This window comes from Astyanax mexicanus, chromosome 12 (genome assembly GCF_023375975.1).
Source record: "Astyanax mexicanus isolate ESR-SI-001 chromosome 12, AstMex3_surface, whole genome shotgun sequence".
Classification (NCBI taxonomy): Eukaryota; Metazoa; Chordata; class Actinopteri; order Characiformes; family Acestrorhamphidae; genus Astyanax; species Astyanax mexicanus.
Window position 1 is genome coordinate 41099903 of NC_064419.1, and position 123742 is coordinate 41223644.

At 36.2% G+C, this 123742-nt stretch overlaps 6 protein-coding genes and 1 pseudogene across 9 annotated transcripts; 5 read left to right on the forward strand and 2 right to left on the reverse strand.

The window, feature by feature from the left end:
* Positions 1–9500: 9500 nt before the first annotated feature.
* On the forward strand, positions 9501–18735 carry mmp9 (matrix metallopeptidase 9). Its single transcript, XM_007231931.3, has 13 exons — positions 9501–9812; positions 10952–11190; positions 11691–11839; positions 12749–12877; positions 12994–13167; positions 14682–14855; positions 14965–15138; positions 15248–15403; positions 15729–15945; positions 16471–16610; positions 16728–16878; positions 17641–17744; positions 18197–18735. The coding sequence occupies exons 1-13, from the start codon at positions 9678–9680 to the stop codon at positions 18304–18306; spliced, it is 2052 nt and encodes a 683-aa protein (XP_007231993.3). The 5' UTR covers positions 9501–9677; the 3' UTR covers positions 18307–18735.
* A 2193-nt stretch (positions 18736–20928) lies between these two features.
* Positions 20929–31918, forward strand: LOC111192753 (matrix metalloproteinase-9-like; annotated as a pseudogene).
* Positions 31919–33137: 1219 nt separating this feature from the next.
* LOC103024463 (zinc finger protein 335) lies at positions 33138–60943 on the forward strand. Of its 3 annotated transcripts, none has more exons than XM_007231932.4 (28): positions 33138–33444; positions 35706–35944; positions 36903–37173; positions 37272–37349; positions 38105–39049; positions 40094–40237; positions 40326–40496; positions 40655–40916; positions 41032–41209; positions 42382–42494; positions 42982–43000; positions 43724–43861; positions 44661–44737; positions 44850–45010; positions 46759–46976; positions 48136–48235; positions 48335–48423; positions 49746–50038; positions 50179–50314; positions 50858–51064; positions 51219–51361; positions 53340–53479; positions 53704–53804; positions 56197–56274; positions 57457–57540; positions 57749–57814; positions 57940–58045; positions 60157–60943. In XM_007231932.4, the coding sequence occupies exons 2-28, from the start codon at positions 35753–35755 to the stop codon at positions 60279–60281; spliced, it is 4635 nt and encodes a 1544-aa protein (XP_007231994.3). In that variant the 5' UTR covers positions 33138–33444; positions 35706–35752; the 3' UTR covers positions 60282–60943. The 3 variants fall into 3 exon arrangements, with proteins under 3 accessions (XP_007231994.3, XP_007231995.3, XP_022526775.2); XM_007231933.4 differs by having other exon boundaries at positions 53340–53404; XM_022671054.2 differs by having other exon boundaries at positions 43745–43861.
* Positions 60944–62844: 1901 nt separating this feature from the next.
* Positions 62845–69045, forward strand: LOC103025311 (uncharacterized). Of its 2 annotated transcripts, none has more exons than XM_007231936.3 (6): positions 62845–63019; positions 63104–63415; positions 64155–64260; positions 66467–66588; positions 66696–66772; positions 68383–69045. In XM_007231936.3, exons 1-6 carry the CDS (start codon positions 62980–62982, stop codon positions 68563–68565), a joined length of 840 nt encoding a protein of 279 aa, XP_007231998.3. In that variant the 5' UTR covers positions 62845–62979; the 3' UTR covers positions 68566–69045. The 2 variants fall into 2 exon arrangements, with proteins under 2 accessions (XP_007231998.3, XP_007231997.3); XM_007231935.3 differs by having other exon boundaries at positions 62850–63019; positions 68380–69045.
* Positions 69046–69909: 864 nt separating this feature from the next.
* On the reverse strand, positions 69910–93296 carry LOC103025805 (uncharacterized). Its single transcript, XM_049485567.1, has 18 exons — positions 93188–93296; positions 90980–91124; positions 90151–90268; positions 87340–87458; positions 87010–87209; positions 85629–85742; positions 84510–84654; positions 83504–83602; positions 82865–82997; positions 75831–75942; positions 75267–75408; positions 74971–75088; positions 74741–74859; positions 73596–73795; positions 72525–72638; positions 71666–71810; positions 71463–71561; positions 69910–70136 (listed from the first exon to the last, which is right to left on the reverse strand). The coding sequence occupies exons 1-18, from the start codon at positions 93238–93240 to the stop codon at positions 69993–69995; spliced, it is 2319 nt and encodes a 772-aa protein (XP_049341524.1). The 5' UTR covers positions 93241–93296; the 3' UTR covers positions 69910–69992.
* Positions 93297–98778: 5482 nt separating this feature from the next.
* On the reverse strand, positions 98779–108679 carry prok1 (prokineticin 1). Its single transcript, XM_007231938.3, has 3 exons — positions 108188–108679; positions 102756–102881; positions 98779–99263 (listed from the first exon to the last, which is right to left on the reverse strand). Exons 1-3 carry the CDS (start codon positions 108260–108262, stop codon positions 99144–99146), a joined length of 321 nt encoding a protein of 106 aa, XP_007232000.1. The 5' UTR covers positions 108263–108679; the 3' UTR covers positions 98779–99143.
* Positions 108680–117652: 8973 nt separating this feature from the next.
* Positions 117653–121442, forward strand: lamtor5 (late endosomal/lysosomal adaptor, MAPK and MTOR activator 5). Its single transcript, XM_007231939.3, has 4 exons — positions 117653–117811; positions 119158–119219; positions 119423–119540; positions 121124–121442. Exons 1-4 carry the CDS (start codon positions 117777–117779, stop codon positions 121182–121184), a joined length of 276 nt encoding a protein of 91 aa, XP_007232001.1. The 5' UTR covers positions 117653–117776; the 3' UTR covers positions 121185–121442.
* The last annotated feature ends 2300 nt before the right edge of the window (positions 121443–123742 follow it).

A 123742-nucleotide genomic window follows, 5' to 3' on the forward strand; every position in this document is an offset into this window, starting at 1 on the left:
GAGGCAAGTGCACTCTGACTTTAGCGCGTTGGTATCTTAACAGCACAGTGCTTTTGCACGTCTCTGTAGAGGATACTTACCTGCGCTTTTACACTGTGTTTTGGGAACAGCAATGTTATTTTATTCTTGATTTTGTATATTGTTAATCTAAAAACTGGATTTGTGCATTGTAACGCATCCGTGTGTGTATGTGTATGTGTGTGTGTGTGTGTGTGTGTGTGAGGAGCAGGAATGTATGCGTACAGCACACCTGCATAGCTAATATAGGTATGGACGACTGACTGCTGACTGTTAACTCTTGTCAGGGTTTAAACCAGTCAGTGGTGCACCTGTATTTTCCGCCACCAACATAATAACACGTCAGATATTTACCTTAACACACCTCAATCTCCGACGCACATTTGAAGAACAAATGGGATAAAATAAAGTTGAGCAGAAAGAACATTAAGTATCTTTGGTCCATAATTAAAAAAAAAGAAATATAAGTAACACTGCATTTTTTATTGACTTTTTTTTTGCATTTTTTATACTTTCCAACTTTTTTTGATTTGGACTTGTAGTTTGTGAACAGAAAAGGACACTTGCTTGCCAGTTAGCCTGCTATTCTGTAGCAAAAGAAACAAAACCAGAGTGCAGAGTGGCATCGCGGCATAGTGGAATTGCGGAATTGGACGCAGCCCTGGAGCCGTATTCATTAAACGTTTGACGCCAGGCTTAAACAGTGGCAGATGTTTTCTGTGTTTTCTTTGGGTCTTTTGGAAATGTGAAATGTAAAAATAGACAGAAAGAAGAAAACATATACAGCTGTATATAAATGTCGTAAAAAACAAAAAGGTCACACTGAAATAGCTTTATTATTGTTGTAGTATGGTTTGAGCTAAATCCCCCAATCTCTAATTCATAATAACTTAACTTTTTCCCAACAATAAAAGCCTTATAAGAACGTTATATAATATGTCAAGGCCTTGTTTACAAATAGGCTATGTGAGTTATTATCTGACCTAGTATTCCTGCCACAAAAACAATGCAAAACCAACCCTGACCAAACCACGAGCACACTGGTGACTCATAAAACCAATGATTTAATCATTTTTGTTAGTTGTCTGGATGTGGCCTATGAAAGGGGCGTGCACATTGTTGTTACGCTTGTTAAAACCACAGTGTCTTGCTGTTGTTAAATCAAACCTTCGACATGGTCTTGAATGGGGTGTTGTCTGAAAAGCGCTCTTATAAAAAGCACACACTGCTGTTGAGGAACAAAGTTTCCACGTCGAAGGCCAAACTTTGCGTTACTGTACGCTTAAAGAGCAAATGCATTCCTCATCTACAAATATGTTACAGACTTACTGCCTCGTGTGTTGTAAAATATAAAATATATGTTTGTTATTGACTGCAGTATTCTATAGTAAGCTCATAAACAATATAGGCCTTCTCACAACTTAAACAGTGTTTAAAACTAAATACAATAAAAACACAAATCACACCATTCACAAGCATTCACATGTGTTTTTTACAAAACAGTAAAAAAAACAGTGCAGCAAAATAACATACAAAGTTAACATATACAGTAACATAAACCAGCAAAGCATATTAGCGATACACAGTTTTTGCTGCCACTTTCACGAAATGATAAATTGTTACAAAGCTTACTTATACTTATCTAAAGCTACTATTATATGTGGTTTTAAGCTAACAATTTCAGCATAAAAAAGGTCCTCCTCAGCCACTTCCCTGAAACTCAAATTACACCCTGACTAATCGAGACAATGCACCAGTGAATAACCAGATGCACCAGATAACACCTCACAACATACAGAGTTGTGGGCCAAACTGTCCACTGTTTTATCAAGTCCAAAAGCAATGCACTGTCTACCAGCGGATTTCATTTTCCAGCAGGACTTGGCACACTGCCCACACTGCCAAAAGTACCAATTGGTCTAACTATATATAATATTCTAATATTCTGAGATACTGATTTTTGTGTTTCCATTGGCTGTAAGCCGTAATCATCAACAATAAAAAAGAATTCCACCCACTACTTTCCTAAGTCCTCCCTCCAGAGCCACTCCCCCAAAACACAAATTACACGCTGACTGTTTGAGACAATGCACCAGAGGGAACAGTGAACTCAAAAGATTCCTAAAGCCAGTTGTACAATCTGGGATATGCATAGAGAACAAAAACACTGAATGCCAAAAGTAACGGGATAGGAAGTATTCCTGGTACACACTTGTATGACACAGATATGAATCTACCGTCAGCTTGGCATTCACTATCAGACCCCACTTTGACCCTGTTAATCAAGCAACAGTTTCGTTATCGCTGTTTATTGAAAGATTTTGAGTTAAAGAGGATGAGAAAATATGATCTGTTTGATTATAAAAACTCTGTGTTTGGCTTGTAAGCGCTGCATCGTTGCTAGGTTACAGTGCATTACTGGCTGAAAACTGTAACGGCACTCATAGAACGCCTCTCAGCCAATCACATTGCAGAGTCAGTCAAGGCTAAGTGTGGTATGATTAACATCACCTTGCCATGAGCTTGTTTTACTCACCAGATAACACCTCACAACTTGCAGAGGTGTGGGCCAAACTGTCTATAGTGTTTTTCCAAAGTCCAAAATTTTACAGCACTTCATGTTTCCCCCTGTTTTCCCACAACTTTTATGAGGATGTGGATTTCATTTTCCAGCAGGAGTTGGTAAACTGCCCACTCTGACAAAAGTATCAATTGGTCTTATATAATATTCTAATTTTCTGAGAAACTGACTTTTGGGTTTTCATTGGCTGTAAGCCATAATCATCAATAATATAAAAATAATAAAAAATTACTGAAATGAAGTAACTTTTCAATGATCTATTTTATTCAAATATTTTGAGCTTGGAGTGTGCATTTTATTGTAATTTGCAAATCTGTAGTTGGCTTAGTAGTCTGATAACACAAACAAGTATTGTGCATTGTGTCACTGTCCAATTTATAACTGGTATAAACCAGATCACCGCTGATGCACGTAATACACCTAATAAATGAAATCCGGATCCAGACAGCCAGCTGATGTAGGCAAACATGTCAACACTGAAAAAAAAGCCCCACCTTGGGCAATTTTTGTCCCTTTCGTGTTTAATTGTGGTGCCAGAACCTTACTCAACATCCCGTTTCACACCACTACTGCATCAACACCCCCACACACACACACACACACACACACTGCATACACACTTACCTCACCATGTTCTGGACACTAATACAGACTGCTTCCTCTGTGTCTGCAGGCCTTTAAACACCTTATATGTGCTGCTACAACGATCTGTAATGGTGCAACAGAAAAAAGTATGACACGTTCTTAAATATAAAGTGACAAAAAGATAAAATTAGACTGATGTCATTAAAAAAAAGAAGCTGCCTTTGTTTAAATATAGATGTGTATCTGACATAAAGTGCTATACTGGAAAGTAAAAACTTATCTTTACTCTAGATAGTATATCTAATATTTCTTATTATAAGACTATAGACAGAAAATGATAAGGTTAACATTAAATTCTTTACTAATGTTTAAATTGGTTATATACACTATATTGCCAAAGATATTCACTCACCCATCCAAATCATTGGATTTAGATGTTCCAAAAACAGGTGCATCTCAAAAAATTAGAATATCATAAAAATTAACCTTATTTCAGGTCATTTAGTTGTGAAACTTACAGCCAAAAAAAACCCCAAAAATCAGTATCTCAGAAAATGTAAATATTATATAAGTCCAATTGGTAATTTTGACAATGTGGGCAGTGTGCCAAGTCCTGCTGGAAAATGAAAACTGACTTTGGATTTGATAAAACACAGTGGATCAACACCAGCAGATGATATGTCTCTCCAAACCATCACTGATCATCAGTAAATTTTATATTTCGTTTGGAAATTAAGGGACCTGAGTTTTATATGGAGATGCAGATTTCGTTTTCCAGCAGGACTTGGCACACTGCCAAAAGTACCAATTGGTCTAATATAATACACTCATTTTCTGAGACACTGATTTTTGGGTTTTCATTGAGAAATAAACGCATAAAATAGATCACTCTGTGTTTTTAATACATCTATGTAATATACAAGTTTCACATTTTGAATTGAATTACTGAAATAAAGTAATTTTTCAATGATATTCTAATTTTCTGAGATGCACCTGTAGTTCCAAGGCCACAACTATACAAAACAAGCACCTACATAAGAAAACTGCTCATACAAACTCCTGTGGTGACTTCATTATGAAGTTCCACTTATTGTTAATAAGGAGAATATCGTCTGTAAGTCTGCTACTCTTGGCTCATCATGGTGCCTGCTGCACTTTGTAGCTTTGATGAATCTGGCAAAACAAAACTTGTGAAAAATGCAAAATGCTGAGTATTGCTTTGTAAAAACCTGTAATAATACTCATACCATCTCAGTCCACATGCTTATTTCACATTGAGTTTGTCCTTTAATGCATGTGTAAAGTGTGTCCTTTAGGATTTTATGGATTACATTTTCCTATTGCAGACACAGCAAAAGAGCTAAAAACACCAGTTCTTACATAATACTGTGTTAACACACAAAAACGTACTGTAAAAAATACTGTATAGGGCTGATTTTCTGGACAGGGAATAAAACTACTATTGAACTTTGCATCAGTTCTACCAAAATACTCCAAAGGCAAGTGTAGTAAAAGGAGACTTTTTGTATAATTTCAGGACTAAAAGTAAAAGATTTTGGTTTAGCCTCTGTTTTCGACCAAAAACACAGAAAATCAGCGTCTGATAAAAGTAAAGTAAACAAAAAAATATATTAAACATAAAATATATGCAAGTAGAGATGTTTTAAGGACAGATGCATGCTGGTAATTAGTTGATGTCTAGGTGACGTAGTGTTATATTCTTCTACTGTAACTTCCTCTGGAGATTTTCCACCAAAAAACATAGAGACTAATCAAGAATATCTAGGAAATCATCTAAAAATCATCCGGTGACAGCATGCTTCAACTTCTTGTAATTGGCCTAAAAGTCCAAACCATTTTAAACATTTTTAAAATCATCTAAAAATGATATAAACAAGAAGATGAAATCAGAACGTACACTTCCTGAAAAAGCGTAATAGGATGTAACAAGGAAAGGAAATGACAAAATGACAGAATTGCTAATGTTAACTTTCATCATCTTCTGCAAATCATGAGAGCAATCACACTATATCTTAGGAATAACGGATAGTGTGTGAATTTAATGCACGCAGTGTTTTTATTTAAATTAGACTGAATGTAATTTATACTTTTTTTTCTGTCAGAAACACAAATTCAACATTTTTACTGAAGCAAAGTGTCAGTTTGAGCAGAACCTGTGGTGTAAATATTGTGAATTTCAGACAGTTGGTTTAAAAGAGGGAGGTTTTAGAACAGAAAAACACAGAACCGCAATTAAAAGCGGAGTATACAGAGACATCCGAATTAACCATGATTGATACTGAGACTGGGTCTAGTCTAAACTGTCCTTGTACTGCAAATCCACAATATCCACACTGCCTCCCACCAGGAACCAATGTCTGCTATGTAAAAACTATATAAACACAGACAAGAGGGCAAACGTCCTACTGCAAACTTATATTAATTCCATATTTAAGTCAAAATAAAAATGTTCTTTTGTGATTTAGGGCATTTTTACATCTAAAACACAGGACCAGAGTCTGAAACGAGGCTCAAATTTCCGTTACATTGGTTATATCTGGTTTTATAATTATTCTACTATTATTAGTATTATTAATCTACAGTTACAGTAGGTACAGGGATCACCCTGTATCTAAATCTGCTGCGCTCGTACTGCAGCATGATGCATGCACACAAAGGGGAGTCGTATTTCGGCACAACCCTGGTTCTTTTTCTTCTTCTATTGTTTAATGACTGGTGATAGTCTGCTTCAACTTGTTATAATTGGTCTGAAAGTCCAAACCATTTTAACTTGTGTTTTTTGTCATGACTGGCAACAAAAATGCTCTTGTCTCTCCTTCACTCAGCTCTATCTGTGATCTCCAGTCTCCGGACTACGGTACCCAGAATGCACATGAAACTGCACAGGGCACTACCGGTAAGCCAATCACCAGAGTATTGATCTCACCTGTACCTCTCAGTATATTTACACCTTCACTCCACAGACTCCTTGACTCCTTGCTGTGTATGTCTCTTTATCTTGGTATGTTTAGCCCCTATCGCTGCTGTTTGGCGTTATTGACCTTGCTCATTCTAACCGCTCTCTGTATTGCCCCCTTTTTTTTTTAAATAAAGTCTGTTTATTGCATCTGCCCCCGTTTGTGCCATGTCCGATTATAGTCTTTTCACACTAAAATGAACCAAATCATCAAGACTTCTTTTAGACAAACACTTTTGTCGTTATTTAATCTAGATGGTATCTTTCACACCTGCTAATTTGGTTTGAATCAAACTAAAAAAAGTGTAAAATCTCTTGTTTTACACCTGAAATTGAAGGTTGATGATTGTTCAATGTTTTTAACTTTCAAATGATTTTTTAGGAGAAGATTCTGAATCATTTCATTGGTTGATTGTTGAATGATGACGAGGATGATGATGTAGGCACCACAGACGGTGACCCAGTAAATACTCATATGGAAATCATGGTCTTTTTACTGTGTATCCAACCTCAAGTCATTAAATCTGAGTACAGGTACACAGTGTAACAAAGCTATGTTCCTCCAGAACCATAGGTGCAATATTGAACAACAACAATGCAATAGACAAAGATAATGTGCGAAACCTCCTCATTAGAAACATGTTGGGGCATGAAAACACCCCTTCAATACATCAGTACTTTAAATAATTTTTTTAGGTTAACCTTATTGCTCATACCACAGATGTGCAAAAAATATATAACTTTTTGACTGATTCATTCTTTCACTAATACTCTTGTTTGATTGCTGAATGCAGTGCTTCAAAATCTAGTAGAACGAATTCCCTAGACCAGGGGTGTCCAAACTTTTTTTGTTGGGGGCCAGAAGGAGAAATATATATTACATACTCTGTAATAAAATAAATAATGAAATATACCACTTTAAATAATACTTATTTCCTGATTACTTTCATTTACACCATTTTACTTGACTTACTATATTTATCTATCTTTGACAGTGTTGTGTAAACTAAGATTTTTCAAATTGATGTTTCATTTCATGATGTCTTCTAAAATTAAACTCTTTAATTATGGCAACATTTAGACACTTTTGCTCTTTTTCTGTGCTACAACTGAGCACTCTCTCCGCTTTCAGACTCTGTTGCTCTTTTTCTGCGCTACAACTGCGCACCCTCTCCGCTTTTAGACTCTTTAGCCCGTTTTTCTGTGCTACAACTGCGCACTCTCTCTGCTTTTAGACTCTTTGGCCCGTTTTTCTGCTCTACAACTGAACACCCTCTCCGCTTTTAGACTCTTTGGCCTGTTTTTCTGCGCTACAACTGCACACCCTCTCCGCTTTTAGACTCTTTAGCCCGTTTTTCTGCACTACAACTGCACACCCTCTCCGCTTTTAGACTCTTTGGTCAGTTTTTCTGCGCTATAACTGCGCACTCTCTCGCTTTTAGACTCTTTGGCCCATTTTTCTGCGCTACAACTCAACAATCTCTCCCCTTTTAGACTCTTTGGCCTGTTTTTTTGCCCTTCAACTGAGCACCCTTTCCGCTTTTAGACTCTTTGGCCCGTTTTTCTGCGCTACAACTGAACACTCTCGTTGCTTTTAGACTCTTTGGCCCGTTTCTAGCTAGCGTTCAAACTTTCCAACTTTCATTCTTTTTATAAAATACCTTGCGGGCCTCTCCAAAAAAGAAAACGGGCCACAAATGGCCCGCGGGCAGTAGTTTGGACACCCCTGCCCTAGACAGACACTTAATGCCAAAAGAAACAATAAATGAATGAATGAGCAGATGTTCCTCAATACTTTTAGGACTATAGAATATATTTGTATATGTAAATATATGACCAAACATGGTCATACACAGTGCATTTCATTTGCCAACATCCTGCAAAACACTGGGAGACAGGGAACCACTGTTTCACAATGTGAACAGGAAAGGGCTTGTGGTGTAACTCTGATGATCAGCAGTGACTAAACTCTTTGATGTCCCAATATTCTGTAAAGTGATGGAGGAAAAAAAATATTTACACTGTGCATTGAAAAGGTATATACTGTATACAGCTCTAAAATTCAGAAAAAACACTGATTTTGCTATTTATAGGTTTATGTTTAAGTAAAATAAACATTGTTGTTTTATTCTATAAACTACTGACAACATTTCTATGTTATAGTAAAATTTTTATAATTTAGAGCATTTATTTTCAGAAAATGAGAAATGGCTGAAATAATAAAAAAAAGGTTGCAGAGTTTTTAGACCTCAAATAATGCAAAAAAAGAAAACAAGCTCATATTCATAAAGTTTTAAGAGTTCAGAAATCAATATTTGGTAGAATAACCCTGTTTTCTAATCACAGTTTTCATGCATGTTCTTGGCATGTTCTCCTCCACCAGTCTTACACACTGCTTTTGGATAACTTTATGCCACTACTGGAAATACTGAGGAAAAAAAAGAGAAGTGTTTGATGTGGTTTACAACTTCGACTTAAATATATTATCATATATTTTTATTAGACTATTGTTTACAAATGCTTTTTCACTTTTTATGTTTGTTGCACTGTTTCACAAATCATCACACAAGATATAAAGAATTTCCAGCTCTTCAATTCAGAAAATAATTCCTTATTTTATTCAATTTATTCATGTTTAATGTTTTTCAGTTGAATCATATAATATTTGTGCTTCATATTATATTACTTTTTTCTCATTTAATGAGGACAACCAAGTAAAATGAATAGAAATGTAACATAATATATTTTTAATATGCTGTACACAACTTTTACACAACATTCAATGTTTAAGTTCATTAGTGACATACTTTTTGTGCTTCATATTTTAATGACTTTTCCTAATTTAATGTGGAAAGCCAAGTAAACATAAAAATGAATTGGATAATATATGTTTAATGCTCTGTACACATTTTGTATGCATTAGTGTTCTCTGAGATTTGAGTTCTAGTTGTAGAAAACAAAAAAGAAACATCAATAAATTATATTAAACACACTTGTGGATCTTATATTAATATTGGATTCACTTTGACATGAAAATTTTATCTTTAATCTTAAACATTTTTATCTTTAAAAATATATATCTTTAATGCTAAAGGCCATAATCTAAGCACACTGTAAATGTAGTAATGCAAGAACCACTGATAGTTTAAAATACATAAACTTCCTGTTGGAATTCCCCGTCTTGGTATATGTGGAGGAGTGCTCAAAAACACACCAAAATAACCCACCCCACAGTTTCTCTAAGTGTGTGTGTGTGTGTGTGTGTGTGGGAGGGTTTAGGCGAGTGACAGACCGGGGCGAGGCTGAGTGACCTAATCCTCATTAGGGCTATAAATGCTGGACCCAGAGCTGCTTCAGGAGCAGACAAAGAGCATCCAGAGCTCAGAGAGGAGATCTGAAGAGCATCTTCATCCAGCAGATCTCTACAGTATCTCTCCAGCACATCTTCAGATCTTCACCTGAGACTTTGGAGACTCTTCTTCTCAGTGTTCAGTGGCTGATTGGAAAGTTCTCACTATGAGACTCAGCGCCGTGGCGTTTATGGTTCTAGGAACCTGCGCTTTAAGCGTGTGGTGCCATCCAATCAAATCCGTCTTCGTGACCTTCCCCGGGGACGTGCTCAAAAATATGACGGACACAGAGCTGGCAGAGGTGAGCATTTCTTATATTATATATTAATCTAATATTTAATACCTCTCACTAATTTATGCACATTTAGGATTAACTTTTTGTCTTTTCCATACAGCATTTTTTAGATTAATTGAAAATATGTTGCACATAATATAGTACTAGTCTAGTCTTGTTTGCCAAGATAATCTGACATATGTGATAATTATATTTAATATATCTCACAAGATTTCACTGGTTTAGTCATATTTAGGATGAATCTGCTCTATTTTACCAGAAACATAGTTAATTAAAACAAGATTTTTGTATTTATTATTTAGAATTAAGCATTCCATTTGTCTTTATCAATTTGATATGACACAGTTGTGTTTGTTACAATGGTCTTATATAAAATATAGTACTACATCTCATTTGCGTATGCAAATTTGCTCTATTTTGCAATCCAAATTTTAGTTTAATCTACTATTTGTTATTATGTTTCTTCTAAATGGACTACTTTAGTCCTGTTTGTCAATCAATCTAATCTGATATAATCTGGCATGATTTAGTCATATTGCTTATATAAGCAACATATAGAGTAACAAGCTCTAGTCTTGTTTGTCACCCTAATCTGATATAATCTGACATAATTTAATCATATAGTGTACTATACCTCACTCTCACAGGTTTATACACACTTAAGATGAATTTGCTCTATTTTCCAAGCACCATATACCATTTAATTTAAATTATTTTGTCCATAACAGAGTGCTATAGTCTTGTTTGTCACTCTAATCTGATAAAATCTGAAATTATTTAGTCATATATCATACTATTTCTTACTCTCACTAGTTTATGCACACTTAGGATGAATCTGCTCTCTTTTCCAAGCAACATATATCATTTAATTCAGATTGTTCTGTCCATAATAGAGTGCTCTCCTCTTGTTTTTGTTTTTTTATCTAATCTGGCAAACGTGCTTTATAACAGTCTTATGTGGAGTGTAGAGTGCTTAGTTAACAGATTTAACATGCTAGACCCTCTGTCACAATTAACATCTATTTAACTGGTCCTAAAATAGAACCCTGTGGGACTCCACTAAGAATAAACTACGAAAACCGCAAGTTGGTAATACACCTGGTAATAATCGGTCTGTTATGTATTCTTTTATTGTTCGTCTACAGACGTACCTGAAGCGATTTGGATATATGGAGATTCAGGATAAGAGCAGGCTGCAGTCATCAGTCTCCACCGCTAAAGCTCTGAAGAGGCTGCAGAGGCAGCTTGGCCTGGAGGAGACTGGAGCACTGGATAAAGCCACCGTCAACGCCATGAAGCAGCCTCGCTGCGGCGTTCCCGACGTCCGCAACTACCAGACCTTCGAAGGAGACCTGAAATGGGATCACACTGACGTTACATACAGGTACATTTATATATATATATATAGATTTTTTTTACATTAATCTTTGTTGTAAGAAATGACATATAGCAGTGATATGTCATGAATTATGAATAAGGTAAGATATGAGTTGTTTAACATACAAAAAATTGTTTCTATGATTTACAATTCTTTTTTTTATATCGTTTATAAGAAATGAATAAGTATGAGCATTGTCTTGATCTTTGATGCTCAATAAAAAACTAAAAAGTACTTCCATTTTTGATGATTTTTAGTACATTTACTACATAATTTGAACAGACAAGCTGTCCCTTACATTGTGCCAAAACTTTTGACACAACAGAATTTTTTTTTTTCCTCTCTATCTTTTTCTCTCTCCTGTAAAGTTGCCGTTTTGTAGATACTAGTTTTTTTATTGGACAGTGATACTATGAACTTTATGAAAAGAATAATCAGCACAATGGATGCTTTAGTTAAACTTGTTTAGTTAAGTATTTACCATTTTACATTGTTGTGCTCTGTAGGGTCTTGAATTACTCCCCCGACATGGAAGAGACTCTTATCGACGATGCCTTCGCCAGAGCCTTCAAGGTGTGGAGTGATGTCACACCTTTGACTTTCACCCGTCTTTATGATGGCACTGCTGACATCATGATCTCCTTCGGAAAAGCAGGTTTGTTATGATCTTTTAAAAAATAGATTTCAAGCAAACCAAGCAAGATTCTATAGCATCAGCAGCCGGAGTCTGAGAGAGAACAATTGAACGTGTCTTTTTTTGGATGGGTAGATGGTAGATGGGTGGTAGATTGGAAAAGCAGGTTTGTTTTGATTAAAAAAAAATAGATTTCAAGAAAACCAAGCTAGATTCTTTAGCATCAGCAGCCGGAGTCCGAGAGAGAACTGAGAGAGACCATGCTCTTTTTGGGTAGGTAGATAGTAGATCGGAAAAGCAGGTTTGTTATGATTTAAAAAAAATAGATTTTAAGCAAACCAAGCAACATTCTATAGCATCAGCAGCCGGAGTCTGAGAGAACAAGTGACCATGCTCTTTTTGGGTGGGTAGATGGTAGATGGATGGTAGATTGGAAAAGCAGGTTTGTTTTGATCTTTAAAAAAATAGATTTCAAGCAAACCAAGCAAGATTCTTTAGCATCAGCAGCCGGAGTCCGAGAGAGAACAATTGAACGTGTCTTTTTTTGGGTGGGTAGGTGGTAGATGGATGGTAGAGCTCCTTGCATCACTCTTATTTTGACTCTGGCTGGCACAGGCATCTGTTGGTTAATTTTTTAGAGCTGTCTAGCTGCATTTTCCTCCAAGAATGTTGATTTGTGATGCTGCATTATTGCTGACAGTTTAAAAAGAGGCAGTGGCTAGTTGCACATGTATTGCAGGAGGCATGCATTTGTCTTGACTGTCCTGGTGTTGGGTACCATTGCAAGTGATAGGGGTCCTAGTCAAAGGGTGGGTTAATTAATGGGCTAAGCTTAATTGGGAAGAAAATACAATACAAACCATACAAATACAAATTTGTATCAATTGCAACATAAATACTAAGGTTTAAACATGCTCTGTTTATTTCCAGATCACGGAGATCCGTACCCATTCGATGGCAAAGACGGCCTGCTGGCACACGCTTATCCTCCAGGTGAGGGGCTCCAGGGAGACGCCCACTTTGACGATGATGAATTCTGGACCCTTGGCACTGGACCAGGTAAAGGACTCCTCTCTTGATTCTGAGCTGTGAAGAAGAAAATGGAGAAATGGCTCCCTCTAGAGTGTTGATAATACATGTACTAAAAAACACATGCTTTTATATTGTTGTTTCAGTTGTTAAGACGCGCTATGGTAATGGAGAAGGCGCTTTGTGCAAGTTTCCTTTCATCTTCGAGGGCACCTCTTACTCCACCTGCATCACCGAGGGCCGTTCTGATGGTCTGCCATGGTGCGCCACCACTGCTAACTACGACAATGACAAGAAATTCGGCTTCTGCCCCAGCGAGCGTAAGTTCTTATCTTTAACATCATTTAGATCAATTGACAGATAAATATCAATGTTAACATTTTCAAGAAATAAAAAAAGCAACATTAATTTTGAGTTATATTCATATAAAGGTAGTTTAAAGAAATGCTATATCAGAAGAAAACTGGGATGTTGCCCATGATCTTGCGATGTACAGCTCTGGAAAAGATTAAAGAGAGCACTTAAAAATCCTCTGGAATATAATCAAGAGAAAGATAAGATGGATGATCACAAGCCATTAAACCAAGCTTAGTTATTCAAAAGCAGTGGGTAAGACTGGTGGAGGAAAACATGATGCCAAGATGCATGAAAACTGTGATTACAAACCAGGGTTATTCCACCAAATATTGATATTCTAAACTCTTAAAGCTTAAAATATGAATATGAACTTGTTTTCTTTGCATTATTTGAGGTCTGAAAGCTCTCCATCTTGGTTGTTACTTCAGCCATTTCTCATTTTCTGCAAATAAATGCTTTAAATGATCATAGTTTTATTTGGAATTTGGGAGAAATGTTGTCTGTAGTTTATAGAATAAAACAACAATGTTCATTTTAAACAGTGTTCAAACATATACCTATAAATCAAAGCAAAGCAAAATCAGAAAAACTGATTCAGAAACTAGAAAGTGGAATCTTATTTTTTTCCAGAGCTGTTTCAGGGTATCTAAAGAAAAAAGTATTAAAGGAGTTAAGTATTTATGGGGGTTGTTTGCCAGTATTGTGCTGAATTCAGCAACCCCGCCATGGAAAGCACCCCCTCTCTTGGAGCTCGCACCCACTGTCTTCTTGGCTTTAACTTTACTTAGAAATATGCGCCAAAAATGAAAAAATACCCAAGATGCTGTTCTAAGCTGCATTGACTCATTAGAGATAATGAAAAAGAAACATGTCACCTCCCAAAAAGGGGGATGCTTTACATGGCGGGGGTGCTAATTTCGGCACAGCTGTTGGTACACTGTCTTACTGACTTCCACAAAAGACAGGTTAGGTTAAAGCATCTAGTTTTGTAGCCTTATTTGAGTTTTATAATTTAGTTTTGATATTTTTATACAGGTAGTTGTCATGTTCCACCTCCACTTTTAAATTAAATTGCTCTTAAATTTACTTTGCGTTCATATGTATGTTGAATTGGGTTTTTGAAAGCTATTTTTTTATATAAATTTGTTTGGATTGTATTCTATAAATGTTGGTCGTGCCTTAATGACCATGAGAAAATGTGGGTCCTGTTGAGAACCCCTTTCTTAGGATGTTTGCAATAAAAATATTAATATTTGATGCCATGTTTTAATAATGTGTCTCAAGTTAAAGCAATATATCGCAATATTGATTTCTTGTCCCACACCTACAGTACATAGAGTATAATTGATTTGCACAATATATTGGTATTAAAATGAGTGCAAGCACAGTGGCATGTAAAGCAAATTCATATAAAATTAACATGTCAAGGGAAAACTCATTTTTTCAAAACTAAAAGTGTCTATTCTTGTCTCCACAGTCCTGTTCACATTCGATGGAAACAGCAATGGGGCCGAGTGCGTCTTCCCGTTTACGTTTCAGGGAGAAACCTACAACGGCTGCACCACAGAAGGACGTAGTGACGGTTACCGCTGGTGCGCAACCACATCTAACTTCGACACTGATAAAAAATACGGGTTCTGTCCAAACAGAGGTGAGACTCTCCTTTATCCTACTGACTATACAACTCCAGCTCCAACGTACAGATATATACTGATGCTCACCTACACCTGATGCATAACTGTACTGAATTTGGCCCACAGACACTGCTGTGATTGGTGGAAACTCTGAGGGTGAACCATGCCAGTTTCCTTTCACCTTCCTTGGAACGAAGTACACTTCCTGCACCAGTGAAGGGCGTGGGGATGGAAAGCTGTGGTGCGCCACAACCAGCAACTATGACGCTGACAAAAAATGGGGATTTTGCCCAGACAAAGGTACTTTTAATGTTTTTTTTTTAGTCAGCACAAAAAAACACACATTTGTGCAGTGTAAGTGTCTAGAATTAAAACCACTGTTGAGACCTGTAACCTTCTGTTTTTACAGGATACAGTCTGTTCCTGGTGGCCGCTCATGAGTTTGGGCACGCTCTTGGTCTGGATCACTCCAACATCCAAGATGCTCTGATGTTCCCCATGTACAAATATGTAGCAGACTTCCATTTGCATGAGGATGACATCGAGGGCATCCAGTATCTCTATGGTAAGACATCACATCAGTCTTTACTTTACTTATAACAGCATTACTCTTACAATTAACATTAGTTTCATTGGACCTAGAATAGTGTGGGACTCCACAAGGTGTGCTAAACTAAATGATTTCTTAATCAGTTTAGCAATAGTTCCTGTATATAAATGAAATAATAGGTAAATAATTTACCTACAGTCCATGGATTACTGTAATCAATTAGTAGTACATTATTAAATATTTAAAGCAGCACTGTAAAAGCACTATATATGTTCTACATATGAGAAGCAGTACATTGACTGACAAACAAAAATAAAATATATAATTTATTTTCCAACAGGATCCAGAACTGGCCCTGACCCCACTCCTCCCCAGCCAAGAACCACCACATCTTCCCCAGTTCCTCCTCCCAAACCTACTGGTAGAACACCAAAGCCTACTCCTCCCATTGTACCCACCACAACCCCGGTTGTGGACCCCTCTAAAGATGCTTGTCAAATGGACGTGTTTGACACCATCACTGAGATCCAGGGCGAGCTTCATTTCTTCAAAGATGGGTAAGAATCAGTACGAATCTGTGTTTTCTGTATTTGGAATGATATCTAAGGGTTGTATGATTAGATATTGATGTGATAACAGACAGACACTCCTCCATATTTCAATACATTCCAATACAAATTTGATCCTGTGATTTTGGTTATATAGTGAGTTTTGGATCAGGACATGGATCCCTAATATGTATGCTACAGTTCTACCAACTGTTCATCATATATGAACTTCTTAAGGTGATTTAAGGAACCTCCAATAAATTAAAGTTCCTTTAAAGGTTCCCCCACAGTTTCAGATTGAAGAACCTTCACAAGTTCTTTAAAGATCTTATCCTTGATAAAAAAAAATGGCGATGGGAGCTCAATTAATACACAGGCAATGAAAATATATGGAAAAATACACTGATTAGAGCACCTTGGGCACAATTCATGCTTATGTATGAATTGTACATAAGCATGCATTTGTTCATTAACAGTTGTTCAAACACTCCCAGGAACTAAAAGTGACTTATTTCTGTTTACATTTCTGTTTAGACACTTCTGGAAGACATCCAACGGAGGCAACGGGAAACACAGGGGACCTTTCCGCGTCTCTGAGACATGGCCTTCCCTGCCTGCCAAGATCAACACTGCGTTTGAGGACCCTCTGACCAAGAAGATCTACTTCTTTGCAGGTAAAAATGTGGATAATATAACGGTTTACATATAGATAATGTGGCATTATAGTAGAATCGCCAAATTCAGAGGACAATATTTATAGCTCAGATTTTCATTTTGTTTCTCTTCCACAGACAATCAGTTCTGGGTCTACTCAGAGGGGCAAGTTCAGGGACCTCGCAGAATTGAGAAACTTGGCCTACCTAACAATCTGCAGAAGGTGGAGGGAGCCTTGCAGAGGGGTAAAGGCAAAGTGCTGCTCTTCAGTGGCGAGAGCTTCTGGAGGTGAGAATCACAAAAAGTACCATATTTGTTTTCCAAGGCAACATTGGCATGTGGGTGAAACATGAGACATGAAACATGTGGAGATATGTACTTAAATGTACAAAAAAAGGTGAAGTAACTAAAAAAAAAAAACATTTTTTATGTTCTAGTTTCTTCAAAATAGCCACCCTTTGCTCTGATTACTGCTTTGCACACTCTTGGCATTCTCTCAATAAGTTTCAAGAGGTGGTCACCTGAAATGGTTTTCCAACACCCAGAAGTGTTTAGCACTTGTTGGCTCTTTGCCTTCTTCACTCTGTGCTCCAGCTCACCCCAAACCATCTGGATTGGGTTCAGGTCCGGTGACTGTGGAGGCCAGGTCATATTTTGTTAAGTACATAAAACTCCACATGTGTTCATTCATAGTTTTGATGCCTTCAGTGAGAATCTACAATTTAAAGAGTCATGAAAATACATTTGCCTTTTAATGGGACCATTTGGCCTTTACAAATGGGCCCCATCTCACATCTCACTTTTCTCTGATCTAACAAACTGGAGAACACTGTTTACATGACTACTTGATTACTACAATCATCAGTTAAATGCAGAACCATTCATAATGAAAATTTTTATTATATTGACATCCACATGCCAACATAAAACCAGTGGACTCAACCTTCTGGTTCCCAGGTTCTGGGCTGTCCATACAAGCCCCACATGGCCATGTTATTCAGGCCTTTCACACTCTTTACACTAAAATATCCTCTCTGTTCATTCCTCCAGGCTGGACTTAAAGACTCAGCAGATTGATAGGGGATATCCTCGTTTCATTGACCAGACCTTCGGAGGCGTGCCTGCAGATTCTCACGATGTGTTCCTTTATAAAGGTGAGACATGATGGTTCGAATACCAGATCACGCTGCTCGGCATCAGTACCCAGAGTCAGAGAGAGCACAATTGGCCAATGCACTCTCTGGGGTGGGTTTATTCCTAGTTACTCCTAGTGTGATGTTGGACATGATGTTTTAGAGCTAGGGATCCGGTGCTTTCCTGTGAGTGCATTGGCGACACAGTGATGCTGAATCAGTGGAATCTGACTTCACATGTATTGGAGGAGGCATGAGCTGGTCTTCAGCCTCCTAGTGTTGGGAAATAGAGGAAATATATGAATTTGGGGAGAAAATTGAATTAAATTATACATAAATAGACATACATTTTATTTTTAGTTATTGTGGGAAGTCATTAAATTAAATTAAATTAAATGTAATTATAGGCCAGTTTGACCTCCAGAAAACACCAGAAAGTGCTTATTCTAATTTTTCCAATTTCTCTCTTTCAGGACACTTCTACTTCTGCAGAGATCGCTTCTACTGGAGGATGAACAGCAGACGGCAGGTCGACAGAGTCGGATACGTGAAGTACGACCTCCTGAAGTGTTCAGACTACTGAATCCATTATACTCAGTATTACTATTACTAGTATTGTGTGATAGGAAAGCACAAACAACTGGGATGGAGTTTCTACTATCCCAAATATTTATATGTTTAAGATAAGAAAGTACAGTGTTGTTGGAAGAACTGAAACTCACTGCAGTGAATTCAGTGTCTGTTTGTACATTAAATTAATTCATATTAAAAGACGAACATGTGGTCATGTAAGATATTAAGAGGTCATTGCCTGGAGCAAATGATCAGTTAAGGTTAAGGATAATTAAGGTTATAATCACTTTATGTATTTCTATTGTTTGTATTTGTTTTTGTTGCCTTTGTAGCCAAATTTTGCACATGTGAACATGTTTCTCTGTTGTTTAATTTATTTTTTTAAAATCAGTAGTATTTTATTATATGGACTGTTCAATAAATTTATAATTTAAACCAACCCCTCTTTTATGTATGACTGTTTATTTAGTGAGATTGCAAGTGTTGACTCCCTGGTTACATTTAATTATTCCATTAAACTGGATTTTATTCATTTTATATATATATATATATATTAAGATGTTTTTTAAATAGATTTTTTTAAAGAACATTTCATCACACTTTCAAAGGATTTCATCACGCTTTTATTGGGTAAGTCGGTCTTGATGGTGACTGACTAAATACTTGGAAGGAAATTATGTCTTTTTCTAGTGAATTACACAATCATTATTATGGTCTGCCATGAGAAATATTAACTTGCTTCTGCTGTTTATTCTTACAATGATACAGCTATCATTTAAGGAATCACTAAAAAATCCTAATATTTAACTGCTGGCTATTATTTATTAAATTCCTTCTTGCCTCAGATACTTAATACGCTTTAGGCATGGTGTGTGGGTGGTTGCAGATTTGTATCTCCTACAACCCTAATTTAAGCCTTCAGGGCAGTAACGTTACATGAGCTGTACCAGGCCTCAGGTGTGAATAGGGGAGCCAGACTGTTAATTCTGGTGTTTTGGGTACTCTCTTCTGCTGAGAGCTGCTCTCACTGCTCAGCCACCATACTCGCTGCTATTGCTACTGTGTTGCCAGATCCCTCTTAAAAAATCCACACTAAACTGTTTTTTTTCCCGCGAGACAGGTTTAAGCTTGACGAGAAATATCGTCACGTCTTACACAACAAGATCTCGTCACACACCTACCCATGACTTTTGCCAAGTCCCAAGTCCCAAACTAAAGAACTCTCAACACTGACCTGCATTGAAAATTGATTGTCTGTTGGCATGGGCAGCTCTAGCCAGATGCCACCAGTCACGATCACCACTGTACTGTCCATTCTGAGCAGTAATGAATATAGCCTGTATGTCACTGGGATGGGATGTACTGAGAATTTATTTTCATTCCTGCACAACTTCAGAAATGGATTGTCTGAAACCCATCTGGTACCCGCTATTAGGCCTGTATCATGTTCAACAGGAAAATGAATGGAAATGGGACTAATAATCTTCTTACCTACTGTTTAGCCTGGTTAGAGTGGTTATGGGCCTACCGTAAATCGTTGAGCATATTGAAGGAATCCCCCTAGACAGGGTGCCCCTCCATCACTGGAAGGTTCATTTTGTAAATACAAATAATTTTGTACACCATTGCATTTGTAAATTCTTGGTCACACTGCTGTAAGCACCTGGTTAATGTATGCTGTGCAACATGAGGGACATCTTGTGTTCATATGCAGAAACTACATCACAGTGTTTTGTGATGGGATGTTTAGGTGCTAACCCGGATTGTATCCAAAAAACATAAAACCACGGCTGATCAAATCACGGCACAATTCAATGTGCACCTCAATAAATTATTGTGCTCTAAAACTAGGTGTTTCAGTTTCATTGTCCAACTCCTGTATCTGTTATTGTGTGAATATAGTTGCAGCATTTAAGGTGGAATAGGTGTAGATGTGTGAATATAGCAGCCTGATGACACGGCCATATTCCAAGATGACAATGTCAGGATTCATGGGGCTGGAATTGTGAAGGAATGATTTAGGGAGAATGAGAATGAGAAGGTTCACCACAGAGTCCAGACCTTAACCTTATTGAGAATCTTTGGGGTGTGCTGGAGAAGTACTGCTTTATACAGCGGTCAGACTCTACCATCATCAATGCAAGAAAAATTAATGCAACACTGGATCGAAATAAATCTTGTGACACTGCAGAAGCTTAAAATGTTTAACATTTTAAATGTTTAACAAATTTAAAATGTTAACATTTTTAAAGGCTGAAATGCACAGTATTTTAATAACAAACCCTTATTATATTATTTCAACAAGTGCCACTACACAATATATATAGTAGAAACATTTCACTGCACAGTACAGTTGATGAACTAATATACCTAAAAAAAGTATCTAAAAAATAACAGCTATTTCCTTTTGGGTGTTTTCTGCCTTTTAGCAGCTCATGATCTGTAGAATTCTCTTTCCTTATAGAAAAAAAGGCAAATTCCAAAAACTTTTGAACTGTGAATGTGAGTGTGGGAGGGGGAATGTAAGTAACAGTTAGAAGGAAAGATTAAGTGACCTTATCCTCATTAGGGCTATAAATGCTGGACCCAGAGCTGCTTCAGGAGCAAAAAAAGAGCATCCAGAGCTCAGAGAGGAGATCTGAAGAGCTCCACAGATCCTCCAGAGCATCTTCATCCAGCAGATCTCTACAGTATCTCTCCAGCACATCTTCAGATCTTCACCTGAGACTTTGGAGACTCTTCTTCTCAGTGTTCAGTGGCTGATTGGAAAGTTCTCACTATGAGACTCAGCGCCGTGGCGTTCTTGGTTCAAGGAACCTGCGCTTTAAGCGTCTGGTGTCATCCAATCAAATCCGTCTTTGTGACCTTCCCAGGGGACGTGATCAAAAATATGACGGACACAGAGCTGGCAGAGGTGAGTACTGCTTATCTAATATCATATTCAATTGGAAACTTAAGTGGGTCCCAGTAACAACACTATGGGCTCTATGTTACACGTCGCCAATAGTCTGTTTTGCACCCACGCCGTTAAAATAGCATAAGAGTTTAGGAATAAATCTACACTGATGGGTGTGGTGGGCTGTAAGTGAGATTCGTTCAGGTAAATTTCGGCGTGTTTCTATTTTGGCGGTGGAAAACACAGGTGCACTACTGACTGAAATAAACCTAGGCAACAGTCCATTCCTATAGGTTCACCCAGCGTGCATACACCCCCACTTGTTAAACACACACACATGGATACGCTGCAGAATGCAGCGTATTTTTCATTTTCTGCAAATAAATGCTCTAAATGGCAATATTTTTATTTGTAATTTGGGAGAAGTGTTGTACTGTAGTTTACAGAATAAAACAACAGTGTTCAAAACTCAGAGACTGAAGTGAATTTTTTCCACAGCCGTATCTAACCTGAAGCGTTTTGGTTATATGGAAGTTCAGCAGAAGAGCAGGCTGCAGTCGTCAGTGTCCACCACTAAAGCTCTGAAGAGGCTGCAGAAGCAGCTTGGCCTGGAGGAAACTGGAATACTGGATAAAGCCACAGTAAACGCCATGAAGCAGCCTCGCTGCGGCGTTCCAGATGTCCGCAGCTACCAGACCTTCCCAACAGACCAGAAGTGTGATCAAAACAACATTACATACAGGTAAGGGTTTTACATTAAATTTTATATTGAAAGTAGTACACTGCAAAAAAATCCATTGTCAAAAGCTAGACAAAATATATGTAAATTAAGATGTAAATGCTTAAATTAAGCAAAAAGAATCGGGAGTCAATGTGGGAGCAAATTTTTCTTAGTAAGATTTCCCAAAATAAGCAATCACAAAGTCTCAAAATGAGTGAAGTAAGACTAAAATCAAGCATAAATCCCTTATTTTGTGGCTTAATTGTGGACACAAGAATCAGAATAACTTGACTGGTGACTTTTTGTCCTTATTTTGAGTTTAAATTGTTTAAAATAAGTTCTAAGTAAGACTGAATAAAATAATTATTCCTAAAATAAGTATAACAATCTACAAGTATAACAATCACTTACACAATGCTTACTAAGACAAAAAAAATGTATCAAAGAAAAAAAAAATAGATTTAAGGGGTTGAAGTTAAATCATTTCACGTGCTAAGATTTAGTTTTTTGCAGTGTAGGGGGATGTTCAAACAAAAACAGTTTTTTAAAATATAAAATAATAATACAAAACAGCATGTCAAACACATGTACATATACAGCAAGAGTCTTATCAGTTTTTAAACAGTCTATTCTACAAAATAAATAAAGTGAAAATAATAATAAATAAAAATAAATAAATGTGAAAATGAATACTGGTTGATTTAGGTGCGTAAACACAAACACAAATTGACAATTTAAATTAACATTTTATTTAAATAAACAGTAAATCCAGGTAGTATTTTACCATTTGGTCCTTTCATCAGCAAAACATTTAGAATGTAATATAAACAGCATCTCATGTTTTCACCTGATTCTACACTAAAAAAATCAATCAGGACATTAATAAATAAAACGTGATATACAAATATATATATATTTTTTTTTTTTTGCTTTTTTTCAGACAAATCAAAAACGTATTTTGACATATTTTAATTGGATCCATTTTGACTGCTTAAGTTTACATTATCACAACCACAAATTTTGATTTCAACCAAAGTAAATATCTGAGTTGCTGGAAGAAAGAACAGAAGTAATCTGGATCTACTTTAAAATTATGAATACGACGAACAATTATTCAAATTAACAATTAGGCTATATCTTTTAAAGTAATGCCAAATAAAATGTTGTAAAGGGAAAGCTACAAACATGTCGTTGTTAGACTAATTTAGTTGTGTACATCCTTGAGTTAAATCATCTTATAAAATTAAATTTTAATCTGCTGCCTTTGGAAAATGTATGTTTGGACCCGGAAAGCGTAAAGTGTTGCACAGAGCTCACAGAGCATCCCATTTACATCCAAAAACCTGTCCTAAATATCTCGTCTTGTTTTGCTCTGCAGGGTCTTGAATTACTCTCCTGACCTGGATCCCTCTCTCATAGACGATGCCTTCACCAGGGCCTTTAAGGTGTGGAGTGATGTCACGCCCTTGACCTTCACCCGTCTCTATAAGGGCACTGCTGACATCATGATCTCATTTGATAGAAAAGGTTCGTCATGACACTGAGAAGAGTCATTCAATTTTCATCACTATGGATCTATGGAGGACCAAAAATGCCATAAGTATAAATAAATAAATGCACATATAAATGTAGAAATAAATAAGTATATAAATAAACGTTGAAATAAATAAATAAATGTTGAAATAAATAAATAAATAAATATATAAATAAATGCACATATAAATAAATAAATAAATTAATTAATTAATAAATACACAGAAATAATTGTATAGGTAAATAAATAAATTAATAAATACATTTCTTATTCATTTATTTAAATATTTATTTATTTCTACATTTATATGTGCATTTATTTATTTATACTTATGTCATTTTTGGTCCTCCATATGGATCCCTTATTTAACTTAAATATATAAATTACTGAAACATCTTATTCTATGGCTGTTCATTTTAAAAGCAAGGAGAATAAGATACTTTAATTTCCTTGCCATCAAACAGTCAAACAGTCATGGGATATGAGGACAGGATCAGGATTGCGTCTGATAGTGGTTGCCAGATTGCATTATTTGACTGGCAGCATATGGTTAGAACTGTCCATGCAAACAGAAAAGCAACTCTGTCAGAAATCGGATCCACATTCAGTGCAGGATTAAATGTGCTTTTTTCCAGATCATGGAGACGTTGTCCCGTTTAAAGGAAAAGACGATCAGCTGGCACATGCTTACCCACTGGGTGCAGGGTTTCCGGTTGAGGTTCACTTTGACAACGGATCAGGTAAGATTTGCTGTGATGTATTTATGTAAAAGTGGTAATACTGAAATGCCTGCATATACAGAAATAGCTCCCTCTAGAGTTAGCTTTGTGAACTAAAAGGGAATGCATTAACTGTTGAGATGTTTTATACCTTTAAATACAGAGTATTTTGTTCATTCTCATACAGGAAACAAGTCTAGCCAAAGCAAGTCTATTTGTAATGCATATTTCGTACACATGTGGCATCCCAGCCAATATAGAGTTTTATAAGGAAGCCTAGAAAAAAAGAGACTACTTTTAATGCTTGCCCTAGAGATACAAAAAAGGCAATTAATTCCAATAATAATAAATCAAGTTTTTTTTCAGTTGTTAAGACGCGCTATGGTAATGGAGATGTTGCTATGTGCCACTTTCCTTTCATCTATTGGGGACGTCTTATTCCACCTGCACCACTAATGGCCTTTCTGATGGTCTGCCATGGTGCGCCACCACTGCTAACTACGACAAGGACAGGAAATATGGCTTCTGCCCCAGCGAGCGTAAGTTCTCTGTTCTAATCTCAAAGCTTATTTCAGTCAAAGCTTTCTGTGCCTGGGTTCCTAACATTTTTGAAGCATTAAGTGGTCCTAACTGGTCTGGAGAATGTTTAATGTAATGTAACGTACGCTCCATCATTGGTGTGCTTTCATACCTACCTTGTTTGTCCGATGCTATGTTGACGACATGGATGCGAGGCATGAAAAAAGACTGTTTTTTATGCCCATAGTGTGAACCTGGCCTTAACCCTCAATCTGAAGACCTGCTATCCTGCTTTTCTCCCACAGCTTCTGATGACGTGTCTTTCTCTCCACAGTCCTGTTCACTTTTTGATGGAAACAGCAATGGGGCGAAGTGTGTCTTCCCGTTCACGTTTCAGGGAAAAACCTGACAGCTGCACCACAGAAGGACGTAGTGACGGTTACCGCTGGTGCGCAACCACATCTAACTTGACACTGATAAAAAATACGGATTCTGTCCAAACAGAGGTGAGAGACTTTTCTCTGTAGCCCATACATATCCGGCATACACATACACAATGATGTTTACTTAAAACTGATGGATAACTGTACTGAATTTGGCCCACAGACACTGCAGTGGTTGATGGGAACTCTGATGGTGAGCTTTGCCATTTTCCCTTCACCTTCTCTGGGAAAACCTACACTTCCTGCACCAGTGAAGGCCGGGAAGATAGACAGCTGTGGTGCGCCACAACCAGCAACTTCGACAAGGACAAAAAATGGGGGTTTTGTCCAGATAGTGGTAAATTATAGTTATTTGACAGTAATAATGTTATATGCTTTTGTTAATATACACTGCAAAAAAATCCATTGGCAAAAACTAGACAAAATATATGCAAATTAAGACAAATATATGTATATTAAGCAAACAAATCTGCCAATGGGCTAATCTACATTTTCTTAGTAAGATTTCTTACAAAAAAGCAATGGCAAAACCTCAAAATGACTGAAGTGACACCTAAATCAAGCAAAAAAAGTCACTCTTTTTGGACACAAAAATCAGAATAACTTGATTGCTGCTTGATTTTGCTTATTTTGAGTTCAAATGACTTAAAATAAGGTACAAATTCTAAGTAAGAATGATTAAGGTAATTATCCCTAAAATAAGCAAAATAATCTAACACTAACACAATGCTTAGTAAGACAAAAAGTCTTATCAGAGAAGAAAATAAGATTTATTGCCTTAAATGTAAAAAATTTCACTTGCTAAGATTTAGTTTTTTGCAGTGTACAGTACATGCGTTCTTACACAATGTCCAGGTCTGCCTTAAAACAACTGTTGAGACCTGTAACCTTCTGTTTTTACAGGATACAGCCTGTTCCTGGTGGCCGCTCATGAGTTTGGGCACGCTCTTGGTCTGGATCACTCCAACATCAAAGATGCTCTGATGTTCCCCATGTACAAATATGTCGCAGACTTCCATTTGCATGAGGATGACATCAAGGGCATCCAGTATCTCTATGGTTCTGAATCAGTCATGTAGATCAGCAGTATAATAATATATGGATTTACAAAATATGAGAAATAGTACATTAAGGGTTTCTTTTGGACGTTCCTTTTTTCTGCAGGCCCCAAAACAGGTCCTAATTCCACTCCTCCACAGCCTGCAACTACCACAGCCCCCTCTGTGGACCCCTCTAAGGATGCTTGTCAGGTGGACGTATTTGATGCCATCACTGAGATCCAGGGCAAGCTTCATTTTTTCAAAAATGGGTAAGATTTATTAAACAGATTCATTAAGGGAACCTTGTCAAAGCATTCTTTAACAAACTCAAAGCTGGAATTTACATCCCCAAATAAGAAAAAAAATTTAAAGTATGGAAAATGCAGAAAAAAGCATGTGTTTTTGCATTATTTTGTTGATAAATGCATGGATGTTCTTGGACAAAATGTTGTCTTGAAGGCAGCATTTTTCCCTCTAACAGCTTAATGCAAAATAACAGTCAAAGGCTTGGAAAAACCTTCTCATTCAGTTATTTTAATTTTTTTCTACACTGTAAATCAATACTGAAGTCATCCAAAAGCGTTAAACAAACCAAAATACTCTGTAAAGCATTTAGGTGCTCTTAACTCTTAGAGTGCTGTTAATTTGTGGTTTCTTAAGCTAGAAAAACTTTGACAAACGCATTCTGAGAAACAGAGGAAACCATTGGTCTTCCTTTCTTGGGGCAGCCCTGATGAGAGCCAGTTTCATCATAAAGTTTTTGATCGTCTTTGTGACTGTCTGCAGTTTTTCATGTTGACTGACCTTCATTTGTTAAAGTATTTATTTTTTTACTTAGTTAAGTTGTTCTTCCCATAATATGGATTAAAACATTACTCAAATAGGGCTATTAGCTGTATTTACCAACTCTAACTCTCCAAGTAATTAACTTTTAACAAGTTCAGCACAGCTGTTAACTGAAAGCCTGAATTCCAGGTGACTCTACCTCATAAAGCTGATTGAGAAAATCCAGAGAGGTGCTACTTTGAAGAATCTAAAATATATAAATCAAAATCTGGTTTGTTTAACACTTTAAATAATTGACCATACAAATCATGAAAGATCTTTATTTGTCCTTTTTCATTTTCCATGATGTCCCATCTTTTAACGTTTTATAATTTGGATTGCTACTAGAACTAAAATAACTGCCATTATGGAAAGAGATTTGGGGTCATTAGGAGGCAGTAATAATTATTACTAATTTTAGATGAAGTAATTATAAAATTCTGTTTAGGCTCTACTGGAAGTCAACACTCGGCCCTTTCCGCATCTCTGTGATGTGGCCTGCCCTGCCAGCTAAGATCAACACTGCCTTTGAGGATCCTCTGACCAAAAAGATCTACTTCTTTGCAGGTAACAAATGTGTAGGTCAGATTATAAGAAGTAAAAATGAGATGTCTGAGATTTGAGAGCTATGCCCAAATCAGTTGTACAGTAAAGAACATTGTCTTTACTCTTCTTGTTCATGATATTAATGGACAGAACAGTAAGAAATAGCCAGGTGCAAGTGGGCTTCTGGCAGAACGTGGGGGTGCTATTGGAGCCCTTCCAATGAAAAAAAAAAACATATATTTATATTTTGCCCATTCCTAGTAATTAATAAATAATTAGTAATTATTTTATACAATTCTTCACAAATTAAGCAGTACAAGGCTCAGTACAGCTGAGTCATTATCAAGAGGAGGACCCATGACCTGCTGGATTCATATTTAACTTTCCCATGTTCCATTTTCCTTCATTTTTGTCTTTATACATAAAAGCTGTTTAAAGTCTAAGTTCTGAGATTCCGTTTGTACAGAACCGCTAAGGCATGGGAACGAGATCCTAAGGCGTGGCCATCACTTATTAAGGCATAGAAACGAGATCCTAATTTGTGGCCATGACTTATTAAGGCGTGGGAATGAGATTGTAATTCGTGGCCATGACTTATTAAGGCGTGGGAACAAGATCTTAATTCGTGGCCATGACTTATTAAGGCGTGGGAATGAGATCGTAATCCGTGGCCATGACTTATTAAGGCTTGGGAACAAGATCTTAATTCGTGGCCATGACTTATTAAGGCGTGGGAATGAGATCGTAATTCGTGGCCATCACTTATTAAGGCTTGGGAACGAGATCCTAATTCATGGCCATGACTTATTAAGGCGTGGGAATGAGATCGTAATTCGTGACCATGACTTATTAAGGCTTGGGAACAAGATCTTAATTCGTGGCCATGACTTATTAAGGCATGGGAATGAGAACGTAATTCGTGGCCATCACTTATTTAGGTGTGGGGATGAGGTCCTAATTTGTGGCCATGACTTATTAAGGCATAGAAACGAGATCTTAATTTGTGGCCATGACTTATTAAGGCTTGGAAACAAGATCGTAATTTGTGGCCATGACTTATTAAGGCGTGGGAATGAGATCCTAATTCGTGGCCATGACTTTTTAAGGCGAGGGAATGAGATCTTAATTCGTGGGAATGAGATCCTAATTCGTGGCCATGACTTATTAAGGTGTGGGAATGAGATCTTAATTCGTGGGAATGAGATCCTAATTCATGGCCATGACTTTTTAAGGCGTGGGAATGAGATCGTAATTCATGGCCATCACTCATTAAGGTGTGGGGATGAGGTCCTAATTCGTGGCCATGACTTTTTAAGGCGTGGGAATAAGATCTTAATTTGTGGCCATGACTTATTAAGGCGTGGGAACAAGATCCTAATGCATGGGAACGAGACAATTAAGGCATGTGAATAAGATAATCAAGTTGTGGCCACGACTTATTAATTAAATCGTGGGAACGAGACAGTTCAGTCGTAGCAAGAGAATAATTAAGGTTGCTTTTATTTTTATTTTTATCTTGGAACGAATTATGGTGATATTTTGGAGTCTCCTGCAGTGAGACATGACATAATTCTTAGTAAAAAACTCTTCATTCTCATACTGAAAGCTGATTGGCTCAGACACAGACAGTATGCAGACCTGTTTACATTCTTTCATAGTCAGGCAGTCATATTGAGCACAACCCCTGAGAGCTGCTTGCTTTGTTAGCTGTGAAACAAAAGGGTTTTCCCACGTGTTACTTATCTTGTTTCCATACATTAGGAACTCATTCCCACATGATGTCACATTAGGGACTCCGTATGTTTGGGTTCTCCATACCACACAAATCCTGGGGCTCTAATTATGTCCTCCGACTGGCCTTTAGAGCACCAGGGATCCCTCCAGAGCAGTGGATGTAAGTGGATAGGGACTAGGATGCCTGGAATTCGTACCCTATTGCCACAGTGACCCTAAAATTTTGGGTTTGAGCAGATAAGAATAAGATAAGGATGATGAATAAAATGTACTGTTTTCCTTTTGTTTCTTTTCCACAGACAATCAGTTCTGGGTCTACTCAGAAAGGAAAGTTCAGGGACCTAGCAGAATTGAGAAACTTGGATTACCCAGCACTCTGCAGAAGGTGGAGGGAGCCGTGCAGAGGGGTAAAGGGAAGGTCCTGCTATTTAGTGGCAAGAGATTCTGGGGGTAAGAAAATAAGTCTTTTAATAATATATCTCGGAATGGTAGTTCAATAATTAGCACCAACAAATGACTGTACAAAACACTGACAGCAACACGTCTCTCGAAAGTGAAGCAACCACAGCCATTTTCCTTATCTTATTTTTCCTCAGCTCAGCTTCTGGTACTTCAGGCTGCGCTTTATACTCAATGAAGTCTGTCTGAGACACTTGTATTAGGTCAGGCCTACTAAACAAGAAAATAAAAAGTCAGAAAGGCATGTCTAGCTTGACCTCTTGTCTCTACTATGCAAATTCATTTTGGAAATTTTACATCATAGTGGACAATTTTGACTTTGGATTAGAACAGCACAAACTTACATTAAAGTGACATTGCAATATTTTGTAGATCTGCATATATTAGATTAGATTAGATTTAACTTTATTGTTATTGTGCAGTGTACAAGTACAGAGCCAATGAAATGCAGTTAGCATCCAACCAGAAGTGAAATATACAGTGTTATTTACATAAAGTGCATAGATATAAGTATATATACATAAGCATAAATATATAAATATACAAATATATAATTAGATCTACAGAAGTATCTAACATAAATGCAATGTGGATGTACAGGAGGCAGCAATACAGTTTAAGGTATAAAGTGTAGAGCAGTGTAAACAGTGGAATACTGTAGTGTATACAGACAATATATACATAAGTGGAATAAATACCAAACTACTATATAAATTAGCATATAGTAATATGTTCGCAAATATAAACAAAGTGCAATAATAGTACAGAGGGTGCAAAGATGCAGATAGGGAGTGCAATGTTAAAGCGTATATGCAGAGATCATGGAATACTGTAGTGTATACAGACAATATATACATAAGTGGAATAAATACCAAACTACTATATAAATTAGCATATAGTAATATGTTCGCAAATATAAACAAAGTGCAATAATAGTACAGAGGGTGCAAAGATGCAGATTGGGAGTGCAATGTTAAAGCGTATATGCAGAGATCATGAATGTAGAGTGGTAGTGTGATGTTAAAGTATCTGTGCATATATATATATATATATATATATATATATATATATATATATATATATATATATATATATATATATATTGTGATATAAAAAAATACAGGATTTCAAACAGATTTCATTACAAATCAGTTACCTAACTTAATAATGCACTCTATCTATCACAGATAAAATAATTGATAAAGTGCATGTTTTTGTAATGGAAAACAAAAAACATGCAATTAATTTTCTTTGTGTATTAACCAGTGAAAAAGTTGTACCCTTTAATTAAATGCCACAATGCCATGATGCTGATGAAACAATATATTGTGCGGCCATATCTGGATGGGAATGAAACTATTGTGTCTGTTTTATACAGTCATTGACACAAAAAAATACTATTGCTGGTTTATCAATCTTTTACACTCATTACACTGAAATATCATTCTTTTTTTAGGCTGGACTTAAAGACACAGCAGATTGATAAGGGATATCCTCGCCTCATTGATCAGGCCTTTAGAGGAGTCCCTACAGATCCTCATGATGTGTTCCTTTATGAAGGTGAGACTCAGACTATTAGATATAATCGTGGCTTTTAATCAAAGTCAGTTTACTGCTTCATTAACATTTGATTTAATTACATTTATCTTGTTGCCTTAATAAAAAAAATCATTTTTGTCATTTCTATCATTTCAGGACATTTCTACTTCTGCAGAGAACAGTTCTACTGGAGGATGAACAGCAAGTGGCAGCTTGACAAATATGGATTCGTGAAAAACGACCTCCTGAAGTGTTCAGACAGAATTGACTAAATTCAGTAAAATGAACAAACAAAAGTTGGCTATTATGTAGTATGTATTTTATGTAGGTTATATGAAATATGAAGAATACGAGGATCTAAACAGCATTGATTTTATGATTTTTTTATTTTAAATTTGTTAAAAATTTGTCGTAAGCATATATAATTATTTAGGTCTGCATAAACACAAGATTGTAACAATGGTATCTTTTCTTTTTTTTTATAGCTGATTTAGTTTTGTGAGTATAGAAATAAATTTTCTATGATTTTTTCTCTGTGGGTTTGAAGGGTCGTCAAAAATATACAATATATATAGGACTTTGAAGGGAATTTCCTTACCCAATCAAGTCTAAAACAAAAAATATATATTCAAAAAGAGCAAGAAAAAAACACAATAAAAAAAATAAAGTGTTAAATGGACTCTGTTTCTCCTTCACAGAAAACACACACATCATTTATATGAAAAAATGTACACAAAATAGTATTAACTGGTAACTTATTTAATAATATATAATATTGTAATTTTCTGAGACACTGATTTTTGGGTTTTCATTTCATTACATGTAAGCCATAATCATCAACAATAAAATGAACTATTAATAATTTTAACTGAATTACTGACTAATATAGATCACAAAACATGGGAACAAAGCCATACAAAGAGAAACTTAGGGCAGTTTTAAAACAAAACGTTTTTAGAAATCTAGTACAAGATGATTCTAGCAGTTTTACAGCTTTTTTCATCTACTTAATTATGGATAGTATAATTTAAATGTATTAATGAAGCAGAGGAAAAGGTTTACTATTAGAGCTTAATATTACCTGTTTATTTACTGCAGTGAACGTGTTTTTTTTTTCATATAAAATAAAATGGCATCAATTTAGATTAGTTACTGTTAAGTTACTGTTAAGTTTTTTTTTTAGTTATACAAATAGGTACAGTGATAAATTGAAACAGGAAACAAGAGTAACGGCAACATATCAGCAATGTCAAAGATAAGTAAATAAAGAAAGGAAGAAAGAAATAAAAAGAAAAAAGCCAGAGGAATTGTCAAAATAATCTAAAAAAAGAAAACATTCCAGTCATCTCATCCTTTGAAAAGATTGCAAAAATAATGAACAGCCACAAGAATTTCTCAAATTATCTTTTCTTATTATTTATTTAATATTTAATATTATTTAAATTAAATTATAATGCTTTAAAACATTTAAGGATCTACCATTTTTATTCAATGAGGGGCCCATTGACTTAATTGTTTGCAAATATATTTTTAAATCAGAGTTTATAAAAGATATATAAGATGGCAGTTTTTTGAGTTTTTAGCTTTATGTATGTAATATTATAATAAGGTTGATAATAAATGATTCATTGCAATTAAATAGAGGGTTATTAAAAATATAAAGAATATAGTGACTTTCAATGGGAATGTCTTTACCAATTTTCTTCCCTAAATTCCAAAATATATCTACCCAAAAAGAGTAGGTATAAACACAATAAAAAAATCAATAATTAATTGTCTCAATACCGTTTTTTTTGTCTGTTTAGTTAAGTTTAATCACAGAAGTAACCGGTTAACCGCAGCGTTACACTCAGATTAATCCGCCACAGCAGCCTCCTCTCCTGCGAATAGTCCTTTACTCATTCTGATCCTACATTCCACCATTTATTACTGTAATTTTAATTTGATTACATTCATTAAATCACAGAATCAGACGGGATTAACAGTTATATTCTCGGTGAACAGCGCAGCGCCTGTTTGTGTCTCATGATCAGGATCCGGTTCTGCTGCAACAGGAAGAAGCGATGAGAGGCTGATGGCGCCCGACTAGAAAGCCGTAGCGAGAATCGCTTACTGATCCGGATTAAATCCAGCGCGGCGGAGGCTCGGGAGCGGGTCCGGGAACGCGCCGTCGGTAAGAATAAAAAGCTGGGCGTGTGAGATCTCACTTTGCGCGGGGGTTCGGGGGTATTTCTCTCAGGGACGCCGCTCGGGCGGTCTGTGGCGGCGGCGGCGGAGGCCCTCGAGGTCCCTGAGCCGCTCCTCGCAGTGCCTGAGCGGAAAAGCGGCTGAGAAAATGGCGCTGCGCTGCAGGCAGGAGGCAGGGCAGCTCCGAAGAGCTTAGTTACCGAGCCGAGTCGCGCAGGCAGCCACAGTCAGGCTGTGTGCGGCGTGTTTAGAGAGTCTAGAAAATAAATAAAGCATTTATAAGCAGTAGGGGAGATTTATCGCTGCCGTTATGTGACATTTCTCTGTGTAGCGTTACGCCACGGCCTTGTTGTTGTTGTCGCCCTTGTGCTGCTGAGCTAAAAGCAGCTCCAGTTACTGAGAGAACAGGAGCGAGCAGTTCATAAATAATAAACACAGATATAAATACATTTACTGTGGAATATCTGCAGTACAGTCACACCTTTCAGCTCACCCGCTTTTACTCCTGCTGGACCACTAGATACTACTGTGTTAACTTAGCTAGTTGGGTATTTAACTAAGTTAGATAGATAGGTTAGTTAGCTAACCCAGCTAATGTAACCTAGCTACGTAGCTACTAACATAAGCTAGTTAGCTAACTAGCCACTTTAGCCGGTTAGCTGTAGAGCTAGATGCTGTAACGTTTGATATCTAACTTAAAATTATACAGTAAGTTACCAGTCAAAGGTTTGGCTACACATACTCAGGTTTTACTACTAAAATCTAGTTTCAGATATCAGTTATGATTTTTTATATATATTTATAATATCAGATATACAGTTCTGTACATCTTAACCCTATCCCTAATGTAATTTACAGTAGCTAAGTTAGTCATATGTTGAAATTCATTCATTTCTTACACTAAATTGTACCCTCTCCTATCTACAATATTTTTTATTATTAAATCTCCAGGTACAGATATCCTCATTTATCATTTTTACTAATAGAAATTGTATAATTGAACAATTACAAATATCTCTACCTTTAGATATCAACAAAATTATTGCTAGTAGTCATAACATAATATCTCATTGTGGTTGTAATTATACAGTACCAATAAAGTATAGTAATAGTATCATATCTACAGCTCTGTACATTCATTCTGACTGGCTAACCCTAATGTCAAGTTGCAGATATCTGTTGATCACCAATGATTTACAATGAATCTCTTCTTCTCTTATCTAACTTATAATATTATTTTTTCCTAATTAAATCCAGTTACAGATATCCTCAATTATAGATATCTCTACTCTATAGATAGCTCTACTTTATTAACTAAATTGTAGATATCTAAAATTATACAGTATCAGTCAAAGGTTTGGACACACATACTCAGGGTTTACTACTAAAATCTAATTTCAGATATCAGTTATGAAATTTTAATATCTTAATAATATCAGACCTACAGCTATATACATTCATTCTGACTGGTTAATTCTATGATTATATAACTATGTAATATAGTCTAGCTAGTCATATGTTGAACACCATTGATTTACATGGAGCATCACCCTCTTTCACCTATTCTATTTCTTTTACTAATAAAAGTTTTAAATATGTATAATAATAATACAAAGGTTACTAGTATAAACTGTAAAATAATTCCAAATATTTGACTAGTAAAACTCTACTTTTAGATATACAATATTATTGTTAGATATAACAATATAATTACTAATCACAACTCATAACTCAACTAATTGTACATATCTAAAATGATATATCAATCTAATATAAAACAAATTACAAATCCTAAATGCACATTGCTGCTAGACAAAACTACATTTAATATATGCTGGCCTAGCATTTGTACTAGTCAGAATGAATTCTTACTAGGATTACAGTGTTAATGTCTGTAATTATAAATTTGCTAGTAAATAAATGCTCAACTTTTTAGTTGAAAATAGCTGCCAAACATTACATTAATTATGTATGTTTTTTGTATCCTACCAATTTACAGAATAGTTCTTAACTATACAATTTAGCCTCTCTTAATGTTTTCTTATTGCTAGCAAGATATCCATGTTTTGATGCAGTAAAACCTTCCCAAGCTATCACACCACACCCACCACCATGCTTTACAGCTGGTATAAGATTCTTACTTTTGAAATATGAGCTTCAGACAATTTTTTTGAATTTTGTTCATGGTTTTTTGTAATTATCAGTGCTGTTACTGGTATCTGATAACTGATTTTTTTATCCATACAGTCTCTAGACGCAGTCCGAACTAGGACAGTTTCACTTCAGAAGCACAGATGGATTCAGAGGAGATTGAGGTGGAGAGCAGCAGTGATGTGGGACACTCTGGGATGGAGGAGCCGTCCGAGAGCGGGATGGGCATGGAGTCGTCAGAGGCGATGTCTGCTGACAGCAGTGACACGGCCACACTGCCAGCCCTCGCTCCAGAGTCTGACTGCCATGTGGGACAGAGCTCAGAGGGCATTGTGGTAGGAAATCTCTACATCTACTCTAATGTTTAAATATTGACTTGTACAAAGTTGATATTAATACAATAGACCCTAATAGTTTATTCTGTGAAATTTGAGATATTATTAAATGTTATTTTCTAAAATAATAGAAGTTTAGTGGATTTAATATATACATATTTAGAGATTTTACTTTTATTGGAATCTAACATCTAAATTTTGTTTTTGATGATTATTTTAAAAGTATGTTAATAAAATTATTCTGAATTTACTTTCTACTTTCTTGTATGTATCTGAAAAAGAAGTAATCTTTTGTGAAAACTAAACTAAAACGTGATATTGTTTTATTTTAATGATAAAAGAATAAACAGATCTGCTCCATTCACTGTATCTTAATGTAAAATATTTATTTTTTATCCTTTAATCCTTTATATTAATTCAGTGTGTGGCAAAATAGATACATTAGTAACTATTGTACATACAGTCCTACTGTGATTTTGTTCCAAATTTTTTGCAGAACATTAATTTATACAGGAATATTTATGCCAGGGGTTTCCAAAGTCTGGCTCTGGGGCCAAAGGCACATTATTAGTGTTTTATTTGACAGTGGCAGTAGTATGTTGCAAAACTGGGTTATCAAAATTATATAAAATAAAGAGCCATTAGTTTCTCTGACTGGACTGCAAATCTATTCACAGTTCACCATTTCGTGATGGCAACAAAAAAGTCTAATTATAATATGATTGTTTTTTTTTATTATTTGCTTGATGTCTTTATTGTGCTAAAATAAATAAAACTTTACTGTAAAGTTGTTTAGTGTTTTTATGTACTGATATATCTGTCATAACCTCAGAAATCAAATTGTTTATCCCAATAACCAACTGTATCACAATAGCAATAAAATAATGTCTCTGATATATATGATTGTGTATATTGTCAGTGTGTAATGTATGTATTAACAGCTGGCCTGGTGTTGTAGGTATTTATTCCAGAGACGAGTTCCAGTACAGATGTGCGTGGAGTTCACCTCCCAGACTCCTCCTCTGTTGCTCAGTCGACCAGTGTCTCCAGCGTCTCCACCGTGACCCAGTCCGTCCTGGTGTCGGAGTCCGCTCAGGTCCTAGTGCACTCCAGCGCTGTTTCTGAGGGAGGGATGATGGTGTCTGACTCTACAGCATCAACCTCCTCAGACCTGGGATCCGCAATAGACAAGATAATCGAGTCAACTATTGGGCCTGATATTATGAATGGTGGGATAATAGGAACATTTTTAAACATTTAATTTTTTTCCCCAGTATTATGGCAATAGACTATAACTTCATACTTTATAACTCTCTTGGTTTTACAGGGTGTATTGCAGTAACAAGTGCAGAAGACGACAGTGCTGAAACTACACAGTATTTAATCCTACAAGGACCAGACGACGGTGAGCACTAATAGTACTGGGTTGAAAGCCAATTTTACTGCTTGCAGTGGGGTGGGGCTCACCATATATAAGGAAACTCCCAGAGCTTATGTAAAAAAAACATAGAAAAAATTTTAGGTCCGTTATTGACTAAAAAAGTAATAGCAGAGTAGTTCTTTTTTTTTAAGGAGTTGCATATATGATTCTCTGTTATCTATCTAGCTATCTATCTATCTATCTATATATATAGCTGTAGCTGATTAAAAAATGACTCATCTGATATTGAACAAACATACAAGCCTGTCTAAATAAATTGCTTGATTGATTGTAACTGCATTTAAAAATTCTTCAGAAAATTAAAGATGATTCTAAAATTGACTGTGAAAGCTGAATTGTACCAAAAATTAAGGTGTAATATTAAGAATTCACCATATTTCAAAAGTGAAAATCAAATCTCAGAACCAAAACTTTACATGCTTACATAAATAACTAATTTAAATATACCATAAGAAAAGAGTGTAAATGTGATTTATATTTTTAAAAAATGTTAATATGACAACTTTTGATGAGTTTATATACTCTGTATATACAGTTTTTTTTACATTTAAAGTTCTTAGTAGCAAGTGAATTTGTTCACATTTTAATATAAATGTTGTTAAATATATACAGTATTTGATAGCTCTATCTTTGTCCAACTTATCAGATTTTGTGAAAATTCACATGAAGGTGTTTTTGAGGAAATCAGTAACCCTGCTGTTGTGTCTTCGTCTCCATAGGAGCTCCTATGGTTGCTCAGATGTCTTCCTCAGCATTGTCCAGCCGCATCGCCATCGAGGCCTTAGCGGACGGGCCCACCTCCACCTGCCTGGACCAGGCTGACCTATCAGAGAGTCAACCCGGACACTCCAGCTACCCCGAGCTGGAGGACGGGAGCAGCAGCAGCAGCCGGCCTGACCAGCCCCAGCACTCGCAGTACGTGGAGTGCGGAGGAGGGGGGGATGACCCGGATCAGACCGCCGAGGCCCGGTACATTGAGTGCTCTGGGGCAGAAGCTGACCAGACGCCCCGCCAGTCACGGTTCTCAGATTACGGAGTGGGTGGCTATGTGGCAGAATGCAGCGGGGCCGACAGCAGCCCCCAGAGGAGCTACGTGGTGGAGTGCAGCGATGGCTATCTGCCTGAGGACGGACAGGATCAGCCTCAGCACTCTCGCTACATCGACAGCAGTGTGGACGACGGTGAGCCCAGCCACCGCTATGTGGAACACGTATCCGCCTCGGAGCAGGACTCTAACGCAGCAGAAGAACCACAGCACTCCTACATGGACCAGAACTCGCTGTACGCTGACGACGGTGCCGTTCAGCACTCACTGGCTGACACAGCCGGTTCACAGCCGCCCGACCACATGGAGTGCAGCGAAAGCCAGGCTGGTCCGTACATCAGCAGCAGCGGCACTTACTCCACCCACCCCGAGCCTGAGGCCGTGCCACAGTGGTCCCCAGAGCCGGACGGCTCAGCGGCGCCCCAGGAGGACGATGTGGCGGTGGTGGAGTCTGGGGTTGTAGCTGGGCCGGGGACCAGAGCTCCGGACCTGGCAGAGCTAGAGGAGATGATGGAGGTGGTTATAGTGCAGCAGTTCAAGTGCAAGATGTGCCCATATAAAAGTGTGTCCAAGGACACGCTCATCAATCACATGAGAGACCGCCACTTCAAACCTCATGGTAAAGATTGACAAAAATATACTGTATATATAAAAAAAAAAAAAAAAAAGTTCATCATGTGCAGGGAGTCTTGAAATGATAAACTGACATGCCCAAAAAAACATGAGATAGGAGTATGTAGCTTGATTGTAACGTTTTACTCTGGTTCATAAACACCCAAATCTGAGTTGTGAGGTGTTTTGTTGTGAGTTAGATTAAACACTGTTAAACGTGCTCATGGCAAGGCAGCATGAATTATTAGAGTATAAGAGACATGACCAGCGGTGGCTAGAATTGTCAAAAAAAATGTTAACATTTAAAATAAAATCCACCAGCTAGCTTTTTTTTTTTTTTTGCAAATAAGACACATAATATCTTGAATTACGTTTGTTAAAATATATTTTTATGTATCGGAAGGTTATTATTATTATTATTTTTTATAAACCAAAAAATAAGAACATTTAAAAAAAAAAGAAAAAAAAACATTTCAAGTTGTGAGGTGTTATCTTGTGAGCTTGGTTGAACACTGTTAAATGTTCTCATTGCAAGGCAGCATGAATTTGAAGTATAAGAGACATGACCAGCTGTGGCTAGAATGGTCCATTCAAGTTTGAACATTTAAAATGAAATCCACCAGCTAGCTTTGTTTTTTTTTTTTTGTGAATAAGACTTATTAATATTTTAAATTACGTTTGTTAAAATATATTTTAAAGTATCAGAAAGTTCTTTGTTCTTTGCAAACCAGAAAATAAGAACTTTAACATTTATTACGGTAAAAACATTTTTAAAAATGAAAAAAATGATTTTTTTTGTGCAATGCCATACATAAGTTCCATATGTACATGTGTATGAAATATATTAGATTATGTATTTTAAGTTTATCACAGACAAAAAGACATTTTAAAAACTAAAGTGAGTTATATTATTTGGGGAAATTTTCGTTAGTGTACGACTGATGAGTGATGTGGTAGAAGAACTACGTTTGGATCTATAAAAAAACATACTTATATAAGATATGGGTGAGAATATAGAACATTTTAATTTAAAGTACCGTTTAATACTCAGGTGATCCACCCAAAAAGCGAGGAAGGGGGCGACCAAGGAAGTCTGACACTCTGGCACGACAAGCAGCAGAGGTGAAGAAAGAAGATCCACCAGAGGAGGAAGAGGATGATATTGTAGATGCAGGAGCCATTGATGATCCTGAAGGTTGGTGCTGTCTTATTGGTGATGAAAAGTCTACATCTGATTAAGTGTATTTACACACGTTTACTAATGTTTTTCGTTTATTTTCTAGGTGACAGTGACTATAACCCAAAAGAGGAGCAACCGAGGCCCAGACCACCGCCTCATCGACCAGCTCCTCCCTCCTGCTCTTCATCTTCATCATCGTCTTCATCTTCAAGGAAACGGCCTCGCAGGATGGTGGGCCCACCTCGCAAGTTCCTTTTTCACCAAGGATTTACAGGTCAGTCAGTTACACAACAGCACCTTAATGCATTGTGTTGAACACACAAAGTCGAAACAGCAGCAGTGTTAAGCTGTTTTAAGGTGGACTTTTTTTTTAATCCTCATTGTCTTCATAATAAAAAAGACTAAACCTCTCTTTTATCACCTCTGAAAAAGAAACCTCAGCACCAGCCACTCAGACGAGCAGCAAAACAGACTCTCAGGCTCCTGAAGAGGCCAGTTCCTCTGGGCTGGAAAACGGGTCAACCTCCTTATCCAACGGCTGCACAGCGGAGCCAGGGGTGAGCCAGTCCGATTCAGAGAACAAAGACCCCTCGTCAAACACAGGACCGGAGGATGACGAGTTTTTCCCCAGAAAGCGAGGGAGGCCTTCCAAGCGTTTCTTACGCAGGAAATATAAGAAGTATATAAACCGGAAGTAAGTTTCTTCATATGTACATTTGTATTAAATGTATGCATTCTTTTAGAAAATTGGTGCATTCAATTGAAGAGACATTCATTTTGTGTCTTCTCAATTTTATTCTTTTTTAAAGCAAGTACTACAAATCTCTAAAGCCTCTGCTGAGACCACACAACTGCTGGATCTGTGGGTCACGCTTTCTGTCTCAAGAAGATCTTCGATTTCATGTGGATTCCCACGAAGGAAACGATCCAGAACGCTTCAAGTGCCTCCAGTGCAGCTACCGCTGCAAACGCTGGTCTTCCCTGAAAGTAAGCAGGTTGAAAAAGTTTGGATTCATTTGTACCCATATGGGCAGAGCAAAACAACCAGACCGAGACAAACAAACCCTGTGCAGTTCGTTTGTGGTGAGAATGTGACCTGGTCTCGATCCGACCCAGCTATCAAATATGCTAATTCAATCTGATATTTTAGCCAGAAAACGCTAATTTCCACAGTTTTGAATAAATGCTGTCTCTGTTCCATGCTGTTTACACACGTGAAACGTGCTGTTTCACAGCCGCGCGACTCTGTTTACTACAGTACATCGGCACTGCACTTCCTGTTAAATACACACTGCACTGCGCAGATATACATGCTGAAAGACAGAATCTTCTCTCTATGTTTAATTTCTTGCTCCTGCGACAGACAGCTCTGACCAATCAGAGGAGACGACGTGCTCGCGTGGTTTATTGGTCAACATTTTGATGCGTTCAGGTTTGTGCCTGTATAAAACAAAACCAAACTGAGGGAGAAAATGCTCCAAGTAAACAAACTCGTCAACTGATTCGGACCAGAGAAACAAACTACAGGTGTGAAAACGCCTTAAGTTTACCAGAGACATTGGGTTTTGTGCAACTCTTGGTCATATTTATTGAGCTAGGCTTAGAAATAGTGTGTAATGCATGTATAAGGCATATGTTATGCAACAACTACCCACCAAGTTTCATTCCTGTCCGTTGTTTCGTTTTTTTTTTGTTTTTGTTTTTTTTTGTGATTTAGTGTCTACATTGATGCACAACCAGTCAGTTGTTTGCAGTCAGTATTCTATTACTGTTATTATTATTAGTTGTATATATATTAGTATAATCAAATCAGTGATTCTAATATATAGATAATATATTAGATAATAACACTGACTTAAAATCTTACAAATTTTGAACTGTCCTGTACTGTACGTTATTTACTATAAAACACACATTGGTAATAAAACAAGATTCTAGTTGCATTCAGTGGGGATGCACATCTGTACTTATAACTTAAAAAGCTACTGAAAAACTTCAGAACTTCTCTATCTATCTATCTATCTATCTATCTATCTATCTATCTATCTATCTATCTATCTATCTATCTATCTATCTATCTATCTATCTATCTCTCTATCTATCTATCTATCTATCTATCTATCTATCGTCCGCCTGACTTTTTTTCTTATGTGTTGTAGGAGCACATGTTCAACCACCAGGGTACCAAACCGTATAAGTGTGACACGTGTGATTACTCCAGTGTCTACAAGAAGGACGTGATCCGACATTCTGCAGTTCACAATAAAGACAAGTAAGAAAATTAATTTACTAAAATTAAATTAAAAACATAGTCTGTCATCATTGAATCATTGGATCATAATACACTGAGATGACACATTTCATGGGACAAGACATTGGCTTTTGCAATGTCCCCTGAAAACCAAAAAACAGATAGCTTTAGCCAGACACTGCTGGCCACGATCACTCCCAGCCACTACACTGTCCACTGTGGTTGGTAATGCCTTCTATGACTTATTTCCAGTATGTATTCCCAGTACACTGTGGATCAAAGAATGGAAAGTCCCATCTGTCCCATCTATCTTACACCCACTAGCAGGTCTCAACTCACAACTTATACATGTGTGGGTGTTCAGAATTAGTTTACATACTTCTATCCCATGACTTTTGGCATTTCAGGATATTATGTAAATGTAGTTATAGAAGCAAGATTTCATTATATCCCCTGTTTCTCTTGTATTAAAAATGTCTTTTTATGTTTTTATCATTTTCAACATCAGGAGGAGGAAGACAGAAGTGGTAAGACATACTATTCTAATCCAACAAACCACAATAAACATACTTTATTATATTTTATGTATACAGTACCAGTCAAAAGACACACCTTATTTCATTTAGTGTGTTTTCTTTCTTTTTCTTTTTTTTACATCATAAATTTAATATTAAAGGCTTTCTTTAAAGCTATATTATAATTCTTAAATGAAATGTGTTAAAGGAACCAGAATAGGTTTATGCTTTAGATTCTTCTAAGCAGAACATTTATCTTTGAGGGCAGATCTGCAGACTCTTGGTATTTTAATCTCAGTGTCTTCATGAGGGAGAATCACCTGGAATAGTTTTCTCAAGAGTCTTGAAGGAAGGAGTTCCTGGAGGTGCTGAACAATAGCTGCTGCTTTTTCTTTAGGCTGTGAAGCTCCAGCTCATCCCAATTTAATCACCTCAAATCATCATCTCAGTTCATCAGGTTTAGATCAGGTGATTAATGTGGAGGACAAACACTTTTTTACTGTTTACTACATAATTCCATATGTGTCCCTTATTCTTTTTAATGTCTTTTAGATTACCGTAAATACATTAAATAAAGAAAAACATTAAACATTGAAAAAAACATTGAAACTTTTGACTGGTACTGTGTGTGTGTATATATTTTTATTTCTATTTTGTACCATATCTGTTTATACACTATTATATATAGTATTGTATGCTCAGCCTACCATGTACCAGCTTTTCATGCGACAGCAGTCTTGTGATGACACTCCTCAGATTCAGAAAGTATTGGAGTTCCCGTGCCCCATCTGCCACCGCGTTTACCCCATGCAGAAACGCCTCACTCAGCACATGAAAACCCACAGCACAGAGAAACCCCACATGTGTGATAAGGTATGTACATGAATCTTTGTAATCTAACACTCATATCTCAAATTAAACTAATTATTTAAAACGGTGCTGTATATAATTTCAGTCTAGTACACGTTTTTTTTAATTGTTACTGTGACTCTGTAAATGGGAATTATAGAAAATAAAAAAAATGGCTCAGACAAAGATACACAACACTATTTAAGCCAGTAAGCAACAGGAGGTGTTGGAGTTCAGAGCGACTAAAGTGATGTTTGTTACATTTGTAGTGTTCTGATACTAGATATACTGGGCTGTACTTTCGAGAGGGGTTTCTGGTTAATATTGTTTAACGTTTTCAAAGATTACTCTAAAGATGTAAAGATTGTTGGTCTATGTATTGGTATGGAATCAGCAATTTTTTTTTATTTAACTAACTGTGGAAGCCGATAATTTTCGACATGACAGTTAAGATTTATAGAAGCACTGCATAAGCATGCATGGCTGCATTCACTCATTATCGGTTTGTTTTATTTTTATTTTTTTGTCTAAGGATGTTTATGATTAATGTGTCCTGTACAATAAAAAGACTATAGACTTTTAAAACTGGATACCCCTCTTAAGAGTGCATTTTTCAGTCCATTACTATTAGCACAGCAACACAAAACAGCAACACTTCAGACCACATTTAATCAGGATGAAAAATTTGAAAAAGTTTAGCAGCATATTTGAGCTGAAAAGTGGCTTTCATCTTTATGCTTTTTCATTCTAACTCTTTTTTTTTTTTAGCACTTAAAGCTGCATTTTAGGATGCGTTATAGTTTCTGACCTCTTTGTTTTACAGTGTGGCAAATCCTTCAAGAAGCGGTACACTTTCAAAATGCACCTGCTCACACATATCCAGAACTGTGGAAACAGCTTGTAAGTTTCCTCCTCAACATTTACTCTCCACTTTTGTTTTTCATAGCCCTCTGTTTTTCTAATAAATATTTTTACATTAGTAATGTATGTTGTTGTATGCTTTTGTGTTCAGGTTTAAATGTGAATTCTGTGAGATCACCTGCACTGATAAGAAGCAGCTGTTAAACCATCAGCTGACCCATACCAATGACAAGCCCTTCAAATGTGACTACTGCAAGTACTCCACCAGCAAAGAGGATTTCCTGGTGTCTCACATTGCTATTAAACACACTGGTGAGTTTAAATAAAGCACCAACACTTAATACATCAGCTTTTACAATCACACCATTATTAAAACCTGTAATGTTTGTGTTTTTGGCATTCTGTGATGCTGTGTTATAATGAAACGGGATACTTTTATAGCACCCAGTCTACCCATAAGTTGTGTTTTCTTGCAAAACTGAGGACTATATCGTTTTTGTGGTTTTAGAAATGTAGTTGTTATGCTGCTCCTTTCATTAAATAATAATTGGCCACAGCAACATAAGAGTAAGAAATGACTGGAACACACTCCAGAAAACATTGAAATTAGAGACATTGATTCCAATTGCTGAGTTTAAGGAACGCATCAGAAATATATATTTTTTGCAGATACTTGTTGCAGATACAGTTGGTTTGCTATTAACTGAGTGAGTTATCTTTTTATCTCTGTTTTTTTTTTTCCTTTTTTGTTGTACCCATCTCTCAGGTAGCTTCTGCTACTTGTCAGGCTGTTATTGTAAATAAGAATATAATCCTAATGGCTAGCCTGGTTAAATAAAAGGTTAAAAAATGTTAGTGGAAGTTGGCTGATCGGATCATAAATGCATACAGCGATGTAGAAGGACGACACATAACAGAACCTTTATGAAGGACCTCAAGCACACTGCAGTTTTGCAGTTTTTAACCCTAAAGTAAGTATTTTGTGCTTAAAACAAAAGAGCTGTATGGAAATAAAGATTTTATGTTAGACCTCATAGTAAGATAAGATGCTGCAGATGTTCTTAATAATATGGCAATATAACTATTATTACTATATTATATTCCTTTATTGTACTGTATTCCATTATTATACTATATTCCACTACCAGAACAGCGGCGTCCTTCACTACCTTCCTAAAGACCGAGCTTTTCAAAGAGCTAACAAACTAACTACTTCTAACCTTTTCTAACATTTCCTGCTCCCCTTCCCTTCCTTTCCCCCTTCCTTCCTTTCTATCCTACTGTTCCCCTTGGCCTTTTTTTAGGCCCTCTCTAAAAATGTTTTTGCATTGAACTATTATGTTCTCTATTTCTAATGTACATCATTATTTGCAAGTAGCTTCGGATAAGAAATACATCTTTGGAAAAAATGAAGAGACCACTTCAGTTTCTGAATTAGTTTCTCTGAATTTGCTATTTGTAGATATATGTTTGAGTAAAATAAACATTGTTGTTTTATTCTATAAACTACAGACAACATTTCTCCCAAATTCCAAATAAAAATATGTAATTTAGAGCATTTATTTGCAGAAAATAAGAAATGGCTCAAGTACCAAAAAAGAAGCAGAGCTTTAGACCTCAAATAATGCAAAGAAAACAAGTTCATATTCAAAATCAATATTTGGTGGAATAACCCTGTTTTTTAATCATAGGTTTCATGCATCTTGGCATTTTCTCCTCCACCAGTCATACACACTGCTTTTGAATAACGTTTTTGCAACTCTTGGTGCAAAAGTTCAAGCATTTCAGCTTGGTTTGATGGCTTGTGATCATCCATCTTTCGTTTTTATATTCTAGAGGTTTTTAATTTGGTAAAATCAAAGAAACTCAAAATTTTAAGCTGTCTCAATTTTTTCCAGAGCTGTATATAGCACCTTTTTAGAACCCAAGGACGGTTACAGTCGACACTCTACACAATCCTTTTACACTCATTTATTCAACACATTTAGCCAGCACAGACTGTCTTTCAGAAGTTGTAACACCCCAGATTCTTCTCTTTGTCTTTTTTTAATGTTCCTCAGGAGAGAAGCCCTTTTCCTGTGACTTGTGCCACTTCATGACCAAGCACAGGAAGAACCTGCGGCTGCATGTGCAGTGCCGTCACCCCGAGGAGTTCGACAAGTGGAGCCAGGTTCACCCTGAGGAGCCAGTGCAGCGGCGCAGGAAACCCTTCTTCACCCTGCAGCAGATCGAGGAGCTCAAACAGCAGCACGAGAGTCAGGGTCTGCAGGACACCATCGTGAGTCCTGCTGTTCACTTCTGTTCAGTTATAATGGTGGTCAGCCCATTCCTGATTGCTTGTTTTTAGAGTAAAAGATTGTCCCTGTTCATGGTTCATTTTCAGGGTTCCCGCGGGTCCTTAAAACATCTTAAAATGTCTTAAATTAAAATCTTAATAATTAAGTTCTTAAATTTACTGTAAATTTGCTATAGGTATTATATTTTTAGATGGTGCGTTTAAAACCAGTGGGAAAACACATACTAACATGAGTGGCGACTGGTGAGAGAACTAAGGTTGGTGTAGAGCTAGCTAACATTAGCCAGGAGCTAGCTAACGTTACTGGGAAGAGAACTAAGGTTAGTATAGAGCTAGCTAACATTAGCGATGAGCTAACTAACATTACTGGGGAGAGAACTAAGGTTATCGCAGAGCTTGCTAACATTAGCGGCAAGCTAGCTGACTTACTAACGTTAGCAGAGAGTTAGCTACGTTACCGGGGAGAAAACTAAGGTTAGTATAGAGCTAGCTAACATAAGCAATGAGCTAACTAACGTTACTGGGGAGAGAACTAAGGTTAGTATAGAGCTAGCTAACATTAGCGATGAGCTAACTTAACGTTACTGGGGAGAGAACTAAGGTTAGCGCAGAGCTAGCTAACATTAGCGGCAAGCTAGCTAACTTACTAACATTTGCAGAGAGTTAGCTACGTTACCGGGAAGAAAACTAAGGTTAGTATAGAGCTAGCTAACATTAGCGATGAGCTAACTAACATTACTGGGGAGAGAACTAAGGTTAGCGTAGAGCTAGCTAACATTAACCGGGAGCTAGCTAACGTTACTGGGGAGAGAACTAAGGTTAGCGTAGAGGTAGCTAACATTAGCGATGAGCTAACTTAACGTTACTGGGGAGAGAACTAAGGTTAGCATAGAGCTAGCTAACTTACTAACATTAGCAGAGAGTTAGCTACGTTACCGGGGAGAAAACTAGGGTTAGCGGAGAGCTAGCTAACATTAGCGGTAAGCTAGCTAACATGTTCTGCATCACAATGGAACACTGGACATTTTTGGGCCTTAAATTATATTTATTATGGTCTTAAAAAGCATTAAATTTGACTTTTAAAATGGAGCAAGAACCCTGATTTTATCCTCAGCAATAAAAACTTTTTTTTTTTTTTAAGGTATCGATGGACCCTTTAACTCTTCAAACCATGGAGCCCATGGGGAATGCCTCTGTGTCTCAGGATGCACTGGGAAACACCACAATCATCTATGAGCAAGGTTTGGAGAGCACTTGTTAAAGGATCAGCTGTTTATTCCATATAGTAAATTGAAACAATGTAAATTGGTAAATAATTGTTTTTATTTCACACTTTGCAGCTCAATCTTCAGACATGTCAGCTCAGAATGCCCTAGACCTTCTCCTGAACATGAGCAACGCCCGAGAGTTAGTGGGAAACTCACTCCAGGTACGATACTGTCTGTTGTACATAGGACTGCAAAACACTGACATGCCGAAAGTCACAGGATAGCAGTTTGTCATTCAGTCATTAAGTTTTACCTCAGGAAATGGCTTGGTGTCACCCACAGCTATACAAGTTGTGAGATGTTATTTTGTAAGTTAGACTGAACAGTGGCCAGCATGCTCATGGCAAGGCAATGTGAATTACGGGAGTTGGAGTGCATTTTTCCTCCACATTCATTACAGAAGTCTCCACATGCATACCCCAAAGGTCAGTGCAACATTCTTTAGCTTCCGTGGGGCATGGCAAAACTCATGGGACGCGATACTATAACTCACATAACAAATGCACACTCACCTTTGCAAATGTAATTTCCCATCTCTCTCTGGCACTCGCTATCGCTATCCTTACCCGAACTCACAATATTGCACATCATCTTGCCAGGAGAATGCTGAGCAGTGTTTAGCCTCACTCACAAGACTACTGCTATTTTAGCGTATGGTCAACATATAAGTGCCTCGATTGCCCCTAATAAACAGTCCAAGCACAAAAAATCATCTGTTCTATCTGTTTTCTGTGAATCAGCTGAGAGATTTTGGTGTCAGGAATCATATCGTCGCTGTCCAATGAAAAACACTTATCCATTTATCTGATCCATTTTTGTCGATTTTTAGGTTACTACATAATTTGAACAGACAAACTGTCCCTTACACTGTGCCAAAATTTCTTAATGAGTGGATCAATAGAAACTCTTCAAAAGGACCTGAAATATATATTTTTTTTTACATTGGTTTCCATTGAAAGTTTACAAGGTTTTTTCTCTCTCCTGTAAAGTTGCTGTTTTGAAGATAAGTGTTTTTTATTGGATCTTCCCCCCTCACTAGGGCTGAGTATCTTTAAAAATGTTCGGTACTGATACCCATACAATACTTTTTTCAATACCTTTTTCCAAATTGTAACCAAAAAAAACTCCATCTTACTGGATCTTGTTGGAACAAACAATAATCATGTTTTAAGCACAAATGTCATTGCTTGTACTTGAACTACAAATATTTTTCCTATGCATATTTTTTCTTTAAGCATTTCAGTTTTAAGAATTCTTAAAAAAAACAAAAAGTTAGCGAGAAGTATAAAATGGGCTTTAGCAATAGATGGACAGCAACAGCTTTTTGCATAAAAGTGACAGAGCCCTTAAACTGCTCATTCTGAACGGGACTGAAACTGGCAAGAATAGAGCTGGTTAGATCTATCTCTTTATGTAAAAGATTCTAATAAAGTCTCTCTGACCTCCACTGTGGCTAATGCTGTTTTCTTGCTGATTTCTTCAGGTAGCTGTACTGAAGTCTGATGGGAAGACTCTAGAAGCAGGCTCGTGGTCTGGAGCGGAGTCTGCAGATCAGAGTTCATCTCTGCAGCAGCATAAAGTGGTGACGTTTCATGTGTCTGAGAACGGGGAAACGCTTGTTCAGGAGGCGTTTGAGGCGGTGGCTGAGGAGGAGGCGGGAGGAGAAGGAGGCCAGGAGTTTACGCAGATCGCTATCAGTGCCTACGAGAGTGCAGGAGAGTTCAGTTTGGTGGAGCAGGCAGCTGAGGAGATCCACAGCACTGGCCCTGCTTATAGGTAATACTGATTTTTAACAATCAACAACATACAGTATGACTACTTTAGTGCAAGATGATGTACACCACAAATGGTGGCTTTTATATTGTTCATATTAATCTGTGTGTGTGTGTGTGTGTGTTTGTGTGTGTGTTTGGCAGCGGTGAGGAGGAAAGCTCGGTTGAAGCTCAGGAAGTGAGCAATGAGTCCTTGTCTGTGTCGACTCCACTAAAAGAACATAAGGACAAGTTCTACCTGAGCTCCAGCTTGGTTGATGGAGTGCTGCAGCAGGTGGAGGTGAGAGAATTATTACTATACTATGGTTCTGTATTCTCAGTTACCACAGTGATGTTTCTTGCAGCAGCCGCAGAAGTGCATCTTCTGGTGCATCTCAGAGAGAGATGATCAAGAGTACCATTACCAATATATACATGTATACATATATTTTTCCATGCTATATTTTTTTTGCATGCTACACTCATTTAACCCATATATAAAATTATTGATTCTTATGCCAAATTTTGCACTTGTCTAAATTATTGATTTTGGGATTTTCTTATTGAAAATAAGTGACAACAATATCCTCTACAACCAAAGTTTGGACACCTTCTAATTCAATATTTTTCTTTTTTCTGTTTTCCCTACATTGTAAATGAATGCTGACTTCATCCAGACTATGAAAGAACACATAAGGAATTATGTTGTAATCTTACAGGCTGCGAAATCCAACATTTTCCACCAAAGAGAGTGGTTGGTCGTCGAGTATGATAAAGTTGAGCAACTTCTGTGTGTGTGTTTGTGCTCCCATCACTAAATGTTGTTGTAATTCTTACTTCACAGCTGAGCAGTGAGACAAGCTGCTCTCCATCCCAGAGTGTATCCCTGCACAACCAGCAGCTCAACACCAAGCGCTTCTCCTGTCGGGTCTGCATGGAGACTTTCCAAGGCCGTTCTGACATGGAGAACCACAAGAGGGCGCACGTGGACCCGAACACATTCAAATGCCCTGACTGTGACTTCACTGCCCACTCCTGGCCAGAAGTCAAGGTACGAATGTTCACTGAATGTGAAGGTGCCCTTTTAAATGAAACTGCTGCCAGTAGATTCAGATATGATACTTTACCTGCTCTTTACCTGATACTTTACCTGAGTCTTTATCAAAAGTGATTCACCTGTATTAATCAATTATCATCCACTCTAGACTCACATGGGCATGCATTCCTACCTGCGGCCACACAAATGCACTCACTGCAGCTTCGCTTCCAAAAACAAGAAAGACCTGCGGCGCCATATGATGACGCACACCAACGAGAAGCCTTTCTCCTGTGAAGTCTGCGGACAGAGGTGAGAAATTAGAGGTTATTAAGCATGATGCTGAGGCAGATAATAGCATATAATGTTTAAATAAATATTTTTTGGAGGAAATAAAACATGCTTAATCTATACTAATCTACTAACATCTGCCACAATTATTCTCTGACCCTAGTCTTACAGTTTAGTTCACAACTTAATCTCTGACTTTCATTTATCTTTATCTACAAAGTGTTTTAGCTGTAGGTAGGAGTGTGTAATAAAGAGTGGAGGACAGTGAGAGATTAAACACAGTGTTTAAAAACTCCAGCAGCACTGCTGCAGTATTTGATCCACTCGTACACACACACACACACACACACACACGGTGAACATATTTGAGTGTCTGACAGTTACATTAAAAACTACATTTATAGCAAGAGCTATAGTGTAAACATGTGTTTTACAGCATATGCATATATGATCAGAAAAAAGAATCTGCAAGTGCCTTGGCATTATATCTAGAGTTAAAAAAAATTAATTCATGTAAATGTTACTTTCATCTACATGTTGTTACTGTTTTTTTATAAAGGTCTGTTAAATATTAATGCAGTTTTTTTCAGAACCCACAGAGTACCAGGGTGGTTTTACTTTATTTGTTTAATTTATTTAGGATATAAAAATATTTTTATATTGGAAGCCCAATGTCTGTTCTTAATAATAAAGAGTATATTTCACTGTAAAATGGTGTAATAGTATTATGCTAGTATATTATTACCGTGACAGACTGTCTTAAAGCTCCTTTGGGAGCCCAGAAGCAGGAAAAAAGCATTTTCTATAGTGACGCTTTAAAATGACAATATTATCATTTATCGCAATCATTTCTGGGACAATATATCGTCCTGAAAATGTTTTTATCGTGACAGGCCTAACTAACACACTTATCACCACCATGCCAGAACTACAAAGTGCTCTTATGTAATCAATTGAGCTAATAAGATGCCCAGTGTTGATTTTTTAAATTTTTAGTTTGTGACTCATGAATAAATTATCTTCTGTCTGAGGAGGATGAGATTTACCAGCAGATCCAGCAGTTCATTGTAAACCACTGTTTATTTACAGCATTAAAAACTTTAAAGCTGATATAGTAATTTTTATAATTTTGCGATTGGGGAACTAAAATGTTGAACCAAAGGTTTAAGGCATTACCACCTTAAATAAATATTTTAAACTCTGTATATTAACCCACCCTTCATTACACTCATAATTTACAATCATTTCATAAAGCATGAAAAACCTGGAAAAGTCATGGAGTTTCAAAAAAATAGCAATTTTTAGCGAGCCTGGATACATTTTAGAAAATTACAAATACCCAGAAAGTTTTGAGAAACTCATGGAAATTTTAAAAATGATTTTCCGTTTATTAACTATATGAAAAAAAAAAGAATATTTTTTGAGTAAATCTGTCATATCGCTTCACATTTGCTGGCTGTCGATATGGGTCCTATTCAAAGTGGAGTTTCAGCTTTATCTATAACTTTAAATTCACTTAGTGAGACAAAATGCTGATTTAATGCTGTCTGGCTTCATCCAGACACATATAAGGCAGATATGTGCGAAATATGCAGAAATGTTATTCAGCTAGCAAAACGTGACATTTAAAAGTTTTAATTTTAGGTGAGATGTAGGCCTACTATAACCAGTTTTCACATGGATATTTGGTGTTTTGTTTCTTGCCATGTCTGCATTGATGTTTTAAAGAGCGTATGGACATTAAAATTGGCCACAAAGGCATGGAAAAGTCATAAAAAAGTTATAAAAAAATTAATTGGTTGAAAAGTGTATGAACCCTGATACAACCTGCACAATACAATCTGTTGAACTAAGCAGCGTCTAAATACTTTACTATTGTTTTTGCTTTAGGATTAATAACTGAGTAATTCACCTAGAGTTTGTTGGGTTATGTAATAATAAAAATACGGTGCTGAATTCAATAACAGCGCAACCCTTTTCTCTCTTTTCTCTTGTCCAGGTTTAACCGAAACGGCCATCTAAAGTTCCACATGGAGAGGCTTCACATGCAGGATCCTCCTCCACGTAAGCCCAGATCCAGCGGCTCCCAGCAGACTATCATAGTCAACAGTGATGAGGAGGCTCTGGCCACACTACAGTGTGAGTGCTGGACTCCTAACAGGCCTGCAGCAGGTCTTTTATTTAGAATAAGGACTTTTAGTTTCCCTATCAGTGGAAACACCTACTTAAATTGAGCCCCCACTGTATAAATGACTGTTTTCTGAAGTAGATGAAAGTGTTGCTGGAGGTTTTTGCTGTTTTTTTTATCTAAACATCACTTTTGTTTGTCTTCTCTCCCTCTTCTTTCTGTGTTTGTTCCACAGCTTTGCAAGCAGGTCAGGCTGTGATCAGTTCAGAGCAACTGCAGCAGGCTCTGGAGCAAGAACACATAATTGTGGCACAGGAGCAATCTCTCTCTGACCAGGTAATGCGGTAATCCACATGCCAGACATTTACTTACTTACTTACTTATAATTACACTTATATGGATTTTCTTTGCCATTTATAAACGCTTACAATTGCATTCCACACAAACTCAACACACCAGTGAAAAAGGGCAGCCAATCACACACAGCATACTCTCAACCAGAAACAACTCTCCTCCTGGAGGACTGCTTCTGAGCAATTAATAATATCCAACTTACCTGATTTCGATGCCCTTGGTCTGTGGGAGGAAACCCACACAGACACAGGGAGGACATGAAAACTCCACCTTGATAGGGATTTGAACCCAGGACCCCAGTGCTGGGAGCTGAATGTGCTAACCACTAAGCCACTGTGCCGCCAACTCACTTTGAACCACTGTTGTCATGAATTTACATGATCTTACTGGGATGTTGTATTTAGGGCTGGGTATTAAAATTTAATACCAAAAACATTCCGACCTTAATGTCTCTGTATTGCAGAACACGGAAAAATCTATAAAAAAATAATAAAAGGGCTTATTTTCAATACTTTGCATGAGACGCACATTAATGTGCCAAATGTGGATAGTGCGCACAGCAAGGGAAAAAAAACAACTAAACCAATCACACTATACTATTACTAATCTCCCCTTACAATAATACAGGGATAAACAAGCTTTTATAAAATTTATCGTGATTATAAAAAGTTTTAAGTGATTGACATCATTAATATACTTGTAATTTAATTTTGCCAATCTAATGTTGATATTTCTTTAAAAGAATTAACTCTTAAAAACTGAAATGTGTCCAGCAATATGCTTAGGTATAAATATTTATAGCATAAGCTAAAGTAATGCTGCTGTTATTGTTCTTAATAGTAAAAGTGCCACAAAAATTTTCTTTATATCCTCTCCTGGTGACAGTATGAGAATGAGATTACTCATGTCTGCTTTTAAATAAATAAGTTTTTTTTTTTTTTTGTTACAGTTTAGAAAAAGGTATCAGGAAATTGTATTGTTTTGTGTATCGGTATCGAATTTAGAGTATCGTACCGGTATAAAAAAAAAAACCTTAAACCAGTACCAATTTAAACCAGCCCTAGTTGTATTGCAGGAGCCCAGAAATACCCGTAAATGATAATGTATTACATTCACACAAAGCACTGCTCATCTAGTGCATTTACTATTTACTGTTTTGCGATGTTATTGAGCTGAGTGATGTACATTCCGGGTTTAACTCCAGTGTTAAAAGTCGTTATTCTGCTTCCTCAATGAGATGTATTTTTACACGTTCTACAAATTAGTCAGTTTGGTCAGAAACTATAAAAAAGCCATAGTAATGGAATTCAAGATTCAAAGATTCAAAGAGTTTATTGTCATATGTACAGTACAGAAACGGGTTTCAGTGTACAATGAAATTCTTTCTTTGCTCTTCGCCAAGAATGCCAAATAGAAGATAGAAAAAGTGCAAAAAAATACAATAAGGTTATAAATATTAAACTAATTGTCAAAGACATAAAAAAACAAAAGTTACTTAAGCAAAGAAATGTATAAAAAAAGTGCAAGTGCGAAATAATGCAGTTATGGACAGTAACTATATATATTAAAAAAAGATTAACAGTAAAGTGACGGCTGCAATGTAAACATGTTGAAGTAAAGTGCAGGGTTATTCCTGAGTGGTGTTCAAGAGTCTGATCGCAGGGTTATACCTGAGGTGTGTTTAGAGTCTGAAGGCAGGGTCATTCCTTAGGTGTGTTCAAGAGTCTGATGGCCGTGGGGAAGAAACTGTTCTTTAACCTGGTGGTCTTGCATTTTTACACTTCTGTACCTCCGGCCTGAGGGCAGAAGTGTGAACAGTCCATGCTGGGGATGGGTGGAGTCTTTGAGGATGGATGCAGAATGGAACCAGCACATTGAGCAAAGTTCAGTAAAGGCATTAATAAGAGCATGTGTCATGGCTCGACTGAGATTAGTCAACCAACCAGAAATATCCAGCCAACAGCGCCCTGTGAGCAGATGAAGGACTAGAAGATGACCAACACACATTGTGCAGCAACAGAATCAGAGCTTCTGTCTCTGACTTTACATCTACATGGTGGATGAACAGCTACAGTAGTTAGGAGTGTGTAACAGAGTGGAGAACAGTGTGTGATTAAACACAGTTTTTAAAACCTCCAGCAGCACTGCTGTATCTGATCTATAATAGCTGCTCTGTGGTGGAACAGGGTTAAAGGAGGATAACAATAATAAAGTATATAGAGAAACAGAACTACAGTCTGTATTTATAGAAGTACATAGTGTTCCTAAATGCTGTAGGACAGTGTGAATGTTTTGGCTGATGCTGTACTTAAAGCCCTGAGTCACTTCTGTGTTTATTTGTGACTCATGTATGAATAAATATCTTCTGTCTCAGGAGGAGGCGACATACATCCAGCAGATCACTACTGTAGACGGCCAGACGGTGCAGCACTTGATGACCGCAGACAATCAGGTGACAGCAGAACTGTGTTCTCTTGAGAATTCTGGGAAACACAAGACAATAATCAGCTCTAATGAGATGTTAGACAGTAATGGGAAGCTACTCTCTTAAAAACTGATTCTCAAGACAGTATGCATTCCAACAGTGTACTCATAATTTATAGCGAACAGAAATATGTGTAGAAGGAAACATTTGAATTGTAAGCTAGCCCTAATCTTTGGGCTATAATTCAGTAACCAAATGTAATGTTTTTATTCTCTGAGTTAATGTAAAGAGAGGAACTGGTGGGCTCCCAGTGGTCCAGCAGGCTAAGCACTGAATGAATCCCAGTCATGCAGCTTGCCATCAGCTGCTTAAACCCTGAGAGAGCACAGTTGGCTTTGATCTCTCTGGGTGAGTAGATGGTGTTCTTTCCCCTCATCATTCCAGTGGGTGATGTCGATCAGCACAAGGCGTCTGTGAGCTGATGTAGCAGAACCGAGTCGCTGCACTTTCCTCTAAGTGCGCTGTGATGCTATTTGGCAATGCTGCATCAGCAGTACTTGGAAAAGAGGCAGTGGCTGACTTCTCATGTATCGGAGGAGGCATGTGCTAGTTTCTCCCAAATTCCAAATAAAAGTATTGTCATTTAGAACCTTTTTTTTTTTTTGCAGAAAATGAGAAATGACTGAAATAACGAAAAAGATTTAGAGCTTTCAGACCTCAAACAATGCAAAGAAAACAAGTTTATATTCATGAAGTTTTAAGAGTTCAGAAACCAATGTTTGGTGGAATAACCCTGTTTTCTAATCACATCTGTTTTCATGCATCTTGGCATGTTCTCCTCCACCAGTCTTACACACTGCTTTTGGATAACTTTGTCACTCCTGGTGCAAAAATTCAACCAGTTCAGCTTGGTTTGATGTATGCATTTAAATTGAAATGCCATTATAAACAGAAAAAACATATTAATGCTGAAGGAAGTGTGCAAATTTACTTGTGTTTTTTCTGCTATTACTGAACTAAACAGTCTTCCTATAAAGTGCAATACTAATACAGCCATATTAATGATGCTTTTAAATGATACATCTTCATCTCTAATGATGTTTGTATGCAGAAAGACGATTTAAGGGTTTAGGGTCGTCTACAGAAGGGTCTTATTAATTTCTGTGTACGTGAGCATACTGAAGTCTTTGTCTTCCTCCTGTCTTTCAGGTGCAATATATAATCTCCCAAGATGGCGTACAGCACTTGATCCCACAGGAATATGTGGTGGTCGCTGATGGGAACCACATTCAGGTCAGTGTGCTCCCTCTGATACGATTGATGTTCTGCTGTAGCATAAAAGAAAATCAAACACAAGGAAAACAGTAATACATATTAAAATTTTCTCATAATGAATACTGCTTTCAGAAACAGGAAGAGAGTTATACATGACTGTATAAGAGGTAATTGAGTTTTAATATATTTTAAAATGGAGAGCAATCAAGTTTATTTTCTTCTGCAGATGGAGGACGGTCAGATTGCTCATATCCAGTATGAGCATGAAGGGGCGTTTCTACAGGAGCAGCAGGTGAGGAACAGTCAGTCATACAGTAATAATAATAATAACACAGTGAAAAAGAAGTTGCAGACGGAAAGTGTTGTAGCGCTATTGCTAATATGTGCAGCCCTGTGTGTGTACGTGCATGTGTGCAGATCGCTCTGACTCACGACGGACAAATCCAGTACTTCCCCATCAGCTCTGAGCAGCAGATAGTCAGTCCTGAGGATCTGGAGGCCGCCGCCCACTCTGCCGTCACCGGTATGCCCTTTTTTTAATGGATGTCTCCAGCTGTGTATGTGTGTTCGGGGGTAAATGCTGATGGTCATCAAAATGCACATGAAACGTGACAATGAAAATGTAAATGTGAAGCTTGCTCAATTTATATTTTGTCAGCATTGGGACTTTACAGGGTTGCCATGGTCACCAGTTTCACAGTGTAACTCGATATGAAAATGGATGGTTATCAAACTGTGGACATTTGAGTACTATCACTGGTATTTTGTCTCAGCACACTGTCAGCACATTCAAATACTCACACTCTCTCTCACACACACACACACACACACAGCAGAGAAAATGAAGAAAAGAGAAAGTAAAGCTAAGCTGATTTTTCTTCACCCCCTCAAAAAAATACTAAACTAAAATCAGTAGCGTGAGATTACTTTGAATGCTGGGTTATAAGAACGTTTAGCAATGTTTTTTTTTTTATCTACAAAGGATACATAATGATAGTTTGCATCACAACATTATTAGAACATTTCTCACATAACCAGGGTTCGTACAGTCGTGAAAAACCTGGGGAAAAAATGGAATTAAAAACAGCAATTTTCAGTCCTGGATCAGTTTTGTAAAAATAAAAATACCCATTAAGTTTGGGAAAAGTCATGGACATTTGGTCACAAATTTTTTGCTTCTGTTTTATCGATAGAGAAAATCTGACACACATTTTATTCTAAAAGATTGTGTGTCAACATTTTTATCAGATTCATTTTAGACCTATTATTTAGACCTATTATATTATATAAATTTTAATTATAGTTTAGTTAATTTTTGATTCCATTGTCCATATCTGCACTGATGTTTTATAAACCATATGGTCATGAAAATTTGCCTTGAAAGCATGGAAAAGTAATAAAAAAAAAGAAGAAGAAGAATTTATTGGTTAAAACATGTATCAACCCTGATAACGTTTGCAGCTAGACGAATACTAACATTTATGAAAATGTTAAAATAACATTCACAAAACTAAAAAATCAAAACAGTGACACAAGTGAGGTTTCAGTGACATTGCCGGAACATTTAAAAAACGCCTTCTATTAAACAGCTGTTAGCATCGCCGCTAACTGATTAAACACTGCCAAGGTTGGCTACTTCTTTCAGCTACTTTTAGAAAGACTTCTCTGTTTAACCAGTGTGGTGCCCTAAGCCTGCCCAGATTATCGGGTATAAACTTAAAAAACTTGGAGGGCTAAAACGAAATTGTCGAGATAATCCTGCAGCTAAACCTATTGAGCTAATACTACAACTGAGTCTGAAACGCTAAAGCGGAAGAGCTAACCTGCACAGGACAGAAAGGACGATGGGATACGTGCAACAGAACCTCAGGATATTTGAACCTTAGGAAAGACTTGAAGATCTGTGAATCAGAGCTGCACTTTAGTGTAAAAAGCTAAAAATCTTCTCTGTCTCAAGCCAAAATTTTGTTCGCCAGTGATGGAGGGTTGTCAGAACACTAGACCTCAATCGCACTGTCTGAAGATTTTGTGTTTTCTATTAAAATGTTGCTAAATTCTTTACTTCACACCCAAGTTTATTATACAGAAATGCTCAGTGTAGGCGCCGAGTGGTCCAGCGGTCTAATGCGCTGTCACTATGAGCGGGAGGTTGCAGGTTTGAACCTTTGCAGCTTTGCCATCAGCTGCCGGCGCTCAGAGGGAGCAAAATTGGCTCTGGTCCCTCCGGTGTGGGTAGATGGCGCTCTCTCCCCATCACACTTAAGGTGGCGCTGGGAGGCATGAGGCGTCTGTGAGCGGATGAATCGGAACCTAGCCGCTGTGCTTTCCTCCGAGCGTGCTGTGATGCTGCTCAGGCAATGATTCATCAGCAGCAGCTCGAAAAAAGGGGTGATTGACTTCACACGTGTCGGAGGAGGCGTGTGCTCGTCCGCATCCTCCAAGGGTCACGGGCGTCACCGGTGATGGGGACGCACAAAGGGGCGGGACAATTGGATATCCAAATTGGGAGAAAATGGGGAAAAATCTGAAATAAAATTATAAACAAAAAAGAAATGTTCAGTGTATAAAAGTTTGTGCAAAGAAGCTTTTAAAACACAAACATTTTGACTGAATGTGGGTTTGCTTTTTCTTCAGCTGTAGCCGACGCAGCCATGGCCCAAGCTCAGACGGTCTACACCACAGAGGCCACGCCCGAACAGCTGGAGCAGATGCAGCAGCAGGGCATCCAGTACGACGTCATAACCTTCACAGGGGAATAGAGACCTTACACACGCTGGTGTAAACACACTCGGATTGCGATACAGGACGCGGCCTGACGTCGTCAAGAAACGTGAAGATCAGCAGCTCACTTCCCTGTTCTTCATAGAGAACTGAACGGATGAAGATGACTCAATCTGCTGTTACCGCGTGAGGCAGGCCGTGTGCAGCAGAGATATTATTTGTGTATATTCTGTACAGTATGTAAGAAGATTCAGTGAGGCGGTACAGTCGTAAAATATGATATGACATCACACCTTGTAATTATTTAATATGATTATCTTGCTGTGCCTCCACTGTTCTGCTTTGTAAAATATAGCGAGAGTGAATTAAAGAATCAGTATTTAATTAAATATAAGCATTGGTTTGTTATACTGTAGGAAATGTTGAGGAAGAGTGACTGCAGATGGTACTGGGTACTGTTTCTCTGTTTGGGAGCCACACCAGAGCAAATGTATGGACTTTTATTTTGTAATAAGTCTCTCTGAAGCAGTGGTGAAGTAGCATTTTGTTTTTTGATTTATGTCTATGTTTTTTATGTGTAGATAGAGAATTTTGCAGGAGGTCTCTGCTTTGAGAGGCAAAGCTGAGAGTGAATGCTCATACCAAATAAATCATAAATCTACTTTAACTAAGCTGTCTGAAGTAAACAGCCAACCTGGAATGAGTTTTCTGATGTTTATTTTTTTTGTTCCTAATATGAATATGGTAATTAAATCATAAACATGTAAACTTGTTAAACCTATAAGCAGCCTTTTGAAATGCTGTAGCAATCCCACAGTAACACCCAGGTAAACCACTGTTACCACCTTACATACCTTAAATATTGCTTACATCCTAAATATTGCAACACCCTAGCAACCACAGAAAAAACATATGCACCAACTGCAGAACATTTATTGCTTTTACATAAAAAAAAAACATACTATAATATGTGAAAAGTCATTGAACAGGAACTTGTTATCGTGTCTCGTAACTTTTGCCAAGTCCCTGTGTGGCTATGATTTGTGTCTGAGCTGCACAAGAAATTCTAGCCAGCAGGAGAGTTGAGGTGCACGTTGAATTCTGTCGTGATTTGATCAGCCGTGGTTTTATATTTTTTGGATACAATCCGGGTTAGCACCCGAACATCCCTTTCAGACAGCTTCCTCTTACAGCGTCCACAGTTAATCCTGTTGGATGTGGTTGGTCCTTCTTGGTGGTATGCTGACATTACCCTGGATACCGTGGCTCTTGATGCATCACAAAGACTTGCTGTCTTGGTCACAGATGCGCCAGCAAGACGTGCACCAACAATTTGTCCTCTTTTGAACTTTATATAGTAACATTAACTCACCTAAACATGCCTTTCACAATCATTTCATCACATCGTGGACAATGCTAAAATCACTATTACAAACTGTACAGCAGGCAAGACCTACACTGTTTTATACTTTTACCAAACATTGATATACTTTAGAGTATTTTTTTCAGTGTTTTGATGGGAGCCATTCCCATTCTCTTACTCAGTGAACACATCCTGTCCGGGAGGGGACAAAAAAACACTGCCCTCCCACAATAAAAATGCAGGGTGTACGATAGGGCCTTTTTAGTTGGGTGGAGGAGTGGGCAGGGAAGAACAGAAGGACAGGATTTCAGCTCTTACTCATGAATATTATATTAATGACATGCAAATGTCATTGCTTTCGATTGGCTAACGGCACTTTGGCATTCCCTCCATGTCTCTGCTGTGGGTGGTCGCAAACCAAGGTGGGCGGTTAAATTAGAATGAATCCTAATTTAGGGGTTGACGTCAGTCCGGGGCCTTTTCCTGATTAACTCATTTTTTTTGTCTTTTATTTTCTTTTATTGGCGGATGCAGCTGATGGTGATAGGAGAACAGTTTCACGTGCAGCAGCATATGCAACTCGGGAGTGACCTACTGTATTTCAAAAAGAGCAAATCCTAAATGATTTCTACCGGAATTAAACATATAAAACTAATTTTAGGTAAATGCACACTATCACTTTAAAAAAATCTGAGTAAAAGGAAGGTTTACTTTTACAAAACTGGATTTATCCTCTTGATTTAAAACATGATGGCGGGAATCCCAGTCAAAAGTTTCTACAGCCAGTCCAGACAAAAACATGGGCCAGGTTAAAAATTTTTTTTAACACTTTATGTTTGAAACTAGTTTCTTTACTTATTTTGTTTTTGGACTAAGGATTATTTTAAATATTAAAATAAATGAATGTCCCTGTATGTGGAAATTGTTCTTTGCTAAAATGACAAGTTTACTTTTTATACTTGCACACTAAGCAAAAGTCTGGGTCTCAGGAGGTTAAACACACCACTACATGTCACTAAATGCCACAAATCTTTACATATGAACTAATAGTTCAAAATCAACCGCGCACTTTTTAACATTTTTACAGTATTGCACTTAAAACTAAGCTAAATATTGCAATACTTTAATGTATTTATATTTTCTTACACACCTTTTAACCAGCTTAATGGGCTAGCCATGCTAAATTCTGCAGCAGAGACGGAAAAAGAAAAAGTGGAATTGCGCCAAACGGAAGAAATTCAAGAATTACCAAATCATGGTCATGATCATGATTGTGTCAAATCTCAGTCAAAGGCTCTAAATAGAGGAAACAGTTCCTCATTTAGCCTCAGAATCTTTAACTAACACTCATCTCATCCACATAACCAACCGATATGAAGCTTTTCCTCTTTCTCTTTCTCGTTTTTGAGAACGGTGAGTTTATGTGTCCATTCTGCTGAGATTAAAGCAGCAGTGTTTTATATGATCTTAATTCTGTTCTTTGATTTTATATTTCAGATATAATCTCAGCAGTGAAGCAGATTTCTGCAGAGATATCAGGAGAGATAACTCTCACCCTTATCTTTAATCCGTACTACAACTCCTTCAGCAAGATCTGCTACAAGGTGCTGCCGCATAACTGGCTGGTGATTGTAAATACCGGTGGATATGCTGATGGAGCGTATAAAGGAAGGATAGAAACGCATGAATATAACGGAAGGATGGATATGAGGATCTGGAATCTGGACCGGGGGGATGCTGGGACCTACAGGTGTCAGATCCAGGGAACTCAAAACTTCTTCTACCAAGATTTCCAAGTCGTTATATACTGTAAGTACACTGTAGAACAAAAATGTTTAAAAAACGGTTTATAACAGAGTTTATTAATTGTTATTAATTATGTAATACATTTTCATTTTAATCATTAATAAGTAGCCAAAATATAACAGATATAAATACTTGTTACCATTATGAAGATGTCATGGATAATAATATAAAATATAATAATACAAATAATATAGAATTTAACATTAACATTAGATTTAACATTAATACGACTTAACATTAATACCACTCAATCTGATTAGTTTTATAATTAAACTTAATGTAAAAGAGTTTATTGTAAGATATAATTTAAGATAAGAATGAAGATCTGAGGTTTGACAGTGTAAATTAATGTGGGACCACTTTTTGGCAAATGAAAGTTCACTGCTGCCCTTTTCTTATTTTTTATTTATTTATTTATTTTTGTTTCTTTCGCAATATGGTCCCTGTACATTTTTATATGGAAAAAAAACCAACAAGAATGTACTGTTTTTTTTTATGTGTCATGTGATAAAAAAATAAATAAATAAACTTATATGTTCAAAATCTCTGCTAAAACACTAGTTTAGCCAGCTTAACCAGTTTGAGATAACCATGCTGTTGTTTTTTAGTAGTACATTATATTCTAGAACTATTAAACTAATGCCAACTAATGTACCAGTGGAAAAAAAATACAAGCATATAATATATGAGCTTACTGCTGAAATGCTGAACCTGATTTTGCCTTTTCTAAATGCACTTTCAGACAGAGACCCCAGACCACCCCCAGCATGGCTCTCACCTAAATCTACCATTTCTTCACCTGTAACTACACTGCACACTCTCTCAGAAAACCACCTAGATTCACCCAGGTAAGATCTTAACTGTAGAATGCTAACGCCGGGTGATTTTCACCCACACAATATATTTTCATGTGATTTTTCATTGTGTTGCTGCTGTCTGAGTTGTATGGGACTTTGTGTATCTTCAGGGTTAGGCGCTCCTCATTGATGTCATAAATGTTGTTATGGTTAATTTTCTCTTCCCATCTATTGGTTTTTTTTTTTTAGGAGGCATGCGTTCAGGTGATTTTCATCCGACATTAGTGATCGAGAGTAAGATATTTTATATGTGGGTGTAATTTATCTAATGTATGTTAGTGTTTGTGTGTTTAAATCAGTCGCTTACATGTCCCAGGAATGGGTGAACCAAAGATAAAGTTCTCAGCAGCATTATTATTTTATTTTTGTTAGGACATTACCTGTTAAGGATTACCTGATTTTTCAATCATTTTTCTTATATATATATAAAATATATTTTATAATTTATATATATTATATAAGGTCATCCATGGTACCTTTTTTTATTTTATGTGATGTTGTATGTAAAAAAATTAAAAAAGGATTTTCAAAACTCATACAGTCATACAGTGTATACCCAATGTTAGTGAAGGTGTTACTAATTTTAATGTTAGTATTCTAGGGTCAACTATGAATGGAAATGACTGCACAAAATATATATATATATACATCGTCATCATTATATTGTGCTCTGTTAATACAGAGAACATACACATAATAATATAAAGACAAAAATCCAATTCAAAAAGTAAGGTCACATATGGACATTTTACTTAAATTTGCTTTATTCAAAAGGAAATGTAGCACCGTTTTTATATGGTGAAAATATATTTTTTAATATTGCAATAAATATCGCAGACTAGAAAATTGCCATATCACAATGCCATTTTTTGAGAAATGGCTGAAATAACAAAAAAGATGCAGAGCTTTCAGACCTCAAATGAAAACAAGTTCATATTCATAAAGTTTTAAGAGTTCAGAAATCAATATTTGGTGGAATAACCCTGGTTTTAATCAAAGTTTTAATGCATCTTGGCATGTTCTCCTCCACCAGTCTTACACACTGCTTTTGGAAAATGTTATGCCTTTACTCCTGATGCTATATATACTATATATCGTTTTAGCATCGTCATCGTATTGTGCTCTGTTAATACAGATAGCATAGACATAATAGTATAAAGACAAAAATCCAATTCAAAACAAAGTATGGTCACATATGGACATTTTACTTAAACTTGCTTAATCCAATAGGAAATGTAGCACCGTTTTCATTATAAATTCTAGATTGTATTTGATTACTACTTTGAATATTCGATACACGGAGTGTATAATCAATATCATGACCTATTGATTTATTAACATGTGGAGAAATCTGGTGAAAATATATATATTTTTTAATATTGCAATAAATATCACAGACTAACACATTGCCATATCACAATGCCATTTTTTTTCAGTATTGTGCAGCTCTAAATAGAAACAATAGAGAAAAAACTACATGCCAAAAAGATTCATTACAACAACCTGTGCATTCATTTTAAACCAAAGCAATAGCCATCAATTCAACATTTCTGGGGGTGGTGGGGAAAAGTTTTTCTTTTTTTAGGACAGCCCAAAAACCTTAAGAATGTCATTGCCACACTGCAAAAAACTAAATGTTCTAAATTTAAGGCAATAAATCTTATTTTCTTCTTTGATAAAACTTTTTGTCTTAATAAGCACTGTGTAAGTGTTAGATTATTTTGCTTATTTTAGGGATAATTATCTTAATCATTCTTACTTTTTACCTTATTTTAAGTAATTTGAACTCAAAATAAGCAAAATCAAGCAGCAATCAAGGGATTCTGATTGTTTTTTGCTTGATTTAGGTGTTACTTCACTCATTTTGAGACGTTGCCATTGCTTTTTGTATAAAATCTTACTAAGAAAATTTTACTTAAAATTACTTTTGCTTAATATACATGTAATTGTCTTAATTTGCATATATTTTGTCTAGTTTTTGCCAATGGATTTTTTTCTTGCAGTGCATGCTTCCTATTGCTTCTCATTTTTATTTAATTTAGGTAAATACATGTTTTTCTTTACTCAGTGTTGTAAAATAAATTACAATATGTAATATTTACATGGGATAAACAGCCCCCCCAGTGGTGGAATCACATTTTAAATGACCACTTTCATATATGACTAATTTAATTCTTTATTTCTCTCTTATTTCCAGTATAGATAAAAATCCATGGGGCCTGAGACACACACTAGCTACAGTGTTTGGTGTTGCGTGCTTTATTTTCATTATTGCAATCATACCGGTTGTGATTTATCACATAAAGAGAAAAAAAACAGGTAGGCATAAAAAATACATCATAATTTTTAATTTAATAGGGCACTCCTGATAAAAAAAATAAAAAACAGCTAATCTGATGATTTTATTTGTTTATTATTTTTTTTAGAATCTATATACAGCACATCCTCTGTTTCTTCCGAGACACGTGAAAGAAGCCCCAGCAGTGCCCCCGACATCATCCCAGTAAGATCTTCCCCATTTGACTCATGCTCACATGTCTGTGTGTAGTAACTGCATGTGTGCTGTTTTAAAACACCAACACTAAAACCACAAGCTGTGTTTTTGCAGTGCTGTGCAGAAGTTGCGTAATCTTTCTATTGCTGTACACTTACTTAATGTGATTAACTAATCGACCAATCACGTGGCAGCAATGCAATACGTTATTATTATGCAATACATTCAGACCAGCTTCTGAAAAAGCTATGATGTATTTCTTAAAAAATTTAAGTGGTTTCTTATTTTTTTTCCAGAGCTGTATTTATAGACTAGTAAAAATTATCCACAATTACATTGATGTACATTTAAAACAATCACAATTCCAGTGATGTTTTTCTTTACTTAGTTGAGTGGTTCTTGACATAATATGGATTAGAACTTTACTAAAATAGGGCTTCACTACTTTACAACTGATGCTCTTAAACATATTAAGAGGACAATAAATTAACTCTTGATGAGTTCAGCACAGCAGTTAACTGAAAGCCTGGATTCCAGGTGACTCTACCTCATAAAGCTGACTGAGAAAATCCAGCCAAGAAAAACTGTCATCTAAACAAGAGGTGCTACTTTAAAGAATCTAAAATATACAACATATTCTGGTTTAGCACCATTTGTTTAATAATTAATTCCATGTGTTTTTATCAGAGGTGGAAAGTAACTAATTACATTTACTCACATTACTGTAATTCAGTAGATGTTATGAGTAATTTGTCATTTTTAAAGTAGTTTTCAAAATAGGTAATTTTACTTTTACTCAAGTACATTTTGACACAAGTAATTTGCTTTACTACATTGAACAATGACCCATTACTGAGTAAAAAATGAAATGCTGGGGGAAAAAAAAAACATTGTCTGAGTTTTGTTCTTCATGGCAGCGCAGCTTAACTTTTTTCCAGCAGTGTTTATTACGGTTAGCGGGAGAGACGCTGTGTGAATCAGCTGTGTAGCCTGGGATCTGTGTGCACAGCTCGGGGGAACCGGTGTTCTGTCGAGTTATGCTACCCATCAATATGTTTTTAATGATAATTCCTTAAGTTTTTATTAGGAACATCTGCTTGGATGTTACAAAACATGTAAATAGCAGTTAAAAAATAATAATAAACTGTAAAACTATAAAAAGCGGTTTATAGTCACCTATATGACCATAACTTTTTAACTTTTTAACAGTAAAAAAAAATGGATCATAGAAACCTATAACACTTGTTCTTGAAAATGTTTTATGCGGTGGTCTGAACAAATACTGCCTGAAAGGTCCAAATTATTTATTTGAATAATTATTTAATTTACATCAAATAAATAAAAGTAACTATGTAACTTTTACTCAAATTACATTTTAAATTGAGTACTTTTTTACTTTTACTCGAGTAGATTTTTTAGATGGGTACTTTTACTTTTACTTGAAAAGTAAAAGGTACTTTTACTTAATTACAATTTTTCAGTACTTTTTCCACCTCTGGTTTTTATCATGTTCATGTCATCTCTTGACAGCCATAACTTATAGATCCTGCAACATTTCAACATTTCAATTACAATTAATATGTTTTTTTTTTTTTTTTAATCTCTGTATTCTGCAGCAGACCCCTCAGGAGCACCTTAACAGCATCATCTACACCACTGTGGATTTCAAGCCCCATGAAGAAGCTTCAGAGCTGTATGCAAATTTGTGCCTCTCCAACCCAGGAGCCCTGAGACCTGATTCAGACAGAGCACTGAAGACCCAGGAGAGCGTGGAGTACTCCACCGTAGCCAGGATTTTATAATACTGGACATGCCTGCAGTTAGTTGTAGTGTGGTGTGTTTCCTCAAATAGGGAATTGAACCCTTGTCTGCTGTGGGAAAGGAACTTTAGAAACCCTGTGCATGGGTGCAGTGTGGACTAGGTGGGTTCCAGGTGGGCATGAGCTTCACAAATAGGCCCCATCATTACTATATCCCATGTTAATCTCATACTGGTTCCATCCTGCTCCCCCAGTTACTGATTGTTTCCACCTGGCTTGTCTAGTATAAATACCCCTCAGTTTACCCTGTTCCCTGCTGAGTGTTGAATCTAGTTAGCTAGCTATCCTACAACACATTTCTTTTGTTTTGTTGCCTTTGTTAACGACTTGTTTCTGTTTCCGACTGTCGATTTTTGCTTTGCCCTCTCTATTGTTGATTTCCATTGCTGATCCTTTTTTATATATATATATGACCCTGTTTTGCCTGACTATGCACTGGTTTCCTTACTGTTACTGACCCTGCCTGTCCCTAACTACTTCTGTAAGCCTAGCCCCTTTGGTAATAAACACGAGTGTCTGTCGTGTGTCTGGTCAGCATGACATTTGTTATAAATTTATTTAATGATGTTATGTAATAACAAAAGTTTGGGAGAAGGACCACGCCCACACTCCACGCTCCAACTCCACCCCCTATCAATCAACTGCACTATAAATACCTGCCCTAACTAACTACCTCTCGTGACGAAAGTTTGCAACCCATCTTCTCCCCAACAACCCCCTTTTTTCTACTCTTCCACTTCTTATTAAATATAAAGGTGGGGGTATAACTGCACGCTTCTTCAGCACGCAGTTCAGAACTCCAGCCCCAATTTCCCAGAGTTCCCTCCCCTTTTTCCTTCTTCTTTCTATACTTCCTTAGGCGTGGTCCGCACTTAGCAAATTGAGAATGAGTCTTTCTTATTTATCACTGTTGGCTGATCCTGAAGTGTTACCACAGGGGACGGCTTGGGATCGCCCACACCTGGGATCGCCTCACATAAGTTGTGAGGTGTTATCTTGTAAGTGATGTTGAGCACTGGCCAGTGTGCTCCTGACAAGGTGAATTAAATTATATGATTTTGAGGTATTTGAGTTTAATTTTGGGTGCCAGATACTGTATATGCTAAAATTTAACATTTATCTATGTCACACAGTGTTACGTGTGTCATGAAAGTACATCAATTAAGGCATTAATTATCACCCACAGTGGACAGTGTAGTGGATAACTGGCTAAAACATATGCAGGAGACCCCACATTCATATCGCACATGCATTTATCTTTAGCCTCCAGTATGATCCAGTATGACAGTTTGGTATAAAAGGATGAAATAATGAGAGAAGCAGAGATAAACTGTAATGCTAATTAATTTATTTGGTTGAATAAAAGCACAGTGACGCAGTGAGGCTGATGTTTAAGTTGCTGTTTGTGCTTAAGAGAGCTGAGCCAGACCCACGGTGCTGTCGCCCTTGTTAAAGATGGTGTACCAGTTCCTGATGAAGACGTCACCAAGGATCCAGGAGAAGCTGCTTCCGAAGTCGCCGCCGGAGAATCCAGTTGTGCAGCTGCTGTAGCCCTGTACACATAAAATACAATAATAATCAGCATTTAAACTCTAAATAACACATTTATATAGAGAATAAAGCTCCAAGTGCTTTAAAATAACTCAAAGAAAAACTAATATGACCTAAATTAAGACCTGATAAAAATTGTAACATAGGATTACTAATCAATTATACAATATATAACAGAAATCATATTTAAAATCAATATAAATTAACTAATAAAATATGAGAATTCATGCAATTGAACAAAAATCAATACAAAAACAGATTAAAGAAAACTTAAATAAATAATATAATAAATAACACAAATAATGATTAATATATCAAATACTATTAATAAAATATACAAAAATGTTAAACATGATAAAAAATCTAAATGTAACAATAAAAAAGAAAATACTTAATACCTTAAACATATACATAATATTAATGCTGATAAAAAGGAACATCTAAATAAAATATTTATTAATAACAATAAATAATCAAATCTATGATAAAAAAATCTAAATATAAAAATGAAAAGAAAACTACTTAATAAATTATAAATATACACAATACATAATATAAATCATAGTTAGTATCATTAGTAATTAGTAATATAAAATAACAAATCAAATATGAGTTCTGCAAAATTGCTGCAAATGAATAAAAATCAATATAAAAACAGATTAAAGAAAAACTGAATAAATAATGTAATAAATGACAAATAATTATTACTATATCAAATAATATTATTAAAATATTAGAAACTGTAAAACATGATAAAACATCCAAATATTATAATAAAAAATAAAAATACTTAATACATTAAACATATGCATAATATATAATAGAAATTACATTTAGGATCTATATAAAATATTATTAATAAAATATGAAATTATACAAGGTGATACAAATGAACAAAAAAATCTAAGTATTATAAGAAATAATAAAATATAAAATAAAAATATAAATAACAATTAATATTAATAAAACTAATAACATGAATGAAATATGAAATAGAAAAACTGATTAAATTAAATATTAAAATTATAACCATAATACATTAGATAATATACATAATCATTTACAAAACGAATAACCAAATTTTTTATAGAAAAACAAAAAAAAGATTTTTAAAATATGCACAACATAGCCATGAATATGTTTTTATGAGTAACACTAAATCTATCTAAAATAAAATACCCATTTCCATAATAATGAATAGAAATAAACATCTAGAAGTAAATAGAGATTAATCATCACGGTCAGGTTCATGTGTTTCTGTTCCTCCTGAATTTTCCTTTCACTCATATTTAAAACGTTAAACACGCTGAGGAGAGGAGTGGACTGACCTGAGTGACGAAGGAGGAGGCGGGGATGGCGAAGGCGTAGCCGTTGAGGGTGAAGGTCACTGAGGGGATGCTGGAGATGTCGCTGCAGCTCACAACGTACTGCAATAAATATAGAAATCAGTCAGAATTCTGCTATTTATATAAATCAGGAGAATCTTTACTTTAGAGTTCCTGTATACACAGAGGTCCAGCTGTTCACTCACATCTCCGTACTGGTCTTGCTGAGCTCCCAGGTAAGCGTTCAGGTTGCTGATGGCAGTGCTGGGTCCAACAATGAGGGAAGTGCCGGTATCAATGATAGCCTGGCAACCACCAGAGCAGCCAACCACCTCTCCGTTCACGGTGACACTGGGGAAGAGAAGGATGATATAGATCATTTCAGAGTTTATTGTGTCTTTACCTTTAAGTAGACACAGAAAAAAGATAAACAGGATACATAAAGCAACAGGACATACTGCACAGATTGGAATTACTAAAATCTTTAAAAAAATAAATTCTAAACGAAGAATTCAGTTTAAAGTAGACAATATATGGTCTTTAAAGGTCTCATTCCATCGTTTTGTCATTTATTTTAAAATGTCTAGTTGTGGTCTCTAGTATGAATGTCATGTGAGCCATTTTTTTGTGAAAAAAATAAAAGTGCTCCGGTGTTTCTATTTAGGCCTGATTTAGTTCAATGAACTAGTGGTCTCTGAAGAAAGACAGGATTTCAGCTCTTGCTCATGAATATTCATACATGCAGATATGTCACCTCTGATTGGCTAACAGCACTGCAGCAGAGAATGCCTACCTGCCTTCCACCCACAGTCAATTTTACAGCTTTAAAACTCAAAGGACAAAATGTTTTTAGAGATACAGCCTTAGTTGTAAAGGCTTCATCGCTCTGATCAACTCGTATTTCTGAGGATTTTCTTTTATATCTACTGCAGACAATGGAGGCTGAGAAACAGTTTCATATGCAGCTTCCATATACAACTCAGACACACCTATAGTCTTTCACAAAGAAAAAGAAAAAGTGGATTTTAACGGAAGGAGCCCTTTAACTTTTAACTCATATCTTACCTGTCCAAGGTGACTTGGTAGTAGCTCTCAGAGGTCAGAGGGATCCAGTAGATGCTGCCGGTGTAGTAGGAGCTGTCAGCCTCACCCAGGAACAGCATGCTGCCCTGCTCGTCACTGGAAAATTCCAAACAGCTCATTTTAGCTTCTCAAACCATATTAAAAAACAGCACCAAACCAGATATAACTTAATAATGTATCTAAATTAGACTTTGTAAATACGTCTTTAAACCAACATCTTTCTAACCACTCAAAAAGATGTATTCTTCAGGGCGTTAAAGGCTTAATACTTCTCTCTAATTAATGTGATCAGTCAAATATGTATGTGGTGTCTACAGCTCGTTTCCTTATTTTTGCTCTAGATCTACACAATTAGCAAATAGTTGAAGCTCACAGGCATTAGCTTAGAATAAAACAAAACATAGATTAAAGTGTCTGCTTTTGCAATAATTTCCTTGTTGAAATGATGGTTGGTGTGGTGCAGTGGATAAAACCACTACCTGCCAGTGAGCTACCACATCATGTGGGGAACTAGGGTTCAATTCCAGGTCTGGGTGACATTAATCTAAAAAGAGTCCTTGGGCAAGACTCCTAACTCTACATTGGCCCTTCCTCTGTAATAGGAATAACCTCATAAGTCACTCTGGATAAGTGTGTTAACTAAATGCCATAAAATATAAATGTAAAAGGGTTCAACTGAACCAGAGCTGTTATTAATGAGGAGACCAGCCACTGACTGCAATATGGATTAATGGTATTTCAGGTAATGCTAATCATGACAGCAGTGGGGAAGCCCCTCCTTACTATGGTGATCTGTGCAAGTGCAGTAGACATAACAAGTCAAAAATTCATACTGATTCCAGCATTTCGGTCTCATCACATCCGAACAAATAGTCTTGCAAAGATGGCCGCACAGTGAACAGACATGCCTGTAAGGACTTTGACTAAACTCTGAATGCTAAAAAAGACCTAAAATGCCTTAGGGTTAAGGTGTGGCTGAGAAAAAAAAGATCATTTATAGCACTACATTAAATCTCACTAAAAAGAATAAATGCGTTTTGGGTATGAACTTACTCGCTGCTCAGGTAGACTGAGAAGAGGTTCTGGGAGACCAGGCCCTGGCTCACCATGTTGGTAAAGACAGGGGTGGCGCTGTCAGAGGAGATGGCCTCGTAGGCCAGACCCATGATACCATCAGGAGTCATGCTAGCCATGAAGGGAGCCTCAGTCTCGCTCAAGCCGAAGATCTGGTTCTGCACGGACAGTCCAGCGACCTAGAGCGAATGATTTCAATCTGTTAGTCATAGCCAGAGGTTCAAAGTGTACAACGACAGAACAGCAAGGCAGGGACAAAAAAAGGAGGTGTAGCCCCTGAAATATAATCAAGAGGAAGATGGATGATCACAAGCCATCAAACCAAGCTGAACTGCTTGATTTTTTGCACCACGAGTGGCATAAAGTTATCCAAAAGCAGTGTGTAAGACTGGTGGAGGAGAACATGCCAAGATGCATGAAAACTGTGATTAAAACCATGTTTATTCCACCAAATATTGATTTCTGAATTCCTAAAACTTTATGAATATAAACTTGTTTTTCTTTGCATTATTTGAGATCTGAAAGCTCTGCATCTTTTTTTGTTATTTCAGCCATTTCTCATTTTCTGCGAATAAATGCTCTAAATGACAATATTTTTATTTTAAATTTGGAAGAAATGTTGAGCCAATGTCTTGAGCCATCAAATACAGTTTATATATAGGATTCCACATCACATTTAATCCATTGGTGGGGACTTCTAGACCAGAGGAGCACCTAACCGGGCACTTCATAATGGGTTATCCCAAAAATCATTTTCTCTACTGGAACAAGCACCCTTTGGAATACTGGTGCAGAACCAATAAGCTATCTTTAAACATGGGTAAAACCAAAAACAAAGAGAAAACAGATAACCACCCCCGCTGATCATCAATGGCTCTGCTGTGGAAAGTGTGAAGAACACCAAGTTCCTTGGTGGTCCCTCAACATCAGCACCATAACCAAGAAAGCCCAGCAGCGCCTCTACTTCCTCACTTTGTTCTACAGAGGAACTCTAGAAAGCATCTTGAGCACCTGCATTATTGTCTGGTTTGGAAAATGTGGTAAATGAATGGTAATACCATGTGAACTATCACAGATGGCACACAAGACAAAGACCATTGACCAACCTAGTAAACGATAATTACCGTCACAGTGTCGTATCCCAGGAATCCGGTCATGCTTCCAGTGCCGTAAGCAATGGACAGAGACTCATTGGTGCTCTCAAAAGTGCTGGACTGTGATGGGTTGAACATGTCATGGTTCTCTAAAAGAACAGTAAAGAATAATCATCACTCTTTAGTTATACTATCCAGCACGCTACATCTTACATTTAAGAATGCACTGTAAGTAAAGCCCACTGTTAGTCAATACTTACGGCAGGCCTGGCTGGAGCAGTAGGTGGAGGGCACCCAGAGGTTGGAGGATCCAGAGTCCATGAGCACGGTGAAGGACTGACCAGGAGTACCAATGGAGATCACGCCATAGTAGGTGAGCTGAGATGGACAAAAAACATAAAGTGTAGGTATCAGAGATGCACCAAATATTTGGCATCAAGGAATGGCAAAAAAAAACATTTTCTCTTAGACAAAAGGATGCACGTTTTTCAGCAGAACCTCTCAGACTCTGATTAAAGTAAAAAAGAATAAAACTGTCTTATTCAGGTTGACTTACATCAGCATCGTTGGTCATTGACTCCATACCAGAGCTCACAAACTTGGTCCAGGGGGTGTAGGGGTGATGCTTCCTGTAGGTCTCCCACAGGCCTTTCTCCTGCAGCCTCCGGCGTGCAGATTTGGCCTTGATCAGAGGCACCCTGCACAACAAATTATAATAATTTAACAGTTAATAATTGTCCCAGTCCTGCTCTATGTATAGACTCAGGAGGTCTTTTGTCCCTCAGGCCATTAGACATTAGCCTTGCGCTGATCTACATCACCCTTTGGAGTGATGAGGGGAGAGAGCACCATCTACCCACCCAGAGTGAGCAAGGGCAATTATGCTCTCTCGTGGCTCCGGCAGCTGGACTTCATTAGGAACCTCTACAACTCTCTACATGCTGAGACATCGGCAATGTTGCATTCCACATGTATTTACTCAATAATTATCTATGTGTAGCTCAATAAATACAAGTAAATGTTGCAAATATCAGTTTACATGATGTATTTTTCCTCATAACTGTTATCTACTTTCCCGGTGTAACTATTTTATTCTTATAAAAAAGGCGGAATTGCTTACCTCACACACTGGGCGAGGGCCACCACAGCACAAAGCACCACAAGCAGCTTCATTGTCTTTACTGAAACTTGTCTCCGACTCGAAATAAGAGTACGAATCCAGAGACCCTGCGCTTTATATACAGCCAGACTCCAGCCCCTATCTTTACTTTCCATTTCAATCAGATACTAACTCCGATTAGACTGCGCCACTTGTGGGAATGTGACATTGCGTATTATTCCACATGTTTGAGTATGTTACTCGGAATGTTATGGGGTCTTGGATTATCAAAGGCGCTTATTTACCAAGGTCAGCCTTCCCCCTTCTGTAGTATTGATATCTGACTACATTAGTTACGTCATTTACATAACATTATTTAATGATATCAAATCAGGTCAGCAGGTCCTTGAATGTTTTGTTGCTTGAATTTTTGGACAACAATTGAACCTTTCTTTGCAATGTAATGACGTCTTGGCCCTTTAGTTACGTAACATTATGCAGAAATGACATTAAAAAAAAATAAATGTCATTTTTGGACTCCTTGACTTAATACTTGATTTTACTTTGATTTTATTTCCTTTTAAAGACTTTGATTTTTAAGAACATGACACAGAGGTCATTGTAATTACATATATCTATTGTTTTTTTTTTCTAAATATAGCATTTTGTAAAAATAAATTTATGTTTTCCAAAGATATATAAACATACAGTGCTTTTAAAACATATTTAATAAAATTTTACAGATTTATTTAGTTTTTGCTTGTTTGATATACTTACATTTTTCAGATTATCAAACAGACACATACAACCTGGGCAAATGCAAAAAGCTTTTTTTTATATGACGATTACATTTATTAAAGAAAAAACCTATCCAAACAAATCTAGCCATTTGTTTAAAAACTAAAAGAAGCAATTTTTAATGCAATTTTCCTTTAATAAATGTAACTATAATTTAAAAACTTATTTTTATATTTACTCAGGTTATATTTGTCTGTTAATAAAATTAGATTGATTATCCAAAAAAAGTAGGTATGATGAAAGAAGTAAAAAAAAAAGATACGTGTAAGGAGACAAATACTTTTTCATGGCACACAACTCACTTAATATAATTCAGAATTCTATGTTGCTGGAACGAGAAATACATAAAATGGATCTTTCTGAACATTCGCACACCACAGTTTCTGATACTTACCATCAGTGTGTAATATTTTCCCTCCAGGCTGCCTTATGTAAACTTGTAGAGCATATATTATTATTATATGTGTTGTTTTGAGCTATACTGTTCACTCTAAATCAATATTCCTTTACCATCTAATTTTCTATGGTAATTTCAAATCTATATTTTGCATAAATTAAATAAAAAGAAGACTAAATACAAATGTTGTTTTTTTATTTACCTGAATACATAATATGATATAAAAATCTAAAGTAGAAATACTGTACAAAGCACAATAAAGTTACAATAAAACATTATACTGTATTAGCTCACAGTTTAAGCATAATAACTTAATATGTTTAGTCCAATCAAGTCAAGTTTTCAGTAAACATTACCTAAAAAAAGTAAGACAGTGATTTACCTTAAATTATTTAATTATTTGATCCAATGTATCCATTCAGACACAATAAGAGGACAGCAGTACTACCCAGTGAGATTTGGGAATATTGTTTTGACTACAGGGTTTTTGCAGTGCTATAAACCAGCCAATAAAAGCAGGTAGAATTTCACGATTGTAGTAAATATGCTTTTCAGGTCATTCCCAAAATTCATATTTATACATCAATGAACTGCACAAACCACTGAATAAATGTATTATTTGCGTTTTTGTAAAATGAGGTCATTTTAAATAAAAATGTTCTGATGTGATAACAAGACATTTAAGTATTTTATGACTCTGAAGAAAACATTTGTTCTTTAGTATTTATGTAAATTGACCAAACCTAGTCAAAGTGCTTGATCTGATTAGATATTAGGTTGTAGGTCAACAGAACAAACCATGTTGTACAGAAAATATAAAATAATAAAGATAGCATTGTTGATCATTGTGACGATAATGGAAGAATTGTAAAATTAACTAATGGCTAAGCAAAAACATCAAAGCAGTTGGAGTAGACAATCACTGAATTAATCTGAATGTGAGATATGGTTCAGCTGTTTGTTATTAAACACAGGCTGGAACTGCTGCGTCTTGCTGCTTTGATGTTATCATTTTTTTCCAAACGGATACGAGGCCGAGGTTCAGATATAAGTGACTTTGTTTTCCAAACACACTCAACTGTTCAGGAAAAATACTGCAGTACTTTACTCTTTCCCACAGTCCAATACTGTAAAATACACATTATTATACAAACACACTTAGAAAAAAAAATATTTATTAAATAGGCAACATCAATTCAAATCTGTATCAGAAGAAAAAAGAAAATTAAGCAAAATCCATGTATCATTCGTTCATTTGATATTCAATTGAGAATCAAAACCGGAAAAAACCTTAATTATTTTTTTTTTTCAAATATTGGCTTGTATTTTCTGTTTTTTATTTGATAATCCAAACAAAAATGGAAAATAAAACAAAAAACGGACCAGGAGCTTTCATTTGTGCTTAAAAAATAAAAACAGTTCACAGTTCGGTTTGTTTTTTGTGACCAAAGGAACATAAATACAGTAATTCTAGTCATGAATAAAGGAAAAAAGCCTTTTACTGATGAAGGATGACTGTCTGTGTGTTACTGCAGTGAGCATCGGAGGTGAAAAATCTAAATCTTGATCCTGGTCTGTTTTTTTTTTTTTTTTTTTTCATTTTTGTTTGGACCATCAAATAAAAAAAAATACAAGCTGTTATTTGTTTTTTGGTATTATATTTAAAACAAAACAAAAAAAAAAAAGTTTTTTTTTTCCAATTTTGATTCTCAATTGAATATCAAATGAATGAATGATATAAGATTTATCCTCCCTGCAATATATTTATTCTAAAAGCAGATTGGTCGGGTAGGTTTATTGCACGTAATTGCTGTTAACATGTTAATGGTATTATTAACAGTATAAAGAAAACAAATTAATAAGTTAAACAAAAGCATAGAAATTGGGGTGCTGAGTGGTCCAGTGGTCTAAAGGCGCTGCCACTATGAGCAGGAGGTCGCAGGTTCGAACCACCCCTCATGCAGCTTTGCCATCAAGCTGCTGGCGCTCAGAGGGAGCACAATTGGCTCTGCTCCCTCTGGGTGGGTAGATGGCGCTCTCTCCCCACATCACTCCTAGGGTGATGTCTGCAGCACAGGGCGTCTGTGAGCTGATGTATTAGGACCGAGTCCTCCAAGCGCACTGGCTGCTTGGCAATGCTGCATTAGCAGCAGCTCGAAAAGAAGGCATGTGTTAGTCTTCACCCTCCTGGTGTGTTGGGACATCACTAGTGATAGGGGGAGTCCTAATGAGTGGGTTGGGTAATTGGCTTGTAAATTGGGGAGAAAATGGGAAAGAAATTGAAATAAAATTATTTTAAAAAGCGTAGAAATTAACACAGCAATTTATTTACATTAACCTGCATGAAAAGTCTCTAAATTGCCCCTAAATCCCTCTATCTTAATATTAATAAAACATAAAAATAATAATATTCAACCCTTTTTACTACTGCTTGTTTGAACATGATATTGCTACTGATATTATACTAATTTTATTAAAATAATTATAGCAAAATTGTTCTGCAATTTAATATGCAGTCCCCTCAAAAAGTATTGTTGCCCAAGTTTTCAGTCTTCAGCAGAAATAAAGGAACTGTCCTCACTGTTCCATTACTTTATTTTTTGGTGTGTATTTTAAAAATAAAAAGAATTTCACCAGAATTTTCAGCAGGTTCTCCAGAAGTCATTAATCCATCATGGTATGATATATTTCTTTATTAAACTGTGTGATGTGTGTAGTGAGGATTGGAGTAAAATAAATGATAATGATAATAAGAGATAAACAGTATCTGGTAGATATTAAATGGAAAATAAGAACAGTGCAGCTGTAGCATGATATGTTTTATTAAATTACCATTATGCATGATGAGTATGCTAAAACGATATAATGATATAATGCAAATGCTTACATTTATGATATTTAAAAACTAAGTGTGCTTTAAAAATAGTAGTTGTATTTTATTTTTTGCCCCATAGAATTTGTAAGTTTTAACCTTCACTCTACTAGCAATTAAAGTCCAACATATTACAATTATTACATAATATTGTTCTGCTCTCTTTTACTAATATCAGGTATGATGTTTTAGTTCATGCTATATCTCTTTCTTAATGTGAAGACCACCATCTCCTGGTACATTAATAATATTGCAGAAGCAAAAGATTTTAATTTTGCTTTAGTTAAATTCTGTAAATTTAATAGGCCATGTGATTTTTTTTTGTAGAGATATTTAAAAACTCTTCAAAAATAATTGTAACTTTATAGTAGTTATAGTTATAGTTACCCTTTACCCAGAAACACATTTACAGTATCATTATAAATAAAATATCTGTTTTGGTCCATCCTTAATATTACAATATATATTTAATGGACATGGAAGCATTTCTCAGGCCAGCATGTTTAAACATAAAATAGCATATTATGTAATTTTCTCTAGTACATTCTGGTAAAAGTCTGGGCAGACGCTATGGCCCAGTGTGCTTGGGCAACTGCTCTTTTGCTGTCCCTGGCTGATATTGCCCTTCCGAGGGAGGGGGAAAAAATAATATAGGCAAATATGATTTCATATTTCAACAAGATTTTCCTTATAATTCATAATTTTGATTGAAGTTTCGTTAAACAAAGTTTTTTGCACGCAGCACGCTTCACTAGAAAAACAAAAAGCACACGACCGGGCGGAGCTTCAGCCGACTAGCTGAGACCCAAGAGGAGTTTGAAGATGCTGTGGTGGGAGTAGAGCTACTGCCCTGAAGGTGAGCTTGAAATGTAGCCTTCACAGTATTACAAGACATGATCACAATCAACTTCTCTAAAATCCGATGTGGTCGAGTTTAGGACGTTTAATGATCATAAATAATCTGACAGCACCTACTGTCCCACGTTTAGGTAGCAAAAAAAAACAACAACAGTCAGCTAGCTTGCAGTCAACGTTTTACACGGCTCAGGTTGTTTTGTGGGAGGCTAACCAAACTAAGTTACATTCAGCTGATAACATTTCATTTTATCAAGCAAGATGAAGGACGGACATAAAGCACTATTCGAATTATTCACATGCATGTTGTGTTAATGCAGAAAATTCTAAATACCCACGGAAAAGAGACAAATACAGGAGAGAGAGAGACTTTTTTTGGGGAGGGGGGGATGCCTTTTCTTCCCTGTAGTAAATACTATATAGTAAATAGTGAATGAGTGAGCTAATGAGACTGGTACTAGAGTTACTGAATATGTAAAACATTTATAGTTTGTCTCAGCAGTGTTATTATGTTTATATGTGTTTATATTTGTAATTTCACGCTTGGAAAGACACTAAACTCTGAGGAACAGGGGTCTGAACCGAGAACACAGTTTGACACCTCCAGCTTCAGACATTTGACCTTAAAGTAGGGTTGCTAGGTCCAGCAAACCTATCCACCCCAAAGTCTGTCTAAAATCTTTAATTCAGTAGGTTAAACAAGATAGATAGATAGATAGATAGATAGATAGATAGATAGATAGATAGATAGATAGATAGATAGATAGATAGATAGATAGATAGATAGATAGATAGATAGATAGATAGATAGATAGATAGATAGATAGATAGATAACATAGTAATGATGAATGAATAATGGATAATCAATAATGTTTTATTTACTTAGTAAGACTTTTATTTTATAATAGTTGCAGTATCAGTGACTTACCATATAAAATATGTACAGTTCTTGCTAAAGTGCAGCAATAATATGAGAGTTTCTCGCTGCAGTACCTGTTAGGTACTTTTTTCTGGTTATGATATTTGTACTCTTATTATTACAAAAATGACTGATGTCCAACCCACCACCCCACCCATTGTTCTGTCTCTCTCTGCTTTAGCCCTCTATATAAAATCTGCCTTCCCTAAGGCCTTTATGAGTTATTAAAACCCTATTTAGCAAGTTTTAGCCTTGTGAATTAATGTATTGGCTTGGATATTAAGGTATAATTATATAAGTTTAGTTTCTCAGTTTCTTTTAGAAAGGTAAAAACTTTAAATAATATACTTACTGTCACACCTTAGCCCATGTCTGTCTTGTGTTTCTCCCTCATTTGGTCCCATGTGCTCCTGCCCCTCTGTTTACCTGTCATGTGTTTCCCAGCCATGTGCTACTGTTGTGTTTTGGTCCTGTCTCCGCCCTAGCCCCGCCCCGTCATCAATTATTTGTAACCCCGCCCCCCTCTTGATTGAGGTTTCTGTTCCCTCCTCGTGTATATAAGCCCCTTTGTTTTGAGTCTTCTTTGTCTAGTCTTTTGTTTGGCGTCTGTGGTCTTGTCAGGTTTGTTGTGTCTCACGCTGCTTGTAGTTAGGTTCCTCTTTTCTAGTTTAGTCGTTTAGAGTTTGTTTTCCTCGTCTAGTTTCCATAGTTTAGTTATCTTTGTACTGTTTAATGTTTGTTTTGCATTCCTTACTAGTGTTTGTTTTCAGTTGTTTTCAGTATAACTTTTGTTTATCTTGTTTGTTTGTTAGTTTTAGTTTGTTTATTTTAATTAAATATATATTTCTGCACTTACGTCCATCCCTTTTCATTTGTGACACTTATAATACTTATTAAAGGGTTGCAGCAGTAAAAAACATTTGTGTTCTTATATAAAACATCTACCTTTTGTGCTTTGTTTGAATGTAATTTGTGTCTTTGGGCAAAACATCTTTTTATTGATTTTAAACCTAAATACTAAACTTTCAAGAATTTCAAGTAGAATCTCAAACAAGGTGAATAGCTGTTTACATACACACATATACAGGGACAGAGACACAGATAGGCAGTTTCAGAGTTTTGATGCAATTTTATTATTTTCAACAATGAACCCTATATAGGCAAACACAGCGCATGACGCTTGAAAAATCAGCAGATTTTGCCGGGTGGTTTTATGCGAGAGCAGCCAGACCCACGCTGTTGCTCTGCCTGTTGAAGATGGTGTAGTAGTTCCTGATGAACACATCACCCAGGATCCAGAGAGAGTCTCCGCTGCCACTGAAGCCTGTCCTGCAGCCGTAAGAGTCCTGCAGGAAAAGAATTTAACAGATTTAAGTGTTATTTTAACATTTTCAACCATAGAATCATCTATTCCTTCCAATTATTGGGATTCCCTCTTCCCACTGAGCATATTACAGTGCTTATTACATATTTATTATTATATTATTATTGTTATTATTATTTCTTGGACTGTAATCCTTATTAAAAAAATATGCTGTCACATTAAATAAGGATGAAGTGAATAAAAACAGCATTTTTAGGAATTGCCTTTCTATAATATATATTTCAAATATTACTCTGTAGAATAAAAGCTTTTCCCCCAAAAAAATTACAATATTTTTCCTGTCATTTCTTTTATCTGTTTCTATAATATATCACTGTCAAATACAGTTTACAAAGAAACAATGCAAGAAAAGTTTTTTTTGCATTTAATGCACTGTTAACTCTCTATTTTCACATCTGTTAAGCCACTAATATATTAAGTAAGCTTATCTCTGAATAAGGTATGAGACACAAGCTTGGGTGGACTGACCTGGCTGACGTAGGAGGAGGCGGGGATGGTGAAGGTGTAGCCGTTGAGGGTGAAAGTGACTGAAGGCATGCTGGCGACGTTGCTGCAGCTCACAGTGGCCTGGAGAAGAAGAGAGAGGAGAAAATGGGATTCTGTTTGCTTTTGTTTTAGAGTAAACTGTCATTGAGCAAAATATACATGTATATGTATATGAATATATGGATAAAATAATTGGAACACCTGCTTATTGATTGTTTCAGACAGAATTAAGGGTATTGATAAGAGCTTATTCTGCTTTTGTTACTCCAGGAAAGGCTTAATGCTAGGTTTTGGAGCTTTAGCATTGCTGTGAGGATTTGATTGCATTCAGGGATAAGTTCAATAGTTCTCTACTACATGCCTGGCATTAGTTATGGCGCCACTAGGTTAATCTGCTCCAGAGATTCCTATTGTATTGGTAATACTTAGATTAGTGGTTGGTGTGGTGCAGTGTATAGCACCACCACTTGCCAGTGATCTACAATGTGGGAGGCTGGGGTTCTATTCCAGGTCTGGGTGACTGAATGCTGTGCTAAACCAATAAGAATCCTTGAGCAAGACTCCTAACACTACATTGTCCCCTTCCTCTTAAACAGGAATAACCTTGTAAGTCGCTCGGTTAAGAACGTCAGCTAAATTTTGTAAATAAACTACAAGGCACATCGTATTATATCAATAAACGTCTATTTTCTGGTCTATTTTCTTACATAAGGCGCACCGGATTATAAGGTGCATTATGCGACACTAGTAAGGAACAGGGGTGTCACCATGTTTTCCTTCTAATTCAGCAAGTCTTGCCGCTGGGTGGTGAAAAGAGCTAGCGCTTAACGCAGTTAATGCTAATGCTGCTCCAGCAGTGCTAGCTTGCTGCATTCATTAAAAAGGGGGTCCACAAACATTTGTCCATATACTGAAGACATAGTGTAGGTCTTCTTCTCTGACCTGAATCTAGTCAGTTTTATTAAAACAATTTAGCACATGAACTTACATCTCCATACTGGTCAGTGGTGGCGCCCACCCAGGAGTTCATGTTGTTGATGTCACTGGTTGGCCCAACAATGAGGGAAGTTCCAGTATCAATGATAGCCTGACATCCACCAGAGCAAGCAACGGTCTGTCCGTTGATGGTAACACTGCAATCATCGTCAAACAGGCAGGATTTAGAAGGACATATTATTAACGTATCATTGTGTTATTTTGTTTTGTCTTAGCCTAAATCAGGGGTTCTTAACCAGGGGGCCACAATCCCCAAAGAGGTCCTGACATTGTCCCTGGGGGTGTGTGATTCTATACTGTGTATGTGTCTGGAAATCTTGAAGATCGTCAGAACCTGAAGAGGTTTATCTCCAGGACTGAGAAGCACTTTAGAAACCGTAGGAACAATAGTGTACAAAATGAGTAAATAATAAATCTATCTATTTATCTTTCCTAAAACCAACAGTAATATACAGCTCTGGAAAAAATAAGAGACCACTTAAAATTAATAAGTTTCTTTGATTTTATCGAATTGAATGGTATCAAGAGGAAGATGGATGATCACAAGCCATCAAACCAAGCTGAACTGCTTAAATTTTTGCACCAGGAGTAAAGGCATAAAGTTATCCAAAAGCAGTGTGTAAGACTGGTGGAGGAGAACATGCCAAGGTGAATGAAAACTGTGAATTAAAAACCAGGGTTATTCCACCAAATATCGATTTCTGAACTCTTAAAACTCTTATTAATTTGAACTTGTTTTTTTTTTTGTTGCTATATCTGAGATCTGAAAGCTCTGCATGTTTTTTTTGGAATTTGGGAGAAATGTGTCAGTTTTGTTCTGTAAAACAGAAACAGGTTTTAGTTTGTTGTTTTCCATCATTTAAAACTACAAAAAAATACAGCTTCACTGACTAGTGTCCATTGTGATAAATGTTGAGCAAAAGTAGAATTCTATATCTTACCGTCTAACGTGAAACTAAATTAAATTCAGACCTGGTATTTGTCTCTGTTATATTGAGGGGTGGTGGGTAAATTGATCATGTGGGGTGAGTTAGGGGGTTGCAAAATATTTTAAACAAGTTAAGAACTTCCGCCCTACATTTAAGCTGTAATGTAATGTAGTGTATCTTACCTGTCCATGGTGATCTGGTAGTAAGTCTCGGAGGACAGAGGGATCCAGTAGATGCTGCCGGTGTAGTAGGAGCTGTCGATCTCACCGAACTGCACCACACTGCCCTCTGAGCCACTGGAGAGTTAAAACGAGAGAAGTGAGAGGTTAAAATCATCTTATTTTAAGCTTACTAAACATAGTGATTTAGTATATTCAGGGACGTTACACCTACGTAATGCAGGCTGTGTAGCCCAAAAACCTGTGGAAGAAATTTTATCTAGGCCATGGACCATGAATGGACCAACTGTTTCTATTCTGTTCTGGTAGTTTTGGCTGATTTTAGGGCTTCTTTTGGTCATATTCTGGCTAGAGAATGGCAGATGTTAGTTGGGACAGAATTGGCTATCTGGGCTGGACTTTACTCTTTTAGTCAATGGACAAACTCCCCTTCAGCACTATACTGTATTTCCCAGAATGCATCAGTCAATCACATGTACCCAGATCTGGCCAATCACAGTTAATTATTTTGTTCGTTATCCCCAGGTTTCTAAAACTTTTCACCTGTTACTCCTCTGCTTGTTTGGTTGAATGTTTTTTTTTTTATCATTGCAAAGTATTGCCATTGTTAATTCAGTGAGATACATTTTAAAGTTCTTTTTCTGTTTGTATTTTTGTGCATGACTCTTTTTCTACATATATGGATATTCTTTTTGGCCTGCCCTTTTGCTTGTAATATTATCTGTTTTAATTTATTTGGTCACTTTTTCATCATTGCATAAACTAAATGAAATTATGTACATTTTGTCTTGATTTTCAAAGAAATCATTTATAAATATTTACAGCCAGACAACACATTACAAACAAAATTGCAAGGCTCGTGATAGTATGCAAGACATTTTTCAGCGAGTCTGGAGCAGTTTAGCTGCTATGCTTACTAACTGTTTTTCTGAGCTGGATTACTCTCACATACCAGTTTGAGCTAAGAGTTTTCATGGTCTTGTGGCTATTGGGAGACCTTGTGTCTGTTGATAACTTTATGCTAACTCATCGTTTAAGCTAACTGACATCAGTTTGGCACTGTTTTCTGTCTTGGAATCCAGTAGAAGTGCCTACACTGTTGAAAGCAATCCTAAAATTAGTGTAAACACTTTAATATGACCTAAAACTAATTGTGTTCACTATAAATTATTCAGACTTTGCATAACCTCTGAAAGTGAGTTTTTTGCCATTTTTGGACAAATATTTTCAGCTATTAAATATTCTTGGTTGCCAAATATTCTGTGCATCTCTACTAGCAATATTTTTAATCTTAAATAAAGCTTTTTGTGTATTACATATTTAAGTTAAAACTAATTACTAGTGAAAGTGATATTCAGTATAAATTTCAGGTATCACATCATACCCTCTGCTCAGGTAGACTGAGAACACATCCTGGGAGACCAGGCCCTGGCTCATCATGTTGTCAAAGACGGGAGTGGCGTCATCAGAGGCAATGGACTGGTAGGCCAGACCCAGGATGCCGTCAGCCACCATGTTGGCCATGAAGGGAGCCTCAGTCTCGCTCAGCCCGAAGATCTGGTTCTGCACGTTGATTCCACCGACCTACAGAACACAAGCTCAGGGTTAACAGTGGCAGCTTAGCCAGAATGGGTATTGAACCCACAACCCTGTGGGCAATAGCCCAGCACTTTAACCACAGGCTTTTTAAAGCAAATTCTTAAGCATTACATACCGAAACAGTGTCGTATCCCAGGTATCCAGTCATGCTGCCGGTGCCGTACTGAATAGAGAGAGCCTGGCTGGTGCTCTGGAAAGTGCTGGAAGCTGAGGGGTTGAACCTGTTGTGGTTCTCTATAGAAAAAACAAAAGATTTGGGTTATGAGTATATTAGTGCTGAGAATCAGCCCATACTTGTTTCGTAAAATGTAGTTGGAACTATGGAGGTAACTACATTAGTTACTTATCGTGCAAACCACACTGTAAAAAAAACATTCATTGGCTCAACTTAAGTCAGTCAAGTCATAATTTTGCTTTGACTTAGTTAAGTTGTGAATACATAACATTTTATGTACATTTAACTTAATTTGGTCAAGTTATCATTTATATTTTACCCAGTTAAGTTGTAAATACATTCAATTTTCAGTTTATTTAACTTAACTGACTGAGTCAAAGCTAGATGATAACTTGAATCAGTTAAGTTTATATATATATATACAGTATATATATATAGGTATTCTCAACATATTAGTATATTATTATTGAACTGCCAATATCAGGGCAGTATAGGAGTAAACTCTGAAAAGAGTGAACACTGAGGCCTAGCAATCCACACATATATTAAATTACTAGATGACTAGCAGTGATGGTATAGTTACTTTGAAAAAGTAATCTGATTACTGATTACTGATTACTCCTTTAAAAAGTAACTTAGTTACTTTATGGATTACTTGATTTTAAAAGTAACTAAGTTACTTTACAAGTTACTTTATTAGTTACTTTCAGCAGCTGCAGACACCACCTCCCGCCGCCTTAACATTAACATTATAACCAGTTTTGCCAATACTCCCTTTATTGGAAAATGCATTTTTAACAGCAACAATTTATCTCTATTAAGTTGAACTATTTCCTAAAAAAATATATTTTTTTATAAAAATAACATAACACTTAACATAATTTTTTTTTATAAAAAATAAAATATGGTCTTTCTTGATTTTACTAAACATAAATACTTATAAAATATAGAAAGTCTTTCTTGACCTGACATATTTAACACTGTAAAACTGAACATTGAACTTGTTGTTCTCTGCAGGGCAGCAAGGAGTGGTTTTATAAAACAGAACCGTGTATATGGTCGAGGCCAGGGATCACATATTTGCACACTGCGGTCCGGGTCATTTAAAGCACCGGAACTTTTCTTGTCTTTACTCTGCGCCACAGTGAACTTCCAATCACGTGAGGTGTAAAATCTTTAAATGCTCTCCTCTGCCCTGGCTAGTGAATTGGGACGCGGCCGCAAAAAAAAACGACTTTATAAAGAGATAGGGGGCTTCGAGAACTGGCGAAAAACGAGAACGGGCGGAAACTAACGCACAGTGACTTAAATAAGTAACTTTAATCTGATTACTGGATTGGAAATAGTAACGCGTTAGATTACTCGTTACTGAAAAAAAGGGTCAGATTAGAGTATGTAAGTAACGCGTTACTGACATCACTGATGACTAGGATACGGTATCTTTGGGCAACAGACAACACAAAGAGGGTAAGTACGGTAGAGGCCACACTCAATATGCAAATATATGGTGCCAGGGGTCTATGGGAAAGTTGTAAGAACCCTACTGTGGAAAGAGCACTGACACATTTAGTAACTTTAAATTGGTTCAAATCACATTTTTTCATTGGCTCAACAAACATGTTTAAGTTTTCAGTTTAAAGTTTTCTGAACTCATTTTATTGAGTTGTACTGACCGGTAAGTTCACTCAACTTAATAATTGATCATTTTAGTTCTTTTTAGGGTGCATCGTTACACTACTTAGATGTTTCTTAAAACCACAGTTCATGTTTCCTATTTCATCATCTATGGTGAAATGTGCAAATGATTGATGGTAGCATTAATATCATATAAAAAAAAAACAGCTGTTAAGTCAGCTAATATTATTGTGGTACATTAATATACATTAATAATAATACATTAATAGAATGATTTCTGTCACAGCTTGTATATTTTGGCATAAAAATGCAAAACTTTGTGCGTTTTTGCTCATTTTCTGCTGTTAAAATCTGACTAATCACCTATAGAAACACTTCATTTCAGACTACAGTGATTCAAACAAAGTGAAATACTTGGGTCATACTTCAGAATAGGTTAGTGAGTTTACCGATGCATCATACCAAGTTAGTTCAATGCTAGGCTCTGTTGTTGTATGGTAAAAGCACCCCTGATCTGATCGTTGTGAAAAATAAAATAATCATAAATACTAATGAAAAATAAACATGGGTAAATAATGTAAACACACAGTTTATATAAGAAAAACATAAGAAAGTCACATTATTTTTAGTTATAGTTTATATGAATATATAACTAAACCTGGACTGATGTATTTAGTGTAGTACTTACTTAAAATATACTATTTAATTCCGCTCTCAATTATTGTAAAACACTACATTCAAGTTACTGATCTCTGTTGTTGTTTGTTGACTACTGAAATGTAATAACTGTTTTATAGTTGAATGTTATATGATTTGGATCTGTTACTATAGCATGTGTGTATTACAGTATTAGCATTAGCATTAGTATTAGCCTCCATGTTATCCATATTATGCATTGATGCTCCATAGTAAAATAGAATCTAAATTAAACTTTTTATTTTTATTTTATTTATCTTGGTTCTGGAGAATCATGTTGAATTGTTTGGTAACATTAACTTATGTAGATCTATATACAAGTCCTGGTTCTTTTCCAAGTTTTATTCATCCAGCCTTGAGGGTTTATAAAAGTTATAAAAGTGTATCACACTCATACAGCTACTGTAAGTCAGTTCTCACCGCAGGCCTGGCTGGAGCAGTAGGTGGAGGGCACCCAGAGGTTGGAGGAGCCACTGTCGAAAATGACCTGGAAGGACTGACCAGGGGTTCCAATGGAGATCACGCCGTAGTAGGAGAGCTGAGAGGGAAAATTAGTGTAAATTAGTAGGTACACAACACACGTGGACAAAATTGTTGGCACCCCTCGGTTAACGAAAGAAAAACCCACTATGATCACAGTAATCACAGTAACTTGAATCTGATAAAAGTAATATTAAATAAAAATTCTATGACAAAGAACAAATGAAAGTTTACTTTTATTAAATTATTAAATAAATCAGTTGAAGTTTTTGCCTGAAAAAAGCACCACATATGATTTAAACAGATGCAAATAAACATACATACAGTAAAACGTAACAAGGAATCCTCATTTTTAACTAAATATGTTGAACAAAATGTAGAGATTCCAGATTTCTCCTGGATGCTCCTCAGCCAGCATGTGTATATTATGTTCATTATGTCAGCAGCTCACCTGATTTACCACATTTACCAAAATTTACCAAACCAGGTGTTGATTAATATGATGAGAACTAGAAATAACTCTATTAAACTCAGATAATGAGGAGAGATTAGGAGATGTTTTTTTTTTTAAGGAAAGCAGGGCTGTAAAAGCTGCTCTGCTTTTTATAAAATTGCTGTTTGTATTTATTTTAATGCTGTAATAGTGTTTTACTGAGATAATAAACTCTTACTTCACAGATAAGAAGCTTTTTCTTTACCTAAAATTCCCACAGGTACCTAAAACTTTTGCACAGTACTGTATCCTAAATAGACTGAGTGGTTAACTCACATCAGCATCGTTGGTCATGGACTCAGTACCACCATTCCCAGAGAACTTGACGAGGGGGTTGTAGGGGTGCATCAACCTGTACTTCTCCCACAGTCCTTTCTCCCTCAGCCTCTCACGAGCAGACTTGCCCTTGATCAGTTGCACCCTGCAGCACATTTTACACCATTACTTCTATTGATCTTAAAAACCCATTCACAAGAAAATATAGGCCTACCATTAACCATTGAAAACGGCATAACTGTCATATAGTTAAAGGACACTAAACCCCCTGAATTTAGCTGACTCTGCCCTCAGCACACATTTTAAAAAGAGAACAATATATGTAAAACTGATTGGCAGCAGCAATCAATCAATGTTCACCACTAACACAGGAAGTGACTGATAATCTCTGAGATTTAATTTATTTTTTAAATGTTGTAGAATAACTGAATTTTACTGCAGCTAATCTTTTTATGCCGGATCACAGACACCACTGGGTTTAATCCATACAAAATGCCTCCAAGATACCAAAAAGAAAAATTTTAGTATATGAGGGTAATAAAAAAACACAGTATGTCTTTAAAAATATAGATATTTTTAAGATGTGCTTTCTATTCTGGACCAGAAATAGAAGCTGGATCAAAACTATAAAAATGCTTGTTTTATTCATCCTATTTAAACACTAGAGGTCACTGTTTCTTATATATTTTGGTAAATGTTCCTTTACTAATGGAGGGAGAGACGGCAAAATTAATGGGACACTGGCAACTTACATTTCAGTAAGCCTGAACAAATCATCACATATACTTTATATCTCCCAAACAGTATTTTATAGCATGTTATATATGAACATATGTAAGACAGCATACATATAAAATATATTTTAATAGTTTTTATGTAAAAATAAAACATTAATGTTGCCTTACACCACACAACTACCACGCAGGTAAATATCAAATTGGATTCATATGATCTATGAGGCCCTAAGCTTGGAAGTAATTAAATCAATGTAATAAAATATTTAACACCAAAAATAGCTGTAATATCTGTTACAGTATGGTTTGTCTAATGCTATTACAATAATATAATTTTTTTAGAACTTTTTAAGAGGAAAACAACCCCCTTTTTAGCTTTAATAGAGCATTTCTATTGGTCTATTCATCACATAGTTTTGAAGACAATATAAAGAAATGACAGATTCCCATTATGTAAAAAAAAAAAAAGTAAAGCAAAAATTGCAATATTAGAAGGTATTAGGCACATAATTAAAGTAAAACGCGGCCGCAAAAAAATGATGCATTACAACTCTTCATTTGAAATAATTTGATATAATTTAAATAAGCTAACAAAATCATGCTTAAAAGTTAACTTAGTAAGTTAATATTACAGTTACATGAGAGGGAAAATTAATCCAATACTTAAGTGCAGTTCGCAACTAGCATTAAGTCACAGAAAAGGTAGATAAACTTGCTCTTGTGATAACACTGGCCAGGCAGTTAACCATTTTATAAAATGTAACCAAAGGAAAGGTATCTGATGGTGAGTTACAGTTTTAGGGGACATGCCAGGAGCTAATAAGAAAATGTACTATGAAATGTTAAGTAAACTAAATCTTATTTTTTTAAGCTTAGCTTAGGTAATATTTACTTTACACAAGAGTTGAATCATGTGTTTGCAAAAATCAGAGAAAAAAAATAAAAAATGAATTGACAAGTAGAAATGTAAAACCTTTTTACAATGAGTTCCATTTAAAGTTTTTCTATTCTCCTGAAAAGTAATTTTGAAGATAAGTGCCATCTAAGTGTGTTTATAGGAAAACATGCATTTACTTATATATTGAGTGGAAATAGATATTTTAATCCCTTTTATTTCAGTTTTCTATGTCAGATCACGTTTGGTCTTCATTACAGGCACTTTTCAGCCCAATGTTTCATTTATGAGGTCCTGCAACCAATGGCTACACCTTTTATGAACACACATTCCAGTGCGCTATTCCAAAAAGAACAATGCTAATCCGTATACTACTGTCGTCTCAAGAGCTTACCTTGAATATTTTCTAAGAATATGGAGTGAACTCAACTAAAGCAAGTGCAAAGTGTTGCTTTGCACGAGAGTTGAATCATATATTTGCAAAAATCAGAGAATAAACTTAAAAATCCAACTTTTTTACTCTAACTCCACATTATCCAACTCAAGAAATGTACCGTGTACAATAAAAGCAGTACTTACTTGAAGCATTCTGAAAGTGCCACCAGGGCACACAGGGCCAGGATCAGCTTCATTGTCTTTACTGTGAGTTCCTTGTTGGGCTCAGTGAGTAAGTACTCAGCCAGAACCTTCAGCAGCCTTTATATACTCTCCTTATCGGCCTGATGCGAGCTCTGATTGGACCAGCCAATCTCAAACGACTGACCTTTTACATAACCTCGTTCACATGCATTTTCTCAAAGTTTCATTGTTATTTTATACTTGAAACATCAAGTACTGTTCTCTGTGTGTGTTTGTGTGTGAGGTATATTCTCTTTCAAGGTCAATATGTTACTTATATTTACTTATATTTAACCCTGATAAGTGTAACGCACGATAACTAATGCAAACATACTGCTTAAAGCTGTCTATGCATTGTATAAAGAATGTGCATTATGGCTGTTGACCTGTGAAAGAGAGGCAGGTGAGGTCTTCTTAAAGAATTAAACATAAATGTAATGTAAATGAGTTTGCATGTGCATGCTGTGTCTGTAGAAATGTGATGTCGTAGGGTGTTCAAATCATTTTATATATTTTTGATAAACAGCACTTAAAAAGGACACATTTCTTTAATTTTACCAAATTGAAAACCTCTGGAATATAATCAAGAGGAAGATGGATGATCACAGTCCATCAAACCAGGCTGAACTGCTTAAATTTTGTACCAGGAGTAAAGCAGCATAAAGTTATCTAAAGCAGTGTGTAAGACTGGTGGAGGAGAACATGCCAAGATGCATGAAAACTGTGATTAAAAACAGGATTATTCCACCAAATATTGATTTCTGATCTCTTAAAACTCTTTATGAATATGAACTTGTTTTATTTGCATTATTTAAAGTCTGAAAGATTTGCATATTTTTTGTTATTTCAGTCATTTCTCATTTTTTGCAAATAAATGCTCTAAAAAACAATATTTTTATCTGGAATTTGGGAGAAATGTTGTCTGTAGTTTATAGAATAAAACAACAATGTTCATTTTACTCAAACATATACCTATAAATTGCAAAATCAGAGAAACTGATTCAAAAACATATATTTATATGCTTTATATGAGTTGAATGCATCAGCTGTCCTTCACATTATGTTGCAATTCCATTATGAATAGACCAATAGAAATGTAAAACCTTTTTACACTGAGTTTCACTTAAAGTTCTGAAGTTTTTACTGTCTCCTAAAAAGTTGCTTTTTTGGAGATAAGTGATTTTCTGTTTGGATGAGCTATCCACACTCCTACCACCCCTACCCCAAAACCTGCAGGAACTGTGTAAGAATATTTATAGATTATTGCTGGACATCATTAGGAACCTCTACAACTCAATGCTGAGATGTTTAGCATGCATTTCACTTTACTTCTGTGCACGTATCTTATTAATTTTGCCTTTTTTGTCTAAATAAATGTAATAAAAATGACATAATACACATACATATGTTTTAATTAGTATTAAAAAAAGATAAATAAACTAAATAAATAAACAAATATGGATAAATAAACTAAAATATACGATACTCTATCGTATCATATAATTAATCTCTCTAGAGTGAAGATACAGCATGCTGTTCCGTTCTTATTCTTTGGTATCAAGAAATGAAAATATAGTAAAGATAATGTTCTTCCGTATCAAATATTAAATGTGTAATAAAGATTTAGCTCTTTTGTTTTCTTTATCAGCTGGAACATTTCTGCGCGTGCCTCTGTTTGCTGTCTGTCCCCCCAGATAGAAAGAACTACGCAAGGTCAGGCAGCAACACTGACTTTAGCACCAATGACTTTCCACATCCTGCAATCAAGAGTATTACATCAGTGTACATCAGGGGTGTCCAAACTATGGCCCGCGGGCCATTTGCCCGCAGGTTTTATAATGTGAGAAAGTTTGAACGCTAGGTGTCAGAAACGGGCCAAAGAGTCTAAAAGCGGAGAGGCTGCACAGTTTTAGCGCAGAAAAACGGGCCAAAGAGTCTAAAAGCAGAGAGGCTGCACAGTTTTAGTGCAGAAAAACGAGCCAAATAGTCTAAAAGTTGCCGTAATCAAGGAGTTTAATATTAAGAGACCGCATGAAATGAAAAATCAATTTGAAAAATCTTAGTTTACACAACACTGTCAAAGATACATAAAGATAGAAAATGAAATGAAAGTAATCTGGAAAATGTATTATTTAAAGTGGTATATTTCATTATTTGTTTTATTATAGAGTCTGTGGCCCGTGACTTCAAATATATTCAAATCATGATTGATCCACCCCCATGCTTAACAGTTGGACAGGTCTTCTTTTCATCACATTTTGCACTTCTCTAAACATAACTTTGCTCATTGCTCTTTATGGCTAACATTTCCATTTGCCCGCAGGTTTTATAATGTGTTAGCCATAAAGAGCAATGAGCAAAGTTATGTTTAGAGAAGTGCAAAATGTGATGAAAAGAAGACTTGTCCAACTGTTAAGCATGGGGGTGGATCAATCATGATTTGAACCCCAACAAAAAAAGTTTGGACACCCCTGGTTTACATCATACAACACATCGACACAGTACATTTTTTGTTTTGTTTTCATTATATAAAAAATATATTTCATATTTTATGGGACATTTCATTCCCATAAATGGTTTTCAGAATTTAATGTACTGAAACTAGAATGTGCAGAAGTGTGTTATCTGCAGTGTTGGGCACGTTACTTTGAAAAAGTAATCAGTTATAGTTATAGTAACTGAGTTACTAACTGAGTAACTCCACTATAAAAGTAGATAGATAGATAGATAGATAGATAGATAGATAGATAGATAGATAGATAGATAGATAGATAGATAGATAGATAGATAGATAGATAGATAGATAGATAGATAGATAGATAGATAGATAGATAGATAGATAGATAGATAGATAGATACTTTATTTATCCCGAAGGAAATTTAGGCAAAAGTAAGTTTACGTTACTTTTGTGTTACTCGCCCCCCTGTAGTAATACATTGAGCAGCTAAAGTATCGTGCAGTAACAGGATGTGGGAAATGGTAACGGCGTTATAGTTACAGTCAGAGTCATTAGTTAGATTACTCGCTACGGAAAAAAGTAACTGTTATTTCCATCACTGGTTATCTGTGTTTAGTATGTGAACAAATGCATGAAACCTGGCCAGGGGCCGCCAAACTATACAAAACCATTGCTTAATATTGTTTTCTAAATAAGATGATTTTAAAAAAGCACAACGTTGAAAATTAAATATTTCTTTAGAATTTAAATTAAAGTGGAAAAGCGCAAGTGAAAGTTTCACCATGCATGGTCAGTACTATAAGTAACATCCCTTTTTGGCAAGTTTCACAGCTTGTAAATGTCTGATCTTTTTAAAAATAATAAATGTATAGCTTTAGTCCATTTTCTACCAAATTTGAAAAGCCAGTAACCTGTTTAAATCTCTGATCACAAATGCTGACTTCTCCAATTAATGTGAAGTCAGATACCACCTCTTTTCCAACCATCACTGATGCAGCATCACCAACAACACTATCACACTCAGAGGAAAGCACTGTATCTCCAGCTCTGATACATCAGCTAACAGAAGCCTGTGCTGACCTGTGCATCACCTTTAGATTGATGAGGAGAGGGATTGCCATGTACCCATTAATTGTGCTCTCTCTGATGGCGAAGCAGCATGAACTGGGATTCAAAACAAAGGTCCTTTGATCATACTGATAGCAGTTTAATCCACTGACCTATTCAGTTCACTGATGTGTGTTTAGAATCATTGTACAGTATGTCTACAGCTCTTCAACTTTTTACATACATAATGTACACTGACATACCAAATGTCATGGGATTGGAGTATGTAAGATGTAAGTGAGTTAGAACACTAGTCAGTGTGCTCATAGCAAGGCAAAATAAATGACCAGAATCGGAGTTAGATCTGATGGTGGGTGCCGAATAATCTAGTTCCATAGTTAGTTAGTACAGGCATTCCTCAAGCCACAGTGTCATGTGTGTACTTTTAATACATCAATGAAGACTTTAATTACCACCCACAGTGGACAGGGCAGTGGGTGGTAATGATTGTGTCTGGCAGTGTCTGGCTAGCATTAAACATGCCCCCATGTAATTCAAGTGACCCCATAAACATATCTTACAGGTCAGGACACCATACTAGACATGCTAGATCTTGTTTCATCCTGTTTCCTTCTTTTTGGCATGTCAGTGAGCCCTTTGTGAAATGTCCTTGTACACAAACTCAAATCATGATTGATCCACCCCCATGCTTAACAGTTGGACAAGTCTTCTTTTCATCACATTTTGCACTTCTCTAAACATAACTTTGCTCATTTCTCTTTTAAAAAATCAGTCCACATATCTGGATTATAAAATGCATTTAGATGGACTTTTAATTATAAAAATTGGGGTGAAGAAGCAAAAGAGTTTTTTTTCTGATGTCTCTTCTACACAGGTCAAATTTGTGCAGGTAGCATAAAGTAGAAGAGAAATCCCTCCAGGATCTGCTAAATCTTACCAGAGGTGTTTTGCAGTCACATGCTGGGTTCAGTTTGCTTTTCTAGCAACCTTATGAGCACTTCTTGGCCTTCCAGACCTCAAATTGACCTTTCTTTTGTTTGTTTTCCCTTCTCTCAAGTAATAAATTATGTGACTTTCAGAAGCTGGAATAATACAAACTCTGAACTCACCGAACTCCACCCAGTCTTCTCTTCAATTTAGTTTAGAGGCAATTAAGGGCATTTTCACACCTGAAAAAGCCTGGAACCAGTTTCCACACTAAGGTTCATGTGTGTTCATGTGTGTTCACGTGTGCTCTTTAATGACTTTATTGACTTTAAGGACATATTTTGAGGAAAAACTTTTTTTTTTCACTATTTTAACTACAATAATCTACACATGGCTAATAAATCTATCATTTCTATAATATGAAAATGTACCAAACTATTAGGAAACCACATAACAAAAAATCTCTTATTTTAAAATTACACTAATGGCATTACTTGACTGTTTATTTACAGTATCACTCAAAAGTTTGGACACACCTCCTCTCATTCACTGTATTTTTTTTTCTTTTTATGATTTAATAAAAAGTGTTAAACAAACCAGAATATGTTTTATATACTTTAGATTCTTCTAAGTAGCAGATTTACTGTATCATTGGTATTTTAATCTCAGTGTCTTCATGAGGGAGACTCACCTGGAATAGTTTTCTCAGCATCTTGAAGGAAGGAGTTCCTGGAGGTGTTGGTGTTACTGTCACTGGGAGTCTTACTTTTATTTACCCACTTAAAAAAAATATAATCACAAAAATGTAAAAAGCTGTCTTTTATGTGTATTCCCTACAGTCAAAGGGTTATAAACTAACATAGTATTTGAATCAGTATAATTAATACTGTCAGCTAATTAATTCCTGTCATTAAGTCATTTGATTCACTGCCTGAAGCTGCTTCAAATGAGTAATATTTAAACTATTAAACCCCTATAAATAATAGTAGAGCAGAAAGAGCCCAATAACTCATGTATTTCCTGTAAAAAGAGTAAAACAACAGCCACTCTCATTTAATATTATCAAGCATTAAAACAAAAGGAAACAGAGACGCTGAATATGGAGCAATAGATTTATTTGGAAATATTATAATACTGTATGTTTAATATATTCTGGATGTCATCAGGTATGGCTGCGTGTTTCAGAGCACATGATTGACTAAGTGACCTATCAAGTTTAAATACACTGAGGGCCAAAGTAAACCAACTGTGACTTTGCATTTCTGAGCCAAACGTCACAACATGAGGGCCGGTGTGCTGCGTTCAGGAGACGGGTGATAACAGTGTGTTTAGTGCAAACTGCATGAACGATAAAACCAAAAGTCTGGAGCGGTGGCACTTATTCTTGTCCTTCTTTAGTAGTCTTCTGTCCTCCATTTCTCTCTCTCTCTCTCTCTCTCTCTCTCTGTCTCTCTCATATGCAGTTAAAAGTCAATGTTTTTGAAGTCGTTGGTGCACCGGTATCTGCTGTCAGCGTATCTGGTGCACACTAGATGAGGCAGGCAGGGGCAGGTGTGGTGCTGTCTCTTCCCGGGGAAAGGCACCTGTGTAGAGAGCCAGGATACATCCACACGCCAAACACATCATTTATGTATTATTTCTGAATCAAAAACCACTGTAAAATAAGGCTATCCATATTTCATAAGGGTTTACAAATGTTTTATACATGTATGAGTTTATTAATGGTTATTAATTAAGTTGTAAATACCTTAAAATACATTAATAAGCACTTATAACACAAACACCTGTTGTTTGCCAATAGAGATCCCACATTCATTTAAACTGTCAAACTTCAGATCTTCCTGGATAATTATCTTATTTTATTTTCTCCATTAGTCAGGAATAAAACTGCCATGTTAAAATATTTGTTCAAATATCAGTTAACTTTTCAGATTAATTGAGCTCTTCTAATGAATAACCATACATCAATTAATGCTCTAAAACTTTATCATCATTTAAGTCTAAAAAGAATGTTTTTAATGTAAAACTTAATGTAATGTCATCACTGGATAAATAATGAATCTATATCATCACTGTCCAATGAAAAACAAGTATCTCAAAAACAGCAACTTTACAGAGAGTTTATAAGAAGAGTTTATTTCAGGTAATTTTGAAGTTTCTATTTGTATTGGTTTGTTCATCAAGAAATTTTGGCACAGTGTAAGAAACAGTTTGTCTGTTTAAATTGTGTACTAAATTGTGAACTAAAAATCAACAAAAAATGGAGATACTTGTTTTTCAGTGGACAGCGACGATATAAATAAATGCAGATTCAGGGGTTCATGGACAGAGGGAATTGTGGTAAACTAGGATGCTGGTGCTGCTGTTCTCCCACCACACGCGGTCACTCAGGTTTGTGGACGGTGGAGTGGGTGGATGCCAGTGTTTCAGGGAGCCTCCATGTCTGTTACCTTCTGGCTCTCTCCCTTTAGTTAGGCTGTTTTATTCAGATCTGCTGGAGTCATTTGCCACACTCTGATAATATTTTATATTCTTTGTTTTACATAAATCCAGTTAAAACTAATTCCATCTCTCTGTCTTCCTCCAAGTTACTGACCGCCCACCTGTCTGACCCGATACCGATGGATGTTGGACCCTCAGGCTCTCGCGTCTCCTGTCCGACCAGACTGATGGAGTTTCTGAAGTCAGCTCTTCTCCACTACCCACCACAGATCAGCTGCTCATCATCCATCTTATTCTCCACTACAGATACATCCAAGCCATTAGTGGCGCTATTATACTCCTGAATATATAAAACCTATATGGATGTATAAAAGACTTTTTAAATTTTAATTTAAAAGCTGTTTGACCAGTGGTAGGATGGTCCCCCCTTAAATGTGAGTCTTGGTCCTCCCAAGGTTTCTTCCTCCTCCTGCAGCTCTGAGGGAGTTTTTCCTTGCCTCCGCGCTCACTGGGGGTTCTGTATTCTGTATTTTCTATGTGTAATGTTTTGCCTGATTCTTTGTCCTGTGATCATGTTTCTGTAAAGCTGCTTTGTGCCAACGCCAGTTGTAAAAAGCGCTATACAAATAAATTTGAAATGTGGGTTCACTATTTGGCAAATGACAGGTCACTTTTACAACATAATTACTAACTAATGAAACATAGTTTATCAACTATTTATAAGGCCTTTATAAGGGTAGCCATATTTTAAAATGTAAATATAAAAAAACTTGGCATGTTTATTTAGATAATTGGATAATTGGATAAATCACTGTACTGGCACATACTGTATATAATCAGTCTGGAAGTTAGAAATTCACAAGCACAAACACAAAAAACTGTATATAATTTAATACAGGCTGTATCTGAGTGATCTGAGCACTCTGTGTTCTTTATGTTGAAAGATACAGTATGATGTTTTCATCCACTGGATCTTTGTAGCTCTGAATCTCAGTACATCAGTATCTGGTTCTGCCCATCGTCCAGTTTTAATATCTCAGGATCAGTGAGATGGACAGGAAGAGAGATACAACTCTGACAACACTGATCTCGCCCCGATGGGCTTTATACAATACAATATCAGATACACTTGTCAACCAGGCATGCCCTCAGAGAGAGTACTGCTCTGTCTATATATATATATATATATATTACACTGATATTTTTTGACAAGATTGACTTAATAATAAAACCAGTTGTAAATTAAACACCATTAAAAACTACCATTAAATATTTTGTATATGTATGCAATTGTGTATATGTATATATGTACATATAAACATAAAGTGGTGGTTTTGTACACAAAGTCAAAATCCTGATCTTTTTGAAGAGTTGAAGCTGTTCTGCACAGAGTAATGGGTTAAAATTCAAGAAAATAAAAGCAAAGGTTCATATATATTTGTATATAATGTATAAGGTAAAATTGGATGATTTTACTCAACAAATAAATGCGCAAGAATAATATTTTTGTCTCATTTGTTTAAATGGGTTCTCTTTATCTACTTTTAGGACTTGTGTGTGAAAATCTGAAGATGGTTTAGCTCATAGTTATGCAGAAATATAGAAAATTCTAAAGGGTTCAGAAACTTTTAAGCACCAATGTAGATATGTGTTGTAAGAATAAACACTATTTATCCTTTACATTGTGACAAAACAATGTGATGAGTAATGGACCTAAAAATACATCATAATAAATAATATAATTTTTAAATAAAAACATATTCATACTTTAAATACCATTAGTTGTGAGATAAAGAGGTTTTGTGTCAGCACTAATAATAGATGCTAGGGTACTCTAATAAGTGACAAGAGTCCTGTCGTGCAGGTCTTCTACTGCCCTGCTCATATCAGCGGTGCTCTGATACTCACACCACGCTTTTAACCCAGTGAATAAACTAATTACTCCACTCCTCCCGGCATGAACTGGGTGTGTGTGTGTATATTGGTTGGGAACACCTTACACATTACACTCTTTGTAGGAGATTTAGTACTTTATAGCAGCAAGGCTCAGAACAACTGCTTCTAACAAGTAATCAGGAAAAATGAAGGTAATTGTTGACCTAAAAACAGGTGCGGCATAAAGTTATCCAAAAGCAGTGTGCAAGACTGGTGGAGGAGAACATGCCAAGATGCATGAAATTAACTGTGATTACTGTGATTAACTGTGAAATGGTTATTCCACCATTATTGATTTCTAAACTCCTAAAACTTTATGAATATGAACTTGTTTTCTTTGCATTATTTGAGGTCTGAAAGCTCTGCATCTTTTTTGTTATTTCAGCCATCTGCAAATAAATGCTCTAAATGACATTATTTTTATTTAGAATTTGGGAGAAATGTTGTCCGTAGTTTATAGAATAAAACAACAATGTTAATTTTACTCAAACATATACCTATAAATAGCAAAATCAGAGAAACTGATTCAGAAAATGAAGTGGTTTCTTAATTTTTTTTCCAGAGCTGTTTATATATATATATATATATATATATATATATATATATATATATATATATATATATATTCATTCATTCATATATGCTACGTGTGTGTGTGTGTGTGTGTGTGTGTAATGGTGTAAAAAGTGTATAAGCACCTTATGACTGAAGGGGTGGCACTCGTCTCCCTCCAGCCCCTGTGGCGTGCACATCCTCAGACCCCTCAGCCACAGACTCACCGCACAGCACAGCCCCACACCACACTGAACATCTCTGTCACATGCCTACACACACACACGCACACACACACACAAACACGCACACACACATGAGTACAAAACAGGGCGCGCCACTCGGTCTCATATAAATACCATTAACATTAAAATACTTCAGATAAGAGATTCTGTCATCGTTTGTTTATTATGCAATTATACATATTGTGTAATAATTACCGGTCATATTATGAGTAACGTTGATACTCAAATAAAAAATGGGTTAAAGGCAGCAAGTATAATGTTAAAAAATGTTGATAGGTATAATAATGACAAAAAAACCTTTAGGGTCAGAATCAGAATATTATGACCGTCTCCAGTCCATCTTATTAGCTCCACTGGTGGGTTTGCCCAGAAAGCAGAGTAACATCAAAATGTAGAATGAAATGATTGGTCCAATTCTCAGTGTTTATACAGTACATAGTAAATACTATCGGAATATTATGACCACCTCCCTGTTTCTACACTCTCTGTCCAGCTTCTCTGTCCAGCTTACTCTCATCATATAGGTGGCATTGTAGTATATCTACAATTACTGACTCTAGTCCTGGATACTACTTTAAAATAAGTCTCCTTTATAAAGTGTTTATAAATAGTTTATAAAGGAGTTTACTAACGATTATAAAAAAGTTGTAAATACTTTTAAAACATCAATAAGCACTTAATAAACACATACATATTAAGAACAACAGTAAAAATGACTTTTTTAACATTTAATAACTAGTAAAATAATATAGAAAGTCAGTTAATCAATCATTTAATATGTGATTATAGTTAAATGAATAAAGTTATTAACAGAAATGTTAATGCTGACTGATGGAAAAGACAAAGTAAGATAAGCAACTAGTAAGATCTGAGGTTTAACAGTATAAACAAATATTGAATCACTGTTTGGTACACAACAAGCCACTTTATAAACTATTTATAAACCCTTGGTTTAAAAGTGGTACCTAGTCTTGTATCTGTATCTTTGCATATTTTCTCTGTATTTTAATGTTCAGGACCCCACAGGACCACCATAGAGCGAATATGTACTGTATTATTGTTAGGGTTAGATATAGTACAATATTTGTATATTTGTATTTATTTGTATTTATATATATACAGTGAGTCCAAGAAGTATTTGATCCCTTGCTGATTTTCTTTGTTTGCCCACTAATAAAGACACTATCCTTCTGCACTTTTAATGGTGTATATATTCTAACATGGAGAGACAGAATATCAAGACAAAAATCCAGAATATAATTTTAAAGAATATATTTTAATTAATTTGTATTTCAATGAGGAAAATAAGTATTTGATCCCTCTTGCCAAACACACTCAATACTTAGTGGCAAAGCCTTTGTTTGCAAGCACAGCAGTGAGACATTTGTTGTAGTTAACCACAAGTTTAGCACACACACCAGGGGGAATTTTGGCCCACTCTTCTTTGCAGATCCTCTCTAAATCATGAAGGTTGGTGGGCTGTCGCTTGGCAACTCTGACCTTCAGCTCCCTCCATAGATTTTCGATCGGATTGAGATCTGGCGACTGGCTGGGCCACTCCATGACCTTAATGTGATTTTTCTTGAGCCAATCCTTTGTTGCCTTTGCTGTATGTTTAGGGTCGTTATCATGTTGGAAGACCCAACCACGGCCCATTTTCAGATCCCTGGCAGAGGGGAGGAGGTTGTCCCTCAGGATTGTGCGGTACATGGCTCCATCCATCTTCCCAGTGATGCGGTGAAGTAGCCCTGTACCCTTGGCAGAGAAACACCCCCAAAACATTATGCTTCCACCTCCATGCTTGACGGTGGGCACAGTGTTCTTGGGGTCATAGGCAGCATTTTTCTTCCTCCACACATGGCGGGTGGAGTTGAGGCCAAAAAGTTCAATTTTGGTCTCGTCTGACCACAAAACCTCCCAATAACTTGGTTCATCTTTCAAATGATCATTGGCATACTTGAGGCGCTCCTCCACATGTGCTCTCTTCAGCAGGGGTACCTTTCGGGCACTGCAGGATGTGAATCCATTGTTGCGCAAAGTGTTGCCAATTGTTTCCTTGCAAACTGTGGTCCCAGCTGCCTTCAGGTCATTTGCTAACTCCTGCCGAGTGGTTGCAGGAGGATTTCTGACCGTTCTCAGCATCATTGCCACCCCACGAGGCGAAATCTTCTTTGGAGCACCGGGCCAAGGTCTGTTGATTGTCATGTTATACTCTTTAAACTTTCTGATAATTGCACCAATAGTTGTTACTTTCACATCCAACACCTTACTAATCTTTTTGTAGCCCATTCCAGCTTTGTGAAGGTCAACAATTCTGACTCTGAGGTCCTGTGACAGCTCTTTGGTTTTACCCATGTTGGAGACTTGAAATCTGTGTGATCTGTCTGATTCTGTGGACAGGTGTTTTTCACACAAGTGATTAGTGAGAACAGGTGGCTTCAGGTCAGGTAACAAGTTGATTGGGAGTGTCTAACTGGTCTGTAAAAGCCAGAACTGCTAATGAATACTAAGGGATCAAATACTTATTTCACTCCATGAAATACAAATCAATTAATATATATTCCTTAGATTTATTTTCTGGATTTTCTTTGTAATATTCTGTCTCTCCATGTAAGAATACATCCACCATTAAAAGTATAGAATGATCATGTCTTTATTAGTGGGCCAACGAAGAAAATCAGCAAGGGATCAAATACTTCTTGGACTCACTGTATATATATATATATATATAGGTGTGTGTATGTATACATATAATATAAATATGGATATTTAGATGAGCAAATTGTCTGATTGTCTATGAAACATTCATATATCAGATCGGTATGAGAATGTTACGCTTTTGACCTGAATTATCTCCAGTGATGGAAAAAAAAATGATAATGCTGTTTTCTGTTCTATAATGCAAATAAAAGCAGACTCTAATGTTTTACTATAAAATCTATATAGCAATTAAAACCACTGCAAAATCTATATAGCAAATAAATCCATCGTTGCCCTTTCTATTAATGATTTATAACCTAATTACTAACCATTAATAACCTCTTTTATACACTTTATTAACTTTTTTATCCTGTCTGTTTTCTCTACTGTTCAGGACACCACAGGACCACCATAGAATGAGCATGTACTCTATTATTGTTAGGGTGGCGGGTCATTGGGTCTCAGCACTGTAGTGTTGGACACTGACGTGGTGGTGATTAGTGTGTTAGTGTGTGCTGTGTTGGTGGCATGATTGGATCAGATATATATTGTCGAGTTGTCCAATGAAAACATGTTTATCTCTAAAACAGCAAATTTACAGAGGAGAGATAAAACCTTATTCATTTTTAGTGGAAGTCAGTGTAAAAAGAGTTTATTTCACCAAATTTTGGAGAATTTTTGCACAGTGTAAAACACACATAATTTAAACACAGTTTGTGTGTTTAAATTATGCAGTAAACTAAAAATAGAGATACTTGTTTTTTATTGGACAGAGACGATATGCTCACTCTGTCTACATATATATATATATATATATATATACATACAGTATATAACTACCATCAATACTATTAACACCTACAGCATAAAAAGCTTTGAAAAAAGGTTTGAAAGGCAGCCAATTAATAAAAGGACGAAGGAATTTAACCGGCTCTAAATATTGACAAGAAAACGTTTGATCTGAAGCCAGAATAACCGTGAACAGAGTATAAAAGGTCAGAATGTTAAGTATCACTTCGAGCAGGTGCTGTATAATAAGGGGGTGGAGATTCTGTGTTTTGAAGTGAGCTATTTTTCTTGTATTGTATGTTTGTATGCATTCTGTCACTCATGTATCACATGCATACATAAATCAGGAATCTTTGCTTTAATCTAAATATCAAGTCACATTACACATTTAAAGTATTATATGCTAATAAAGCTCCCTGATGAAGAATCCCATGTTCAGTCAGTATTCATTTTAGTCTATTTCAAACTAGCTAAAACTGCTTTAGTTGATTCATATTCATATAACAGTTTCAGATCCTGCATCCATTACAATGGACATCATGTATTTTAAATGTTTTGTTGTATATAACACTATTTGAGAGCTGTTGTCCATTAAAATAGATAATTAACATTATTAAGTTTATAAACCAATGAAACAAACAGTATCAGTAACTGTAGTAACTGGAAAAACAGTAGTACTATACAGAGACATTAAGGAAAAGTAACAGCTAATTTTTACTAATTTAATGTAATTTAGTACACTTTTTTAAATCTTTTTTTTTTACTGTTTATGGATGGTTTATGAAATAAAAGGGTCAATATAAAATATAAAATATTACACACAGGTTTCCAATGCAGTGGAAATAAAAAAATAAATACATAGTTAATTGGATTTATTTGCTATATAGATTTTATAGTAGAATAAGAATAAGAGGCTTCTTTCTGTGCATTCTATCATAATCTCTGATCATCAAATCATAAAGAATCAACAATAGTTTGTTAAAACATGACAGCGACTGAGATGTGTAAGTGTGAAATAACTTACTTTGGTAACAAAAAATGGCAAAATGCTAAATACCTTGTTAATAACATGTAGTTTTTGCTGTTTTTATTCTTTATTTAGACATTCTGCCACTTTTATCAAAGAAAAGGCAATTATAAAACTACAGTTTAAAAATATTTATTGAATGCTAAATATTTTTAACATCTCAGCTGGTTGGAGTTCTTTGATAATTAAATCAAAAAGTTGTTGTTTAATATTAATTAATATTAGAGCTTTGGTTATAAAGCTTTGGTTGTCCTATATTGCACTATATCTAACTCTAAACCTAATTTTAACTAAAATTGTGAATTAAATCTAACACTACTGAAGAACCATGAAGAACATATGCAGCAACTAAGATTTGCAAGTGTGAAGCACCTTTATATTGGTAAAGAAATAGGGATGCACAGAAATGACTTTTTTTTAGTCTGAAACTGAACAAAATGAAAAGATGAAACATTTGGCCAAAGTCTGAATACCAAACATGTTGTTTTTGCTGTTTTTCTTTCATTTTGCTATTTTTCCTCTTTATCAAAGAAGAGATTAAAAATATTTATTGAATGCTGAACATTTTTAACTCATTTTTATCTCTTATTGTTTGGGGTTGTTTCAACATTAAATTTGTTAAGCATTTTGTATCATTTTGTAAGAGCTTTTAGCTGTTTCTTTTTTGAGTCAAAACACTTTGGTTGCCAAATACTCAGTGCATCCCTCTAAAGAACACTCATATCTCCTTTGTAAATCTATGGTTCTTCTATGGCATCACTACAAGAACCCTTTGTAGCATCTTTTAACATTTTTAAAGCATTTTTAAGCGACTTACCCCAGTGATGACGGCGCATCTGCAGCCACTCAGAGACACCAGGAGTACTGAGAAGAAGAGCACCAGCGAACTCATAGCAGCAACAGGAGAGCTCCACACCAGAGGACTACAGGACACTCTCACACTTCTATCTGTCCTTCTTTTTCTTTACCCTCCTGTAACCCTGTCTTCCTGTCTATCTCTCTATCTCTATTTCTCTTATTTATAATGCTCTTACTTCTCTTTTATCTTAGTTAGTTTTTATAAATGAGGAGATGATGAGGAGAAAATGATGAGGAGGAGGGATGATGGAGGGTTCTTGTGCTGATCCTTGTTCTTCCTGTGTTTGTTGCTGTCTTAAGCTTTTCCGAAGCTTCCGAAGTCTTATTCTTTATTCTTTTTTCTTCTTTGTGTTGTTTTTCTTTTTCTTCTTCTCTGTCTTCTTTTTTAAGAATTGTTTTTTTCTTCCTCTGTTTTTTTCTTCTTCTTCTTCTTCTTCTTCTTCTTCTTCTTCTTCTTCTTCTTCTTCTTGTCCTCTTTGGTGTCTTGGGTCACTGAAGCTCTGGTAAGTTCTTAAATGAGACTCTAAATAAAGCTCTCTCTCTCTCTCTTTTTCTCTCCTGTCTTTCTCTCTCTCTCTCTCTTTATCTCCCCTCACTCTTCTCCATCCCCCCTCCCGTACCTCCGCAGGGTCTTCGTCATCCCACTGTGTGTGTGTGTGTGTGTGACGCTGGACAGGTCGATGAAGCTACGCCATTCTGCGTATCTCAGGGTACGTCCCTTTAAATGGGCTCATTGGACTTGGATGGAGCAATTTGTGGAAGGCTGACGTCAACACTGTTAACTGTAAATCCCTCAAAAAATGTCTTAATTTAAATTAATTAAATTAAGAATGGATTTTTTTATGCTAAGAAGAATTGAGCACTAGAGTTATGAAGTATTAATAAGTAGTAGAGTAGTAATAATGCATTTTACTGCATGCCAGAAGCAGGTGCATCTAAATTCATTGGTAAAAGCTTCGACCAGCAAAGGAGGACACCGTGCCCCAGGTCCACGACCTTCTTATTCCAATCACAGTGCTTTTCCACCTTTGTCTGACCCTGTTGTCTGAGCTTTATCTGGTTTAAGAACATCAATGTATGTCAAATAAGTTCGCCGGAGATGAGTCACGGCCAGAGTTAGTTTTATTTCAGTTTACAAGAAGCGGGAACCCGATGAAAGCATTCAGCTCGCAGGTAGATCACAACAAATTAAGCCCTTGTCACTGTTCTTGAGAAATATCAGCCCACAGCCACGCAGTGATATAATTCACCCTGTCGTTCCCTGACATCCTCCATTTGCACCTCAAAGAACGCCTCCCGGTGACGTTACGGCCACTTACGCCCCAATACTTCCTTAACGAGTGACACGACGTTATCGCCGTGGACTTGTTAAATAGGACACATACGTTTAATTTAATAGGCTGGTTGCATGCTCAGAATCATGCATAGATTAATAGAAGATCTACAGAAGATCTCAAAGCTCCTCCTTGTATCTGAATTTATCTTCTCGGTCCTGCTCTTCTTCAAGCTGCCATGTTCATGGCCTTGAAGTGTGGCAGATGTATTTCAACCCAAATGCATCATGACACGTATTTTTTGACTTCTGAACGACATTGTCCAGGACTGCTCAAACTTTAAGAAGAATTTCATTCATTTTTTAAAGTACACTTGTTGTTAAAAATGAAATAATGCATGAAGCTGTTGGAATTCAAGTAATGATAGATGAGAGATGTAAGGGATTACAACAATTTAACCCTGTTGGGCACCACTATACTGGATAAATGGTGGGATAGAAAGACCGTCATCGGATCCCAAACAGATTGGATTCATCGCTAAAATTGATATGCTTCCAGTCATGCCAGACATCATAGGATAGTAAGTACACACTTAAAAACAGAGTTACAATATAAGTACTTTCTTGTACTCAAAGGTACACTTTTTATAACTGTACCATCAAAGGTATAATACTGATCTTTACAGTGTCACATGTTCCCTCTGAAGTATAAAGTCTTTCCTAACAGCAGGAAGTACAGGTTTGTACCATTTAACCAGCAACTAAAGGTACTAAAGTATTCTGTATCACTGTACTAATACAAAAAATACATTTTAATTATACATTTATACATTTGAAAGCCAGACAATAATGGATCATCAAGTTCTTGATACACATTCAGTTGATGATAATGTTTATAATCTTTATAATCTTTACTGGTACAAAAAACGTGGGTACAAAAACGTCTTTCACTGAAAGGTACTCTGTTGTACCTCAATGTAAGGTACAGCCCCAGATGCAATCTTTATACTCTTTTAAGTACAAATCTGTAATTATTTTGTTTGTGAGTAGTATTAATTAACTGAAGAACACCTTACTGATGGAACCAAATGGGTTGACTTTTGTCAAGCATGACAATACAAAACAGAGTTATCTTTACAAATGTTAACTTATGTTAACCATGTCCAGGAGTGGCATCAGCTTCTCTGGTCTTGGAGGCATCTGGGATGGACTATCAACAGTCCAAGTTATTTCAGATTTTCGGAACGGTCAACCACACGTGAAACAGCTTGATTTAGGGCGTGTTGGTTTGTCTTTGGTATCTTGAGGGCGCAAAAGGTAAAAGGCATGTCTTAATTCTCTTAACTAGTCAAGGGCGTGTTTTGAGTGTAACATTAAATAAACCATTAAATAAAATAAATAGATCAGTGTGCCAGTTGTCATTTTAAGAGACGGCTGCACTCTGACCTTGGTGTGTTCGCATCTTAACAGTGCGGTGCTTTGTGCGTCTGAGTAGAGGATACTGACCTGGGTGTTCGCGCTGTGAAGATACTCAAGCAGCTCATTTAAGGGAACAGCAATGTTATTTTTTTCTTTATACTGTTTATTGTTGAGCTAAAAGTTGGGTTTGCGCTCTGCAGCGTCTTTGTGTATGTGTTTAACGAGCGTGGGGTGGTGGTGTACGACGCTCCTGCAAGGCTAGGATAGGATTGTATGGCTGACTGTTGACTGTTGTCAGGGATTTAATCAGTCAGTGGCGCACCTGTATTTCCCGCCACCAAGATAAATATAGCAAGAAATTTACCTGCACACACCTCACTTCCAGACCCATGCCCATCAGCATAAATATAAATATATTCCTACTAACCTATAAACGGGGTGTAAGACAGCATCGAGCATTGCTACACTCCTTGCACAGGGTGTACATTAGGGCCCAGTGTATGTCAATGTATGGGGGTTGAGTCAGTACACTTTTGCGAAGCAGCATTATGGAAGAAAATTATATTGAGATCCTCGAGCAATAAACTACATCTTTTTTCAGGGACATTTATGCATTATTCAACAAGACAACGCAAACCCACATTACAACACTCATTACAAAGGCATGGCAGTGAAGGAAGGGGATGCGGTTACTGAACTGGCCTGCATGTAGTCCTGAATAGAGTCCCCGATAGAGAAGAGAATGTGTGGATAATGATGACCCTGTACTGTTGCACACATTTAAAAAAAAATTGAAGAAAAAGACAAAATAATATTTGAGACACTTCGTCACTTGTTATTGTCTGTGTCAAAATGTATTTTTAGTCATGTGAGATGACATGGCTTACCTGAAATGCAGGAATATATGTATGCTAATATACTGTATTAAATTGAGATGACAAGACAAAACATGACAAGTTTTGGGTTCATAATCTCTGCAATAAAACAAAATAAAAAAATAAATTAAGGTGAGAAACTGCAAATGTTTGTTCACTGTATTGTCTTTTTTGATTTGCTGTTGTATTGAAAACACTGAACACCCTAACCCCTCTATCCCTCTAAACACATTTATACACTTCTCTCCCTATACATTTTCTCTCCCTCTCTCTCTTTCTCTCTTTCTCTATTTTACGAAGTATGGCAGAATGTGCTGACGTTATTCTCTAAAGTAATAGACTGTACACCACAGACGCAGCAGATAGAGATAAGTCTAAGAAACACTGGAGCATCCATCTAAACTGGGATGAGGAATCTCGGCTGTAGCCGTCAGCTCGTGGCAGTGAGGGGTAAAGGCACTTTAAAAGCTCCAGGGGTGAAAATGCGGGGGTGGGATGGTGCTATTCATGTTGGTAGTATTTCATGTATCTCCCCAGCGCTTTGAATTGAGCTGGATAAATTATCCGATGTGGCGGTGATGTGCGTGAGGTATGACAGGCTGGGAGGTGTTGCGTGTGCCTGTTAAGATTGTGATTTAGAGCTGGTGGAAGCGTTAAAGTGCCGTAGGTTAGTCAGCAGGGCATCTCTAGGCTGCGGTGGGGAAGATGTATGCCTCGGGTCCACCGGTCAAATAATTACATTGCACCTTTTTGCCCTGTCAGCACAACAGTCTGGCTGGTGTCTTGCAGAATAGGGCAGAAATCATTCTGGGGAGAGAGCCTGAGCTGGCTGAGTGAGCCCTTTGGCTATAATATAAAACACTGAGTGTGGCAGTGTGGCAAAAGAGAAGTGGCCACTTGTATAAAGTTCAGTGGAATTTGTTCCACTATTTTAGTCGTATGAGTGAACTTGTGATGAAGGCTCTGACTGGGTCTTCAGTCACCCTCTAAAGGATCGAGATGAGCAGTTACACTTTCTATTACAGTACTCAAAAGTTTTACAGGCTCATTAGATTCTCTTAGGCCCAATCGCAATTCACCCCTTGGCCCTACCACTAACCTCATCCCTCTGTTTTGGGGTCGGCCATTAAGTTTGGCCACGGGACAGATATTTTCCAAGCCATTATGTGGCGGGCCACAAGCGGAGGGGGGGGGGGATGTTGGGGTTAGTATATGGGGGATAATATGAAGTTTAATAGGATGGGGTGCTACTAGTAGCTCTCCAGCCCAGAGGGTTGTTAAACCCAATTGCAGAACAGCTCATCTCAAAGTAGGTAAACACAATAAATAAATAAATAAACACACCGCTCCTCACGCGAGTTTGAACCCAAGTCATCTCGGTCACGGTCCAATACACTACTGCTGTCCCAGCTAGTGAATTGGGACACAGCTAGGAAAAAAAATGTGATAAGGACATAGGGAGCGGAAACAGGCGGAAACTAAAGTCAAGCCGTGCACGACAGAGAGAGAGACAGGGGAGGAATGTAAACAAAAGCTCGCCAGAGAAGCATTTTATTTATTTATTTTTTTTTCATTATCGTTCATTACAGTTCAGACAACCTCACGGGCCATATGTTTCATGCTTGCGGTCCACATCTCACCCTCAGTGTGTAGTCATTTCCCCATGGCCTCCTCCGTAGGTAAACTTGTAGATTATACAATATATTATTAGCAACTATCTGCTCTCAATGCTGTAGGCTGTAAAACCGATCATGAAAAGCAATTAATACAAGAAATAAAGCATACATCAAATGAACTTACAATTTAGGCATAATAACTTGACATTTCGAATCTAATTAAGAACATAAAAACTAACCAGTTTCCTCAAATTGTTTAAGTAAAGTAAACAGGTTCAAATCAACTATCTATAAACATATAGCAATATTTATTTATTTATCTATTTATTTATTTATTTATTTATTTAGGTCCGCCCCCACCCCCCTCTTTGGAGGACAAATTAAGCTTTATTAGCTTTAATAAACAATTACATTAGAGAGATAGTAATATAAGCAAAATAACAAGCAAAAGAAGGCAGGAGAACAAGAGAGCAGAACAGGTACAATATATATAGGCGGGAGAGAAAACAGAGAAAAGGGATAGAGAAAGAGATGGAATCTGTGCCCAATTGGTGTGTATGTGTGTGTATAGTAACATTCAGGTAGAGGTGCTGGATGTATGGAATAGTTGCCATTATGGTTGTGTTAGTGGTGTATTGGTGGTCTGTGTGTAAGAGCTGATGACATCATGCAAAAGGTTGTTCACTACTGACCATGTCTTCATGTGTTCTTAAATTCTGTTTTTGGTAGATGCTAATATTTTAGCAGTTAGCAATCCTAGCAACTGATCATATGTTTTTCATCTACACTTTACACACACAGTGTGTGTGGAGCTCAGATCTGCCTACGGCTGCTTAAAAAACACAGTCTCACACGCAGAGCTCTTCAGTGAGGATAACGGGATTGGTCTGATTGTGACTCATGGCGAATTAAAGCCTTATTACACACGACATATAATTATGTTTATTAAACATATTCATCATGAATAGAATATAAAGAGTTGGATGTATCGGGACAGGGCTCTGCAGAAGATGTTCAGAGAACAGCATTCTCTGCTCGAACTGATTTGATTTTGGTGCCTGGAAATAGAGAGAGTAGTTACATTCTCTACTCACATTTCCTATTTGCATAAATATTGAGTTCATAAATAAACTCGATTCAAATGCGATTGACTCCTGGCTCACTAGCCTGCAAGTAACGAGAGGAAACAGGAAGCTTGTGAAATGAGAAGCGGCATTTCTTATTGATCGGAAACGGACGACATAAAACCTGGCCTTGCGTTAATCCCTCCGGCTACTTTAGCCGAGCAGAGCTCAGTGTATAACAGGACTAAATATACTGAAGTTTTTATCACAATACTACATTTTTGTCCTCCATAACTTTTACAAAATGACTTTTGATATATTCTTGTTCTGTTTTGTTTCACCTTTGGTCTGTTCTCTATGCTCATCTGTTCATGTGTAGCTCCGCCCCCTTGTTACTCACCCCAAGGTGTTTCCTGTCCCCATCCATGTGTATAAATAGACCCCTTTGTTTCAGTAACTTACAATTTGGATAAAATAACTTGACATTTTGAGTTTAATTAACCATATTAGTCTCTATATACTCAAAGTACAATAGTATGCATTCATAAAGCATTATAAAGTGGACTATAAATATTTATAGAAATGTATAACACTTTACAGCCATGTTTATTATGCATTATGAATTGTGATTATGATGCATCATCAGCTGTGCTTATAAGATGTTATATGTCAATACCCAGAACCGAAACATAGCTCCTTTAACAAAGCATGCTATAATTAACCACTTTTAACCACTCATATTAACTTATATTACTTTATAATGTGTTATAATGTGTCGTTGTACACTTTAAGTAAAGTGAAAAATGTCCAAAAAGGGGATATACTGAATATGCTGTATTAATAGCAAGAGAAATGTAACATTTTAACCCCGATGCATAACATACTACAAGCTTATTACAGGTTATGATGCATTATGATCTCAGTTCATAATTAAGCAATAATACATGAGAGGGAGTGATATAACATGTAATAAAATAACTTTAATATGAAAAAAATTGCGATTATACCACAGTTTCATTATCACAGTTTATTGAAAGATTAAAGAAGACGAGAAGCGCTGCATTGTTGCTAGGTTACCTGTACTGTATGTGGCATATTAATACATGGAGAGCTTTGGTTACAGTGCATTACCGGCTGATAGCGGCACTCATAGAACGCCTCTCAGCCAATCACATTGTAGGGTCGGAACTAACTGTGGTATAATGCATAATAAACATGGCTGTATATGATTTTTTAATATATAAATATTTAAAGCCATGTTTATAATGCTTTACGAATGTACTATTGTGTGTTATCAGAATGTTTAAATAGTCTAATAGACACAACATTTATAGAAAGTTAGAAATTAATAAAAAGTAATTAACAAATTGTGTTATATTGTGTTATTTAAGCACTTAAAAAAAATCCAGATGACACTGCAGACACACATATGGCAAGATTAACATTCCTCTGTATTTGTACTAATGTGTTCATTCATAAATCTTGAAAAATGTATTGTTATACAGAGTTTATATGAAATTTAAACAACTATACTGCCCATAATATAGATTATGACCCCCTGGAACATCTACTGAACAAGCAGTCAGGAAGCTCAAATCCACAGCGGGGGTCTTTTCAGAATAAAAGAATAAGAAAGAGATTGATAAGAAACTCCTTTAGGGTTCACAAAGAGGAAATCCATTCATGTCTTTTCAGCCTGAGCTGAGCTGTCTCCATTGTTAGAATCAATTCTTGGTAGAAAAAAAATGTCAGCAAACATAAAAGACAAAGTTTTGCCGTGTCATTGTCACAGGAGGGACAAATCAGCAGTGATTTTTGATGATAACACATACCCTTTTAAGAGTGAGTGGAGGAAAGAATTGCTCTTTTCTTGGAGCTTTAGTCAGAGACGAGGGTTCATCTGATATCCACATTCACACTGAACACCCCCGGCCCCCGGAGACCCCACCAACAATAGCGGCTAAATGTGAGCTGAGAGTCAAAAGCTGCTTGCAGGGTGAAAAGGGGAACATGCTGGTGGTCTGCTTGTTTTCAGAGCTCTGGAGAAGCTGTTAATATTCTGTAATATTGAGGCTGTACATACTGAACCCAGAAATTAATCTCACAAAGGGATGATGCAAAATAACAGAGATAGGTCATTATCTTGTCAGATCAAATGACATTAGTGAAGGGTGGCAACTAGCCAATCAATCAATCAACTTTATTTTTATCTTTATCTCTGCACTGTAAACCCATACGTTGTTTGAACTCAAATGATTTAAGTCTGTTTTACATAAAATTGGATATTTCTAAACAATACTCAACTATTTTGAGTTAGTTGAACATTTGTAGGCACAAATATACAACATTCAAACTGAGATGAACCAACTTATAATAACTGAGTTTAGTCTGTCGCCATTAACAGCTTCTTTTCCATTGGCTTCTGTTACAATCTATTTGCATACTGGGTGTGTCCAACAGTTTCTGACTGACACTCACCATCAGTGTGTAGTGATTCCCCCTGGGCTACCTTAGAAATAAATCAAGTTCTCCTTTAGTTGTAATGACTTGATATTTAAATTTATGCTAACTCAAGTTTTCATTCCCCATTATTAAAAAAAAATGAGCAAACCGGCTGCCTTAAAAACGTTAAGTAAACTCAACTTATCTGGTCTTAGAGTATAAAAGAAATAAAAAAGTTAAATCAACTTCCCCTTTAGTTGTAATAACTTGATGTTCTAAGTTATGCTAACTTAAGTTTTCATTCCCCATTACTTAACGATTTTAAGGCAACCGTTTTTTTCTTTTCAATATACAGCTGAGCATTAACAACTTAACCTATTCAGACATGAATTATGTTCCATTGATGGGAAAATATAAGAATGCTATAATAATAATAATAATAATAATAATAATAATAATAATAATAATAATAATAATAATAATAATAATAATAATAATAATAATAATTAAACATATTTACTTTATTATTATATATAATAAAGTACATATATACTTTATTATTGTTTAATGATTGAGGGTCTTATCTTATTTTTATTGTATATCTTTTTATAAAATTATATATTATGCTTGTTTTAGATTCACTGCTGTTAAAGTAGCGCTAGATGGCGCCACTCCATTACACGCAGCGCTCCGGTGCGCGTGTTTGATCCTCACAGCTTTCCGTAGCAGACTGATCACGTGCACACAGGGTCAGCTGATTAGGGTGTATACAGTGTACAACAGTAGTTAGCCTGTTAGCGGCTCAATTCCCCTCTGATTCTCTTTAATATTGCAATCTGCAATATTTATTATTATAGTTATGGAGGCAACGCTGGAGCAGCACCTGGACGACACGTGAGCTCCATTATTATTCAGCAGCGGCTTTTATACAGCGCTGAGCGGACCCGCGCTGTTTATACAGTTACCCTTAACTAACTTAGCTTAACTGGCCTTACCCAACTCTGACTTCTTGTGTTAATGGTCTGGGAGCGTATCTTATAACCCATTTAACCCCTAATTTTACCATTAAACCCCTATTTTTATCATTGAACCCCTAATTTTACCATTTAAGCCCTAATTTTACCATTAAACCCCTATTTTTATCATTGAACCCCTAATTTTACCATTTAACCCCTAATTTTATCATTTAACCCATAATTTTTATCATTTAACCCATAATTGTATCATTTAACACCTAATTTTATCGTTTAACCCCTAATTTTATAATTTAACCCATAATTTTACCCTTAATCCCTAATTTTACAATTTAATTCCTAATGGAATCCCTACATTCTTTACTGCGACTAGCCTTACCTGAGTCTGACTGGGTGTGTTTATGGTCTGGGAGTGTATCTTTAACCCTTTTTTTATAATTTAACCCCTAATTTGATCATTTAACCTCTAATTTTTTATCATTTAACCCCTAAGGTTAGGCATACTGATATGACATATGCCTTCTATACAGTCAGCAAATTATTTATCTAGCTAGTGCTTGTTGTCACTCTTTTTAAAAATAAATCAAATAATAATCCCATATCATGGGATGCTTGGTATATGTGTAAAGTAATTAAATAATATATTTTTCTGCGTATGCTTAACTCTATCTACTTTATCTATAATTTCAGAATAATTTGAGTACAAGTACACGTTGTTTGATTGTGCTTCTTCAGTACTGTGATATACGTGTATATTTTTCAAAATGTAATTTTTTTCCCCCTTTCCTTAAAAAAAAACAAGTAGCCAATTTGTAGAAGTTTACATACACCAGCTGTTCTTAAACTGTGGTACTCAAATCGTCCCAAAGTGGTACCTTACGTAAGGTAGTAAGCACTGTAGTTCATTTCTTGGCTCTCATGTTTTTCTCAGTAGGAATACTGTATAATTCAGAAACAATTATCAATCAAATAACTTACCATGCTAAATTACAGACTGCAAAAGCAGGCAAGCTCCACACATATATAGGTTGTATATATAGTATACTAAAATCTTATTTAAAAAAAGCACACTCCTTGTTTAATCTCTGTAGAGAAGAATTGAATCTTTGGAACAGATAAACATGATCCTATCGGTACCATGCATAATGGAGTTGATGGGGTTATGGCTGATTGGTGTTGTTATTTGATTCTTGTTGTTTAGTACATTTTCCCACTGTTATAAATGCCTGTTATGAATGTCTGTTATCTGTTTATTTATTTCGTCAGAATGAAAAGTCCTTCAATCGTTGGGGTTTTGTGTACAGATGCCCAGGGTCATAATCTCGGATGTAAGTATTGGTTATCATTTAGTATAATACAAATAAATACAGTAGAAATATTATTAATCAGCTTAGTCCTGGATTGTCAAAAAAGCCAACTTGATATCTGTTTCAGTGTTTTGCAATTATTTTGACAGTTTTGTGTTAAAATAAATAAATAAAATAAAAAGAAAAACAGTATGTTTTTGACTAGTTGTGTGGTGTTTCTGCAGGCCGCGGCACCCTGTCTGATGAGCACGGTGGGGTTGTATCTGTCCTGGCGAAACAGGCTGCCTCTCTTACTAAAGACCCTACAGACTCTCCCACCGTGTGCCTCGAGTCTGACTCTGGGTAAGAGAACTCATATTCTCACTTATACAGTGTATTACTTTAACATGACTATGCCAGTTCTTTAGGTACACCAACAGATAGCATGCTGATAACAAACAGTCTGTTAAAAGCCTGTTATGAACTGAAATGACTGGATGACGTTTGTAACAGGATAGTAATCCAAAACATTCCTCAGATCTACCATAGAGTACCAGAATAGAGACACACTAAAGCTTGTGGATGTTCCTGCAGATGCCAAAACCTTTGCATGTTTTATTGAACGTTATGAACGACATAAACAATTCAATAAAACAGTTTGTTCAGTGCATAAACACTGTTAATATTTTAAGTCCTCTTAACTCCCTACCTGATTCAGTACACCATTACTGTGTGCATAAATTTCCACTAATTTCATAACAAGATTTTAGGAGCAATAGAAAATTACACTGAACTGCTAAAACTAATGGGACAGCAATATGTAAATTGGTTTAAAAGAAATTCATCAGGGGAGGGCTTGTTTAAGCTGTGAGGTGTTATCTAGTAAGTTAGGGTGTACACTATTCAGTGTGCTCATAGCAAGACACTAGAGAGACACTAGACAACTAGGGTTTGGAGGTGGAGGAAGTCAAGTCGAAGAGTCTCCACCTGCAGCAGAACTACAGCAGATCTTGTGATGTGGCTCTTAGAAAGAATAAAAGTACAACTTCCTCTAATATTATAACATTAAACTGCATGAATATCAGCTGGAATAACAGCTTATATATATATATATATATATATATATATATATATATATATATAAGAGGAAATTAAATATTTATTTTTTAAATCTACCTGGCCTATCTAATATTTAAATGGTAGTATTTATTAATATAAATATATATTAATTTAGGTCTGCATTTTCCCCTTTTATAACAACAAAAAAAATATTAATAACTGTAATTCTGATAAACCAAGCTTCTTGTTTGCAGTTTTTAAAACAAAGAAACAGTTTTACAAAGAATTTAGAGAGAAGATTATCACTATCATTAATAGTGTGCATTATTTGGTTACAGAGAGATTTTTTATTGTATGTTTATATTTTTAGAATAAATAGAAACAGCGTCACAGGTGTGTGAGGGGGGTATCAACCCAGTGGGGATTAAGCTCTGTCGAACAAGTCAAACAATAAATTAAAAAAAACGACATGCACCAAACCAATGCAGGCAGGAGTTGGAGTGAGGTCTGATAGTGGGTGCAGATGGATGGCCGCTGGTGGTAATGATCATGACCTGCGGCATCTGGCTAGAGTTGTCTGTGTGAACAGACGAGTAAGTGACTCTGGCAGAAATCACATCTACATGCAATACAGAAGACCCGCCACACAAACAAAATCCTATAGATCAGGGCAAAGTTCTTTAGCTTTCATGAGACGCTACACTAGTTCCTGTCCCATGACGTGGCAGTTCAAAGTAAAATTCAAGACATAAGTAAGAATGGGGCCATTTAAAGCTTCTGTTCACTGTCTGGTTGCTCTATAGACAACATTGTATTTAAAAACATGTATCTTGTTTCAGTACTTGTTGTTTACTTAGTTTTAAAGTCGTACCCTTTTATTGTTGCAGGAATGTCCTGGTGAGAACACACGGAACCATCACTGTCGCTGTGCACAAGATCGTGTCCTGAAGTCTTGTAGTGTTTGAGTTGCTCCCACTGAACAGTAACTCATGATCTCTGTCTGTCCTTCCGATAACTCTTAGCTGCTATGTGATACAGGTTTTGCAATGCTTTTAACATTTAATGGGTTTCAGAGAAATTAAGAAAACTATAAGTACTCATTTTGTATGCTCATATTATGTCCCTGTTTTGAATGTTTCTGATAATGATGAACTGTTATTCCTATTTAATATTTTTTTTGCCATTAAATAAATTATATAAAAAAAACGTGTAGTTTAGCACAATATATTTAACTTCTTCTTTTGTGTTGTCATGAAAACAGTGTATTTAGATATATCTGCCTACTCAGTGAATAGTTTTGCACATTGTTAATGAGTATGGCTTAGAGCCAGTGGAAAAACCCAAAAATCAGTGTCTCAGAAAATTAGAATATTATATAAGACTTTTGGCAGTGTGGGCAGTGTGCCAACTCCTGCTGGAAAATGAAATCCGCATCTCCATAAAAGTTGTCAGCAGTGGGAAAGCATGAAGTGCTGTAAGATTTTGTGGGAAAACAAAACTGCACTGACTTTAGACTTGATAATAAAACACAGTGGATCAACACCAGCAGATGGCATGTCTCTCCAAACCATCACTGATTGGTTGAAGCTTCACACTAGACCTCAAGCAGTTTGGACTGTGTGTCTCTCCACTCTTCCTCCAGACTCTGATCCCTTGATTTCCAAATAAAATGCAGAATTTGTGCAGTGTTTCCCCACAAAATCTTACAGTACTCATTTTAAAAAGTGTACAGCAGGTTTGCTCTGGTGTGAATTAATTAACGAGTTTGTAAACTTGGATTGTTTGGTTTGTTTTCACACTGGGAAAAATTTGAGCCTATCAAAATGAATCACAGCAAACCATGTGAGAATATTCTCTCTTTTTTTTTGGTCAGACCTGATTGGGGCTAGAAGGTAAATACAGTAAGAAGGTCCTGTTTTCTGGATTAGTGCATATTTCTGTACACTTAAATACAAAGTAACAGCAGAGATGGCATTTATTCAAATCTGTAGAGATGATTTGGAAATAGATTGTTTAAAGATTGAATTTTGATACTGATTCAGATTTGGCAAATCTGATCCAAATCACAATTTAGAGGTGGTTTGAAATTCACTCTCAGTCAGTCTGGATTTCATGGTATCTTTTGTGCCAATTGCAATGCTACCAAATATGACCTCATTAAATCCAGAGTGATCGTGATTTTACTGGGTGTCTGTTTGAAGGGTGAGATGATGCTCCTCAGTCTTCTTCTTTTGCTTCAACGTATAAAAGCCATACCATCAGCATGGCGACTAACACTTCCATAATTACTACAGCAACCCACACAGATAGCTTTGTGACGTCCAGACAGGCAAATCCGATCTGACCACTTCTGAATTGATATGAATAGTCATGTAACAATAAATTATTATTAGTTCTGTATATAAAAGCAGTGCCAAATATAAAAAGTTGGCTATAGTTGGAGTAGCACTGTTTTCTCACATGGTGGCAGCAGTCACTGCTGGGATGGGTAAGTCATTTTAACTATCCCAGCAATGCGCTGGAAATGACATGCCTGAACAAAGTGCCCCAATACGGTTATTCAGGAATGTACAGAGAGGCCCAGGGTTACAGTACAGTTTACACTGTTTACTGGATTCATATTTCAGAAATTTGGTTGTTAGTTCTTAATAGGCTTATTACAATAATTATGTTATAGATTTTATCATACCACAGCCCTGGAAAAAATAAAGAACAGTTTCTGAATCAGTTTCTCTGATTTTGCTTTTTATAGATATATGTTTGAGTAAATTGAACATTGTTATTTTCATCTATAAACTACGGTCAACATTTCTCTCAAATTCCAAATAAAAATATTGTAATTTAGAGCATGTATTTGAGAAATGGCTAAAATAACAAAAAGAGTTTTCAGAACTCAAATAATACAAAGAAAACAAGTTCATATTCATAAAGATTTAAGAATTCAGAAATCAATATTTGGTGGAATAACCCAGATTTTTAATCACAGTTTTCATGCATCTTGGCATGTTCTCCTCCACCAGTCTTACACACTGCTTTTGGATAACCTTATGTCACTCCTGGTGCAAAAATTCAAGCAGTTCAGCTTGGTTTAATGGCTTGTGATCATCCATCTTCCTCTTGATTATATTCCAGTAAACAGGGTGGTAATGGTTTCATTTGTTTAGATTCATTCGAACTGTATTCACTCCGTTTCTGATGAATGCACAGGAAGTCCATTGGAGCGAGAGATTTGTATAACCTTTAACTGGAATCGAGAGGTTTAAACTGACCTCTGTGGTGGTAAAAATTAATTGACCGTGAAGGAAGGTGACTTTTCCATTGCACAAATCTTCAATCAAGGACACACACTCATTATAAGCTTTGGGTGGTGAAAATTAGGGTATTGATTGGTGCACTGATTTCCGTGGTTAAAGTTTGTATGGGATTTTTTTATCTAATTTTCAATTAAGACAATGAAATAATCAAGATTACAGGCTAATGTATTTTATATGTATTTTTTTATTTTT

What these genes read in the sequence shown, in the direction of transcription:
- mmp9 (XM_007231931.3), top strand. Translation starts at nt 9,678, where the DNA reads ATGAGACTCAGCGCCGTGGCGTTTATGGTTCTAGGAACCTGCGCTTTA. An exon ending in CGGGTTCTGTCCAAACAGAG is followed by an intron (nt 14,856 to 14,964) that starts GTGAGACTCTCC and finishes TTTGGCCCACAG; the next exon opens with ACACTGCTGTGATTGGTGGA. An exon ending in GGGATTTTGCCCAGACAAAG is followed by an intron (nt 15,139 to 15,247) that starts GTACTTTTAATG and finishes CTGTTTTTACAG; the next exon opens with GATACAGTCTGTTCCTGGTG.
- prok1 (XM_007231938.3), bottom strand. Translation starts at nt 108,262, where the DNA reads ATGAGTTCGCTGGTGCTCTTCTTCTCAGTACTCCTGGTGTCTCTGAGT. An exon ending in GATGCGCCGTCATCACTGGG is followed by an intron (nt 102,882 to 108,187) that starts GTAAGTCGCTTA and finishes GTGTGTGTGTAG; the next exon opens with GCATGTGACAGAGATGTTCA. An exon ending in GCCACCCCTTCAGTCATAAG is followed by an intron (nt 99,264 to 102,755) that starts GTGCTTATACAC and finishes CTCTCTACACAG; the next exon opens with GTGCCTTTCCCCGGGAAGAG.
- LOC103025805 (XM_049485567.1), bottom strand. Translation starts at nt 93,240, where the DNA reads ATGAAGCTGATCCTGGCCCTGTGTGCCCTGGTGGCACTTTCAGAATGC. An exon ending in TGGGATACGACACTGTTTCG is followed by an intron (nt 87,210 to 87,339) that starts GTATGTAATGCT and finishes TGTGTTCTGTAG; the next exon opens with GTCGGTGGAATCAACGTGCA. An exon ending in CAATGACCAACGATGCTGAT is followed by an intron (nt 75,089 to 75,266) that starts GTAAGTCAACCT and finishes TGTCCATCTCAG; the next exon opens with CTCACCTACTATGGCGTGAT.
- lamtor5 (XM_007231939.3), top strand. Translation starts at nt 117,777, where the DNA reads ATGGAGGCAACGCTGGAGCAGCACCTGGACGACAC. An exon ending in CCAGGGTCATAATCTCGGAT is followed by an intron (nt 119,220 to 119,422) that starts GTAAGTATTGGT and finishes GTGTTTCTGCAG; the next exon opens with GCCGCGGCACCCTGTCTGAT. An exon ending in TGCCTCGAGTCTGACTCTGG is followed by an intron (nt 119,541 to 121,123) that starts GTAAGAGAACTC and finishes TTATTGTTGCAG; the next exon opens with GAATGTCCTGGTGAGAACAC.
- LOC103025311 (XM_007231935.3), top strand. Translation starts at nt 62,980, where the DNA reads ATGAAGCTTTTCCTCTTTCTCTTTCTCGTTTTTGAGAACG. An exon ending in CTTTCTCGTTTTTGAGAACG is followed by an intron (nt 63,020 to 63,103) that starts GTGAGTTTATGT and finishes TTTATATTTCAG; the next exon opens with ATATAATCTCAGCAGTGAAG. An exon ending in GTGCCCCCGACATCATCCCA is followed by an intron (nt 66,773 to 68,379) that starts GTAAGATCTTCC and finishes TGTATTCTGCAG; the next exon opens with CAGACCCCTCAGGAGCACCT.
- LOC103024463 (XM_007231932.4), top strand. Translation starts at nt 35,753, where the DNA reads ATGGATTCAGAGGAGATTGAGGTGGAGAGCAGCAGTGATGTGGGACAC. An exon ending in CCTACAAGGACCAGACGACG is followed by an intron (nt 37,350 to 38,104) that starts GTGAGCACTAAT and finishes TCGTCTCCATAG; the next exon opens with GAGCTCCTATGGTTGCTCAG. An exon ending in GGCTCTGGCCACACTACAGT is followed by an intron (nt 53,480 to 53,703) that starts GTGAGTGCTGGA and finishes TTTGTTCCACAG; the next exon opens with CTTTGCAAGCAGGTCAGGCT.